Source organism: Haematobia irritans, chromosome 5, assembly GCF_050003625.1.
Source record: "Haematobia irritans isolate KBUSLIRL chromosome 5, ASM5000362v1, whole genome shotgun sequence".
Classification (NCBI taxonomy): domain Eukaryota; kingdom Metazoa; phylum Arthropoda; class Insecta; order Diptera; family Muscidae; genus Haematobia; species Haematobia irritans.
This window is the reverse complement of record NC_134401.1, coordinates 50,650,918-50,771,739: the sequence shown is the minus strand read 5'-3', so window position 1 is coordinate 50,771,739 and position 120,822 is coordinate 50,650,918. Positions and strand designations below refer to the sequence as shown.

The 120,822-nt window shown below is 32.7% G+C and overlaps 2 protein-coding genes and 1 long non-coding RNA gene across 20 annotated transcripts in view; 2 read left to right on the top strand and 1 right to left on the bottom strand.

The window, feature by feature from the left end:
- The first annotated feature begins 6,631 nt into the window (after nucleotides 1-6,631).
- Dyb (Dystrobrevin) lies at nucleotides 6,632-80,249 on the top strand. Of its 5 annotated transcripts, none has more exons than XM_075308737.1 (8): nucleotides 6,632-6,784; nucleotides 50,436-50,897; nucleotides 50,962-51,785; nucleotides 54,984-55,569; nucleotides 55,815-55,952; nucleotides 62,491-63,047; nucleotides 63,797-63,840; nucleotides 72,187-80,249. In XM_075308737.1, the coding sequence occupies exons 2-6, from the start codon at nucleotides 50,477-50,479 to the stop codon at nucleotides 62,961-62,963; spliced, it is 2,442 nt and encodes an 813-aa protein (XP_075164852.1). In that variant the 5' UTR covers nucleotides 6,632-6,784; nucleotides 50,436-50,476; the 3' UTR covers nucleotides 62,964-63,047; nucleotides 63,797-63,840; nucleotides 72,187-80,249. The 5 variants fall into 5 exon arrangements, with proteins under 5 accessions (XP_075164852.1, XP_075164850.1, XP_075164854.1 ...); XM_075308735.1 differs by having other exon boundaries at nucleotides 62,488-63,047; XM_075308736.1 differs by lacking the exon at nucleotides 6,632-6,784 and adding an exon at nucleotides 7,051-7,284 and having other exon boundaries at nucleotides 62,488-63,047.
- A 15,461-nt stretch (nucleotides 80,250-95,710) lies between these two features.
- On the bottom strand, nucleotides 95,711-97,149 carry LOC142241655 (uncharacterized). The gene is made up of 3 exons (XR_012723746.1): nucleotides 96,976-97,149; nucleotides 95,982-96,859; nucleotides 95,711-95,924 (listed from the first exon to the last, which is right to left on the bottom strand). It is a non-coding gene; the product is annotated as an uncharacterized LOC142241655 (long non-coding RNA).
- hppy (MAP4K3-like protein hppy) overlaps nucleotides 96,755-120,822 on the top strand; it is a 654,429-nt gene continuing 630,361 nt past the window's right edge. For 8 of the 14 annotated variants that reach the window (XM_075313445.1, XM_075313442.1, XM_075313444.1 and 5 more), the window contains exons 1-2: nucleotides 96,755-96,881; nucleotides 100,587-101,293. In XM_075313445.1, coding sequence (XP_075169560.1) covers nucleotides 101,177-101,293 — 117 coding nt within the window. In that variant the 5' untranslated portion in view covers nucleotides 96,755-96,881; nucleotides 100,587-101,176. Of the gene's footprint in view, nucleotides 96,898-97,754; nucleotides 97,993-98,237; nucleotides 98,426-100,586; nucleotides 101,294-120,822 lie in introns of those variants that run through there. The other 6 variants (XM_075313447.1, XM_075313446.1, XM_075313437.1 and 3 more) reach the window with 5 other exon arrangements.

Sequence of the window (120,822 nt, the reverse complement as noted above, 5' to 3'; positions counted from 1 at the left end):
CAGACGAATTGACTGACCCGTTTTGTGATTGTGACGCTGCGCTAGTGGGAATATCGCGCTGCAAAAGCGTGTGAATATTGGATTGTTGAGCTTGCATATATTGTTCATGCTTTGCAAACATCTCGAATTGCTTTTGAAGTTGTTGTTGTTGAAATAAAATTTGTTGTTCATGGCGTCGCGCTGACTCTTGCTGCTGTAGAAGCAATTGCCCCAGAACTTCTTCTAAAGATGAGGACGTAGCCATCGTAACCAAGTGCAAATGTTGTATTTGAACTTTTATTTCCCACTATCTCAACACATTTAACATAATTTTTGTCATTACCCAATAAACACAGTATGAGCGTTTTTCAAATGCAACAACTTTTCAGTTTGATGATAAATATAATTTTCAACATAAATTCAACTTGACTTGAAATAACTCATCTTCAATACATCTTCAAATTGTTTATGAATTACTTCCAATTTGCCAAAATGTTGACGAAATCTTTGAAAAGGTGTTGAAGATAATATGAGAAAATTTTGACAAAACACTACCCTAAAATGCAACGAAAAAGCCATGTGGTTTTCAATACTTATTTGTGCAACGAAGTTCGTGGTCAATTGCAAGAAATAAAAAAATGGAAAATTTTAGACAAATAACCAAATAGTTTATAAAAATAGGTAAGTGATAATAAAAAATAAAATAAAACTTTAAGGAAGTCACTACATGCATATCTCTTTGCAGGAAACTAAAATTATGGATTCTATGTTCTTGAAAACATTGAAAAGCTGACCGATGAAAAAATGGTGGACAATTAAGTGGAACTGCTTCAAATAGTTTATAATAATTGGTACGTCAATATGAACAATTAAATCAACACTTTAGAGAAGTCACTAAATTTAAATCTCTTTGCAGGAAACTAAAATTTGTGGATGCTACATTCTTGCAAACATTAAGAAGCTGACCAATGAAAAATGAGTGGCTTATCGACAAGAAAACGTTTCCAGAAACATTACAAGTGCAACCAATTAAAATTGGTAAAAACAATAAATTGTTGAAATAAAAACCTTCTGGATGAAAATGTGCATCACATCGTCAGTTTAATTCATATGCTATTATCAGTTTAAAATGGATATTTTGTGAATTCCTTCTGCTGAAAATCAATTCTAACACGCGGTCCAGTGCTTTCCTAATTTCAAATTGCCCGCATGTTAATAAATTTTAATGCTGTTTTATGACACCAAAAGGAAGGAAATCGAATTATCAATGCAAAAGTGTTTACTAATAATGTTTAAGATATTTAAAGTTTTATTGTTTGTTTTTTTTTCTTATTTGTTGATATGTTTAATAATCAATTGGTATTGTAGTGTATTATGTAGTGTAGTGTATTATTATATACTTTATTTTGATGAAAATGAATAAATTATACAAAATTCATAGAATTTTGGCTTTGACTTTCAATTTGAAGTGGGGATATCATTCATACAAATTTAGGTTGAAAAGTATTTGCAACGATGTTAATTTTGAATTTGACTCGCATCGAAAATTGATTGACAAATTATTGAGTAGCGACGCATTTCAATTTGAGGATAACACTTGAGATATTATTGCTAATGTGTTGAATTTCACTGTTGAGGGTAATGTCTGTTTTTTGTTGAGAACGCGATTTTCTCAACAATTTCTCAACTTGAATATTACCCTAATCCTTTGAAAAAATGTTTGAAAAATTGTTGGAATTTTGCATTTTTCAAACGTTTGTGTTTATTGGGTAATGATATAATAGTGCTGTTTTCTTTTAGCACTGGATACCCTTAAGGCCGGTATGCACCTCTAGCGAAATTTTCGGTAGCAAAAATTTATTTAAGTCTACAACAAAAAAACAGGGCTGTGTACAACAAATTTTAAACCAGCTAATCGCTTTTAAAAATTGTTAATATATGTTCCAAATATTCCTCAAATAAATTGTTTATTATTTACAGACCTTTTAAAACTTGTACGCACACAATGATTGTAATAAATTATATGTTTGCTGCCAAAATATGCTTTTGACAACCCTGTTATTTTCATTAGAGGTGCGTACCAGCTTACGAAATTGAACGCTACCGAAAATTTCGTTAGCATAAATAGCAATGCATATCTTATGGGAATGAAATTTTTCGCTAGAGGTGCATACCGGCCTTTAGCCGTGAAGGACTAAAAGAAAACAGAGTACTCGTTTTTTTTGGTTTTAGTTCCACGTCAGTGTGTGTTGGTAGAGTCACATAGTGCTCATATACCAGGACTTGATGAGAGACATGCCAATATTTAGGGTCTATGTCTTAGTATAAATCTCCATGATTTGAATTGTAGGTCGTTATTACATTGTGTAATTTGTTTGACATTTGGGAAAAATGGCGAGCTTTATAGCGAAATTTTATTGTGTTTGATGAAGTCAACTAATTCTGCAATATCTGCCATGTTCCGTTTTTGAAGGAGTTCAGGTAAGTTGTTGAAATGCTTGAAAATTTCAAAATTTGGTCGATTTTGTTAATATTTTATACAGCTAAAAATTAAATGATGCTCATCTTCTACCACATTACAGGTGTCACATAAGTTTGATGGAGCTATGCCAATACGATATAAGAATTTTTTGCAATAAGTATGGCCAGTTAATAATCTATTAATCGTCTTAATGTCGGTGGGAGCCATTGTTACATTTTTGAACCATTGGGTCTTCGGAGGTTCATGGAAGAACAGTTTGAAGTATGTGCCTTTGTTTAGAGCTGCTTCCTTGTAATCATCAGACCATTCATTCCAGAGTAATTCTTGAATTTTACATTGTGCGTCTCTTATTGATAAGGCGGTGGAGATTGGGCAGCCGGCGCTAACAGCATATTTGGCATAATAATCTGCGGTTTCGTTTGGTGTGATCTCAACATGCGAGGGTGTCCATATAAAGGTAACAGTCGAAATATATGAGTTGTTGATTTTTTCCAGTATGTTGTTGACTAAATAGTTGTGAGCCGAATTGTTGCTTATAAGCAAACATGCATTTTTGCTATCAGTGAAGATAACAGCATTGCATATTCCTTCCTCTAATATTAGATCAATCGCTTTGTCAATAGCATGTACTTCGCCAGTGAGAGAGGAAACCTTGTGTGGTATGGAAAAAAGAAAATTTTGATTTGTCGAGATGTTGCAAACCGCACATCCTGAGGACTGTGCGCCGATCGATGCATCCGTGGCCCAAATGGAATAACCCATTGTTTTGAAATCATTTATAGACTGACGATATATAGCAATTATACATTCTTTGTTAGTATTGTTTTTGTTTCCATCAAACAAATTTAGCAGGACTTTTATTTTTTGTCCTCATTTGTTACAATATTATCAAAAATATATTTGAATTTGTGATAAACCATACCCAAGCTTGTATTAGAAGACGAGGAGGTGATATATTGGTATAGAGATAGATTAAAGGTTTTTAGTTTTATAAGTTCTTTATCAGCAATGAGTTGCGTTCTTTGTTTAGGAGGTAACGTTCCAGCTAAAGGCCGGTACTCTGTTCGGTTTTCGCGTTGAAACTCCATACAAAACCAAAAAATGCGAAAAATTTGCGAAATTTTTTCCATTTGTGATACTTTGTTTTTTCGTGTTGAAAACCTGACGTTTATAGCACGGCGCCATTTGCAATGTGAATTAAGAAATAATTTATTTATTAAAAACTATTTGTGCGGGTTTATAAATCAAACACGGGCCATATTTTTGTTCCGAAACTATACAAAGGATCAAAGGAATAGCAGATCAATTGCCCAAGGAAAAATAAAATGTTATTTTGAAAAAACAAGCCACAACCACCAACTTAATCCAATATCGCTCCCTGTAAAATAGCGCTCCAAGCTACCTAAAAAAACGCCGCTTTCTATGTGCGAAATAATGGTTTCCATAAAAATTTTTCGCAATAATGAACATAGTACCGGCCTTAAAGCATAGATTACATGCGTGGGTGTTGTTCGAGTTAGACCAAGATTCCTACGTAGAATCTGATATTGAAAACTAGTAATTTTTTTGTTTAGGTATGTTGGCATATGCGCCATGGAGGAGTTGAGATATTCTGTCTTGGAGAATATAATGGATTTTGTTATGTTATTGGCAACGTAGGGGTGTATACCATAATTCAGAGTTGTTATCATTCGGATGGCCTTGGGAGAAAAGCTGCAGGAATTTATGACTTCATCATAATGTTCTTTTAGAGACAGACTGTTTTTGATATTTCTACCAAGGAATTTTATACTTGTAACCGGTTTTATCAGTTGACCAGCGAGAGATATTAGTGGAACTTTTCTTGCACCTTTAGCCACATACATTGTAGATGTTTTCTCTATGTTTATTTTGAGATATAAGTCTTTTAAAAGCGAAGCAAAACTGATTACTTTATTTTGCAGTTTTTTAATAGCATCATCAAAGTCATGACTATGAGTGAGGATTATGAAGTCATCCGCAAATTGAAAGACGTGCGTATTATCATCTTCTACGCCATGGAGACCCAACGTGTAGATATTAAATAATAATGGGCTCAGACAACTGCCTTGTGGGATGCCATTAAAAATTTCTATTTGATTGTTTCCCATAACTAATATTCTTTTGCAAAGAAATGACATTATCCATGCTATTATTTGGTTAGGGCAGTTTAATTCAAGTAATATAGACTGCAGTACACTGATATTAACCCGCTCATAAGCATTGCTAACGTCCATTGTAACTAGTACAACTTTTCTTCCCTTTTCTTTTTGGAGATTCATAGTGTGAATTAGGTCGTTAATGCAGTGTGAAGCCGACATATTTTTCCTGTAAGCGTATGACCTATTTGGCAATATGTGGTTTAGATTAATGAATGTATTTAAGCGTTCTTTTACCATTAGATTTGTAATTTTGATGAGTACCGAGATTGGTCGAAAATTTGTATAGATATCAAGATCCTTACCTTTTTTTGGTACTGGTACTATTTTGATTTTGCTCAAATTATCACTAATCTCGCATGATCTCCAAGAGTTATTGAGAGCTTCAAGCAGTCTTTTTTTACATACCAATAGTTGATGGATCATTTCATATGTAATACCATCTAGACCAGCGGCTGAGGGGGTAGTTTTCAAGACGTGGACTAATTCATCCAGTGAAAAATCATGTGATATAGCAAAGTGCGTTATTGGAGTAACAAATGTGTTATCCGGAACTTGAAGTTTCATGTGGTTTAGGAATTCCATGTTATTCTCTTCACACCATTTGGAGCTTGTTGACGTTTCTTGTGACTCCTTACATCCTCTAATAAATTTAAAAAGTGACTTTGAGTCAGGTTTATTGTTGAGCTTTTCAACTTTATCACAGAGTACTCGTTTATCCAGGACAGCTCCAAAAATATACAACACTGTCATCAGCTGTTTAAAAACAATCACAGAAAAGAAGTGAAATCATGCATTTTTAATGTATGAAATGCACCAATTAGTAATAAATATTTACTGCTGCGATTATATATGACATTGGGGCTGTTTTCTTTTAGCACTGGATATGCTAAGCCGTTAAGGACTAAAATAAAACAGAGTACTCGTTTATCCAGGACATCTCCAAAAATATGCAACACTGTCATCAGCTGTTTTAATGTATGAAATGCTTTAATTAGTAGTAAATATTTACTGCTGCGATTATTTATGACACTGTATCAGTTTGAAATTCATTTTTGTCGATAAATTAGTCACTATAAATTGCTATTGTGAATCGAAGAAGCTTCACTTTATCAAAATAGAATCTGGCAACATCGGTGCGACTTGCACTGATGAGATGTTCTGGATAGAACACCAGTGCAACGATGTTCTGGATAGCCCATACAAATGTTGCATCCAGTGCTAAAAGAAAACAGCCCTAATGATGTTGATTTACAAGTGGTAAGTTACATGTTGCAGCGTCTATCAGCCAGTGTTTTTATTCTCAATGGAGGCAGCGTGTCTGTAAAATATCTGAAAAACAATCACTTCCATTTGGAAAGTCAAAAATTGTTCACCAATATACCTTTTACAATTTCAAGCGTATACGATTGTTTTCGACGTGGTGTGAATTCTCAGAAGCGCCGTCAAATTCAAAAAATGTTGGCAGGGTATCGATTATTTATTCATCGCCGACAATTCGTAGCGATTGGCCACACTGTAAAATTCTTTACGAACACAGACAATCCGTCCGGATAAACTTATAGTCTGAACGACACATTAACGCTAAATTATAAAATGTGTTCACACCACTTGTCATTCGGACCGAAAAGGATCTGAGTGGCTGAAATATGTGGTGCTGAATTATGTGTCAATATAAATTCCATTGATATTAAAAATTGTTAGCCTTCAATATATTCCCTAAAATGTCTGAAGCATTGAAATCAATTTCGATTTGACTAAATAATCTTCGAGCATAACTTATAGTGTAGCCAACATTTGGGATATGTGCGACACTAACGCTGTCGTCCGGATAAACTTATAGTCTGGACAGCTCATAATACGCGACAGTCGCTATGGTTGTGTTCACACACCAATGTTCCAGTACTTTTAACAAAACGTCCAAAGAGAAACAGAATACTAAAGTACCATCCCTGTTTTACATTCCGCTATTTCTCTCAGTTAGAAAATATAATAGGCCCAGTGAAGACGTGAGGAAACGGATAACGTATTTCGAAAAAAAAACGGCGACACAAAATTTTGGAAAAAATATTAAATATAAGTGTGCTAAAAATATGAAACAAAATTAAAAAAATAAGAAATAAAGTTTATCATCAGATAAAGCAAGGTATATATAGGTGGATTACTTTATATTTTGTAAGCATATAACAATTAAGTAACTTGAAAAAGGAAAAAAAAAATCCCAAAGGAAGGATTTGTAAATGTATCCTCCTATCTCCTATCCTACTTGCTCCAAATTCTGTTTCCTTTAATTGAGTCCGTTGGATTCTTTGAGTGTCTTCATTTGTACATTATTTCGTACGTTTCTAAATAACAATGCAATTGTGAATGAACTTCCCCAGCACTTTCAAATTTCTTTTTCGAGAGAGAAATCTGAGATTCCCTCACTTGACTGTCAAACTGAATCAATTCGCAAGGTTGTTGTTATTTGTTTAAAAATATATTTCCATAAACCATATAAAACATTGATTCGCAAGTTTTATAAAATACTGAGTGGTGCAAAGTGCATATACAAAATATTGCTTGTGCGAGAGTGTGTAAAAACAAATAAACTTGTGAGAAAGTTAAAAGGTGAAGTGAAATTACAGTCCACGGGAAACAAGCCAGGTAAATTTGTATACCTTTATTGCTGGCTAATAACGAAATAGAGTAGTCAAATAGCGTATGCAAATCGCAAATATATTTTTGTACATATGGAAAAGATAAAATTTGGTATCATGTCTGGTTTGCTCCAAATTTAAAGAAAAGAAATCTCCAGTTCCATTCATAAAAAGCGGGGAGTGACATTAACTGCCCCCACCTCTCTCACTCTGTGCGTCGTAGAGATGTTGCGCAGTTTCGTTTGCTGCCCACCACCACCAACAACAACATACAAACAAAACAAAATAAATTTAAAGCGGTTGGAGTTATAACTAAAAAAAAAGTAGAAAAGTAGTAGCAGCCAGAATTTGTTTTCCTTATTTTCCCTTTTGGATGCATTTAGTTGCTTGGAAAACGATGCTACGTCTTCTAACATGGTCTAGATAGATTTCGCGAAGAAATGTCCAAACATTTTTATGGGATAAAAAAAGAAAATGAAATCATTAACAATAACAGCTCTATAACAACAACAACACCGTCACTACAGAGAATACACCTTTAATGTCTCGATGTTATGTATATATGTGTTGGTACAAAGTTATGGGCATACTATGTGGGTGGGTGGGGTGTTGGGGACTTTGCAGTGTCTATGAGAGGGCCGGGGGTGGTGTGAAACATTAGCCCATACGTGAAACTGGATGTGATATCTTGTGTTTTTTTTCATCAAGTAAATAAATCTATTGCATATTTGCCTTATCAGCAATCAGTGGAGCATCTTATCTCTGGAACTACACCGCCACCTAAGTATAATCTCAAATAGGCGATGGGCAGAAAACAAGTTCTTTGGTTCGTTCTTTTTCTTTTTTTTACGAATTGGGGCCAAAGAGTTTATTCTTCGCATACATACTCACAATGTTCTAAATTCCTGTTTGCGGCAGCTTCCTTCAGTATCCTAAGGATGTTTAAAAATAGGCATGTTTATTATAGCATCACGATTATTGAACATTAATAACAATGATATCATACACATAGACATAGTGAGGGACCAAAATGGGTCAATAATAACTTCAGCTTGGATGGGTTTTATGTAGTTAAATCTCTACATAAACCCCATCCAAACCATTTGTGTAAAATTTTTATTTTATTTTAATTAATACCACGGCTGTGAAGCCGAACCAAATTTACTCGGCTCCACTAAATCGCATTTTAATATACTCCATGTGTAATTTTATCATGGAGGGTAAACAAACTGGCCCAATATAAAATATTTAGTATCTTGCAAAAGAGCTCTATATTTTACATTTTTAGCTGACATAAAAGAACTCCAATTTCCAATTTAAGGCCAATAAATTAAATTATGACATAACTCTATATCACCGTAACAATATGGACATACAAATAATCTTCAGCATATGTATGTATTTATAAAAACACAAAATTTCAATCAAATAATTCGGCTTCCAGATGTTTAAGTAAAATTCTGATATCGTTATATATGTGTCAACAAAAAACACTATTGTGGCCCTAAATAAACTCATGAAGCCAAATTGAAAGAACGATTTATATATGAGTGCTATATTGTGACCTATCTTCAGAACTTGACGTCTTCAGAGAGACGTATCGTCTCTTGTCTTAAAATAAAAATTAAAAAAAAATGTATCTTCCAGTCTAAATTTCTACTTTACTTAGAATAATCTTCATCTTTGGAAGCTGTAGCGCAATTAATGTCAAACCGATATTGCAATATCGGCGGGGAGTATCAAATCCTTTTTGTGTTCAATTGAAGAAGTCAACGGAATATTATTGGGGTAAATATTTGTTTAGGGTTTGCACGCAGTCGTAGTCGAGCAAAATAAGTACGATTCCGAATCCTCCAAAATCTTCAGACATCGACTTCGCAGCATAGATTTCTTGTTTTGCCATGAAAGTAGAGACTAATACATCAAAATCCAAAAACCTTCACATTTTTATACCCACCACCATAGAATGGTGACGGGGGTATAATAAGTTTGTCATTCCGTTTGTAACACATCGAAATATCGATTTCCGACTATATAAAGTATATATATTCTTGATCAGGGAGAAATTCTAAGACGATATAACGATGTCCGTCTGTCCGTCTGTCTGTCTGTCTGTCTGTCTGTCTGTTGTAATCACGCTACAGTCTTCAATAATGAAGCAATCGTGCTGAAATTTTGCACAAGCTCGTCTTTTGTCTGCAGGCAGGTCAAGTTCGAAGATGGGCTATATCGGTCCAGGTTTTGATATAGTCCCCATATAAACCGACCTCCCGATTTGGGGTCTTGGGCTTATAGAAATCGTAGTTTTTATCCAATTTGCCTGAAATTTGAAATCTGGAGGTATTTTATGACCATAAAGAGGTGTGCCCAAAATGGTGAGTATCGGTCCACGTTTTGGTATAGACCCCATATAGACCGATCTCCCGATTTTACTTCTTGGGCTTATAGAAACCGCAGTTTTTATTCAATTTACCTGAAATTGGAAATCTAGAGGTATTGTAGGACCACAAATACGTGTGCCAAAAATTGTGAGTATCGGTCCATATTTTGGTATAGCCCCCATATAGACCGTTCTCCCGATTTTACTTCTTGGGCTTATAGAAAACGCAGTTTTTATTCAATTTACCTGAAATTGGAAATGTAGAGGTATTGTAGGACCACAAATACGTGTGCCAAAAATTGTGAGTATCGGTCCATATTTTGGTATAGCCCCCATATAGACCGATCTCCCGATTTTACTTCTTGGGCTTATAGAAACCGCAGTTTTTATTCAATTTATCTGAAATTGGAAATCTATAGGTATTGTAGGACCACAAATATGTGTGCCAAAAATTGTGAGTATCGGTCCATATTTTGGTATAGCCCCCATATAGACCGATCTCCCGATTTTACTTCTTGGGCTTATAGAAACCGCAGTTTTTATTCAATTTACCTGAAATTGGAAATTTAGAGGTATTGTAGGACCACAAATACGTGTGCCAAAAATTGTGAGTATCGGTCCATATTTTGGTATAGCCCCCATATAGGCCGATCTCCCGATTTGGGGTCTTGGGCTTATAGAAACCGTAGTTTTTATCCAATTTGTCTGAAATTGGAAATCTAGAGGTATTTTAGAAGCATAAAGAGGTGTGCCGAAAATGGTGAGTATCGGTCCATATTTTGGTATAGCCCCCATATAGACCGATTTCCCAATTTTACTTCTTGGGCTTCTATAATCCGAAGTTTTTATCCTATTTGCCTGAAATTGGAAATCTAGAGGTATTTTCGGGTCACAAAGAGGTGTGCCGAAAATGGTGAGTATCGGTCCATATTTTAGTATAGCCCCCATAAGAACGATCTCCCGATTTAACTCCTTGGGTTTCTAGAAATCGTAGTTTTTATCTGATATGGCTGAAATTGTAAATATTCTGGTATTTTAGGCTCACAAAAACGTGTATCGGATTAAGTTTTTATCGGTCCATTTGGTAATGCCTCCATATAGACCGACTTCACTTCTTGAGGGTGTAGAAGGCGCACTGATCATGAAAATTGCTTGAAACTCAATGTAAAATTTCCAGATTTTACTTCTACAGATTTAAGATTTCAAATCAAGACGTTATTTTATAATTTTCTTGCACACTTACAAGAGATGTTAATGATTCCTCTAAACCTCAAACAAAAATGGTTCTTATAAATCCAGAATCTGATATAGTCCTCACAGGTGAAATCTTTAAATTTATCTTCGGGTAGTGTCCTCAAGTCCTCAAGCCCTCCTGAAATTTCAAAGGAAACCCTAATATTTGGTTCATGGCGGTGGGTATTTAAGATTCGGCCCGGCCGAACTTACTGCTGTATATACTTGTTAATAATTACAATCGGACGTAAATTTGTCTGTGCCGGCTAAGATATGGACCGAAATGGATTTTTATATTCAAGGGAAGTGAATACCGAGACGTTCAGATAAAAATGAGTATTCGGGACTCTCACGAAATCAACTTTTGGAATCGGTTTATAAAGCGGGCTAACATAATTGTGGCACGATATGAATCATTTTTAATGTTACTGATAAATCTGGTCCAATTTTGATTAGTACAGGACGTACATTGAAATTCATCCCATGAAGTACTAGGTTAGGTTAGATTTTGTATAGTGCCAGTCTCACCTGGACTAATCATTGTGTCACCACCATGTTAACCATTGCACCACGATGGCTCCCCTATGAAATCCAAATCTGGGTTTATACACAGAAAACATATGTTTTTGTTTTCAATAACAAAATTAATTGGGCCAATTAAGTTTTAATTGAAATTTCTTCAATTACAGAAATGATCGTTCCAATCGCCAATGTCAAAAAAATAAATGATACAATTAATTTTTGTGATTGATTTGAGTTGTAATTAAAACATTTTTAATTGAATAATTCCGTCCTTCGGCTCGAAATGACAGCCAAATGAATCAGAGCAATAACAATGTTACTGTTGGACTGAAGATGCCTCAAAGAACAAGAACGAAAGACAAATTGATGTCTTCTGCACTGATTCTATACTATTATCGTAAGTTCCAATACGATGCAGCAATGCTCCAGAATTGGTTTAACAAGGGAGGTAAAAATTCTATTGGAAACCTAAGGGTCCGAAAATTCCCGTTCCTAATTAATCCTAAGACCCCAGATGCCTTATTCACCACCGAACTAATATGATCATTAAAATTAAGCCGATCCACTACAATGCCCAGATCAAAAAGAGAAGCAATTTACTATAGAATGGAGCTACATATACTATTTTTGATACCACATATACTATTAATGTGGTATCACAATCGACTGAATAGTCTAAGTGAGCCTGAATCTTAATCGGGCTGCCACTTTAACCTAAGCTAACCTAACCTACGTATACTATTGGGTTCGCAGTTTAGTAATGCGGAATTGACAATAGTAGTTGGGGATATACACATCAGACAATACTCATAATCTCTCATTATACATCTTTCAATTTCAATGTGTGTCATTTGCCCGTAGTGTAAACAACATGTCCACAAAACAGAATCTGTGTGAAGGTTTTATTTCCTTCTTTAATTTGGAAAAGAGTGCAGCAAAATCGCATCGATTACTCTCCGCAGCATACACCGTGTGTGTGCTCTTTCGTTTAAAACGTTGTGATTTGTGCGTTTCAGAAGTGGTGATTTCTATGTGGAAGACAATGAACGTCCAGGACAGCCGAAGAAGTTGGAAGATTCCGAATTGGAGACTAGAGCTCGAAGGAATAATGGGTTTCGGCATTCGTCAAAAAATCGGCGTCAGGAGGCCGATTAACCGAAGTAGAATCTTTTTTAATATTTTATTTCGAATTGTCCCAGAATTGAATTTGTTCGAATTAAAACTCGCATGATCTGGCTGATCAGAATTTTCGTTTGTATGAGGTATCTGTAACCTGCCAGAAATATGGGCAAAAGTAGTGGCTAGGTTAGGTTAAAGTGGCAGCCCGATTAAGTTTCAGGCTCACTTAGACCATTGTGATACCACATTAACTAAAAGTACGTATTACATATGGGCATTTCTAGTTTTAACCGCTGAACCTTCTCGCTTATTTTCTTCTGTTGAACCAACCAGATTGTTCCAAAACCATTATCAGACTGCTTAAGTTAACGTTTTCCAGGTCCGCCAGTAATCTAAAGCTATATGCCCCTAAAATTTGCTTACGCCTCACACAAAATGCAGGACACTCACACAAGAGGTGTTTAATTGATTCCTTTTCCTTTTTCATCAATACAATACAATACAATAGTCATTATACTTCGCGGCAATAGTTTTTGCAAAATCGCCTATCAGACATCGATCCGTTATAGCAGATATCAGGAGTGATATCTGAAGTCTTGAGAACACTAGCATATCTAGTGTCCGGTTTAAGTTTAAACAGGGCCATATTTGTTTGGTGTCGTTACAACCCTTGCAATTCTCCCATCGAACATTTGCCATCATAACAGCACATTTTTTTTCGTAAAAAAAATCTCAAAATTGCTTTTTGCTTAATGGAATATTAGAAAGATTTCCACGAAATTTTTTTCTGTCCATTACGTAAAAAATAGATATGCAATTATTTCCAAATTTGACATATTTAGGCCAAGGTTTATGGCGGATAAACTGTGCATCATTTTTTCTTTTTAAATTTAATTCCTTTTGATAGAATTGGCATATGAAATAAAAACTAACATTAGATTAATTTGTTAATATTTCGGTAAATCGTAGTTACTACAAAATGTTGTTCGTTTTGTAGAGGCGAACTTTTTTTAACTTACGTGTGCAAGTTTTTTTGGAATTAAGTTGGTTATTTTCTTCACGCGATAACATCAAGAGTTTTGCTGGTGACACTAGAGTAATTGGACAAGTTCCAAAACAAAAATAAAAGGCAGAAGGAACACAAAAATATTATCATCAACCCAGTTAACATGAATAACTGACGTCACATTATGTCATTACAAAATAAATGGCAGGAAGCTAAACTGACGACATACAAAAAAACATCAATCTTATGTTGTTCCCGTACAAGAGGGAAGGGGGAGCACGATTCAAGCAAATTTCTACATTTGGACATAAAAAATTCTAAATAAGTGAAAGGGACAAAAATATTCATATTTGGGGACACACACAACAATTACTTTTCTCATCCAGGTTCTTGCAAAATATGTACAATGCATAGTATAGTGCAAGCCATGGATGTGTTTAAATACGAATGTGTTGTTTATATTCATGCATCCAAGTGTATATATGGCAATTATTTAAGGGCTTGACACTGATTGTGAAGCAGCTTACTTAAGTACATGTATGTTTATGGTAGACCCACTCGACCTCTCATTAGCATACAGATCTTGGCGACCAGAGAGAATCAGTTTAAAGCTTAAAATTGTTGCTAATTTTTGTTATTCTGTACAAACGATAGGCTTTATATAATATTTCTTTAACGATTCGAGTGAAAATGTGACATTGATATTTTTGTGGGCTGCCTCACATTTTTCCCCAGCAAGTCTTTGGGATGTTAAAAGAGATTGTTTTTACCCTTCATCTCAGGAAATACAGTAAAACCTCTCAAATTTGGGCACTCTGAAAACCGGAAACCTCCAAAAGGTGCTATATTAACACATTAAAATTAATCTCTCATAAATGCACACCTCACAAATGTGGATAAAATTTAGACGATCGTGAGTGTCCACCTATCAGAGGATTCTCTGTATAGGCTTTCCCTGTATCTGCTATATTCCTCCGCTTCCACTCCGCCCTACTATTCCTACATATTAGGAGTGCAGCTTCTATGGCAGCAAGGAGCGAACACACAAAAAATATATTTTGTCTTCAATCACTGAATTTTTTGATCCAATTAGTTTTTATTTGAAATTTCTTCAATCACAGAAATGATAGTATCAATTAAAAAATTAGTTGAAAGTCAATTAAAACATTAATTGATCAAATTAAAAAATTAATTGATTCTATTAATTTTTGTAATTGATTTTTGTTTCAATTAAAAAATTTGTTGAATCAATTAAATTTTTAATTGAATATTTTTTTTTAACTCAATTAAGATATTAATCGAAAAAATGTTCGTGTAAGTTTTTTCTGTGTATATATAATTATTTTTCTTACTTTTCGATTAACACACATATGTTACATATGTCAGTAACAAAATCGTATATTTTATATTTTTCGAGGGTTGCCTTTTAGGTTAGGTTAAAGTGGCAGTCCGATTAAGATTCAGGCTCACTTAGACTATTCAGTCCATTGTGATGCCACATTAACTAAAAGTACCTATTACATATGGGCACTTCTAGTTTTAACCGCTGAACCTTCTCGATTATTTTCTTCTGTTGAACCAATATTTTTATATTTCGTGTTTAACGGCCATTTTCATGTAGCTCTGTTAGGTTTTAACTCCCAGTTAACAGAAAGTAAAATCGAAATATCTTCTCTCCGGTTAACTTTAACTGAGAATTTTTCAGCAGTTAAGATCCTAACTGACATATGGAATATATAAGCAAGATGTCAGATATGTCCGTAGTACGGTTTAAAAGTTCGTTAGCTAACGGAGCACTAACGGGGATTCATGAAAATGGGCGTAAGAGAACAAAATTAAATATTAATCGTCCAAAATTTGTTTGTTTGTCGTTTTTCATGATATTTACCATTAAGATCTATTCACATTTGCTTGCGTTTGAACTAGAGTTGGTTATTATAAATTTTATTTCTGTAGAAAATTTTGTCAAAATTTTATTGTTATAGAAATTTTTATCAAAATTTTATTTCTATAGAAAATTTTGTCAAAATTTTATTTCTATAGAAAATTTTGTCAAAATTTTATTTCTATAGAAACTTTTGTCAAAATTTTATTTCTATAGAAAATTTTGTCAAAGTTTTATTTCTATAGAAAATTTTGTCAAAATTTTATTTCTATAGAGAATTTTTTCAAAATTTTATTTCTATAGAAACTTTTGTCAAAATTTTATTTCTATAGAAATTTTTGTCAAAATTTTATTTCTATAGAATACTTTGCCAACATTTTATTTCTATGGAAAATTTTGTCAAAATTTTACTTCTATAGAAAATTTTGTCAAAATTTTATTTGTATAGAAAATTTTTGCAAAATTTTATTTCTATAGAAACTTTTGTCAAAATTTTATTTCTATAGAAAATGTTGTCAAAATTTTATTTCTATAGAAAATTTTGTCAAAATTTTATTTCTATAGAAAATTTTGTCAAAATTTTATATCTATAGAAAATTTTGTCAAAATTTTATTTCTATAGAAAATTTTGTCAATAATTTATTTCTATAGAAAATTTTGTCAAAATTTTATTTCTATAGAAAATTTTGTCAACATTTTATTTCTATAAAAAATTTTGTCAAAATTTTATTTCTATAGAAATTTTTGTCAAAATTTTATTTCTATAGAAACTTTTGTCAAAATTTTATTTCTATAGAAAATGTTGTCAAAATTTTATTTCTATAGAAAATTTTGTCAAAATTTTATTTCTATAGAAAATTTTGTCAAAATTTTATATCTATAGAAAATTTTGTCAAAATTTTATTTCTATAGAAAATTTTGTCAAAAATTTATTTCTATAGAAAATTTTGTCAAAATTTTATTTCTACAGAAATTTTTGTCAACATTTTATTTCTATAAAAAATTTTGTCAAAATTTTATCTCTATAGAAATTTTTGTCAAAATTTTATTTCTATAGAAAATTTTGTCAAAATTTTATTTCTATAGAAACTTTTGTCAAAATTTTATTTCTATAGAAAATGTTGTCAAAATTTTATTTCTATAGAAAATTTTGTCAAAATTTTATTTCTATAGAAAATTTTGTCAAAATTTTATATCTATAGAAAATTTTGTCAAAATTTTATTTCTATAGAAAATTTTGTCAATAATTTATTTCTATAGAAAATTTTGTCAAAATTTTATTTCTATAGAAAATTTTGTCAACATTTTATTTCTATAAAAAATTTTGTCAAAATTTTATTTCTATAGAAATTTTTGTCAAAATTTTATTTCTATAGAAATTTTTGTCAAAATGTTATTTCTATAGAAATTTTGTCAAAATTTTATTTCTATAGAAAATTTTGTCCAAATTTTATTTCTATAGAAAATTTTGTCCAAATTTTATTTCTATAGAAACCTTTGTCAAAATTTCATTTCTATAGAATACGTTGCCAAAATTTTATTTCTATAGAAACCTTTGTCAAAATTTTATTTCTATAGAATACGTTGCCAAAATGTTATTTCTATGGAAAATTTTGTCAAAATTTTATTTCTATAGAAAATTTTGTCAAAATTTTATTTCTATAGAAAATTTTGTCAATATTTTATTTCTATAGAAATTGGTCGTAGATGATTATTTTGCAAAACCTAAGACAACATCAAGAATGCTACCAATCTACCAACAGAAAAATCGACCATTTTGGCAGAATTCTACCAACTGTGTTCAGTAGGCAAATTGCAAAACTAGAGTTGCCCAATCCCGAAATATAAAAGGCAATCGTCGTATTTTGTTTGCAATAAAAATAATGAATATGGGTTTCCTTCGAAAACTTTTCAAGGCCACCATATCAATGAGGAGAGAAGCTTTTGTTTATTGAATTCAATAATTTGTTACCTCATTTAAAGGGATTCTTTTTTTTTCATTTTTTTTGTTGGGCTTCTCTTTGTATGTACTACAACTGACCGCCCAACCTGGCCAATGCTTATTGCTATAGTTTCTACGTCATATCTCGTAGCAGACAAATTAACATGAATAGACCCAATGCTGTGTGTGAATCATAAAATGTTTACATTTAAATAAAATTCGTATTAAGTGTATAGAATATAGATAGACAGACAGACGTGTGGGTCATTTCTCCATTTGGGGGAAAAGTACACCTGTTTCCACATAATTATTTTGAACAACGAATAATTATCGAGATCATAATGCTCATGGCCCCGTGTTTTGGGAATGCGCGAGCAAAAAAAAAGAGTTCAAAACATTTTGAGATTATCCACAACGATTTCATTTGCTTAAATATGGGCGCTATTGAACATTCCTAAGCGGCATCTCACCATAGCCGTGCTAATATTATTTTGTGTCTAATACTGTCGTCGTCGTAGTCGCATTTTGTTTAATTCTAAAATTGGCGATTACTATAGATGATGTCACCATCTATTTAGATTTTTTTGCTTAGTCAAAATTCGAAAAAAAAATCCAAAAAGAAAATAAAATATTTCTAATATTTTGAATAATATTTCTAGCTTGTTTTGTATGAATGACGGGCTTGTGCCTCTTTGTTAAAATGTATGTGTGTGATGTTCTAGGGGTTTTGTGGGTTTGTGTGTGTCCGTGTTTGTAAACAAAAGTAATTTCGCACATATTTTCTAGAGTAATCACTAATCATCATAATAATACAATAATGTGCATTGAAAATGCATGCCGCATATTCGCTCTAAAATGTTAATAGATTTTCGATACCAAACAGCAAAAGGTTAAAAGCTTATAAACAAATAGAAGCTAATAAGTACACTCGAGAAAAAAATTTACAAATATATTAAAATGTATTTTCTGATTATTGTTTTTGTTTTTTTTTATAATTTTAAATAAAAAATAATTGATACAATATTTTTTTTTAATCAAACTAAGAACACAATGTTAGTTATGTTAAAATGATTGAAAATTTTGGCGGTTTGAGTTTTCCAATCGACATCAATTACATTAATAAATTGGTTGATTTTTGCAATCAACATCAATTAAATTTTTAATTGAATCAATTAAAATATTTAATTGAAATGCTCAAATCAAATCAATTATTTTTTTAATTAAAGATTGTTTATGCCCAATTAAAAGTGTCATTTTCGTTATTGCATGCATTTCAATTAAAACACTAATTGGATCAATTAAATTTGCATCAGAAAAAGTTATACCAATTGTACCACTTTGCAATCGCGTTAGCACACCTACATCAGCGACCATGTTAATACGCAAAAAACAAAAAGTAGGCCCTAATTGAAAACGAAGCACAATCCCAACCAATAATTTGGGGTTCATTTTTATTTGGATTTTTTGGGTTCATTTAAAATGAAGTTACACCTCAAAAAGCATACAAATTTGTTGTTTTTTGTTTTCCATATACATTTTTGGGGTCCTACCACGGTTGCCACTGTTGGTAGAATTCTACCAACATTTTAGATTTTTTATTGTTTGCTAGATTGGTAGAATTCTTGATGTATTGGTAGAATTTTTTAAATATTCCTCTCAATTTTCTATAGAAATAAAATTTTGACAAAATATACTATAGAAATTTTGACAAAATTTTCGATAGAAATAAAATTTTGACAAAATTTTCTATAGAAATAAAATTTTGACAAAATTTTCTATAGAAATAAAATTTTGACAAAATTTTCTATAGAAATAAAATTTTGACAAAATTTTCTATAGAAATAAAATTTTGACAAAATTTTCTATAGAAATAAAATTTTGACAAAATTTTCTACAGAAATTAAATTTTGACAAAATTTTCTATACAAATAAAATTTTGACAAAATTTTCTATTGATATAAAATTTTGACAAAACTTTCTATAGAAATAAAATTTTGACAAAATTTTCTATAGAAATAAAATTTTGACAAAATTTTCTATGTGTTCAATAACATATATTTAAAAATTGTAAATAAATTTGTTTTCCTTTTAAAATTTTTAAGTTTTGGTAAAATTTTCTTCAAATTTTGGTAGATTATTGTTGGCACGAGTGGCAACCGTGGTTTCTACTTCAGTTATGTTTTAAGGTTTATTTTCATGGATCCCATATTCACAGCGCCATTAATTCATAGAAAATTGGAATTTTTATACCCTCCACCACGGAATGACAAAGTTAATATACCCCCAATTAACTTTGTCATTCCGTCTGTAACACATCGAAATATTGCTCTAAGACCCCATAAAGTATATATATTCGGGGCGTGGTGAAATTCTGAGTCGATCTGAGCATGTCCGTCCATCTGTCCGTCTGTTGAAATCACCCTAGCTTCCGAACGAAACAAGCTATTGACTTGAAACTTGGCACAAGTAGTTGTTATTGATGTATGTCGGATGGTATTGCAAATGGGCCATATCGGTCCACTTTTACGTATAGCCCCCCTATATAAACCGATCCCCCGATTTGGCTTTCGGATCCTCTAAGAGAAGCAAATTTCATCCGATCCGGCTGAAATTTGGTACATGGTGTTAGTACACACAAAAAATTTTTTTCTGATTCAATCACCAAATTAATTGATCCAATTAATTTTTTAATTGAAATGTCTTCAATCACGAAAATGATAGTATCAATCACAGTTTTCATTGGGCATAGAAAAAATTCTTGATTAAAAAATTAATTGATTTTTTCAGCAAATTTCAATTAATTTTTTAATTGATTCAATTAAAAATTTAATTGATGTTGATTGCAAAACTCAATTAATTTATTAATTAAAAAAGGTAACTATTTTTAATTACTTTCTGAATTGGCTTAGAGTTTTTATTTGGATTAACAAATGATTGTTTGAAATACATTTTTAATTAAAAATTTAAAAAAAAATAAGCACATTTTTTAACTGAATTAGTCTTCCGAATTTGATTAAAAAGTTAATTGTATCAATTAATTTTTTAATTAAAAATTTTAAAATTTTGACTTAATTAACTTAATGTTTGACTTAAAATTGACTTAAAATTGACTTAATTAACTTAATGTTTCTATCATGATTAAAATTTGAATTGTATCAATTAATTTATTAATTGAAAACATTTTCAACTTCAATTAACTTTTTAATTGGAAATATTTTGGTGATATTTTTTTCTGTGTATATGGTCCTTAACAACCATGCAAAACTTGGTCCACATCGGTCCATAATTATATACATAGCCCCCATATAAACCGTTCTCCAGATTTGATCTTCGGAGTCTCGTGGAGGAGCAAAATTCATCCGATCCGGTTGAAATTTGGAACGTGGTGTTAGTATGTGGTCTCTAACAAACACGATATGGACACGAATTGGTCCATATCGGTCCATAATTATATATAGCCCCCATATAAACCGTTCTCCCGATTTGATCTACGGAGTCTCTTGGAGAAGCAAAATTCATCCGATCCGGTTGAAATTTGCAACGTGGTGTTAGTATGTGGCCGCTAATAACCATGCCAAATTCGGTCCATATCGGTCTATAGTTATATATAGCCGATCCCCAATCACACAAAAATTGGTCCATATCGGTTCATAGTCATGGTTGCCATTCGAGCCAAATATAATCTACCACAATTTTATTTCTATAGAAAATTTTACAATTTTGGGATTATTTGTTTGGCTAATGAAAAATGCTGATGTTAATGTTTTTCATTACTTTTTATTGAAATATTGCTATTCTCGGATATTTCGATACACCATCGGTGATCATCTTCAGCGAGATATTATCTATAAATTGTAATAATTTAAATATTTTACAATATTAACTTTAACAACGTTTTGAAACAAAAATATAACATTAATTATATTTACATTTTACAAAGTAATAGACTTTCTCCTTACAATGCTCATGTCTAACTGATTTATTATCTTAATTGTGTTTGCGATTTTGTATTAGATTTCTGTAAATCTGTGCACAGTGGTCTGTGTCGGCTTTGAAGTTCATGCGTTCCTCAGGGGGAGTATTTATTATATGTAGCATCTCCAATGTATATCTTCTCCTAGTATTCTCTTCCATCGTCAGTATTTCAACATTTTTGAAGTTTGGTATGTGTCCTGTGGTTTTGCAATGTGCTGCAAGGGCCGTTTTTTTGTCAAAATTTTATTTCTATAGAAAATTTTTTCAAAATGTTATTCCTATAGAAAATTTTGTCAAACTTTATTTTTATAGAAAATGTTGGCAAAATTTTATTTCTATAGAAAATGTTGTCAAAATTTTCTATTGAAAATTTTGTCAAAATTTTATTTCTATAGAAAATTTTGTCAAAATGTTATTTCTATAGAAAATGTTATCAAAAATTTATTTGTATAAAATTTTTTATTAAAATTTTATTTCTATAGAAAATTTTGACAAAATTTTATTTCTATAGAAAATTTTGTCCAAATTTTACTTCTATACAAAATGTTGTCAAAATTTTATTTCGATAGAAACTTTTATCAAAATTTTATTTCTATACAAAATTTTGTCAAAGTTAATTATATACGTATTTAATCGGTCTTTTTTAGTTTAATATATACTACGTATGGACTACCTTGTATACTTGTTTTATTTCATATCGTGAAATGCGGATTGATTTCATTCTAAAATAATGCCCCAATTTTTGGGGCATGCTTTCAATTTATTTTTGGGGCGTTATTTCATGGAGCCTATTTCATTTTGGGGATTTATTTCATGGGGACTTATTTCATAGAGCCTTTTTCGACTTCTTGTAAAACTTTAAATGAAAAACTTTTAGTTATACTTTTTTCTGTGTAAATGTCAGTGCTATAGTAAATATTATACGATTTTGCTCTGGTGTATTACTTGCAGCAATTGATTTGCATTAAATGAAATTTTGTTCAGTCATATTCACATCTGCATTTTGTAAAAAGTCGTCAATGCAAATAGCAAATATAATAATCATATTATTTCACATTGATTGCGGAATGAGTGATGAAACTCCATAAATTGAAAAACAAAAATTTCTGTTTATCAAAAATGATCAAAGTCAAAATATTTATATCTATTGTATTTATGCATCTATGGTCTATGCAAAATAGTATTTATGAAATCTTTGTTGTGCAAAATAAACTATAATTCTTTCATATGGGGTTGTGGTCGCTGATGGTGACTATAAACTTTTGTTGTTACATAAATGGCCATGCCACAAGATAAGATTAGAAACTTGTTATGATAGAAACGCCTACGTACGGCCCACGTATTTTAATGACTCGTTTTTTTTTGTTTGATCGAAGCTATCAAAATTGTGACATTTACAAGTACCTAGATACAAGGGGGAATCCATTCAAACGAAAAAAAAACGGTGATGTTCTTGAGTGCATTCATTAAAAGCCTACAAATGAAATGAGTTACACTTCAATTATAGATCACCAACTACCACATCTGTTCTTAATGATTTTGTTTGTTGTTGTTGCCGTTTATATTTCGAGGCCATGTTCTACTATACTGGAAGGGGAGTATTGAGGTTGAAGTTACTTTGTTACCATTAAATGTTTTGTTTCTTTCCCCAACTATCCATTTCAAAAGAGACAACATTTTGTCAAAGTTGAACATTTGGCGTGACGTGTAACATCTGTGAAATTGGGTGAACAGCATGACAATTAATTTGTTTTTTTTTCTTTTTATCGATTTCCCTCTATTGGTGGATTGGATTCCGCAGGTATGATGGGTGAGCAAACTAGGAATGATTGTATGATTGTTAGAATCGCCAAGAGAAACAAAACATAAATAACAAAACAAAATTTTTGCAACCAGCTCTCTATGGTGAATGCCTTTTTGTGGTATTTTATTAGCCACACTTTTGGCTAAAGATAATTTGGCAAGTATTGTTTTGTTTTTAAACGCAATTAATTAATCTGCAACTGATAAGAAAGTCTATACTATTTAGGCGCCTTAAATGAATGGAATGTTCAGAAGTAAAGAATTTTTAATATGAATAAGTTTAATGGAAAGTTGATTATTTTTTTATTATGACTACACTGTAGTTAACACGAATTGTTAGCATGATCACAATAGGATATATATTAAACTAGAAATTAAAGCTATAGGATATTTGTTCAGTTTTGTTGGTGCCAATTGACCCCTTTTTCCAAGCAATTGGAATTTTATATCGGTCATGGGCCTGGTTGTATTTAGCCAATTGGTAGCCACTTCATGCATTTGTCTCTACACCACAATGAACCCATCCCCTAACCGGTTCAAATGTCTCTATCACAGGGTTAATTAACACATTTCTGGCCCTTTTGCATCTATAACAGGGACAGTTATATTTTTAAATTTTTTTCAGTTATATTTTCCCTACATTTGTTCATTTTCTACCAATATCACAAACATTTAAATTGACGTTTCAACGCTGTGTGTTCAATGGCGTTTGTGGCTTAATGTGTTAAGGCGTTCTGTTATGCTGCCAGTAAACCCAGGTTCAAAACCTGGTCGGAGGGAAAAAGTTTTTCAAGTTGTAAAAATTTGATAATAAGACAAATAAAAGTAAAAAACAACATTGATAGATATAAGAAGTAACATTGGTGGAAAAATTTGTTTTTTTAGAACTGTCTCTCTAACATGTCTATTTGAACTGGATAATTGATGGGTTGAAAACAACCGGTTGAAGGATTGGTTTGTAGGTATCTATGTGGGGGTCAATTGACCCTTCCTATGACAACCCCAAGTTAATTTCACCGGTCACCTAACCAGTTAAAGGACCTGTACCGGCTATAAAGGACAGGTGAAACGACCGGTTTGGGACCAGTCCCAAGAACTGAGGGGAAGTTAAAAAGAACGTTACTCGTGATGGAGTTTAGGTGTAATACAATTACAAATATACTTCCCATACAAACCGATCCAAAGCAAAAATCGTCTACTTTGGTCTATACACAGAAAAAAATTTCACTAAAATTTTTCCAATTAAAATCTTAATTGAGTTTTATGAAAATATTCAATTAAAAATTTAATTGATTCAACAAGTTTTTTGATACACAGAAACAAATTTCACTAAAATTTTTCCAATTAAAATCTTAATTGAGTTTTAGAAAAATATTCAATTAAAAATTTAATTGATTCAACAAGTTTTTTGATTGAAATAAAAATCAATCACACAATTAATTTTTTAATTGGACTAATTAATTTTGTAATTGACTGTCAATTAATTTTTTAATTGATACTATCATTTCTGTGATTGAAGACATTTCAATTAAAAAATTAATTGGAACAATTAATTTCGTGATTGAATCAGATTTTTTTTGTTGCGTAAATAATTACAAAACACGCATAATTTTAAATTAAAAAAATCTTAGTTTTTGTCTTTAATTTGTTCACCAATAATAAAATTAACGTTTGACAATTTATTCCAATTGCATTCTCTGATTACTAAATAATAGCTACGAAATTGTTTTAAATAAGGTCTCCTCAACCGAATTCAATAAAAAAATATTCATTGAAGAGAATTTTGTTTGTCACAACTCTTTGTCTTATAGCACAAAAGAAAATGCATTAAAATGTTCTGTTGGTGACGAAAAAGTTCTCGAAAAACTTGGAAATTGAATGGAAAAACTTTATTTATAAATTTGGAATATTCATCATTCCGAAAACAATTTCACCAAAATATTTCCAATTAAAATTTTATTTGAATTTTTAAAAATCAATTAAATTTTTATTGACTCAACAGTTTTTTAATTGAAACTAAAACCAATTACAAAAATTCATAGTATCAATTAATTTTTTAATTGGATCAATAATTTTTAATAGACTTTCAATTAATTGATACTCCATCATTTCTGTGATTGAAGACATTTCAATTAAAAAAATAATTGGATCAATTAATTTCGTGATTGAATTAGTGTGTATATAGTCTGTGTCGTGCTGAAATTCTGAGTTCATTTAGCGAAATATATCCGTGCGTCTGTTAAAATAACGTAACGATCGCAACAAGCTATCGTCTTGAAACTTGGCACAAGTAGTTATATTGATTTGGTCGGAAGTTATTGCAAATGGACCATATCGGACCACTTTTAGGTATAGCACCCATATAAACCGACCCCCAGATTTGATTTCCGGAGCCTCTAGGAGGCTCAAATTTCATCCAATCTGGTTGAAATTCGGTACGTGATGCTCGTATATGGCTTCTAACCACCATGCAAAAATTGGTCCATATTGTTCCATAATTATATATAGCTCCCATATTAACCGATCTGCAGATTTGACTTCCGGAGCCTCTAGGGGAGACGAATTTCATCCGAACCCGCTGAAATTTGGTACGTGGTGTCAATATACCACCACGAATAATTTTGTCCATGTCGGTTTATAATTATATATAGCCCCTATATGAAACGATCCGCAGATTTTACTTGTTGAGACTACTGGAGAAGTATTGTGACTTCGGGAGCTTCAAATTTCGGGAGTACAAATTTCTTCTAGTATGAGTCCTCTGACACCATGCAAAAATATAAACTGATCCCCAGATTTGATTTCCGAAGCCTCCTGTAGGTGTAAATTTCATCCGATCCGTTTGGATAATTATATGGCTTCTAACCACCATGCAAAAATTGGTCCATATTGTTCCATAATTATATATAGCCTCCATATAAACAGATCACCAGATTTTACTTCTTTAGCCTCCCGCAAAGCAAATTTCATCTGCATCGTGAAATCAGTATATGCTTTCGGGTAACATTTGTTGAAATGAACCGTGCAAAAAATGGTTCACCACTGTGGTATCACAATGGACTGAATAGTCTGAGTGAACCTGATATATCGTCTGTCACCTAACGTAACCTAACCTAAAATATTTGTGGGAACCATGTTATATTCCGGGATATTATGCATTTGATTCCGGCAAGCATGTATATGTTTGGCGGGAAAGAAACATTTTTGCGAGAAAAATGTTCCTTGTTGCCCGTCCAAAGTTTGAGGTCATCATATTCTGCCTCTGCTTTAATCATGTGATTGTCCTGCACCAATTCCAACATACTCTTTCTCTGGGTGTACAATTTACAAGAACTGTAAGTAATTAAAAAATATGAAATTTCAATGAAAAATACAAAAAAATTGATTTCAAATTGTTTTTGATTTCATAACTCATATTCTATAATTTTAAGAAATGATTCATAGAAATTCTAGTAAATGGTAAATCTTCATGGTACATTGACCACAGAGTCCATAACTACACTAACATACAACCAAAGGTTGGTTCTTTGTCTTTAGCCTCCCCTAGAATGCTTTGCAAATATCTTGTGAATAGTGAAAATAGTTTTTTTTCTTTTTGGAAAACAATATATGTCAATTGCATAAAATATAATGCGATTTACATTTGTGCTGGAGGTCTTACTGGTCTACTTTCAGACATTTACATGTGAATATGTATTTTTGTGTTTGTCTGTCTATATATTTCTCCATAAATGTAGAGCTATGTGTGTGCTAACAATTTTGAATAAACATCTTTTCGCACAATGGTCATAAGCGTTAGCAATATGTATTTGCAATTGTATGAATTCCATGTACAAATTGCAAACCATGTAGAAACCAAAGCCAACGCCAAGCAATCGATGTTGCACCTAACATTAATTAACACATACATGAAAGACTTGAAAAGGAATAGTTTTTCTTTTCGTTTGCTAATGCCATATCTAAGGGAAGTTTATGTGAAGACACTTTCGTAAGAGAACCCAATTTCACAGAAAAAAATATTTACGTGATATTAAGGGTTACGCAACCTAAATTTTAGAATGCGAAATTTACAACATATTAAGGATAAATTTCTTTAAGATAATGAAATTTTAATTAAAATAATATCAATAATCTTTGCTTCAAAATTTTTTTTTAAATTAAATTTAGGACACAAATTTTGTAAATTTGCGTCCCTCCGTTAAAGTCGCATGTCTTTGAACCAAGGCTAATTTTCCTTAAAGTAAAGAAACACATTTTTGATTTAAAGAAATTACCCTTAAATTAACTGAAATATTGAAACTTTAGATTTAAGATAAAAAAGCTTCAAATATAGGCTAAGACTTATTTTGAGGATTTAGCGTCTTTGGTTTAAAGTTTTTTCTTTTTTTTTGAATTAAGAAAACATTTGTTACTTGGAAGTATCCGTTATAATTAGGATTTTTAAACTGACATTTGTTTGTACGTGAGTACATTTAATAATAAACAGCGAAAAGAGACTGAAAATTTGATAAATGAGATCTGTATCCTAATTTAAATTTTATTGGTCCTAGATTTAAAGCCCGATAGGTCTCTAAAAAATTTCTTTATTTTAAAGATGCCGCTTCTTTGGCTCGGAATCAATACCAAAATACTTAAGGGACGGTTAAAATCTTTGGATCCAAGTAAACTTTTTTTAAGTGTAGGGGTATGGTGACACTACACTCAGAGAAGAGTGAACCCATTAGCGAGTTATTTTTAACTAACCAGGGTTAATATTGAACTTCGTGTGTCGCCAAAGAAGCATGTACCCATATTACACTAAAAAAAACAGTGAATCCACCAGGAAGAAAACTTTTGGTTAATTTTATAAAATTTTAACTATACAGTATTACAAACGCTGGCATCATGCCGATATCATAAAAATACGTAAATATTTTTCGACAAATTCAAGAAAATTTGTTGGACATAAATAATTTTTTTCACTTGTTAAAGAAAATTTTGTAGTTTGAAGTAAAAAAATTGGAGTTCAAAATTGCAAGAATGTCTTTAGTGACATACGAAGTTCATGATGGACGCATTTGTAGTAAAATTTACAAATTTAAAGAAATAATGAACTATGTTGTAAGAAATACGAATTTAGTAAGTCTTTATACTTAATTATTGTATAATTTTCCTCGTTTTTAGTTTATTTAACTAACGTACTCAAAAAATTATTAGAGTAAAGGAAAAATTCTCCAACCATAATAATTCCATGAACTAAAATAAAGTTAAATTGGCTTTAGTGAAATACGTTAGAGAGTTCACTTGTTTTTGAGTGTAATTTCAACATTTTCCTATAGGTTAGTAATTGGTTTTAACTTTTGTCAAGTTCAAATTTAACTGTTCAGAAGTAAAAAATAAATAAACTAAATAATACATTTTTTAAAAACGAAAAAATTTATGTTCTGGATTTCCTAGACCACCTGGTGACTTGGACCAAGGAGACCTCAAGAGGGAGGATCCCCATTTCTACATGTCATATTATATTTAGGACAAACCACTTACTCTCCTGTAGTACAGATCCTTTAGAATCATTTATTAGATTTTATTTTTATCATTTTATAAAATTTTACCTTTTGTCCGGTCGGAGGATCGAACCGCGTACCATCAGCTTTGTAACTAAACACACTATCCACTGGGCCACTTAGCTCTTACACTCTTCAACAACCAAATGTTACTTTGTTTATTCTTTTCTTGATTGACTGCATGTATTCATTAACACATACAATCATGGGTGTCTATTTTTAGAAACTCCACGCGAGCACATATTTCGGAGAAGAACTATTGTCTAGAAATAGATTTACTTAGCGGTAGTTAGAATTGGCATTCATCGTTAGTTTATTTATACTAAAACTGATAGTTTCGTGTCCAACTAGACTTCGTAATATTGTAAAAGTTCAGTAACGCTGAGAAACTTCTTCGTATACAGAAAAAAATATCACCAAAATATTTCCAATTAAAAAGTTAATTGAAGTTGAAAATTTTTTCAATTAATTGATACAATTAACTTTTTAATCAAGATAGAAATATTAAGTTAATTAAGTCAATGATTGAAAATTTTAAAATTGATACAATTAACTTTTTAATCGAATTCGGAAGACTAAGTCAGTTAACAAATGTAATGAACATTTTTTAAATTTTTAATTAAACATTTATTTCAAACAATCAATTGTTAATCAAAAACTAAGCCAGTTCAGAAAGTAATTGAAAATAGTTACCTTTTTTAATTAAAATTAATTGAGATTTGCAATCAACATCAATTAAAATTTTTAATTGAATCAATTAAAAAATTAATTGAAATTTGCTAATGAAATCAATTAATTTTTTAATCAAGTATTTTTTTATGCCCAATTAAAACTGTGATTGATACTGTCGTTTTCGTGATTGAAGATCTTTCAATTAAAAAGTTAGTTGGATCAACTAATTTCGTGATTGAATCAGAAAAATTTTTTTTGTGTGTTCTTTCGAGAAAATACGTATTTCCTATTATTATATTTGCTTCAGTCCATTTATGAAGTTCAATTCATTTATGGAGTTTTCAATTTCTGAATTCGTCCTATGCACTTGAAAAATTAATGAAATGATTGACATATTGTCCACACAACTAAATATAGTTTATCCCAACTACGCTCAGAATATGATGATCAAATGGAAAATTTATAAGAAATTGTAAATGTATTTGTCCAGAACTAAACAAATTTCAGTGCGTAAAAATTACTTTTAAAAAATATCTACACTCATAAAGAGTTTACTTGGATTCAAAAAGTTTGACTTAAATTTTTATGGAGTTTTCACAAAATAGTTTACTTGGATCCAAAGATTTTGACCTTCCCTTAAGAAGTTTGGTATTGATTCCGAGCCAAAGTTGCGGCTTCTTTAAAATAAAGAAATTTTTTAGCGACCTATATGGCTTTAAATCTAGGACCAATAAAATTAAAATTAGGATACAGATCTCATTTATCAAATGTTCATTCTCTTATCGCGGTTTATTAATAAAGGTACACGTACAAATAAATGCCAGTTTAAAAATCCAAATTATAACGGATACTTCAAAGTAAAAAATGTTTTCTTAATTTCAAAAAAAAACTTTGAACCAACGACGCTAAATCCTCAAAATAAGTCTTAGCCTATAAGTGATGCGTTTTTATCTTAAATCTAAAGTTTTAATATTTCAGTTAATTTAAGGACAATTTCTTTAAATCAAAAATGTGTTTCTTTACTTTACGGAAAATTAGCCTTAGTTCAAAGACATGTGACATTAACGGAGGGACGAAAATTTACAAAACTTGTGTCCTAAATTTAATGAAAAAACATTTTTGAAGCAAAGATTATAAACTGTATTTTAAGTAAAATGACATTATTTTAAAGAAATTTGTCTTAGCCTATAAGTGATGCGTTTTTATCTTAAATCTAAAGTTTTAATATTTCAGTTAATTTAAGGACAATTTCTTTAAATCAAAAATGTGTTTCTTTACTTTACGGAGAATTAGCCTTAGTTCAAAGACATGTGACATTAACGGAGGGACGAAAATTTACAAAACTTGTGTCCTAAATTTAATGAAAAAACATTTTTGAAGCAAAGAATATAAACTGTATTTTAAGTAAAATTACATTATTTTAAAGAAATTTGTCCTTAATATTTTGTAATATTTCGCATCCTAAAATATAGGTTGCGTAATCTTATCACGTAAATATTTTTTTCAGTGTAGAGATGATTGATACTTCGCCAGTTTTTAGTGCCAATCTTATTCTTCAAAATGCCACAGGTGCAAACGTATTAAGATTCACAGATTTTGTGACCACAGTGTGGTGGAAATAAAGCGAGAATCCTCGTTTTTAATCCGTTCTTGGTTGATGCATGCGGAGTGCAATAGATCTGAGTTCTGTTGAAATGTCCATTGTATGCCCAGGACTTCAATATTGTCTTTAGCACATTTCCGCGATAATATTCGGCATTTTTGATCACATGGTCGATGAATACGAGCGCGGGGCGACCATCGGTCATTACTGCGGCCCACACCTTTGTTCCTGTTCTTTTTAATTTGTGTTGCATCCGTTCTCGCGATAGGTTCGGTTCGCGGGCAAAATTTCTACCATTACAACGTGGTTTTCGATCAAGTCTGGCCTTCATTTTTCACATAATTTCTGGTGTTGTTGTTGGCTTTTTGGACGCAGTGTGAAACTGCTAGTATTAGGGTAATGCTGGAGGGCTCTAAAAATAGCCACTTGCGGTGTTCCAGCTAAATATAAAGCAATCAATTCCATCTCGGAATATCAATTTCTTAATGCAATAGATGAAAATGCTTTTGTAAGCGTATAAACAATAAAATGAACTGTTACCGAAATAAATCTCTCCGCTGACAGACGAGCGGTTTAGAACCTGAAGCTGATTGAAATACACATCAGCCACCCTGTAATGTATGGTAAATTATTCTTCGTCATTAAGCAACTATTGCTCTTGTAGTTGCTTAATGTTTTCTCTGGCTCATACTATATAATCAACCATACTCATCGCAAAACGTCTTTAGTACTTCGTAATGCTAAGTACTTCGGTCTAATTTTCTCTACGTTTTTCTTACATTGCTTTTGTTTTTTTCCTCTATCTTCGTTTTCTTTTGATTAATCAGAGCACAATTAGAAATTCTTTGTCTTTGGGTTTTCTCATAATACCATGCAATGGCAGCACCAGCAACTGTTGGGAATGAAGTAAATAAGCAGCAAATGCTAGTACTATAAGCAATGGTACTATAAAATTGGTAAAATTCTAAGGCGACACGAAAAAGCAATTCTTTGCCCTTCTTCTTAGTTATGTTGCTCATTTTCTTGTTCTGAAAGAAATTTCTCCATTGTAATGAAGTTGTATGTGAATAGAGCGTTGGGACCATTGGGATGATGGTAACGACAACATCAACCCAATTCTACAATAAATAGGTGGAGGGATGTAAGTATATGAATAGGCCATAGATGCATGCATATTCAGTAAAACCGTATAACGACTCATACTCTAGAGTTTCAGGGAATATACAAGTTTTTATTCGGTAGGACACCTAATAACATGATATGTTAAATGTACAGAAAAAAATTTCCGTAGTTAAACTAACGCTAAATTTAACTTATTTTTATTGGAAAAAACAAGTATATACGGCCGTAAGTTCGGCCAGGCCGAATCTTATGTACCCTCCACCATGGATTGCGTAGAAACTTCTACGAAAGACTGTCATACACAAATTTCAACTCACATGGTTGTTAAATATCATATGCTACCACCACGTACAAAATTTCAACCAGATCGGATTAATTTTGCTTCTCCAAAAGGCACCGGAAGTCAAATCTGGGGATCGGTTTATATGGGAGCTATATATTATTATGAACTGATAGGAACTAATTCCTGCATGGTTGTTGGATACCCTATACTAACATCACGTACCATTTTGCTCTTCAAAGGTGCTCCGGAGGTCAAATCTGGGGATCGGTTTATATGGGGCCTATATATAATTATGGACCGATATCGACCAATTTTTGCATGGGTGTTTGAGGCCATATATTAACATGACGTACCAAATTTCAACTGAATCAGATGAATTTTGGTCTTCTAAGAGGCTCCGGAAGTCAAATCTGGTGATCGGTTTATATGGGGGCTATATATAATTATGGACCGATGTGAACCAATTTTTGCATGGTTGTTAGAGACGATATACTAACACCATGTACCAAATTTTAGCCGGATCGGATGAAAATTGTTTCTCTTAGAGGCTCTGCAAGCCAAATCGGGGGATCGGTTTATATGGGGGCTATATATAATTATGGACCGATGTGGACCAATTTTTGCATGGTTGTTAGAGACCATATACTAACACCATGTACCAAATTTCAGCCGGATCGGATGAAATTTGCTTCTCTTAGAGGCCTCGCAAGCCAAATTTGGGGGTCCGTTTATATGGGGGCTATACGAAAAAGTGGACCGATATGGCCCATTTGCAATACCATCCGACCTACATCAATAACAACTACTTGTGCCAAGTTTCAAGTCGATAGCTTGTTTCGTTCGGAAGTTAGCGTGATTTCAACAGACGGACGGACGGACGGACATGCTCAGATCGACTCAGAATTTCACCACGACCCAGAATATATATACTTTATGGGGTCTTAGAGCAATATTTCGATGTGTTACAAACGGAATGACAAAGTTAATATACCTATGGTGGAGGGTATAATATATTTGCTTGTAGTTAAATTTTATTATTTTTATCGAAATTTTCCAAAACTTAATGAAATATTACTTTTTTTTTTAAGTATGTCTCAAACATTTTATGAACTAAACGTGAGTATAAAGTTCAATGACCGTACACAAGTTCAATATGAACTAAAGCAAAAGAAGATTTTCGTACGATTCCCAAAAATAGTAAGAATGAACTACTGTATGGTTAAAATGGTCATGATTTGGCACCAATGATGTTCTTCTTTACTTTTATGAGATGATGAAATTTCGTGGACTGCAGTTAAAAAGTACAACAGGGCATTAAAATTTCCTGGTTTTAACAACGCTTTGTGGAAATCTTAAAATGTGGAATAAAATTTAGTTCAATTTTCGTGGGAGGTAGTTCATTCTTCCTATAAAACAGTTCACTTTTTTTCGGTGTGAAAGCCATTTAAAGATCTTGTTATGCCCAAGACTGTGGAGTCGAATAAATTATACTCCGGCTCCGGAGCACGGTTGCCACTCGATCTAAAAATAATCTACCAAAATTTGAAGAATATTTTAACAAAAACTACCAAATAAAAATTCTTTTTTCAGTTTCTGATTTCTATAGAAAATTTTGTACTTCTGTCGAAAATTTTATTTTTATAGAAAATTTATCAAATTTTTTGCTATAGACAATTTTGTCAAAATTTTATTCCTCAGAAAATTTAATGTCGTAACTACAAGTAAATTCCATAATATTGAGTAGTTCAAAATTTTACTCACAATTAGTTAAATTTAACTATTGATGAACAAAATTAACTCAGTGGAAGTAAATTGAACTTACGGCCATTACCAGCAAAATGGTTAAGAACTCCCAATGGGTTCGTAAATGGACTGAAGCAAATAGTGTTTCTAAAAATAGACACCCTTGAATGTATGTGTTAATGAATAAATGCAACCAATCAAGAAAATAATAAACAAAGTCACATTTGGTTGTTGATGAGTGTAAGAGCTAAGTGGCCCAGTGGATAGTGTGTTTAGTTACAAAGCTGATGGTACGCGGTTCGATCCTCCGACCGGACAAAAGGTAAAATTTTATAAAATAATAAAAATAAAATCTAATAAATGATTCTAAAGGATTTGTACTACACACAAAAAAATTTCACGAAATTTTTTCCAATTAAAATTTTAATTGAGTTTTAAAAAATATTCAATTAAAAAAAATTCAACAAATTTTTTACTTGAAACAAAAATCAATCACAAAAATAATAGTATCAATTTTTAATTGGATCAATTAACTTTTTAATTGACCTTCAATTAATTTTTTAATTGATGCTATCATTTCTGTGATTGAAGACATTTCAATTAAAAATTAATTGGATCAATTAATTTCGTGATTGAATCAGAAAATTTTTTTTTGTGTGTACAGGAGAGTAAGTGGTTTGTACTAAAAACAATATGACATGTAGAAATGGGGATCCTCCCCCTTGAGGTCTATTTGCTCCAAGTCACCAGGTGGTCTAGGAAATCCGGAACATTAATTTTTCGTTTTCAAAAAATGTATTATTTAGTTAATTTTTTACTTCTGAACAGTTAAATTTGAACTTGACAAAAGTTAAAACAAATTACTAACCTATAGGAAAATGTTGAACTTACTATGGGTACATGCTTCTTTATCGACATACGAAGTTCAATATTAACACTGGTTAGTTAAAAATAACTCGCTAATGGGTTCACTCTTCTCTGAGTGTAGAAAAAATGTTGTTAAATTCCTATAGAAAATTTTTTCAACATTTTATTCCTATAGAAAATTTTGTGAATTTTTTCTCCTATAGACAATTTTGTCAACATTTTATTCCTATAGAAAATTTTGTCACCTCTTAGGTGGAGAGGAATATTTGCAAAGTCCACCAAAACATCAAGAATTTTACCAATCTACCAAACAGTAAAAAATCTATAATTTTTGGTAGAATTCTACCAACTGTGGCAACCGATCTCCGCAGTCGACTTCGAGTAATGTAATTAATCCATATTTTATTAATACCCCTTTTGTAATCCTACACTCAAAAAAATGTTTACTTGGATCCAAAGATTTTGACCTTCCTTTAAGAATTTTGGTATTGATTACGAGCCAAAGATGCTGGTTCTTTAAAATAAGGAAATTGTTTTGCGACCTATCTGGCTTTAAATCTAGGACCTATACAATTAAAATTAGGATATAGATCTCATTTATTGAATTGTCATTCTATTTTTCTGGTATATGTTATTAATAAAGTTATTCACGTACCAACAAATGCCAGTTTCAAAATCCAAATTATGATGGATACTTCGAAGGAAAAAAATATTTTCTTAATACAAAAAAAAAAATTAAACCAAAAATGCTAAATCCTCAAAATAAGTCTTAGCCTATATATGTTTTTATCTTAAATCTAAAGATTCAATATTTCAGTTAATTTAAGGACAATTTCTTTAAGGAAAATATGTCTTAGTTTAAAGACATGCAACTTTAACGATGGGACGCAAATTTTCAAAATGTGTGTCCTAAATTTAATGAAAAAAATTTTTGAAGCAAAGATTATAAATTTTCTTTTAATTAAAATTTCATTATTTTAAAGCTGTATTCTGATTACAAAAGGCAGTATATTTATAAATCGCCGTTGAATTTCACGCTGTTCAATATATTTTATACGATCCTTCATATCTCGAGAGCTGGACCGAGTTGTTGTTATAACACTTTATTGTGATTTCATCCATTTTTATGTTATACGCTTCAGCTTGTGGCCAGATCGAGGAACTCTGCGACTAAGGTGGGGTGTGTCCAGAGTGATCTGGTGGTAAGTCGGGTTGGTTTAGCTGGGCAAGAGAACAGATGACTTGTGTCGTGTGGCCCCTGGTTGCAAATTGGACATACGTCAGCTACGCTGCTATCAATCACAGATAAGTAGGAATTGAGGCGGCTGCACTTGCCTGATTTTAATTGGGCTAAAACAACCCCTTGGTAGGTCTCTTTCTTCCGGTGCTATGGGCGGTGGTCGTACTCCGAGAGCAGGATTAACCTTTTAGCTTCTTACTGCTTCAACTACAGTATCCTCATAAATCCTGTTCAAACCCGCCTGGTACGCTGCTTGATCTAGAGGCTCTCTTTTGTAGCGCTGGATCTCGCGCTCTAGATGATGTATATCAACCCTTACATTCCTGGGTGGTGGTTGTGTATCCATGAGATGGTGGTTTGGATGATTACTGCGATAACAACCCGGTAGATACTGCTTTGACAACATGTACTTGTGTCTTCGCACAGGGATAATCTTTGCCTCCACATAAAGGTGATCCAGGGGTGTGCTGCGGAGACACCCAGTCGCAGTTCTAAGGGCAGCGTTCTGGCAAGTCTGTAGTATGTTATTCCACTGCGTGTCACTAGTCTGCGGTGTCCACACTGGATCTGCATAGTTTACCACTGACCGGTCAATTGCCTTAACAAGGTTTCTTTGTTCGCACCCCAAGTACTGCCGGCAAGTGACTTGAGGACCTTGTTTCTACCATGGAGCTTACTACAAATTGCAGTGGCATGGGCAGACGACCTGAAAAGGCTGTCGAATGTGACCCCAAGAATCTTGGGATAATTTCCCAGCAAAAAATATTTCAGCAGTAAAATTTAGTTGCGCTTTTTGGTATGCAATAAAGTAGGCAGTGCAGCCGCACTGCATGTATCGGCGGCAATAACGTAAACGAGTAATCAAACAAATTTATGATCATTCGTTTACGTTATTGCAACCAATTCATGCAGTATAGATGCGCGAAAGGTAGTGCTGTTTTCCTTCATACCAATAACAATATTGCTCACTTCAGAGCAATATTGTTATTGAAATGAGCAATTATATCGGCGCTATGTTGAAGCTGCTATAAATCGGGACATCGCCCACAAAAATCAGCGCTGATTCGGTTGTTTTGTAAGCAGTTGGTACTGCCTCTCTCCCTTACAATCCTGCTGAAATAGTGCTCCATTTTTTGCTGGGTTGTGGTCGGAATTATTTCGCCATCGACACCAATATTCAACTGCCTGCGTACTTCTGCCGTCCATGTAGTGAATAGTGTGGCTGAAGATTTGGTGGTGGATATCCTCAAGTTTCTCGCAGTGAAATAGCTGCTAAGATGAGTGAGGTAGACATTTAATCGATCGCAGATGTCATCAACATTGGGCCCAGATGCCAAGGTTGTATAATCGTCTGCGTATGATACAATCTCGACACCGTCTGGAGTGAATAGAGGATAGGTAGAGGTTAAACAGTGCCGGAGATATCACCCCACCCTGGGGAACTCCCTGTTTCACTCTACGGGGTCTTGATTTCCTATCCCTAAATTCCACAAGCGACTGGCGTCCGCACAGATAATTAGTAACCCAACGCTTGGTTCCTGCCGGTAGGGACGTGTTCTCGATGTCCTCGAAAAGTCTGGCATGGTTGACCGTATCGAATGCCTTCGATAGGTCAAGCGCCTGTGACACGGCTTGGGCTGATTGAGTCCCCTACTTATAAATGCTGAAATGGCATGCAAAACCGTTGACGTACTATGTACTTTGCGGAATCCGTGTTGATGATTAGCAGCTGGAAAATTCTCCACAAGGCTTGGCTACTGACGAGAGAAGCGAAATCGGTCTGTACTATTCCCCCCTTGCTCGAGTCTTTGGTTTCAGTAGTGGAATCACCCATTTTCCAGACATTGGGTATAATGAGCGATTCTAAGGACAAATTGAGGAGTCTGGTCAAGTACTCAATTCCCAGTATTTCCAGATGCTACAGCATTATCATAGAGACTGTCAGGGCCCAGCGCTTTGGATGGTTTCGCGCTGTTGATGACTTCGGTAACTTCGGCTGTGGTGGTAAATTGTGGTGTGTCATCGGCTCGGAGACCAAGGACCTTTTCGCTTTATCACTCTCGGGGTGCTCTACAACCAGTCGATTGAATAATGTGGCGCACCTCTTCGGTTCAGTCGCTGTCACGTCGCCAAAGGTGACTCAAATACCATCATCCCTAGTAGCGTGATTCGAGAGGGCTCACACTGTTGACCACAATTTACCTGTTCCTGTGCCTAGGTTACTTTGCTTCAGGTGTTCTAACCAAGTGTTCCGCTTATGCTAGTCGACTATCTTACTAATCTCTAGATTCAGTTCCCTGATTCTAGGATCAGCAAGGTTAGCACGATGGCATTCATCACTCTCCTCCAAGTCCCGCCGCTTCGGCTGGGAAGTTGGGCCTCATATGGGCAATTCGACCAGGTGGAATGAAGCGAGCGCCCGACCTAGTTAATCCTTGCATGCTGCAGGAGTCCTTTGATCTCTTAGGTGGCTCTTATATGGAGTTGGCTTGGCAAAGGGTCAAGGTGATTTTCATTCCAAAAGCAGGGAGAATAATGCATGGAACGGCTTAACGTCTTTCTTGCTAAAAAACTCTAGAAAGAATATTGGATAACCACATAAGAAATCAACTGAATGGGGACAAATATTTGGAAAGATCTATAACATACAAGGAAAATACGCTGCGGGTTTTCTGGATATTGGGGACGCTTGCATTAGCGAGAAATGGTGTGAGTGATTTTGTAATAGAAAGGATTGAGAAATATGGAAGCGGAACTGGCGAATTCTACAAGGAATGCGACTGCAAAAGGGGAGCGTGATATCGCCTTTGGTTAGTCATAGTACACGCACAGAAAAACCATGTTTGGACATGGTTGCCGCATCCATTTAATGCTTATCTAGAGCATGTAATTGCCGCGAAAACCATGTATTTTGTCTTTGTAAAAATAGTTTTCGAGCGAAGAAAAATGTATGGTGGCAATAAGCATTTGAATGGTTCTCAAATACCGCAAACATGTTTTATCATTTAAATGATAGAATTTGAAACCATTAAATGGTCGGGAAAATCATGTTCCTGACCATTCCATTTTTTTACTTTTTTACAGGGAAAAAAGTATTTTTATAGGTTGAGTATAGACATGTCTAGAACCATTACATGGCCATAAAGACCATTTACATTTTTTTCGTGACCATTTAATTTTTTAACTTTTTTGCAGCGAAAAGAATTTTATAAAAACATTGACCAGGTACACACGATTTTCATTTTGCGCGTCAGTCGTGTGTTGATTGTTTCTTGGAATGGACGAAGAATACGGATTTTTGTGTTTTGTGTTAATTTATTTAAGTGGCACGTGGTTTTATGTGACCACAAAAAAGGAAAGTGTAATTGAAAAAATGTACCTGTTTTTTGTTCTGCATTTTGCTATATGGTATCATTTATTTTTATTTGCAGTTACATGATGTTTGCGTTTGTACATTTGATGGGCACGATGTAAATATGGAATAATTACTAATTGTTGAAATTGAAATAAAATAGAGTGTGTAAAAATATATGATGTTTGCTTGAACGGCATTATAAATACAAATAAACAATGAATTAGTTTATAAATAAATAAAAACAAACAAAAAAAATTAGTTTTGTGTTTTCTTTTCTCAAGTGGCGTCCTTTTTTCGACGATGAAAAAAGTTTTTTTGATAAAGATCAAAACATTTTAGGTTGTGACCATGTTCTTTTAACTAGGAGAAAAACATTTTTAATGAATACCATAACATTTTAAATTGTGACCATTGTCTTTTCATTCAAACAAAATTCTTTTTATCAATATAATAACATTTTAGATGAGGACAATTATATTTTTCTTAGAACCATGTTCACTGAGCCAACATGGTTGCAGGTTAAAATGTTACATGGTCGCCGCAAAAATAGCTCCTATCATATTATTTTGCTCTTCGAATATGATTGTGACAATCATGTTTCTTCTCTGCGTGTAGATGAGATTCTAACTTTTCTGCACATTAAAGGGATAGGCATATTTCTGGACACGATCTCCGATATAATACGTGAGGCTTTACAAATTATATCAGACTGGGCAAGGAACTGTGGTTTAGGTGTTAACCCAATGAAACCGGCGTACGGTATTAGTGCTCTTCGCTAAAAGAAGAAAAACGGCCGGGTATAAAGACCCACAATTTCGAGGGACGAGATTGAGTCTCTCATAATCTAGGCTAGATACTTGGCTAAACAGCCTAGAAAATACAGCTGTTTGTCTAAAGAAGACCATACAGTAGGCCTTCTGCCAAAACCATCGGAATTCTATACAGAAATTCTACGGAATAAACAGGCTCTTACTTATATCACTGGTGCAATGAGAACAATGCTAGGAAACGCGGATTGCAGGCACACAGTACTGGGATGAAGGCACTGCCACTTGTAGACTTGGGAATTAGGGAGTCATTTAAAATGTAGAGCGGATGCAGTAATTTTCAGATGGATGTATTTGTCATTGAAAAAGCGACACAACTCCTGTTGATGAGTCCGATATTCAGAAGTGATATCTGCTTATTCATAGACAGTCAGGAAGCAATAAAGCTCTTGGTAATGCGAACATAACGTCGAAGAACTTAGAGCACAGAACAGCATATCGACGCCCTCATTCCAGAGTACGCTAAGTCGACTAGGCATGTTTTGACGGAGTTCGCTGTTTTTTATTCGGATTGATGTGAATTGCATCCTGTCAAAAGTTCGAATTTATTTGACATTTCTATCAAAAGTTATGGTTAATATGGTACTTAGCCTGTGTCTAAAGTTTTAAAAAATGTCGAATCCAAAAAGGCCAAAAAACTTTGTTAGGCCTAAATTTGCCTAAGTCATTTTTAGCTATGTTCTATTATCACTATTTTGAGTTCGTATATACTAAAAAATATGATTTTAACCCTTTCATTACCGAAATAAACCTAGTGATAAAAACTTTTATTTTTCTTCTGTTTTTACTTGTACTCACAGCATGTAGAACAAAAATTGTCATTTTGAAAACCTACCTCAATTATTTCAAGAGCTATATGAGTTTGTTCTGAAAATTTGATTCATGAATTCTGACCAAATAGCCTTACGAAAATAATAATATCTTTCAAAGTATGAGAAAAATTCAAAAAAGAACCCGTAAAAGTATCAGCTATAGTTTTTGTATAAATGTCCATTTATTAGAAACATACTGTACAAAAATTGTCTCAAATTTTCGTATTTTTCGTTTATTGTTAAAGAAGTTTATAAAAATGTATTTTATACCTCACCAATATGGACAATATTTATAGCTTATTTAGATTAAAGATTCTACTTTAAAATAACATCAAGAAATAAATCGAAACTAAGTGGGAAAATAGAATTTGGTGTATTTTTCGAATGGCCTTCTAAGTGGATATCGGTAGTGAAAGGGTTAAGACCGAAAATAAGGAAATTTCTATCTTATACGGGTTTTGAGAAATTTCAAAAAACAAAACTTGTTTCTTGTTTCCTGTACAATTCACTTTTTAGACTTAGCGCACTTTGGAATGTAGACATCGATATAATAACTCTGTATTGGGTACCTGGACATTATGGAATAATGGATAATGCTTCTCTAGAGTGCCACCTTGGTGCAATGGTTAACATGCGCGCCTTGTTGTTCAGCACACTCGCTCAGTAATGTTGGTGATATTTCTGAGTGTTTCAAATCTTCTCCAAGTGGTTCCACCGCAATGTCGAACTCCGTTCGGACTTGGCTATATCAGTGATAAGATAAGTGATAAGAGAGAAGTTCACCACCACAAAATGTAGCTCCCTTGTCATTGAGATTAACATAAAATCGGGCAGCAGTCATAAGAGAGAAGTTCTCCACTGTGGTAGCACAATGGATTGAATAGTCTAAGTGAGCCTCAAATATCGGGCTACCACTATACCTAACCTAATTCCTTTCTATGAATTGGTGTTATCCTCTATAACTTAATCTAGCCATGGTCTGAAAAGGATATTTCGACTAAATCGCTGTTTTTCTATTAAAGGATTTAATAGAATTGAAATCGTGCAAATTATATTTTTATTTGCAAAAATAATTCAAATTTTCTTATGGCCTGAGTTGAGCCAAATTGTTGCGACTTCAGCAAAATCTTCAGACTCCATAGCCTTGATTATTTCAACATAGTATCCCACCAAATATGTTTCTTTGATCTCAAATTCGGTTGTACATTGCCTATCAGTCACCGACATACACATCAATATCCTTCTACTTTAGGGATGATGAAAGGAAAACTTAGTTTTTAGGTCACAATTACATGCTGTGAAGTTAAGTTTGTAAAAATAATATGGATGTATGTACACGCAAAGAAGAAACATGATTGTCACAATCATATTCGAAGAGCAAAATAATATGATAGGAGCTATTTTTGCGGCGACCATGTAACATTTTAACCTGCAACCATGTTGGCTCAGTGAACATGGTTCTAAGAAAAATGTAATTGTCCTCATCTAAAATGTTATTATATTGATAAAAAGAATTTTGTTTGAATGAAAAGACAATGGTCACGATTTAAAATGTTATGGTATTCATTAAAAATGTTTTTCTCCTAGTTAAAAGAACATGGTCACAACCTAAAGTGTTTTGATCTTTATGAAAAAACTTTTTTTATCGTCGAAAAAAGGACGCCACTTGAGAAAAGAAAACACAAAATTAACTTTATTTGTTTGTTTTTATTTATTTATAAACTAATTCATTGTTTCTTTGTATTTATAATGCCGTTCAAGCAAACATCATATATTTTTACTCACTCTATTCAACAATAATTAATTATTCCATATTTACATCGTGCCCATCAAATGTACAAACGCAGACATCATGCAAATAAAAATAAATGATACCATATAGCAAAATGCAGAACAAAAAAGCAGGTACATTTTTTCAATTACACTTTCCTTTTTTGTGTTCACATAAAACCACGTGCCACTCCTGAATATGTAAATAAATTAACACAAAACACAGTAAATCCGTATTCTCCGTCCATTCTAAGAAACAATCAACACACGACTGACGCGCAAAATGAAAATCGTGTGTACCTGCTCAATGTTTTTATAAAATTCTTTTCGCTGCAAACAAGTTAAAAAATTAAATGGTCACGAAAAAAATGTAAATGGTCTTTATGGCCATGTAATGGTTCTAGACATATCTATACTTAACCTATAAAAATACTTTTTTCCCTGTAAAAAAGTAAACAAAATTGAATGGTCAGGTACATGATTTTCCCGACCATTTAATGGTCTCAAATTCTATCATTTAAATGATAGAACATGTTTGCGGTATTTGAGAACCATTCAAATGCTTATTGCCACCATACATTTTTCTCCGCTCGAAAACTATTTTTACAAAGACAAAATACATGGTTTTCGCGACAATTACTTGCTCTAGATAAGCATTAAATGGATGCGGCAACCATGTCCAAACATGGTTTTTCTTTGCGTGTATGCGTGTGTATATTTTTCAAATGTTTAATAATGAAGAATGACTATTATTAATATCTGCAAAAATCCATATATTTATACTACATACTATAGAGGGTTTAATAATGTATATGTTCTATTATAATGTGTGGTTATCCAATTTCAGTAATGACTAGAAAAGCTATGATTGTTGGCGACATCAGGATGGTCTTAATGTACAAAAAACCAACTCGTAATCACCATACCAATAGGCAATAACAATAAGATAGGCCGTACGGGAATCAAAGACAATGGAGTAAAGAAGATGGAAATTTGGCTTGCGTTCATACATGTTAGCATTTTTTAATTTGTAATATTTATACGCTGCAACACTCTATATAACAGGATATTATAAAACCAAATAACCTCTACCCAGTTTCATAGATTTTGTTTTTAGCTATTCCGAGCGAGGAATTGCACTAAGGATACATTTAAATTCATATTTAAATTTAGGTTTTTCATTCTTGATACAATCAAATCTTTATTTATGAATTTTTCATTCTTTGTTATCGTGTAAAATCAAAGTTTTGAAACCCTCAGAAATGTCACCAGCATTACTGAGGTGGGATAATCCACCGCTGAAAAATTTTTTGGTGTTAGGTCGAAGCCGGAATCGAACCCACGAACTTGTGTATGCAAGGCGGGTATGCTAACCATTGCTAGGTAATCATGTAACAGGTTGGCTGATAAGTTCCCGGTCTAACAAAGAAAAACACATTTTTGTCAAAATTTTTATTATTCAACATGGTTCCCTTCAAGAGCGATACAACGATTATAACGACCTTCCAATTTTTTGATACCATTTTGGTAGTACTCCTTCGGTTTTGCCTCAAAATAGGCCTCAGTTTCGGCGATCACCTCTTCATTGCAGCCAAATTTTTTCCCTGCGAGCATCCTTTTGAGGTCTGAGAACAAGAAAAAGTCGCTGGGGGCCAGATCTGAAGAATACGGTGGGAGGCAATTCGAAGCCCAATTCACGAATTTTTGCCATCGTTCTCAATGACTTGTGGTACGGTGCGTTGTCTTGGTGGAACAACACTTTTTTCTTCTTCATATGGAGCCGTTTTGCCGCGATTTCGACCTTCAAACACTCCTATAGCGCCATATAATAGTCACTGTTGATGGTTTTTCCCTTCTCAAGATAATCGATAAATATTATTCCATGCCCACCCCAAAAAAATAGAGGCCAATTACTTTGCCAGCGGACTTTTGAGTCTTTCCACGCTTCGGAGACGGTTCACCGGTCGCTGTCCACTCAGCCGACTGTCGATTGGACTCAGGAGTGTAGTGATGGATCCATATTTCATCCATTGTCACATATCGACGGAAAAACTCGGGTGTATTACGAGCTAACAGCTGCAAACACCGCTCAGAATCATCAAGACGTTGTTGTTTTTGGTCAAATGTGAGCTCGCGCGGCACCCATTTTGCACAGAGCTTCCGCATATCCAAATATTGATGAATGATATGACCAACACGTTCCTTTGATATCTTTAAGGCCTCTGCTATCTCGATCAACTTCATTTTACGGTCATTCAAAATCATTTTGTGGATTTTTTTGATGTTTTCGTCGGTAACCACCTCTTTCGGGCTCCACTGCGTTCACCGTCCTCTGTGCTCACCACGCTTGAATTTTGCATACCAATCAATTATTGTTGATTTCCCTTGGACAAAGTGCGGAAACTCATTATCAAGCCAAGTTTTTGCTTCCACCGTATTTTTTCCCTTCAGAAACCAGTATTTTATCAAAACACGAAATTCCTTTTTTCCATTTTTTTCACAATAACAAAAGTTGCTTCACAAAAGACGCTCTATCTCACAAACTAATTGACTTACAGACATCAAATTTTGACACGAATCATTTGAAGGTTGGTACTATATAAAAATAATATGCATTTAATACTAGCGACGCCATCTATGTGTCAGACCGGGGACTTATCAGCCAACCTGTTAACTCCAACATAAAATTCCACAATAAAACTCGGCTTCATGCACCCTCAAAAAACCGCTTCTATAACATATACTCCCAAACACAATTTGCTTCAAGCACATATGTACATATATTTTCAGGATTGTTCCAAACAAAATATTGTTTATATTGTTCAAACATATTATGTTTCACCATAGGTAGAAAAAAAAAAACTTAATTAAATTTTCTTTGTGTGTATATATTTTTATGGCGCCAATTGGTTACATCCATTTTTTACTTGCAGCATACTATCTCTGTCTCTCTAAACACGTACATATATGTTTGTTTCTAAATTAAATATGTTTATGTCCACACATATTATATTTAAAACAAGTGAGTAAAGTAGAAAGTCGGGCGGGGACGACTATATGATACCCTAAACCAAAGATTATAGAAGAGGAAGATGGGAGATTGGCTACTGAGCACATCAAACCATTTACCACATTAGTTTAATACTCGAACCAAACGCGTATACGACAAGTATTGACATAGCATTAAAATGCAAATAAAAAGAAATTAAGAGCACGAAATAAATTTCCATAAAAGGGAAAATGTAATTTTTTTGTTGTTGCCTAAAATTTAACATTGTTTCATTAAGAAAATTAAATTTTTCATTTAAAAAATATAAACTAAAAACAACAAAAAGATTACAAACATGTATTAAACTAATCTGGTAAATGCAACATTTGGTATGACGCAAGCCAATCTCCCATCTTCCTCAAATCTATAATCTTTGCCCTAAACCACCTCTACTGAATTAGTAAACATTGTGTGTGGGTATAGGTTTGGGAGATAAACCGTATGTCCATATTTAAGAACATTAAGGGGTACATGGTTATGGGAGTTTTATCACAATCTGAACAGAAATGTCTGATATTAGGAGCTATAGTTGATTCCGGACCTAAATACAAAGTTAGTATGCCACTAATATTGACTCCATTATTAAAAAAAGAGGAAATCACTCAATTAGTATGGATAATAAACAAAAATTTGTGAAACTTGGGAAATCTGTAAGACCTACATGTAAGTCTAACTACAATCTAACTACAATACAATTTTTGTCCAAATCTAACTGTTTTTATCAGTCTTAGGGTTGACATTTTTCCAGGCCTTATCGAGCATTGTTACAGCGGCTAAAACAGCTATATTCACCTTTTCATTCTTTTAATGATATCCAGCACAAGAGAAAAAATTTCTCTGTGATAAAGAGTTTTAAAGTTCTGGATAATGCCTTCCCAGCAAAAAAATTGGAAGTTCTTCCAAAGGCACAACTTTAAAAGCACTTCCAGAAGATGTACTTCCAATGATGTTCTTTATTTTTACTACACAGGAAGTTCTTTTAATTCAATTTTTTATAACTTGGGTTTTTCATACTTTTAATGGGTAATTTTAACTTTTTAAACTTTTTTAAATAACAAATTATTTAAATTTTGTCAAAAAAATGCTATTGTGAAATTGTGAATTTTTGAAAATTAAAGATTATAAAAAATTATAAAAAATATTTATTTGGCCAAATATCACAGAATTTTTTAATTTACTTCCAAAACATTGAATTCGGATCACACCTAAAGAAGTCATGCAAATTCAGTGCATCGGCTGCTGAAATGGAGGACTTCCGTCCTATGACAAGCCCATGTTAAATTCATCGCTTCTGCGACAATTTTGCACCACTTCCGGATCCAAAAAGAACATTTTCATTACTTTTGTGGCGACGCTTTTTTTGCTGGGTTATTAATAGATTTCCTTGTCTCGCTCAGTGTGACTGGATTCAGCGGTTGGTCTTCTTCATTTTCCACCTTGTTTTTGTTCAAATCTAAAAGTTCGGCATCAGTAAGAACTCCATAATACAGATGTCAGTATCAACTTAATTAAAATCCTCAATAGTTAAATCTCCACAGTTAGGTAGAAGTCCCCACCCAGTGTCCGTACTCGAAAATATTGACAGTTCTGATAACTATGGCTCATTATCTGTTTGTCTAAAACCGCACTTTTTGAAACAGTTTTTAGAGTCTTAGGGTTGACATTTTTCTAGGCCTTATCGAGCATCGTTACAGCGCACTATGGGCGGAAATCGCAAAACAGCGGCAAAAAGTCAAATTTTCAAAATGAAAAATTATTGGATATTCCAATTGAAATTACTATAGAACATCTTGGATAGTAAAAATCGAAAGGTAATTTAAAACTTGGCAACCTTGTTCAGGAGAAAAAGGATGCCAATATTTACCAAAATTTATGCCAGTTGCGTTTAATCAAGGCGAACTAAAATTGACAAATTTCGTGCTTAATTTTTTTCGCAATAAAAGTGAATAAAGAAAACTTTTAAATGTCGATTCTAAGAGGAGGTTTAGTAGTTCAAAATGTTGTAAAGACTTTACAAAATATTTTTGTTTTTGAACTTGAATTTATGGATTCAAAAGTGCGGTTTATATGTGAAAATTGTAACACATACGTATATTTGCGAGGAATAGAACTAGAAATGTTAACGATTGTTAATGAAAATTTTTGCTTATTATTGTTCGTGAGGAAGTATACTTTTACGTACTGTACAGTTTGTCTGCCCAAACTTGCCCATACTAAAATAAATGTAAGGGTTTTATAGTCAAATTTGGGAAAATCGGGCGATACATATATATGGTAGCTATATCTAAATCTGAATCGAATTTGATGAAATTTTGCACACTTTAACGGTACTATAAAAAATTACTTTGTGTTAAATTTGAAGACAATCGGGTAGTAAATAAGCGCAGTATGGTCTAATTTGTCGAAATCGGGCGATACATATATATGGGGGCTATATGTAACTTTGACCAATTTTTTTCCAAATTCAACCGTGTTTGTCCTTTGACCAAGAAAAAATGTTGTACCAAATTTTATCAAAATCGGTTAATAATTGCCACCGGAATCCTGCGAACAACAAACACAGAGGGACGGAATTAGAGTTAGATACCGAAGAATGTGATTTTGATGGTTAATATTTGTTTAATTTAGTTAATAAAATTAATTTAATAAAGTGCCAATTGGTTTATACTATTTACATCAAGTTCTGGGGATAAGGCGCTTTCTTAATAAGGAAAATAAGCAAATATAAATTAAACTCCATCTAAGAGTATATTTTATAGTATTCCAAGTGGAATTACAATTTCGACCCCGTTATAGTAACGCACCTGGAATAAGGGGAATTGACTCCCTTTTTGTTGGTAACATTTGATTTTAATAAGATATATCGATATACCATGTTTGGCGATACTAGATTGATTGTAAATAATTTTTGCCGCAAATTTTCAATTTCCGCCCATAGTGCAGCGGCTAAAACAGCTATATTCACCTTTTCATTCTTTTAATGCTACACAGAAAAAAAATCACGAAAATTTCTCTAATTAAAATCTTAATTGAGTTTTGAAAAATATTCAATTAAAAATTTAATTGATTCAACAAATTTTTTAATTGAAATAAAAATCAATCACACAAATTAGTAGTATCAATTAATTTTTTAATTGGATCAATTAATTATTTAATTTCAGGGTTAGTAAATGAGCGCTATCTGACACCATTTATCGAAATCGTTCTTGTGCCAAACAAACGTCATATACGAAATTTCATCAAAATCGGTTAATAATTGCGACCGGAATCCTGCGAACAACACATACATGAACAGACGGACGGACACCAAAGGCTAGATCGACTCAGGAGGTGATTCTGAGTCGATCGGTATATATTTTTATATCAATATTTCTGGTAGGCACATTTTTTGGCAGATCAAAGTTATTATACCCTGATCAGTATGTGGTTTAGGGTATAAAAATGTTATGTCCCAAACAAAATATGTTCTAACATATAGACCGATCTCCCGAATTGTAGATCAATGTTTGTTGGGTATATATGTTTGTTATTAAATCTATCTGAAATTCTCTATATAAATCGGAATAACCTGCTAGGACGAAACAATTGTATTTGATTCATGTATATACTTGTTTCTACTAACATTGGGCTTCGTTCCTGTCCATGAGTCGAATTACAGATATGTGTCTGTCATAAATGTTGGTCTACAGAATGGTGCAAACTATATTATAGTTGGTCACGCCAGACTTTATTTATTTATTTATTAAAATCTTTATTATAATTACAAATTATATTGAATGTATAACAAAATAAGCAACCTAGGCTATCGGCTTATAATTTTAATTCTTTCGAGTATGCTAAATAAATACATGATCATCATTTTTGAAAAATAAATCCTGTAATCGCGAGTTTAAGATATCATCTAATAGAACGACATTAGAACATTTGCAAGTAAAATGTGGTATGATGAACAAATCTGCTTTCCATATACACGTAGACATGTTTTTCTTGCTTCATTTTAAGACTCCTTGGTTTTGAAGATATTTCATATGGTTTTTTTTTTTGTTTGCTCGTTCCTTATTTGTTTGTTTGTATGTATTTCCAATTTTCCGATTGGCCCCGTTCTACTTTCTATACTATATACCAAATGGGCAATAGAAGGAACAGTTTTTTTGTTTTTACGATGTTTTTTGCTCCTTTGTCGTCTGCGACAATATCGTTTTTAAGGCTCCAGTGAGTCACAGTGAGACACATGTAACTAGAAGTCCTTTTCCAGTAGTGATGTGTGTTTATGTACGAGTGCGAGTATATGTGTGTGTGTTTAATTTGTGCACAAGAATCATGATGGAAACATTACATAAAACTTCCGTAAATAAGGAGGACATACACTGAACTAATGTGGCACTTTTTCCATTCTCTTTTTTTCAGCTACTCTACTCTGGTGCATTTGTTCATAATTAGTATCCATCATGGAACTAGAACCCCGGGTGGCTTTGTTGCAAGATTTGCGTCTACAGACATTTGACTCGATACGCTTTGCATCATATCGAACCGCTTCGAAATTACGTTACATTCAAAAATCCACAAATCTACATTTAGTCGATATATGGAATGTTATTGAGGCATTTCGAGAAAATGGTTTGAATACCCTGGAGCCACAAAGCGATGTGAGTGTAGCCCGACTGGAGACATTGGTTTCATCATTGTATCACAATCTCAACAAGCGACTGCCAACGGCACAACAAGTTCCTGTCGATTCCAAGGCTGGTTTGTTACTTAATTGGTTGTTAGCGGCATATACCACCGATAATTCGGGGAAAATTCGAGTTTTCTCCATAAAAGTGGCTTTGGCCACCATGTGTTCTGGCAAATTGGTGGATAAATTAAGATGTGAGTCTACTAAAATGAAAAGAAAATATATATGGACTGTTTTTATATATGCTCTTCCTTGCAGATATATTCTCTCAGATCTCAGATGGTGCTGGTCAATTGGTTAATTGGAAATTGGCTGAATTTTTGAAAGAGGTTCTTGCTTTACCCGCCGCTGTATATGAATCACCTACATTCCACTATAAAGATGGCTTGGAAGAGCAAATATTCCCTTCGGAAAATAAAATTACAGTGAATGATTTCATGGCAACACTTATGTCTGAACCAGGACCCTCGTGTCTGGTGTGGCTACCGCTTTTGCATCGTTTGGCCACGGTTGAAACAATTGTGCATCCGACAATCTGCTCTGTCTGTCACAAGGAAAACTTTACAGGCTTTCGTTATCGTTGTCAGCGGTGTCACGCCTACCAATTGTGCCAGGAGTGCTTTTGGCATGGCAAGACATCGCTGAATCATCAAAATGATCACGAAGTCAAAGAGTACTCGAGCTATAAATCGCCCAGCAAGCAGATTGGCCATTCGTTGCGCAAAAGTTTCCGATGTGTGCCCGAAAAGACGAGTCAAGTGTTGCCACGATTTCCCGAACAGCCAGAGAAAACATTGAATTTGTCACATATTGTGCCACCATCACCATTGCCTTCGCATAATGGTTTCGCCGATCCGTCGCTACTGCATGGATTGGGTGGTCCTATACCAGGCGGCGGAGGAGGAGGTATTGGTGGTCTTCTGTTTGATCGTTCCAGTACCCTAGATTCAAGAGCCACTGGTCGTAGTATTGACAGTGCAAATGGTACTTCCACATCACGTGTAGCAGCGGCCTCAGCAAATGATGAAGAACATCGATTAATTGCCCGCTATGCAGCAAGATTGGCTCAAGAGAATCGTGCTGTAAGTATTTATTTAGTGACTGCACAGAAATACAGTTGATTTTAAAAGATAGCGATTGTGGTTTAGAACGGCAATCAAATAACAAAATTGTAATTTTTGTGATTGTATTTCTATAGAAAATTTTGTCAAAATTTTATTTCTATAGAAAATGTTGTCAAACTTTTATGTCGATAGAAGATGTTGTCAAAGTTTTTAGTCCTATAGGAAATTTTGTCAAAATTTTTACTTGTATAGGAAATTTTGTCAAAATTTTTATTGTATAGAAAATGTTGTCAAAATTTTATTTCTATAGAAAATTTTGTCAAAATTTTATTTCTATAGAAAATTTTGTCAAAATTTTATTTCTATAGAAAATGTTGTCAAAATATTATTTCTATAGAAAATTTTGCCCAAATTTTATTTCTATAGAAAATTTTGTCAACATTTTATTTCTATAGAAAATTTTGTCAAAATATTTTTCTATAGAAAATTTTAAATTCAAAATATTTTTCTATAGAAAATTTTAAATTCAAAATATTTTTCTATAGAAAATTTTAAATTCAAAATTTTATGTCGATAGAAAATTTTAAATTCAAAATTTTATGTCGATAGAAAATTTTGTCAAAATTTTATTTCTATAGAAAATTTTGTCAAAATTTTATTTCTATAGAAAATTTTGTCAAAATTTTATTTTTATAGAAAATTTTGTCAAAATTTTATTTCTATAGAAAATTTTGTCAAAAATTTATTTCTATAGAAAATTTTGTCAAAATTTTATTTCTATAGAAAATTTTGTCAAAATTTTATTTCTATAGAAAATTTTGTCAAAATTTTATTTCTATAGAAAATTTTGTCAAAGTATTATTTCTATAGAAAATTTTGTCAAAATTTTATTTCTATAGAAAATTTTGTCAAAATTTTATTGTTATAGTAAATTTTGTCAAAATTTTAATTTTATAGAAAATTTTGTCAAAATTTTATTTCTATAGAAAATTTAGTCAAAATTTTATTTCTATAGAAAATTTTGTCAAAATTTTATTTCTATAGAAGATGTTGTCAAAGTTTTTAGTTCTATAGAAAATTTTGTCAAAATTTTATTGTATAGTAAATTTTGTCAAAATTTTATTTCTATAGAAAATTTTGTCAAAATTTTATTTCTATAGAAAATTTTGTCAACAATTTATTTCTATAGAAAATTTTGTCAAAATATTTTTCTATAGAAAATTTTAAATTCAAAATTTTATGTCGATAGAAAATTTTGTCAAAATTTTATTTTTATAGAAAATTTTGTCAAAATTTTATTTTTATAGAAAATTTTGTCAACATTTTATTTTTATAGAAAATTTTGTCAAAATATTATTTCTATAGAAAATTTTGTCAAAATTTTATTTCTATAGAAAATTTTGTCAACAATTTATTTCTATAGAAAATTTTGTCAAAATATTTTTCTATAGAAAATTTTAAATTCAAAATTTTATGTCGATAGAAAATTTTGTCAAAATTTTATTTTTATAGAAAATTTTGTCAAAATTTTATTTTTATAGAAAATTTTGTCAACATTTTATTTTTATAGAAAATTTTGTCAAAATTTTATTTCTATAGAAAATTTTGTCAAAATTTTATTTTTATAGAAAATTTTGTCAAAATTTTATTTCTATAGAAAATTTTGTCAAAATTTTATTTCTATAGAAAATTTTGTCAAAATTTTATTGTTATAGTATTGTTATAGTTTTGTCAAAATTTTAATTTTATAGAAAATTTTGTCAAAATTTTATTTCTATAGAAAATTTTGTCAAAATTTTATTTCTATAGAAAATTTTGTCAAAATTTTATATCTATAGAAAATTTTGTCCAAATTTTATTTCTATAGAAGATGTTGTCAAAATTTTATTGTATAGTAAATTTTGTCAAAATTTTATTTCTATAGAAAATTTTGTCAAAATTTTATTTCTATAGAAAATTTTGTCAAAATATTATTTCTATAGAAAATTTTGCCAAAATTTTATTTCTACAGAAAATGTTGTCAAAATTTTATTTCTATATAAAATTTTGCCAACATTTTATTTCTATAGAAAATATTGTCAAAATTTTATTTCTATAAAAAATTTTGTCAACATTTTATTTCTATAGAAAATTGAAGCACATCTTATTTGGATAGGAATCTATCAAAACATCAAGAATTCTTCCAATCTACCAAACAGTAAAAAATCTACCATTTGTGGTAGAATTCTACCAACGGTGGCAACCGTGGTTACAAACCTCTGCTTCAATTCCGCCATGTAACGGAATATGGTGTGTACGCTATCCCTACGTAATGGGGATGTGTCCTTCAATGCCAGAAGGACAGGAAAGAGGGCATAGGGACCTTTAAAAAAAAAAGACCAAACATCTTCCTTTCAATGAATTACTCAAAATATTTCGGTCGATTAAACAGCGAATGCGATGATATCAAAATTGATGACATGTGCGAAGAAGTATCAATTTTAAGGAATGTTTATAAAATTATTAATGAATTAAAAAAAAACTTGTGAGTAGACTTAATTCATTGGGAGACTGCTCGATGGTGCAGTAAACGTGACGGGCTCATAATTAACCTTTCACAAATTTCTGCAGAAACTGGATGGAAGGAAAATCACTACTTAAGTCTTGTGAACAGCTGTTTAGAGAGAATTTTATAAAATCACTTTTTGGCTCATTAGAGCCAATTTTTTTGCATCCCTTTATCGAGGAGTCAAACAAAATTAAATTAAAAAATATTCACGATTTCTTTCATTCAAAATTAGGTTTTCTACATTAGGTTTAAGACGCCTGCGACATACGTATTATACCGTCGTAAACGTATGTCGCAAAAGTCACCGTTTGCGACAGGCTCTGGTTAAGACATGAACGGGCGGGGTAACCATATAATTTTTTCACTTGGGATAGTCATAGTGGATCCACTATTCATCATTAGGTAACAATGCGAAGCAAAAACACTGTCTTTAGAGCCGCTATTCGCAAGCTTTCAGCAAATGCTGTTTTGTGGGCAGGAGACTTGACATATTGAGATCCAAAAAAAAAAAAACTATTTTGTTTGCAGTGAATCTTTATAATATAGCAACAATATATGTTCCCTATTTTACACAAATTGTATAGGATTGATCAGTCAAACTTTCTATAAATTTCTATATAATTTAATACACAATTGAATTTATTCTTATTTTCTTTATTTACTTGTAGCCCAGCAATACAAGCAATACCGATAACATAACATCGGACAATTCAAGGGCTCAACGTGAACTTATCTCTCAATTGGAATGTAAGAATAAAGAAATAATGCGAGAAATAGCAAGACTACGACGGCAACAAGAAGCTGAACAAATGGCTCCTGAAAATCCTGCTCTGATCAATGAATTGCGAGCCCTACGCCAACGAAAGGGTGAACTGGAAGGACATTTGGGAGCTTTGCAAGACTCAAGAAGGCAATTAATGGAACAATTGGAAGGCCTAATGCGTATGTTGAAAAATCAACAGACCTCATCACCCAGATCAACACCAAATTCTAGTCCTCGCTCTGGTAAATCGCCACCCATGCCAATAGCCGGCGGTGCAGCAGGCAGTGGAGGTCTTAATGCTTTGGGCACATCACCCATGGGATCATTGCTCAATCAAATGCCGCCTCATCCAATGTTGGGTGCTGGAAATGTTTTGCGTTTACAACAACAAGCTTCCCCAATGAATCAAAATCAATTTGGTCAAAATCCCCTAGATCCTATGAGTGGCGGTGAGGTGCGAGCAGGAAATTTCAATAGCAATGGTAGTGGAAGTGAGTATAATGACACAAGAAACAATAGAAATTAGGAAATCAACACCCCCTCTTAAGCGAGGGGAGTAAAAGATAAGATGTATAATTTTTTGTATTCGTTTTTCAAGTAAAAACAAGAGGAAAGTTAGGGTAAAAAAGGGATTAATTTGGATTATTCTGTTTGCACTGAAGTTTAGTAAATGTTTTGTTGTTTTCTTTGTTAATCGATGTTGTTCAAATTGCACTACTTAATGTTACCATTAAAGTTGATACCACCGAATATTTTCCAAATGATAATAAAAACGAAGAAAACAATCAGCCTCCTGAGCATAATCCGACCAATGAAGAAGATGCAATTCCCTCCATAGATATGTTGTCGACACTTCTTAATGATCTTAATACAGGTAAAAATTGTAAATGCTTTCATTGCTCATCGCTAGTTGTTTGTTTAGATAACGATGGTGCATACATATATTCATTTAAATCTCTCCCTTATACATGCAATGGCCACCACTAGTTGTTGTGGTGTAGTTTTTTGGCGGGGTGTGCTCTATAACCCCGCCAATAAAAATGCTTTGACCCAAAATTGAAAATCTTAAAAAATGCCCATATTTGCACACTATTCTATTGCCAGAAGGTTTCACATTGCATTGTAGAACTATTTTTTGCTGCCTTTCTCTTACAAATAATTTTCTTAATTGTGAGTTCTTAATTGTGCCTGTGGTTGTTTGTTGTATGGTTCTGTGCGTGTTTGCGTGTGTATGTGTGTTAAATTATGTGTCTTTGCAGTACAATCGAATAGACCTTCACAGGGCCGCTTTATAATGCCTTTAGGTAAGTGTGTGTTTTTTGTTTCAACTATTTCGAGATCTCCTCAAAACCTTCTAGATGTGGTGTAGCAAATTTATATATGGTCCAAAAGACAAATCCAGTAAAAAATGGGCTAGCTAACATAGGGGTATCCTCTGGGGACAAGGCTTGTCAGAGATTGTTGCCCTCTTTTATTTTTCGCTTTACATTACGGCGAAACCGTTTAGAGCAACTTTGAAATACGCATAAATGTCACCAGAATTACTGAGAGGGAATAAACCGCAGTTGTTGGGTGGAAGATTGTTCTAAAAATGATTAAACATGTCAGGAAAATCATAAAAAAAGAACTTACAAAAAAGTAGTTTGAATCCCCAACTTGTGATCCGGAAGTAGTGCAAATCTTTTGATCTACTTGTGGCGTCATTCTAGACCCCACATTATATCTACTGAGAATCACATTTACCTATGCCTGAATGTCCGTCTGTCTGTCCTATTTCCTATCCAATTTTATACTTCACACCATAGGATGGGTATAACAAAGGGTGATACGGTCAAAATTTGGTCAAGGGAAAACGCGTGTAAATCGGTGAAATCGTTTATTTAAAAAATCAAATTAAATTTCTTTTTCAAGTTCAATTATCCAAATCCGAATTGCCGGTCCTCACGCTTGACACCTGCCATCAGATTTTGTACAGCCACCTTGTCCACCTTCTTCGCCGCAGAAAGCCAGTTTGCCTTGAACTGCTGCTCGTCCTTAGCAGTTTTTTGGTCTTCTTTAGGTTCCGCTTGGCAATAGCCCAGTATTTCTCAATTGGGCGGAGCTCTGGCGTGTTGGGAGGGTTCTTGTCCTTGGGAACCACCTGCACGTTGATGGCGGCGTACCACTCCATGGCCTTTTTACCGTAATGGCAAGATGCCAAATCCGGCCAAAACAGTACGGAACAACCGTGTTCCTTCAGGAAAAGCAGCAGACGTTTATTCAAACACTCTTTCACGTAAATTTCTTGGTTGACAGTCTTGGCAGCTATGAAAATGCTGCTTTTCAAGCCACAGGTACAGATGGCTTGCCAAACCAGATATTTCTTTGCGAACTTTGACAATTTTATGTGCTTGAAAATATCTGCTACCTTTCCCCTTCCTTTTGCCGTATAAAACTCCTGTCCCGAAAGCTGCTTGTAGTCGGCTTTGACGTAGGTTTCGTCGTCCATTACCACGCAGTCAAACTTCGTCAGCATCGTCGTGTACAGCCTCCGGGATCGCGCTTTGGCCGTCGTATTTTGTTTATCATCGCGATTTGGAGTCACTACCTTCTTGTAAGTCGATAGTCCGGCTCGTTTTTTGGCTCGATACACGGTTGTAGACGATACACCCAGCTTATTTGCGGCATCTCGGAGAGAGAGGTTAGGGTTTCGTTTGAAACTACCGGCAACTCTCTTTGTCGTCTCAGCGGCTTCCGGTTTTCGATTTCCCCCCGATCCAGACTTCCTGGCTGTCGACAAACGTTCCCCAAACACTTTAATTACATTTGTAACAGTTGATTTGGCAACTTTTAGCGATTTTGCCAGCTTTGCGTGCGAGTAGCTCGGATTTTCGCGATGCGCGAGCAAAATTTTGATACGCTGCTCTTCTTGCTTGGACGGCATTTGACAACTGAAGAGTGAATTCCAAAATCAAAATAGGAGCAACATTCTACACACACACACCTTCAAAACGAGGGGTGTTCAGGTTTTTTAAATGCAAAATTGAAAGAAATACGTCAAGTTTATATTGACCAAATTTTGACCGTATCACCCTTTAAGTTTGCCATTCCATTTGTAAAACATCGCAATATTGGTTTCCTCGAGGAGAAATACTAGGTTAGGTTAGGTTAGGTGGCAGCCCGATGTATCAGGCTCACTTAGACTATTCAGTCCACATTGGTGAACTTCTCTCTTATCACTGTGCTGCCCGATTCCATGTTAAGTTCAATGACAAGGAACCTCCTTTTTATAGCAGAGTCCGAACGGCGTTCCACATTGCAGTGAAACCACTTAGAGAAGCTTTGAAACCCTCAGGAATGTCACCAGCATTATTGAGGTGGGATAACCCACCGCTGAAAAACTTTTTGGTGTTCGGTCGAAGCAGGAATCGAATCCACGATCTTGTGTATGCAAGGCGGACATGCTAACCATTGTACCACGGTGGCTCCTAAAGGAGAAATACTAACACGATATAACGATTTCCGTCTGTCTGTCTGGATGTCTGTTGTAATCACGCTACAACCTTCAGTAATAAAGATATCTTGCTGAATTTTTGCACCAACTTTTGTCTCCAAGCAGTCCATGTTTTGATATAGTCCCCATATAGACCAAGCGCCCGATTTAACATCTTGAGGGCACGGAAGCGAAAATTTTGATCCGGTTTGCTTCAAATTTGAAATCTAGAGCTACTTGAACCCCCATTTTCATAAAGCTCCGTTAGTGCTACGTTAGCTAACTAATTTTTAAACCGATCTATGAACATATCTGTCATCTTGCCTATACATTCTATATGCCAGTTAGGAGCTTAACTGCTAGAAATTTTTCAGTTAAAATTAACTGGAGAAAAGATATTTGCAATTTACTTTCTGTTAACTGACAGTTAAAGCCTAACGGAGCTACATGAAAATGGCCGTAAGTCAGTTTAGAATTGTGCTAAACTTGGTAGACATCAGTCCATGTTTTGATATAACCCCCATACAGACCGAGCTCCCGATTTGATTGCTTGAGGCATGGATGTCACAATTTTCATCGGATTTGCTGGAAATTTAAAATCTAGAGGTATTTTAGGTTTATAAAAAGCTATGCCAAATTTTGTATATATCGCTCCATGTTTTCATAGAGCGCCCTTATAGGCCGAGCACCCGATTTGACTTCTTGATACCATGGAAGCCACAATCTTCATCCGATTTGCTTGAAATTTGAAATCTAGAGGTACTTTAAGTCATTTAAGATCTGTACTATACTGATATATATCAGTATAGCTCCCATATAAACCGATCCCTCGATGTTTTCTCTTGAGGGCTTAGATGCCACTCAGCCATTTCCGATACGGATCCAGTCAAAATTGAGCTCGATAGATTGCGCACAACAAAGACGATCTCTTTAAACCACAATACAAATGTTGGAGATGAAATTAAACATCCAAAGTTTACAAGCCCATCGTCTTGATGTCACCGCAGACAAAAATATTATGAAATTTGTTCTTTGCTTTGTGAAAACATGGGCTTTTTCAGAGGAGTACTTTTAAATGTCTAATATCACACTACTTTCACATTTGAATTCACATCGCAGTATTCAAATGTCGGGGAAGGAAAAATTTTGCAAAATGAATGGAACAACGGTGAACATACTAAACATGCTAAAATTTAAAACATCATACATTATTATAGTTTATCGAAATCCTTCATACCCTGAACCAAATTTTTGGTCTATGTATATATGAAATAGGATCGTCCGAACTTTTTAATTCTTGGTGATTTCAACATCTGCATAAAAGGAGCCAGTAGCCTGACTGAAAGACAACTACTAACGAAGCGATTTAAATCACTCCTAGATCAAAATGCTAGGACAACAAAACATGGAACTAATATTGATTTGGCATTTTGTAGTACCAACCAGGGCTGTGGAGTCGAGTTAATTTTGCTCGACTTCGGCTCCGACTCCAGCATTTCTTATTAGTCGACTCCAGGTGGTGTACCTAAATCTCATTTTAACAGTACTCCAATTGTATTTTTAAGGTTCCAAAAATAAACCGATATAAGTATTCTATTTTGCCATATGTGTTTATATATGTCCAAAAGAATTCTAATTTTAAATGTTGATATGACTCGACCATAAACCTCAGCATTTTTGGGATGTAAAGAACTCTACATTTTAATTTCAGGCCAATAAATTAAAATACGACACAAGACTATATAGATACCACATCAAAATATGGGTAGATAACAACAATCTCCAGAATATGTATTTATAAAAACAATAAATTTCAAAAAAATAATTAGGCTTCCAGAAGTTTTAGAAGTAAAATCCTGGTATTGGTATTTTATAAAAAATAAATTTACATAAAAAGAAAAATAATAATAAAATCAAAATGTCGGACTAATCAGATAGAATGTTTATGTTAGATGTTAAAAAATGTTGTGTCGGATATATAAAACAAACATAAACTGCCAAAAATTAGGACGGGCGGAATTTTAAATAACAACTACCATACAACATATGACAGGAATAGCTGGACAGTTACGAATATTGTTTATATAGAAATAAAATGGTGAAACATCGATTTAATTTAATGTAAAGAATTTCGAGTGGCTTTGATGAAACAAACTTTCTCCCAAAAGACCGGCAGTGGTTTAATTTAAAATTACAGCTTCCAAAGACATCGGGTGTATATTTCTTAAGTAATTATGTATGGCTATCTTAAAATCTTGGCCGACGGGAAAATTCCGCATTTGTTTATGAATCTCAAATAACTCTAAATTCAAAATTTTTGATAAATCTTATGAACATTTTAGACTGTGAAAAATTTCTTTAAAAAGTCGGAAGTTGGGTTTAAATGAATTGCTATACCACAAAATTGTTTGGTATGACCTATCTTCGAACTCGACATACCTGCCAAAAATTCAGAACGTTAGGTTTTACTGTTTTATTGCCCTAAAATTGTACCTTTATCAAGAGTATATATAGGGTCAAAAATCGATATTTTAATATGTTAAAAATGGACAATGCAATTGACCAATTCAGCCCATATTGTAGTCAAACCTAATTTTTACATCACCGTGAAATTTCACCCGTATAAATACCCTTTGAATGGCCTGAAATCCAGTACTTCGTTTTTCGTTGTTAAGATATGAAGTTTCAAATTTTGTTTCGCCGGAGTCGGAGTCTAGCAAAATTTCTACGACTCCGGCTCCGACTCCAGAAAAATCTTCAGACTCCGACTCCGCCTCCGACTCCATAGCTCTGGTACCAACAAGCAAAATTTGAAATGTAATACATACGCAATAATGGTAGAGTTCAAATAATTTTCAATATTAAAATTAATAAATTTAAAATACAGTATTTTTCAAAAATATATGAGTATACACAGAAAAAAATTCCATAGTTAAACTAACGCTAAATTTAACTTATTTTTATTGGAAAAAATTATTTGCTTGTAGTTAAATTTTATTATTTTTATCGAAATTTTCAACAGCTTAATGAAATCTTACTTTTTTTAAGTATGTCTCAAAAATTTTATGAACTAAACGTGAGTATAAAGTTCAATGACCGTACACACAAGTTCAATATGAACTAAAACAAATGAAAATTTTCGTACGATTCCCAAAAGTAGTAAGAATGAACTACTATATGGTTAAAATGGTCGTGATTTGGCGCCAATGATTTTCTTTTTAACTTTTAGTTAATATTTTCTTCTATGAGATGATGTAATTTCGTGAACTGCATTTAAAAAGTACAACAGGGCATTAAAATTTCCTGGTTTTAACAACGCTTTGTGGAAATATCAAAATGTGGAGTAAAATTTAGTTCAATTTTCGTGCGTGGTAGTTCATTCTTCACTTTTTTTCGGTGTATGTAAACAAATATCGAGGAATTGTGGTGGGTTTTTAGGCTTCTTAACTCTGTTCTTACTTATTGTTTGTCTCTTTGGGCTATATATTGCACAACACCACTTCTCTTTGCTCTTAGTTGACTCCCTTGATATAATGTTGGCCGTAATGAATGAATTCTGTATTTGTGTTTTTTTTTTATAAAATTTTGTTGGCATTTTTTTTAGATTATTTTCCAAATAGGCGTAAGAAACACAAACACCACTGCCATTGTTAGACTGATGATTGAATGATCTAATACCTACCATATCTTATAAGAAGTAAATGTTAAGCATATCGTTCGTTATCGTTCCTATCTATCTATCTATCTATCTATCTACAAAAAAGACAGAATACACCAAAAGCATAATTACATATATGTGTATAACCACATCCATTGAATTCGTTCGTATCGTATTTTTTTTAAAACAATGGTTTTTGATTTAACAATAAACTGATCTCTACATTGAAATCTCTTAAGAAAACTCTATAACATCATTCTATATAACTTTAAATGCCAGTAGACATACTTCGTCACATAGAAGGTGATGAATCAGCCGAGGAAGCTGAGGAGGCCTATGATAATTTCGATATGGATTACAATTTTGGTCTTAGCCTAAATGATAATTTGCAATCACAATCGCACCAACAACAACAACATGGCTTTGGATTAGACCCATCAATAGATGACCACCACCAGCACCAGTTTCAAGCCGGAGGCATAGATTCTAACTACCATGGAGCCTCCAATCATAATATACAAAACTTTGAATATCGCTTTGAACCAGCTGACTCTGAAGTTGAATTAGATTCTGATTTCGATATTGATGAGGAACATGCCCACATAAATCGTGTAATGGGCTATAAACATTATCCTGAAGTTCTAATAGATGATGCCGACGCTGGGTTTCCTCTCTTGCATGAAATCGGTGAGACAATCGATGAACTGCAGTTGATTATGCACGCCCATCTTTTGAAATATAGTTTGAGTTTATAAACAAAATCAAAAACCAAAATTACTACTACTCTATGTTGTTAATTGTTTCCAAAAAAAAATTAAATACCAAACCCGAAAAAGAAGGTACACATTTTATTTCTTAATTTCCTTTCCTATCTCTACCCTATGAATATCACCATCAACTGCATCTCAGTCAGTTTTGTATCAATCAAATATCGAATAATCATTGATTCGCAAATAGCAAAACAAAGAAATAGTTGTCATAACCTAAAGTAAACCAAAAAAATCAATATTCACCCGCCGCCCTTCTGTCCAAATTCTTCGGGTCTGAGCAATCAATTCATCAATTGGTATTAACATTGATGATATGTAGTTATAAACTCTCTTTCTTTGTAAAAAACTAATGAAAAACCAAAAAAAACGAGCTTCCTTTCACATCTGGTTGGTTAGTTGGTTGTACATATATAGTATGTTGAATTATTTGCCTCTTATGTTTCCAATTTGAATACCATTCCATTCCACCATATAGCATAGCATAGCAGCGCCTTTTCGTCCTTTTTTTACTTTTCTTTCAGACATTCTCTGTAACATTACATTACCATAAAATGAAAAAACAAAAAAAAAAAATAGAATTTTAATAGAATATCCTAAGTTAGAGAGAAATTGTTGTTGTTTTTGTTTTTCAGTGTATACTATTTAGTTTTAGTAGAACATACCTTCTCACATAACATTACATCTAGAATTGTGAAGTTATTTTTCCTCTTTATTTTCTTCACCTATGATGTAATGATAATTTTTAAATATTTTTCCTATGGGTCTTATATAAAAAACAACTTTTCTTTTCCATTTTTTCTCTAATACATTTTTTACAGATTTTGAAGACCCACAATCAATTAATGTCGATTGGACGGATAAGGTAAACATTTTAAATTTTGTTTTTTTTTTTTTGTTTATTACTTCTTTATAAATGCTTTAAGGTTTTCTTGACGCTCGAAAACGTCACATAACTGAAGAAAATGTAAAAAACTTAGATAAGGTGGGAAAATTTTGCAAAAATATGTTTGACTTCACATTAATATTTTTTTATGGTTTTAAAACTATTCGTAGGAATGTTCATTCCACGAACATTCCTGACCAGTGATCATTTCATTTGAGATCCAATATTTGAAAATAGTCACTGGGTTACGATCTAAAGACTACAGGGGATGTGGAGAAAAGTCAAAGCCTAATTCATGGATTTTTATACCCTCCACCATAGGATGGGGGTATATTAACTTTGTCATTCCGTTTGTAACACATCGAAATATTGCTCTAAGACCCCATAAAGTATATATATTCTGGGTCGTGGTGAAATTCTGAGTCGATCTGAGCATGCCCGTCCGTCCGTCTGTTGAAATCACGCTAACTTCCGAACGAAACAAGCTATCGACTTCAAACTTGGCACAAGTAGTTGCTATCGATGTAGGTCGGATGGTATTGAAAATGGGCCATATCGGTCCACTTTTACGTATAGCCCCCATATAAAGGGACCCTCAGATTTGGCTTGTGGAGCCTCTAACAGAAGCATATTTCATACGATCCGGCTGAAATTTGGTACATGGTGTCAGCACATGATCTCTAACAACCATGCAAAAATTGGTCTACATCGGTCCATAATTATATATAGCCCCATATAAACCGATCACCAGATTTGACCTCCGGAGCCTCTTTGAAGACAAAAATCCATCCGATTCGGTTGAAATTTGGTACGTGATGTTAGTATATGGTATCCAGTAACCATGCAGGAATTGGTTCATATCAGTCCATAATTATATACCTCCGGGGCCTTTTGAAGAAGCAAAATTCATCTGATCTGGTTGAAATTTGGTACGTGGTGGTAGTATATGATATTTAACAACCATGCCAAAAGTGGTCCATATCAGTCCATAATCATATATAGCCCCCATATAAACCGATCCCTAGATTTGGTTTTGGAGCCTCTTGGAGGAGCAAATTTCATCCGAGTCAGTTGAAATTTGGTACATTGTGCTAGTATATGGCCGTTAACAACCATGCCCAACTAGGTCCATATCGGTCTATAGTTATATACTCTCAGATAAATCGATCCCCAATCACACAAAAATTGGTCCATACCAAGTTCATAATTGTATATAGCCTCCATATAAGCGACCCCCATATTTCAATTCTGGCTCTCTACGTACCGTGCAAAAGTCCATATCGATTCGTAATTATTTGTAGACTTACCTATACATACCTTTTTTGTCTAATATATACCATGTATGGATTAACTCACAATTTAGAAAACAATGTTAAAGGGTGATACGGTCAAAATTTGGTCAACATAAACTTGGCGTATTTCTTTCAATTTTGCATTTAAAAAACCTGAACACCCCTCATTTTGAAGGTGTGTGTGTAGAATGTTGCTTATATTTTGATTTTGGAATTCACTCTTCAGTTGTCAAAATGCCGTCCAAGCAAGAAGAGCAGCGTATCAAAATTTTGCTCGCGCATCGCGAAAATCCGAGCTACTCGCACGCAAAGCTGGCAAAATCGCTAAAAGTTGCCAAATCAACCGTTACAAATGTAATTAAAGTGTTTGGGGAACGTTTGTCGACAGCCAGGAAGTCTGGATCGGGGGGAAATCGAAAACCGGAAGCCGCTGAGACGATAAAGAGAATTGCCGGTAGTTTCAAGCGACACCCTAACCTCTCTCTCCGAGATGCCGCAAATAAGCTGGGTGTATCGTCTACAACCGTGCATCGAGCCAAAAAACGAGCCGGACTATCGACATACAAGAAGGTAGTGACTCCAAATCGCGATGATAAACAAAATACGACGGCCAAAGCGCGATCCCGGAGGCTGTACACGACGATGCTGACGAAGTTTGACTGCGTGGTAATGGACGACGAAACCTACGTCAAAGCCGACTACAAGCAGCTTCCGGGACAGGAGTTTTATACGGCAAAAGGAAGGGGAAAGGTAGCAGATATTTTCAAGCACATAAAACTGTCAAAGTTCGCAAAGAAATATCTGGTTTGGCAAGCCATCTGTACCTGTGGCTTGAAAAGCAGCATTTTCATAGCTTCCGGGACTGTCAACCAAGAAATTTACGTGAAAGAGTGTTTGAATAAACGTCTGCTGCCTTTCCTGAAGGAACACGGTTGTTCCGTACTGTGTTGGCCGGATTTGGCATCTTGCCATTACGGTAAAAAGGCCATGGAGTGGTACGCCGCCAACAACGTGCAGGTAGTTCCCAAGGACAAGAACCCTCCCAACACGCCAGAGCTCCGCCCAATTGAGAAATACTGGGCTATTGTCAAGCGGAAGCTAAAGAAGACCAAAAAAACTGCTAAGGACGAGCAGCAGTTCAAGACAAACTGGCTTTCTGCGGCGAAGAAGGTGGACAAGGTGGCTGTACAAAATCTGATGGTAGGTGTCAAGCGTGAGGCCCGGCAATTCGGATTTGGAAAAGCGAAAGCCTAACCGAATATTTTTGCTGAATTTTATACTAATTAAACTTGGAAAAGAAATTTAATTTGATTTTTTAAATAAACAATTTCACCGATTTACACGCGTTTTCCCTTGACCAAATTTTGACCGTATCACCCTTTAAGAAGTTTTAAGATACCACAACCCAAGTACTTCGATTGTGGATGACAGTCTTTCGTAGAAGTTTCTACGCAATCCATGGTGGAGGGTATATAAGCTTCGGCCTGGCCAAACTTACGGCCGTATATACTTGTTTTATATAGTATGTGCTGGCTTCCCAGCAAAAAAAAAAAATGAATAAATTCTTCCGAAGTCATTGTTTTATGAGTCCATCTATTCTAGTGATAAAATTAATTCCCACTTCACAAGAATTTCTCATAAAAATCATTTGTTTTACGTGGTTGTCGCAATAAATTTAAATTTTCTGGGAACACTGAAAAAAATATTGTCGTGAGGCCAAAGATTCCATGTCCTTAAAATACGAATGCAAATTTTGTTTAGCATAAATGACGCATTTCTCTAATATAAAGTTTTTTTCTTTGTCCAAAAGTCGATAAACTTTTCAATGAAGTCGTATTGTTCTTATAATTAAGTGATTTCTCTTAAAAATGGGTATCATAACATGAAGAAAAAAATGTTTGGGCTAAGGTCAACTTGACTTTAATAATTCAGAAAAATTTAATAAAATTGTATTTAAATTTGTTGTCTTTTTGCATCTTGACTACAAAGCAAAAAATCGTTCAAATATAGGACATGTTTTTCAACACTTTGTTTTAAAGACTTTTTTACTTAAAACATAGCATAATTTCTACTGGAAGTCGAGTCTTAATTTGGAAAATAAAATTGTCGTTAACTCATTTTTAAAGGACTTTGATAGCATATGAAGCAACAAAGCTGAAAAAAACGAAAAATTAAAATTAGCTTCCAGAAGCAAGTACACATACCCCAAATTTAAAAGAGAATCGTGTCTTAAAAGTATCCTTACTTGTACTCTCCGCTTCTTTGGCTCGGAATCAATACCAAAATTTTTAAAGTAAAGACAACGGAAATATAATATAATATCGGGAACGTTGAACAACGGAATACTTCTTTTAACTAATTTTTTGTTTACAGTATACCAGCCTCATAAGAAATGAATTTGACGAACTCGTGGTCGTAGTATGTTTTTGTTGAATAAAAACCGAAATTTAGTGAAAAGAACTTTTTCACTCAAAAAAATACCTTTTTTATACTTTCTAAAAAATTACATTTTCCATCCTTGATATGAACTAAATTCCAATTTATAAGACAATACTAAGAGGTTTTAAGATACTTTGTCATTGCCAATTGTTACCACAACCCAAGTAATTCGATTGTGGATGACAATTTTTAGTAGAACTTTGTACGCAATCCATGGTGGAGGATACCTAAAATAAGGAGGAACTTTGTGGGCGTACCTCAAAGAAATTACTGATCATAGATGGGGCACTAATCAATAAAGTCGTTATTTCCTTATAGATAAGTGATTAGTCTTAAAAATGTGTATCTTTACATGAAAGAATTTTTTGTTGGACTAAGGTCTTCAAAATTAATGAAATCATCTTTAAATTTGTTGACTTTCTGTATCTTGACCACAAAGCAGTACATGATTTAAAAATAGTAGATTTCTTTCAAGAATTGTTCTTAAAGACGTTTTTACTTGAAACATAGTATATTTCTACTTTAAATCGAGTATGAATTTAGAAATTTAAGTTATTGTTTAAATTTAAAAGATAAGCTATCCTTACTTCAATCCTTCGCTTCTTTGGCTCGGATTCAATGGCAAAACCATTAGTGTAAAAACAACATCTTTGGAACCGGCCAAGCCGGTTTTCAGTGTATTACACAATTGATGGTTGATTGTTTTTTTTTTGGGCAGAGTCAGGATAAAGAATAAAAGTATTCATGACTTTTTATCCTTTTATCACTATTAAAATAGTTGATTCACCAAATATGCTAGATTTTTTTTATAAATTAATTTTTCGTCAGCTATCAATTTTTTACACGCTTATTTAGACTGGTGATTCATGGTGGAAAGTATTATGAGTCAGCAAATTTTGAAGAAAATTTTACCAAAACACTACCAAATTAAAAAATCTGTTTTTGCAGTTTTTGATTTGTATAGAAAATTTTGTCAACATTTTTTTCTATTAAAAATTTTGTAAAACTTTTATTTCTATAGAAAAATTTGTCAAAATTTTATTTCTAAAGGGTGATTTGTTAAGAGCTTGATAACTTTTTTTTTAAAAAAAACGCATAAAATTTGCAAAATCTCATCGGTTCTTTACTTGAAACGTTAGATTGGTCCATGACATTTACTTTTTGAAGATAATTTCATTTAAATGTTGACCGCGGCTGCGTCTTAGGTGGTCCATTCGGAAAGTCCAATTTTGGGCAACTTTTTCGAGCATTTCGGCCGGAATAGCCCGAATTTCTTCGGAAATGTTGTCTTCCAAAGCTGGAATAGTTGCTGGCTTATTTCTGTAGACTTTAGACTTGACGTAGCCCCACAAAAAATAGTCTAAAGGCGTCAAATCGCATGATCTTGGTGGCCAACTTACCGGTCCATTTCTTGAGATGAATTGTTCTCCGAAGTTTTCCCTCAAAATGGCCATAGAATCGCGAGCTGTGTGGCATGTAGCGCCATCTTGTTGAAACCACATGTCAACCAAGTTCAGTTCTTCCATTTTTGGCAACAAAAAGTTTGTTAGCATCGAACGATAGCGATCGCCATTCACCGTAACGTTGCGTCCAACAGCATCTTTGAAAAAATACGGTCCAATGATTCCACCAGCGTACAAACCACACCAAACAGTGCATTTTTCGGGATGCATGGGCAGTTCTTGAACGGCTTCTGGTTGCTCTTCACTCCAAATGCGGCAATTTTGCTTATTTACGTAGCCATTTAACCAGAAATGAGCCTCATCGCTGAACAAAATTTGTCGATAAAAAAGCGGATTTTCTGCCACTGATTTTGGTAATAAAATTCAATGATTTGCAAGCGTTGCTCGTTAGTAAGTCTATTCATGATGAAATGTCAAAGCATACTGAGCATCTTTCTCTTTGACACCATGTCTGAAATCCCACGTGATCTGTCAAATACTAATGCATGAAAATCCTAACCTCAAAAGAATCACCCTTTATATTGAAAATTTTGTCAAAATTTTATTTCTAGAGAAAATTTTGTTAAAATTTTATTTTATAGAGAAAATTTTGTCAAAATTTTATTTCTAGAGAAAATTTTGTCAAAATTTTATTTCTAGAGAAAATTTTGTCAAAATTTTATTTCTAGAGAAAATTTTGTCAAAATTTTATTTCTAGAGAAAATTTTGTTAAATTTTTTTTTCTATAAAAAATTTTGTCAAAATTTTATTTATATAGAAAATTTTGTCAAAATTTTATTTATATAGAAAATTTTGTCAAAATTTTATTTCTAGAGAAAATTTTGTCAAAATTTTATTTCTAGAGAAAATTTTGTTAAATTTTTTTTCTAGAGAAAATTTTCTCAAATTTTTATTTGTAGAGAAAATTTTGTCAAAATTTTATTTCTAGGGAAGATTTTGTCAAAATTTTATTTCTATAGAAAATTTTGTCAAAATTTTATTTCTAGAGAAAATTTTGTCAAATTTTTTATTTCTATAGGAAATTTTGTCAAATTTTTTATTTCTATAGAAAATTTTGTCATAATTTTATTTTTTTTTCATTCGTTTTGTTTTGTTTTTGTTGGTTTTTGTTCTTTAATCATTGTTGTTGTTTTTTCAGCTTAAAACCATACATTGACTAAACTACAAGTGTAGCTTAACCAACAGAGGAAAAGAATGTTTGTCAAATTTATTTGGGCAAAGCCCTATAGACGGCAAGATGGTTGGATGGACGCACGTTTCGGAATTACCACATTCCTCATCAGCATCCTCTACTTGCAGCAAAACTATCAACCAATTATCAGAATAAATTCAGGCAGTTCATTAAACCCACCAATAAACCACACTTGAACCCTCCGAAAAAAGGTTTTATATTGATAGCCGGCTTTTGCCGAAATAAATTCGTACAAACATCTCTCTTTTCCTTTGCCACCATCAAATCATCGATTTGAATGAAGTTGGCTGGGTTTTATTTTGAGTGTGCTTTCTCTTCTTTCTTTCATTCGTTTTGTTTTGTTATTGTTGGTTTTTGTTCTTTAATCATTTTGTCAAAATTTTATTTCTAGAGAAAATTTTGTCAAAATTTTATTTCTAGAGAAAATTTTCTCAAAATTTTATTTCTAGAGAAAAATTTCTCAAAATTTTATTTCTATAGAAAATTTTCTCAAAATTTTATTTCTATAGAAAATTTTGTCAAAATTTTATTTCTATAGAAAATTTTGTCAAAATTTTATTTCTATAGAAAATTTTGTCAAAATTTTATTTCTATAGAAAATTTTGTCAAAATTTTATTTCTATAGAAAATTTTGTCAAAATTTTATTTCTATAGAAAATTTTGTCAAAATTTTATTTCTATAGAAAATGTTGTCAAAATTTTATTTATATAGAAAATTTTGTCAAAATTTTATTTATATAGAAAATTTTGTCAAAATTTTATTTCTAGAGAAAATTTTGTCAAAATTTTATTTCTATAGAAAATTTTGTCAAAAATTTATTTCTATAGAAAATTTTGTCAAAATTTTAATTCTATAGAAAATTTTGTCAAAATTTTATTTCTATAGAAAATTTTGTCAAAAATTTATTTCTATAGAAAATTTTGTCAAATTTTTATTTCTATAGAAAATTTTGTCAAAATTTTATTTCTATAGAAAATTTTATCAAAATTTTATTTCTAGAGAAAATTTTGTCAAAATTTTATTTCTATAGAAAATTTTGTCAAAATTTTATTTATATAGAAAATTTTGTCAAAATTTTATTTATATAGAATATTTTGCCAAAATTTTATTTCTAGAGAAAATTTTGTCAAATTTTTATTTATATAGAAAATGTTTGCAAAATTTTATTTCTATAGAATATTTTATCAAAATTTTATTTCTATAGAAAATTTTATCAAAATTTTATTTCTATAGAAAATTTTATCAAAATTTTATTTCTATAGAAAATTTTGTCAAAATTTTATTTCTATAGAAAATTTTGTCAAAATTTTATTTCTATAGAAAATTTTGTCAAAATTTTATTTCTATAGAAAATTTTATCAAAACTTTATTTCTATAGAAAATTTTATCAAAATTTTATTTCTATAGAAAATTTTATCAACATTTTATTTCTATAGAAAATTTTGACAAAATTTTATTTCTATAGAAAATTTTGTCAACATTTTATTTCTATAGAAAATTTTGTTATAATTTTATTCTTAGAGAACATTTTGTCATTTTTTCTATAGAAAATTTGTAAAGTGCCTCTTAGGTGAAGAGGAATATTTTGCAAAATCTACCACAACATCAAGAATTCTACCAATCTACCAAACAGTAAAAAAACTTCAATTTTTTGTAGAATTCTACCAATAGTGGCAACCGTGATCTCTATGTGTGTAAATCTATGATATATGTTATTGTGATTTAGGTATTGATTAGGCCAAACATGATGACAAATAAACTGCAAGACAAAAAATCTATCAACTCGTATAATATGTATAAATATTTATTAGTCATATTTATAACTCTATATGTCATGGCCATGTTTGGCATCCTATTATAATTTATGGTAAACTCTGAAAAGCCCATACTAATGTGTCATTATTCTTTTTTATATATTTCTTTCTTTTGTTATTCTAGACGAACCCAGCAGCCAGTAGTCAATGGCAGGAACAATTTGCCCAGTGGTCTTTACACACGCAAAAGAACTAATTCCGTGTTTTGTTTTAACAAAATGAAATCAACTAAACTTTATATATATACATAGATCATACCAGAAACAAGTATGTCATAAAGCAAGAAAAAAACTAAATGATACTTATACTAAATTGAATGAATATATACATAATATGTAAACTTAGTTCAAATATACGATCTACATATTTATTAAAATATCTTTTATCTTAATTTTTATCATGAGAAAAAAAATAAAAAAAAAAATATTGTGAAAAAATCACTATTTTTTAATACTAACTATAAATAAAAAATACATACATTATATTATTATTATTGATTATTGAATGATACATCAAATGGCCTATGATGATGAAGATTAAACGCTGAGAGATTGAAAACCAATATGAAAAAGCTTAGATTTGTTAAACTAATGGATATTATTATTAATTTATATTAAGACTTAAGAAACAAAAAAAAGAATACCAATTCATTTGCAAAATGTTTGATATACTTTATTATAAAATCAGAAAAAAAATTAACAAAAAAAACAACTTAATTAATATTTAGTTTCTTTGTTAATCCTTAAATCATTACCCTTAAAGACTAATGTAACAATTTCAAGAAAACATAAAAAGAAAACAAAATGATAACTAAAACTTATTGTTAATATAAATCAACAACAATCAATTTTAATGCTAAAGTCTTGTCAGTGAAAACAAAAACTCAATACAACATTCATATACCAATATTATTATTTATTAAATCATAGCATAGTTTTTTTTATTAATAATGGAGTATAACATATGAAAAAGGTAATAGAGTTTGAACGATAGATATTTTATGAGATTAAAGGTATTCGTCTTGGATTCAAAGATTTTTAACTTTATTTAAAGATTTTTGTGTTGATTTCAAATCGATGACGGGGATCATTCAAAATAATGATAAAGTTGCAATTTATATCCCATTTATCCAAGTTTTATTTGTTGTTTTTTGACATAATAACCTTCAGAAAAAAAGTCAATGAAAATTTCTATAGCTAATCTATTTTTACTGTAGTTCATGGAAATTTGATAAATTTGGTCAAATGTGAGAAAATTCTATTTATTATAATTATTTTTTGCTTACTTTAATGATATAGACTAACAATTTTGCAAAATTCGAAATTTGCACAAAATAGTGCATATTTTTCTAAAATGAGTGAATCTTATTTAAATTGTGTTCAGAAGTTTCGAAAATTAGTGAATATAACTTAAATTATTTATGTCTGTTCTGAATTTCGTATAGCGCTAGCTTAGCTTAGGTTAGGTCTGGTGGCAACCCGATATTTCAGGCTCACTTGGACTATTGTGAAACCGGAACTTATCTTTTATCACAGAGTGCTGCCCGATTCTAGATTTAGCTCAATGGCAAGGGACCTCCTTTTTATAGTCGAGTGCGAACGTTGTTCCACATTACGGCGAAACTACTTAGAGAAGCTTTGAAACACTCCGAAATAACACCAGCATTACCAAGAGGGAATTATCCACCGCTGAAAAAATTTTTGGTGTTCGGTCGAATCTGTGATTGAACCCATGACCCATTTGTATGCAAGGCGGGTATGGTAACCATTTAACCATTGCACCACGGTGGATTCCACTATAGGCGCTAGAGACATTTTAACATTTTTTTACTTCAAAATATGAGATTTTCTCAGGGATCGTAACGGTTTTACTAAGTGCTATCGGAAAAGTAATTTTTTATCGTTATTTTGTGACTTAAAAAAACTCATGTAAAACAGTTATTTTTCAATGTAAAATAAAAAAATTCCTAGAAAGAATTTTATTTATGACGGATAAATAAAACTCTTTTTTTTAAGAGTTTCGTCCGACCTTTTATTTTTACGTTGAAAACCCCTTAACTTTGGAATTACGAGCGTTTTTTTAATATCACCATTGATTCTGAAAGAGCTTTACGAGATGAATATATTGGTATAAGACAGTATAGGTCTCCGTTGACTGTAACATGAAGAGTTTTTGAGTTAAAATTTTCCCAGAATTTTCTTTAACAACTAAATCCAATTTAACTCTATTTTAGTTCATGGGAATTATTATGTTTTAGTTGAAATTTCTCCAATATGATAATGTTAAGGAGACTTTACAATTTATGTGAGACAAAATTGATACACAAATGAAGCATAAAAATTTATTAAATTCGTTTTTTTCCGCAAAATTAATCTGAATTTCTTGTATATTTTACCACAACTGCGACCATCTTGAACTTCATATCGAGCTAAAGACAGTTTTGAAATTTTGAAACCCATTTTTTTCTTCCAACTTCGAAGTTTTATTTAACAAGTAAAAAAAATTTTCTTGAATTTGTCGAAAAATATTTACTTATTTTTGTGATATCGGCGTTTGTAATACATTTTAGATTTGTAAAATTAGCCTAGGTTAGGTGGCAGCCCGATGTATCAGGCTCACTTAGACTATTCAGTCCATTGTGATACCACATTGGTGAACTTCCCTCTTATCACTGAGTGCTGCCCGATTCCATGTTAAGCTCAATGACAAGGGACCTCCTTTTTATAGCCGAGTCCGAACGGCGTTCCAAATTGCACTGAAACCACTTAGAGAAGCTTTGAAACCCTCAGAAATGTCACCAGCATTACTGAGGTGGGATAATCCACCGCTGAAAAACTTTTTGGTGTTCGGTCGAAGCAGGAATCGAACCCACGACCTTGTGTATGCAAGGCGGGCATACTAACCATTGCACAACGGTGGCTCCCAAAATTAGCCTAAATGCTCTTTCCTTGTGGGTTCACTTTTTTTTTTTTTTTTTGAGTGTACATTTTCTTTCATGATGGATTAACCTTTTGTGGTAAATAAACAAAACACTTAAGAGCAGAAAAGTTAAAGCTAAAAAGTCCAATTAATTAAAAAATATATTTTTTTGGTGCTCGGGTGGGATAAAACAGTAAATATTTTTATGTATATTGAATATGATTTAATTTGAGCAATATCAATTAGCCCAGATGTTGCTCCTTCTGCACTCAAAAAAAAAGTGAACTCTCTATTTCACTAAAGCCAATTTAACTTTATTTTAGTTCATGGAATTATTATGTTTGGAGAAAGTTTCCTTCACTCTAATAATCTTTTGCGTACGATAGTTAAATGAACTAAAAAGCAGAAAAAATTATACACGAATTAAGCATACATATTTACTAAATGCCCAAATAAATTTGACAAGCATACTTTTCCTCTGTTGATTAAGCTACGCTTGTAGTTTAGTCAATGCATGGTTTTAGCTGAGATCAAGAACAACAATAAATTCGTATTTCTCACAAAATAGTTCGTTATTTCTTTAAAATTGCAAATTTTAATAAAGGGTGGTTAAAATTTCAAGGGCCGATGTTGATTTTGAATAAAACACAAACTATTTAGGAAATTATTGTAATTTTATTTTATTATGATATATTGGTATTACTCAATTATGTATGGAACAAAATATCGGCCAAATGGGTGCCGCGACTTCTTGGAACACCTTCATCCGATGGTCCAAATTTTCGATGACGCTAAGGCATAATGGAGGTTCTATGCCGTTAATGTGCCGAATTATCTCATCCTTTAGCTCTTGAATTATTGCTGGCTTATCGACGTACACCTTTTCTTTCAAATAACCCCAAAGAAAAAAGTCCAACGGTGTCAAATCACATGATCTTGGCGGCCAATTGACATCGCCATTACGTGAGATAACATGGCCTATGAATTTGTTGCGCAAAAGAGCCATTGTTTCGTTAGCTGTGTGGCAAGTGGCACCGTCCTGCTGAAACCACATATCGTCCACATCCATATCTTCCAATTCGGGCCATAAAACGTTCGTTACCACCTCACGATTGCGAACACCATTCACAGTAACTGTCTGACCGGCCTCATTTTGGAAAAAATACGGCCCGATGATGCCGCCAGCCCATAAACCGCACCAAACTGTCACTCTTTGTGGGTGCATTGGTTCTTCGACAATCACTCTTGGATTCTCATTCGCCCAAATGCGGCAATTCTGTTTATTGAATTGAATCCACTGAGGTGAAAATGTGCCTCATCGAAAATTGATCATCCACTGTTGCCATTTCTTGGAACCATTCTGCCCATTCACGACGTCCTAACTGCTTTCAGTTTAGGTTTTTTTTTACTGAAACAAGTAAATTTTATTAATTCACACAAAAATTTAACTGAATGGAAATAAAATGGCTAAACTAAATTGATGAACATTTTTTCCTTTATTTTCGAAGACACTTTTTTTCTGGGTGTCTATTAGCGAACGTTTGAGCAGCCAATTTTGACATAATCCTTTCGAAGTTTCGCTTTCAGGCGTTTCTTGGGAAAAGGATGAATGCAAAGAATTATTTCTTTTATGGGAAACGACATTTTGGGCCACCGAAGATTTCATTGTAAACCATGTCCGTAATGAACACACAGAAGCGCATTTAAAGAAACTCCAAAATTTGTTGTTAACGTCTGATTGTACATATATATGCCCATGTTCCCAAATCCACTTCCAGGTGAATGTGAATCAATTCCACGATTTTCGTGTCCTACAATCCACTTTCACCGGAATTTTCGTTTTTGGTGAACTTTTGGTGAAAGTTGAATTATGTCCAAGATGGGTGTATTTCCGGTTAAAAAAAGTATTCGCGTAAAAAATTTGAAATGTTTTATATTTAATACATGAGTTTTATTAAAACTTCGTCATTTTTAATTTAAAAAAAAAAAAATAATAAATTATAATACGTCTATTGATTCCACTTATTTTGATTTCCGCCTTAGTGAATTTTTGGGTGATTTGTGCAACCCAGCTGGTTACAGAAAAGTTAAAAAAAGAGCGTGGAATTAAGAACACCAAATTTTCACGTTCGTGGAATTGACGTGAATAGTGGAAGTGGAATTGAAGTGGATATCGGAACATGGGTGATAGACAAAAACGTCTGATTTTATCCCCCAATACTTATGAAGCATATAGAAAACATATGAAAGGTTGAAAATAAAGGATTTATTTCGGTTTCAAATACTTCTTTTTGCAAATAAGAAAGGTTCCACTAAAAAAAATTGTGAAAAGTTTTCCCCTCTGTGAGGGGAAAAGTAGCTCACAGAACAACCCCGATGTGAACAATTCCCCACAAGTCTTTCTTGTGAAATCCAGAACATAAAGTTTCAGAATCTCTTATTTATTTGTGTTAAAAATCTTATAATTTTGCATACGATAGGGGTGCTACACATGGGCCACAGAAAAAATGTTCTTACATATTTTTCAGGTCTATGAAGATTTATTTCGGTTTCAAATCTTTGTTTTTGCAAATAAGAAAGGTTGCACTAAAAAAAATCCGTGAAAAGTTTTCCCTTGTGTGAGGGGAAAAGTAACTTACAGAACAACCGCCATGTGAAAAATTCCCCACAAGTCTTTCATGTGAAAAAATCTTAAAAATCTTCTAATTTTGCATACGATAGGTTGTACACAGAAAAAATGTTCGTGTATACTTTTCAGGTCTATGGTGGTGTAAAGTGTAGTCCAAAACAACTCTTAAGTGTGATACATCACGAAAGCGATATAACAGTTTGGCTGATAAGTCCCCGGTCTAACAAAGAAAAACAATTTTTTTTTGTCAAAATTCGTTTTTATTATTCAACATAGTTCCCTTCAAGAGCGATATAACGATTATAATGACCTTCCAATTTTTTGATACCATTTTGGTAGTACTCCTTCGGTTTTGCCTCAAAATAGGCCTCAGTTTCGGCGATCACCTCTTCATTGCAGCCAAATTTTTTCCCTGCGAGCATCCTTTTGAGGTCTTAGAACAAGAAAAAGTCGCTGGGGGCCAGATCTGGATAATACGGTGGGTGGGGAAGCAATTCGAAGCCCAATTCATGAATTTTTGCCATCGTTCTCAATGACTTGTGGCACGGTTCGTTGTCTTGGTGGAACAACACTTTTTTCTTCTTCATATGGGGCCGTTTTGCCGCGATTTTGACCTTCAAACGCTCCAAAAACGCCATATAATAGTCACTGTTGATGGTTTTTCCCTTCTCGAGATAATCGATAAAAATTATTCCATGCGCATCCCAAAAAACAGAGGCCATTACTTTGCTAGCGGACTTTTGAGTCTTTCCACGCTTCGGAGACGGTTCACCGGTCGCTGTCCACTCAGCCGACTGTCGATTGCACTCAGGTGTGTAGTGATGGAGCCATGTTTCATCCATTGTCACATATCGACGGAAAAACCCGGGTGTATTACGAGTTAACAGCCGCAAACACCGCTCAGAATCATCAACACGTTGTTGTTTTTGGTCAAATGTGAGCTCGCGCGGCACCCATTTTGCACAGAGCTTCCGCATATCCAAATATTGATGAATGATATGACCAACACGTTCCTTTGATATCTTTAAGGCCTCTGCTATCTCGATCAACTTCATTTCACGGTCATTCAAAATCATTTTGTGGATTTTTTTTTATGTTTTCGTCGGTAACCACCTCTTTCGGGCGTCTACTGGGTTCACCGTCCTCCGTGCTCATTTTACCACGCTTTAATTTTGCATACCAATCAATTATTGTTGATTTCCCTGGGGCAGAGTCCGGAAACTCACAAAAGACGCTCTATCTCACAAACTAATTGACTTACAGACGTCAAATTTTGACACGAATCATTTGAAGGTTTGTACTATATAAAAGTAATATGCATTTAATACTATGTGTCAGACCGGGGACTTATCAGCCAACCTGTTATGTGTTTACCAGAACAGGCACTATTAATTAATTTGGAGTTCAAAACCCTTCAGTTTGCAAAATAAGAAAGATATACTTTGCTTCCAAAAAATTGGTGCACAGAAAAACAATATCATCAAAATTTTTACAATTAAAATTGAATTTTAAAAAGATATTCAATTAAGAATTAATTTTATTTTTAATTAATTAATTCAATTATTTTTTTAAGTAAAAAAAATGAATTTAATTTCAAAAATATTCAATTGAAATTTGAAAATTAGTATATTAAATTAAAAAATAATTTAATATTTTATTAATTAAAACAAAACAACAATTAATTTTTCTTATTAATATTGCTGATTGGTACTATCATCTCGGTGATTGAAGAAATTTAAAATTAATTTAGATCAAGTAATCTCGTGACTAAATAGATTTCCCATCGGTGGGGCGAACATTATCTTGCAAAACAACGCCGAGAGAAAAAAGGTTCCCCGTCAACTTTTAAATGAAACCAAAAACATACCAAGTTTTGAATCATCGTATAATGGGGTTCTGTGAAACCAACGACAAATGCTAAAATACAGTTCAATTGAAACATATACACAAACACACAATACATACAAACATATAGTACACATATATATATACAACTAAAACATTTCCTTAAACTCAAGTTAAACTGCTTTAATACAACATACAAAATAGAAATTTAAATTAAAACAAAATGTGTGAAAACACTTTTAAACTCAAGTAACATACACATATTTATGTTTAGTACATAGGTATGTATGTATACGCATAAAAAAGATCATATGCAAACATACATACATACATCATATTTATAGTAATCCAATATATTAATAATTAAAGAAAATAATAAAAAAAACATAAGGATTTAAAAACAAAAAGTTGAGTCAGATGGTGATTTATCACAAACAATCCCAGATCTCTAAACGATTTAATAACTATCCCACTATACATACAAACATACATACATATATATTAACATACATACATGCAGTATGTGCTACGTACTTAATCCTTTTTAAATAGAATTTATAAATCACATACATACACATAAAAAAAGAAAACGAAAAATCACCTCGAACCTCCCAAATTACACATGAAAACTCAAAAAATGCGTATGTATAGCCAGCCATCCAAAACAAAACAAAAAATAAATAAATAAATATAACAATGATTGTGATGCATCACATACATACGTATATATACCATATATTATTAAACAAAATAAAAAAAGATTAACAAAAGAAAATTATAACAACAACTTTAAATGCTGTCTTTTATTTAATAGCAACATCGGAAATCTACCAGATCACATTTTTTTTTTGTAACAAACGACACCTCAAAGAAATTAATGGAATAAATTATGATTGATACAATTGGTTGGTCTCTACACTGAAAAAAATATTTACGTGATATTAAAGATTACGCAACCTAAATTTTAGGATACGAAATTTAAAAAATATTAAGGACAAATTTCTTTAAAATAAAGTTTATAATCTTTGCTTCAAATTTTTTTAATTAAATTTAGGATACAATTTTTTTTAAATTTGCGTCCCTCCGTTAAAATCGCATGTCTTTGAACTAAGGCTAATTTTCCTTAGGTTAGGTTAGGTGGCAGCCCGATGTATCAGGCTCACTTAGACTATTCAGTCCATTGTGATAAAGTGTGATACGGTCAAAATTTGGTCAAGGGAAAACGCGTGTAAATCGGTGAAATCGTTTATTTAAAAAATCAAATTAAATTTCTTTTTCAAGTTCAATTAGTATAAAATTTAGGAAAAATATTCAGTTAGGCTTTCGCTTTTCCAAATCCGAATTGCCGGGCCTCACGCTTGACACCTGCCATCAGATTTTGTACAGCTACCTTGTCCACCTTCTTCGCCGCAGAAAGCCAGTTTACTTTGAACTGCTGCTCGTCCTTAGCAGTTTTTTTGGTCTTCTTTAGGTTCCGCTTGACAATAGCCCAGTATTTCTCAATTGCGCGGAGCTCTGGCGTGTTGGCCAAATCCGGCCAAAACATTACGGAACAACCGTGTTTCTTCAGGAAAGGCAGCAGACGTTTATTCAAACACTCTTTCACGTAAATTTCTTGGTTGACAGTCCCGGAAGCTATGAAAATGCTGCTTTTCAAGCCACAGGTACAGATGGCTTGCCAAACCAGATATTTCTTTGCGAACTTTGACAGTTTTATGTGCTTGAAAATATCTGCTACCTTTCCCCTTCCTTTTGCCGTATAAAACTCCTGTCCCGGAAGCTGCTTGTAGTCGGCTTTGACGTAGGTTTCGTCGTCCATTACCACGCAGTCAAACTTCGTCAGCATCGTCGTGTACAGCCTCCGGGATCGCGCTTTGGCCGTCGTATTTTGTTTATCATCGCGATTTGGAGTCACTACCTTCTTGTAAGTCGATAGTTCGGTTCTTTTTTGGCTCGATGCACGCACCCTCAAAAAAAATCGCTTCTTTAACATATGTTCCAAACATATTTTGCAGGAAGCACATATATTATTGCATACTGCCGAAACATTAATATGTTTGTTTTATGTGAACATATTATATGTTTGGAAGCATTTTGAGCCAAAAATATTATATGCTTGGAAGAATTTTTCCCAAACACGATTGTGCTCATTCCTTAACATACTCGTAATTTTCACTTCCACGAAATTTTTTAGTTATTGGCACCTTTTTCTGTAATACAAATAATGTTGAAGAAATTATTCACTTTTATAATTTTTTTAAATTTTACCTTTCGCCTGCACGGAGAATCGAACCGAGGACCATACAGTTTGTAAGCCAACACACTATCCACTGGGCTACGTAGCTGTTATAGTCACCAGTAGATAATCATCGTTTTAAGTTACATTTATATAGCATAGTTTGCAGCGCCCACGAGCCCATGCAAACATAACATTATTTAACAGAAACATACATTTGTTTGCCACGTGGAGCAGTGGTTAGCATGTCTGCCTTGCATACAAAGGGTCGTGGGTTCAATCCCTGCTCCGACAGAACATTTTTTTTTTTTTTTTTTTTTTTTTTTAATTTACACATTTATATTTATACTATATTAAATTTTTTTAAATGAAAATTCGAAATGTGTGTTATTAAAGATTTATAGTCAGTAACAGTGCTTGATATAAACGAAATTTACTGATTTTTGGATAAAATATTATTTTTTATTGGAAAAATAAGAATTTTTTAATAAAAAACTGTTTTTGTACAAAACTTTAAAATTTGGAAGGAATTCAAAAACTAACAAAAGAAGAATGTGGAGTCGAGTATAAACATTTATACATAATTTTATAATATAAACATAAATTTATTTAGGAGTGAACAGTTTTTTACTAGCATTTAACACCATCGCTCTAAAATTCCTTTTATTTTTCTTTAATAATTCATTTTAAAGAAAATAAACTTTTTAAATTGTTTTAGCTGTAAAACTCGAACTTAATGCCCGCTTTTATATTTGATGGTGTCCGTCAACTCCTCGTGGACTACTTTTTAATAAAGAGGAACTAAAGTTTGTTTTTTTACATTTTACTGTGTAATTTTTCACTATTTCCTCCTTATTTATTTTACTGTCCCAACTCTAAAAAGAGTATAGTGCCCTTTCGTTATTTTTATGAAGACCCCTGATTTATTTTAACGAAAAATTGTGCCCATAATGCCAAAATGATAAAGAAAACACATGTTCACACATGCATAAAATGCTGCTCTCAAGGCGAAAACATATGCAGTTTGTTTTTCAAATGTCTATTCTCTTGGTTCCGAATGTCTATTCTCTTTATTCAAATTAAATAATATTTAGACTTAAGCATATCAAATATTTAGCCTTATCATAAAACAGTTTTCCGAAACAACATACAAGCGGTTTCACAGAAATTGTTCTTTTTTCATTCTCTCGCTTTGTTATGTTGATATCTTTCGTCAACCCTCCCGGTTTCCATCTCTATTTCTTTCTCTATACTCTCTTTTTGTCGCTCTCTGAATAAAGTATCACAACATATATATGTTTACTCGAAATTTGTTAATTTATATATGTTTACATTCACACATATTATTTTTATGAAACATTCATGCCCCAAACATAATATATTCTAACATATTAACATAGATATCCCAAACATTTAGTGTTAGTTTAGGAACATTACATGTTCGCACTTAAATATATTGTGGTTTAAAATCGTGCCCGAAACACATTTTGTTTATATCGGAACATATGAAAAACATATTTTTCTAACAGTGCGGTTGTAGACGATACACCCAGCTTATTTGCGGCATCTCGGAGAGAGAGGTTAGGGTTTCGCTTGAAACTACGGGCAACTATCTTTGTCGTCTCAGCGGCTTCCGGTTTTCGATTTCCCCCCGATCCTGACTTCCTGGCTGTCGACAAACGTTCCCCAAACACTTTAATTATATTTGTAACGGTTGATTTGGCAACTTTTAGCGATTTTGCCAGCTTTGCGTGCGAGTAGCTCGGATTTTCGCGATGCGCGAGCAAAATTTTCATACGCTGCTCTTCTTGCTTGGACGGCATTTTGACAACTGAAGAGTGAATTCCAAAATCAAAATAGGAGCAACATTCTATACACACACCTTCAAAATGAGGGGTGTTCAGGTTTTTTAAATGCAAAATTGAAAGAAATACGTCAAGTTTATATTAACCAAATTTTGACCGTATCACCCTTTACCACATTGGTGAACTTCTCTCTTATCACTGAGTGCTGCCCGATTCTATGTTAAGCTCAATGACATGGTACCTCCTTTTTAAAGCCGAGTCCGAACGGCGTTCCACATTGCAGTGAAACCACTTAGAGAAGCTTTGTAACCCTCAGTAATGTCACCAGCATTACAGAGGTAGGATAATCCACCGATGAAAAACTTTTGGTGTTCGGTCGAAGCAGGAATCGAACCCACGATCTTGTGTATGCAAGGCGGGCATGCTAACCATTGCACCACGGTGGCTCCCCAATTTTCCTTAAAGCCATGAAACACATTTTTGGTTTAAAGAAATTGTACTTAAATTAACTGAAATATTGGAACTTTAGATTTAAGATAAAAACGCTTCAAATATAGGCTAGGACTTATTTGTATTCTAATTTTATTGGTATTCTAATTTTAATTTTATTGGTCCTAGATTTAAAGCCAGCCGCATCTTTGGCTCGGAATCAATACCAAAATCCTTAAGGATTTTAAGGAAGGTCAAAATCTTTGGATCCAATTAAACTTTTTTTGTGAGTGTAGTTTAACAATAGACCAATATTCAAGCAATATTTACCGAATCCCGATTTGACTTCGTGTGCATCTAGACACCGCAATTTTCAGACAATTTGCCGAAAATTGCAAATCTAACGATATTTTAACATAACAGGTTGGCTGATAAGTCCCCGGTCTGACACGTAGATGGCGTCCCTAGTATAAAATGCATATTATTTTCATATAGTACCAACCTTCAAATGATTCGTGTCAAAATTTGACGTCTGTAAGTCAATTAGTTTGTGAGATAAGGCGTCTTTTGTGAAGCAACTTTTGTTATTGTGAAAAAAAATTGAAAAAAGGAATTTCGTGTTTTGATAAAATAATGTTTTCTGAATGGAAAAAATACGGTGGAAGCAAAAACTTGGCTTGATAATGAGTTTCCGGACTCTGCCCCAGGGAAATCAACATTATTTGATTTGTATGCAAAATTCAAGCGTGGTGAAATGAGCACGGAGGACGGTGAACGCAGTGGAGCCCAAAAGAGGGGGTTACCGACGAAAACATCAAAAAAATCCACAAAATGATTTTGAATGACCGTAAAATGAAGTTGATCGAGATAGCAGAGATATCAAAGGAACGTGTTGGTCATATCATTAATCAATATTTGGATATGCGGAAGCTCTGTGCAAAATGGGTGCCGCGCGAGCTCACATTTGACCAAAAACAACAACGTGTTGATGATTCTGAGCGGTGTTTGCAGCTGTTAACTCGTAATACACCCGAGTTTTTCCGTCGATATGTGACTATGGATGAAACCTGGCTCCATCACTACACTCCTGAGTCCAATCGACAGTCGGCTGAGTGGACAGCGACCGGTGAACCGTCTCCGAAGCGTGAAAGACTCAAAAGTCCGCTGGCAAAGTAATGACCTCTGATTTTTGGGATGCGCATGGAATAATTTTTATCAATTATCTTGAGAAGGGAAAAACCATCAACAGTGACTATTATATGGCGTTATTGGAGCGTTTGAAATCGCGGCAAAACGGCCCCATATGAAGAAGAAAAAAGTGTAGTTCCACCAAGACAACGCACCGTGCCACAAGTCATTGAGAACGATGGCAAAAATTCATGAATTGGGCTTCGAATTGCTTCCCCACTCACCGTATTCTCCAGATCTGGCCCCCAGCGACTTTTTCATGTTCTCAGACCTCAAAAGGATGCTCGCAGGGGAAAATTGGCTGCAATGAAGAGGTGATCGCCGAAACTGAGGCCTATTTTGAGGCAAAACCGAAGGAGTACTACCAAAATGGTAACAAAAAATTGGAAGGTCGTTATAATCGTTGTATCGCTCTTGAAGGGAACTATGTTGAATAATAAAAACGAATTTTGACAAAAAAAAATGTGTTTTTCTTTGTTAGACCGGGGACTTATCAGCCAACCTGTTAGGACCTTAACAAGTGTACACGTACCAAATCGGATGAAATTACCTCATACTAGCGGATCCGGTGGTCAAATCTGGGGATAGGTATATATGGGGGCTATATATAATTATGAACTGATACCCTGCCAACATTTTTTGAATTTGACGGCGCTTACGAGAATCCCCACCACGTCGAAAACAATCGTATACGACATCCAAAACTCGTCGGAAAAGCACCGTCACTATTGAGAAGTTGTGCCACGCCAAGTTACTACAAAAAAAGTATCGTATGAGTGCAATTATTAGGTGCCTTTTTTAATAAATTTAGAACGACGCCAATAAGAGCTCCTACAAACAATCAGAAAAGTGAATTTTTAGATAGTTGCAAAAGAATCGTTGTGGTCAAGTAAAACACGATTGTTTAGATGTTTATTAATTTGATTAAACATTTATAAAATCTTATACATATATAACATTTATACCACTATCACAACACATTTAACTTAATTGTTTCATTAATAACAGAATGATGTTGATCTACAAGCGGCAAGTTACATGTTGCAGCGTCTATCAGCCAGTGCTTTTATTCTCGATGGAGGCAGCGTGTCTGGAAAAATATCTGAAAAATTATCACTTTCCTCCATTTCGAAATTCGAAAAATGTTCACCAATATTTTAAGCGTAATAACTATTTTTCAGCCCTTCATTTACGTTTTTATTTAAATAAATTATAATAAGATAGTTGCGCTTGGCTTTTCACAAAATATAAAATGGCTTTTGTAACAACAGTGATGGCAAAATACTTTCATGTACATTTTGTACTTTTTGATATGCTTGCCTCATCACCGTTGGCGATTGTTGTAGTGTCACATACGAGTCTGTGGCAGGGATGGAAAATACAGTACTATAGTACTTTTTTCAATACTTTTACACCCTGGTCAGTACCGTAGAACCCCCGCAAATGATTTAGTACCTTTTGTGTAGACATGTTTGTGCCGATATCAGATTTATTGTACACTAGTTTTGACAAAATATTTTAATATTTTGAAAAAAGTCCTTAAAAGACTTATTAAAACTACAAAAAAATATTATTTAGCAAAAATGTTGTCAAAATTTTATTTCTACAGAAAATTTAGTTAATTTTTTTCTTTTGGAAAATTTTGCCAAAATTTTATTTTTTTGTCAAAATTTTATATCTACGAGTATAGATATAATTTTGTCAAAATTTTATTTCTATATAAAATTTTGTCAAAATTTTATTTCTGATGAAAATGTTGTCAAAATTTTATTTCTATAGAATATTTAGTCAAACTTTTATTTCTGTTGAAAATTTTGTTAATAGAAATAGAAAATTTTATCAAAATTTTATATCTATAGAAAGTTTTTCAAAACTTTATTTCGGTAGAAACTTTTGTCAAAATTTTATTTCTATAGAAAACTTTGTCAAAATTTTTTCTTTAGGACATTTTTTAAAAAATTTTATTTCTATAAAAAATTTTGTCAAAATTTCATTTCTCTAGAAAATTTTGTCAAAATTTTATTTTCCTCTGTTGGTTAAGCTACACTTGTAGTTTAGTCAATGTATGGTTTTAAGCTGCAATAAAAAAACAACAACAATGTTTAAAGAACAAAACCAACAATAACAAAACAAAAAGAATGGAAAATTTTATTTCTATAAAACATTTTGTCAAAATTTTATTTCATTGTTGTTGTTTTTTATTTCAGCTTAAAACCATGCATTGACTAAACTAAAGCTGAAATCAAAAACAACAACCATGATTAAAGAAAAAAAAAACAACAATAACAAAACAAAACGAATGGAAAATTTTATTTCTATAAAAAAATTTGTCAAAATTTTATTTCTATAGAAAATTTTGCAAAAATTTTATTTTTATAGAATTTTTGTTTAAATTCTGATGAAAACTTTGTCAAAATTTTATTTCTATAGAATATTTAGTCAAACTTTTATTTCTGTTGAAAATTTTGTTAAATTTTATTTTTATAGAAAATTTTGCCAAAATTTTATTTCTATAGAAAATTTCGTCAAAAATTTATTTCTGATGAAAATTTTGTCAAAATTTTATTTCTATAGAATATTTAGTCAAACTTTTATTTCTGTTGAAAATTTTGTTAAATTTTATTTTTATAGAATATTTTGTCAAAATTTTATATCTATAGAAAGTTTTGTCAAAATTTTATTTCTATAGAAAATTTCGTCAAAATTTTATTTCTATAGAATATTTAGTCAAACTTTTATTTCTGTTGAAAATTTTGTTAAATTTTATTTTTATAGAATATTTTCTCAAAATTTTATATCTATAGAAAGTTTTGTCAAAATTTTATTTCTATAGAAAATTTCGTCAAAAATTTATTTCTGATGAAAATTTTGTCAAAATTTTATTTCTATAGAATATTTAGTCAAACTTTTATTTCTGTTGAAAATTTTGTTAAATTTTATTTTTATAGAATATTTTGTCAAAATTTTATATCTATAGAAAATTTTGTCAAAATTTTATTTCTATAGAAAATTTTGTCAAAATTTTATTTCTATAGAATATTTAGTCAAACTTTTATTTCTGTTGAAAATTTTGTTAAATTTTATTTTTATAGAATATTTTCTCAAAATTTTATATCTATAGAAAGTTTTGTTATTTCTATAGAAAATTTCGTCAAAAATTTATTTTTATTTATCTACAGAAAATTTATGAAATACCATGAATTCTACCAATCTAGGTATACTTAGGTTGTTAGACGAACTTCTAATAAAGAGACGTATTTCAGCCACACTAGGGCAAGCAAACATACAAAGGTATGTGAACAGAGGCACTCCCCAAGGAGGAGTTCTATCACCTCTTCTTTGGAATGTTGCTATAAACAACCTTCTGGTTTCTCTAGAAAAAGAAAGGATAAAAGTGGTGGCATACGCAGATGATGTGGCGCTAGTAGTCAGGGGAAAATTCCCATCCACAATCAGAGATATTATACAGAGAGCTCTCCGGATGACTGAGAAATGGGCGAAAGATAATAGTCTTGGTGTAAATCCAGCAAAGACAGAAATAGTCATGTACTGCAAAGATCGCAAAACTCCCACGGTTAGGCCCATTTCCTTAGGGGGTACTGAAATTCCCTTTGGTGAGTGTGCAAAATACCTTGGCGTTATTTTGGACAGGAATCTGAATTTTAGGCTTAATATTGAAGAGAGGGCGAGAAAAGCCACGGTAGCTTTGTACTCGTGCAAAAAGGCAATAGGGAAAAAGTGGGGACTAATACGAAAACTTGTGCATTGGCTATACACGGCAGTGGTTAGACCTATAATGCTATATGGTGTTGTAGTCTGGTGGCCGGCACTTCAGAAACCGACTTGTTTAGATAAAGTTCAGCGTATGGCGAGCTTATGTATCTCAGGCGCATTTAGTAAGACAGGAACAGACTCCCTTAATGTCATGCTACATCTATTGCCTTTAGACATTTTGGCCAAACAGTCAGCTGCAACAACGGCTGTGCGCTTGCGCGAGCTATCGCTGTGGTCGGAAAAAATGTACGGTCATAGTTCGGTCCTCAAAGTGATGCCAGATGTGCCTAACGTAGTGGATTACACCCTGGCAAAACCACTTTTCGACAAAAAGTTTGAAACTCTAATTCCCAACAGTGAGGCGTGGTGTACACAGACCCCGGGGAATAAAAGATATATAGATTTCTATACTGATGGCTCCAAATTGAATGGACAAGTGGGGTTCGGAGTATATTCTAAAGATCTGGAAATTCGAATAGCGAAAAGATTACCTACTCACTGTAGTGTTTTTCAGGCTGAAATATTGGCAATAAGAGAGGTGGTGAATTGGCTGAGAAGTAATGTTCCAACAAATATTGGCATTAATATATACTCAGACAGTCAACCTGCAATAAAATCCTTGGACTCTGTGTTCCTTAACTCAAAAACGGCCATAGACTGCCGCAAATCTCTCAACGAGATGGCTGAGCAGTACAATATTCACCTAATATGGGTGCCTGGCCATAGGAACATACCGGGGAACTGTGAAGCAGATGTGTTAGCAAGGCTAGGAACTACCTTCCATATTCCAGGGGAACTAGAATCTGTTGGTATGCCTCTGGCCACCTGCAAGCTCTTACTGCGTGAGAAGGCTGTTATGATGGCCAATATTCGATGGGAAAATTGCAAGGGTTGTAACGACACCAAGCAAATATGGCCCCATTTAAACTTAAACCGCACACTAGATATGCTAGTGTTCTCAAGGCGTCAGATAGCACTCCTAATATCTGCTATAACGGGTCGCTGCCTGATATGCGAATTTGCAAAAACTATAGGTGCGAAGTATAATGACTATTGTATAAGCTGTCATGACGTGGAGGAAAAGGAATCAATGAAACACCTCTTGTGTGAGTGTCCTGCTTTTTGTAAGGCGTATGCGAATTTTAGGAGCATATAGCTTTAGATTACGTTGGAAAACGTTAACTTAAGCAGTTTGTTAACGTTTTTGGAGCAATCTGGTTGGTTCCACAAAAGTAAATAATAGAGAAGGTTCAGTGGTTAAGACTAGAAGTGCCCATATGTAATAGGTACTTTTAGTTAAATGTGGTATCACAATGGACTGAATAGTCTAAGTGAGCCTGAAATTTAATCGGGCTGCCACTTTAACCTAACCTAACCTAACCTAACCTACCAATCTACCAAACCGTGATTACAATGCTACTGTAATCTTTGTAAGTGGATATAAAACGAAAAAAAAAATTAAAATTGAGGAGTTGACAAACAAAATTCAGTCTAAAGGTGCTCTTGACAATAATCTTCCAATGGAATTTTTGTTAAAATTTAGTGAAAAGTACTTTTTCGCTCAAAAAAATACTTTTTTTGTACTTTCTTAAAAATTGTATTTTCCATCCCTGATCTGTGGTAGCGATGAGGATGAAATGGAACTTTGAAATGCTGGCAGGGTCAGTCCATTGTGATACAACAGTGGTGAACTTCTCTCTTATCACTGAGTGCTGCCCGATTCTATGTTAAGATCAATGACAAGGGACCTCCTTTTTATAGCCGAGTCCAAACGGCGTTCCACATTGCAGTGAAACCAATTAGAGAAGCTTGAAACACACAGAAATGACACCAGCATTACTGATGTGGGATAATCCACCGCTGAAAAACTTTGTGGTGTTTGGTCGAAACTGCACACAAAGAAAATTTCATGAAAATTGAGCCAACGACAGTTTTTCATTGATGCAGCGAAATATGTTCATTATGACAATGAAAACTTTCGTAAATAGTACGAAATGTTTCATTGTTTAACAGGAAATTCGTCATAATACTGAACAATTTTGTTGTATTAATGAATTTGTTACGTTGGCTCAATTTTAACGACACCCTTCGTTGATATAATGAAACTTTTCTATCAGTGTGGGTTTGAACCCACGACCCTGTGTATGCAAGGCGGTCATGCTATCCATTGCACCACGGTGACTCTTCGAAAGTCACGTAACTTACACAGACGGACGGACTGACACAGCTTGATCGATACAGAATTACGACATGACCGAAAATATTTCGATGTGTTACAAATGGAATGAAAGGTTCGTCATATTTGATTTATGTTTATCTACACTAAAAAAATGTGAACCTCTATTTTACTAAAGCCAATGTAACTTTATTTTAGTTCATGGAAATAAGTCTAAGTCTATATTTGAAGCGTTTTTATCCTAAATCTAAAGATTCTATATTTCATTTTATTTAAGGACGATTTGTTTAAATCAAAAATGTGTTTCTTTACTTTAAGGAAAATTTGCCTTAGTTCAAAGGCATACGACATTAACGGAGGAACGCAAATTTCCAAAATTTATGTCCTAAATTAAAAAAAAAATTTTTTTGAAGCAACGATTATAAACTTTATTTTAATTAAAATTTCATTATTTCAAAGAAATTTGTACTTAGTATTTTGTTAATTGCGTATACTAAAATTTATGTTGCGCAATCTTTAATATCACTCAAATATTTTTTTTAAGTGTAGAAACAAGTTTTGGAATTCTTCAAAAGTTCATACTACTGATTTGCAAAGGCGAAAGAGCGTACAATAAATTAAATTATGAGCGTGAGAGTGCCAATTTTAAAAGCTTTTTATAGGGGGAATTTAACAATTTCGTACTTGTAGAATATTGTAAACTCTATAGAAAAAAAAATCGGCTTCTGCATCGGATCACGCCGTTGATTTAAAAAGATGAAAGTGTGTAAAATAAATGAATTTTATGCGTATATCGGAAATTGCCAATTTTTCGGCTTTTTTATTGGCCTTTTCTTTTTAAAAAATATTTTTTAGGTGAACATTCAAAATGTTACTAAAAAAAATTTGGTACTTCTGTACTTAAAAATCTTTGCTATTCTCCTCGCCAAATTCTATAAGCTTGATTATGTATCTGTTCGGCCTTTTGTAGGAAGAGCCTCCTGAAAAAGTGAAAGATTGAAAAAAACATTCACTAGTGCCCTCTTTTATGTATACCTGTATCTCAACTAGGACATCTTTGGAAAGTTTATGTCTTTGCTCACTATCCATATCATAGTCACAAACCCGATGGCGTTAGACCGACGTTTCTACACTAACCATCAATTATGGCACAACCAGAGAGTAGGAAACTACAAGAGAACGAAACTGTGAAGTGAACCTGTGTCAGTAGGTGGCAGTTATGAGGAAAAATTCTCTAATGCCATGCAGTCTTTGTCGGCGTTTCTCTTAAATATCATACAGTTTGCGTCAGCGTCTATGTTCTCTGCCGGCTTTACAAAACTTACGGAAAATAGGATTTAGAACCTACTTTCTGATAACAAATGTTCTTTTTTATAAATACTTTCATTCTATTAAAGTTTTTACGGATAATTTGGAATTATAACTGCCGATACTTCTATAACCAATTTTACCAAAACGCTGCAGTCATTGTGCGACATCTATACGGTTGACAGATGTCGCAGAAGAGACCTTTTCGTCCTCTTGTATTTTCTACTCTCTGACACAACCGAAGTGTTGATTTCACATCGAAGGTTGGAAATGTTTCCCTCTCTTCCCAATAAACACAAACGTTTGAAAAATGCTAAATTTCAACAATTTTTCAAACAATTTTGCAAAGGATTAGGGTAATATTCAAGTTGAGAAATTGTTGAGAAAATCGCGTTCTCAACAAAAAACAGACATTACCCTCAACAGTGAAATTCAACACATTAGCAATAATATACAAGCAATACAAGTGTTATCCTCAAATTGAAATGCATCCCTACTCAATAATTTGTCAAAAAATTTTCGATGTGAGTCAAATTCAAAATTAACATCGTTGCAAATACTTTTCAACCTAAATTTGTATGAATGATATACCCACTTCAAATTGAAAGTCAAAGCCAAAATTCTATGAATTTTGTATAATTTATTCATTTTTATCAAAATAAAATATATAATAATACACTACACTACATAATACACTACAATACCAATTGATAAATAATAATCTTATTAAACATACCAACAAATAAGAACAAAAAAAAAACAAACAATAAAACTTTAAATATCTTAAACATTATTAGTAAACACTTTTGCATTGATAATTGATTTTCCTTCCTTTTGGTGTCATAAAACAGCATTAAAATTTATTAACATGGGGGCAATTTGAAATTAGGAACGTACTGGACCGCGTGTTAGAATTGATTTCCAGCAGAAAGAATTCACAAAATATCCATTTTAAACTGATAATAGCATATGAATTAAACTGACGATGTGATGCTCATTTTCATCCAGAAGTTGTTGATTTCAACAATTTATTGTTTTAACAATTTTAATTGGTTGCACTTGTAATGTTTCTGGAAACTTTTTCTTGTCGATAAGCCACTCATTTTTCATTGGTCAGCTTCTTAATGTTTGCAAGAATGTAGCATCCAAAAATTTTAGTTTTCTGCAAAGAGATTTAAATTTAGTGACTTCTCTAAAGTGTTGATTTAATTTTTCATATTGACGTACCAATTATTATAAACTATTTGAAGCAGTTCCAGTTAATTGTCCACCATTTTTTCACCGGTCAGCTTTTTAATGTTTTCAAAAACATAGAATCCATAATTTTAGTTTTCTGCAAAGAGATATACATTTAGTGACTTCCTTGAAGTTTTATTTCATTTATTATTTTCACTTACCTATTTTTATAAACTATTTGGTTATTTGTCTAAAATTTTCCATTTTTTTTTATTTCTTGCAATTGACCACGAACTTCGTTGCACAAATAAGTATTGAAAACCACATGGTTTTTTCGTTGCATTTTAGGGCAGTGTTTTGCCAAAGTTTTCTCATATTATCTTCAACATCTTTTCAAAGATTTCGTCAACATTTTGGCAAATTGGAAGTAATTCGCAAACAATTTGAGGATGTATTGAGGATGAGCTATTTCAAGTCAAGTTGAATTTATAGGCCGGTACTCTATTCGGTTTTCGCGTTGAAACTCCATACAAAATTAAAAAATGAGAAAAACTAGCGAAATTTTTCCATTTGTGGTACTTTGTTTTTTTCGAGTTGAAAAACTGACGTTTATAGCATGGCGCCATTGCAATGTGAATTAAGAAATAATTTATTTATTAAAACTATTTGTGTGGGTTTATAACACAAACACGGATTATATTTTTGTTCCGAAACTATACAAAAGATAAAAGGAGCAGCAGATCAATTGCCCAAGGAAAATAAAATGTTAATTTTGTAATAACAAACAGCAACCACCAACTTAATTCTATATCGCTCCCTGTAAAATAGCGCTCCAAGTTACCTAAACAAACACCGCTTTCTATGTGCGAAATAATGGTTTCTATAAAAATTTTTCGCAAGAATGAACATAGTACCGGCCATATGTTGAAAATTATATATACCCTCAAACTGAAAAGTTGTTGCATTTGAAAAACGCTCATCCTGTGTTTATTGGGTTTGTTTGCAAAGTCTCAAGTCACATTATGTATGACTTTCGCCAACTGTGATGGGAAATGTACAAAAAAAATTAAAAGTATTTTGGCATCACTATTCTTAGAAGAGCCATTTTAATATTTTGTAAAAAGATCTGCACTGAAATATAATGCACACAAATTTTAAATCAGCCAATCGCTTTTAAAAAATTGGTAACATTGCTCAAATAAATTGTTGACAATGATTGTTGTTGACACAATGATTGTAATAAATGTTTGCTGTCATGAGTTGTCAACATCTCTCCTAAATATGCTTTTGACAACCCTGTTATTAGAAGTGCGTACCAGCTTACGAAATTGAACGTTTATTAAACTTACTGCCTGTTCGTGGAATTTTCGTTCGCCTCAAGACGAACTAAACGTCAAAAATCATATAGTATAGTCTGTAGAATCGCAATTGTTATATAGAATGAGTTCATGGCAAAATTTGAGGTTTTATAGCAAATATATCTAAAGTTATTGTAGTTTCATTCTAGACGAACGATTCGTCTGGGGACGATTTCGGGTTTCATGAACAGGCTGTTAGTTTTGACGCGAATGCCAAATGAAGAGGGAAACTGAAATAATGTTGCAGCTTCCCTTCTAAGAATCCCCACCACATTGAAAACAGTTGTACCACGCCAAGTTACTACAAAAAAGTATCGCATGAGTGCAATTATTAGGTGCCTTTTTAAATAAATTTAGAACGACGCCAATAAGAGCCCCTTCAAACTATCGGAAAAAGTGAATATTAAGATAGTTATAAAAGAATCATTGTGGTCAAGTAAAAAACGATTGTTTAGATGTCTATTTGGTTGATAAAACATTTATAAAGTCTTATAAATATAACATAAACTATCACTTTATTCCAGTTGGAAAGTGAAAAATTGTTCACCAACCCTGCCAACATTTTTTGAATTTGGGGACTCTTTTGAGAATCCCCACTACGTCGAAAACAATCATATACGACATCAAAAACTCGTCGGAAAAGCGCCGTCACTATTGAGAAGTTGTACCACGCCAAGTTACTACAAAAATGTTTCGCATGAGTGCAATTATTAGGTGCCTTTATAGATCAATTTAGTACGACGCCAATAAGGGACCCTCCAAACAATCAGAAAAAGTGCATTTTAAGATAGTTGTAAAAGAATCATTGTGGTCGAGTAAAACACGTTTGTTTAGATATTTATTAATTTGATTAATTATTTACAAATTCGTAAAAATATAACATTTATACCACTATCACATTACATTTAACATAATTTTTGGCAATAATGATGATGTTGAGTTACAAGTAGCTAGTTACATGTTGCTGCGTCTATCAACCAGTGTTTTTATTCCATGGAGGCAGCGTGTCTGTAAAATATCTGAAAAACAATCACTTTATTCCATTTGGAAAATCACCAAATTGTTCACCAATATACCTTTCACAATTTTAAGCGTATAATCTATGTTTTCAGAACTTTATTTTCGTTTTTATTTAATTAAAATATAACAAGCTGGTTGCGCTTGGCGTTTCACAAAAAAAATGGCTTTTTTAACAGTAGGGATGGCAAATTACTTGCATGTACTTTTTGATGTACCTTTTCATGATGGTTGAAGTGACATTTACGAGTCTGTGGTAACGATGAGGTTGAAATCGAACTTTGAAATGCTGGCAGGGAATATACCTTTCACAATTTTGAGCGATATAACTATGTTTTCAGCACATCATCGTTTTTATTTAAATAAATTATAATAGGCTAGTTGCGCTTGGTGTTTCACAAAATATAAAATGGCTCTTGTAGCAATAGTGATGGCAAAAAACTTCATGTACATTTCATGTACATTTCATAGTAGCGATGAGGATGAAACGGAACTTTGAAATGGTGGTAGGGTTCCCATAGCATAGTACTAATCTCTGGTTTTTTAAGAAATAGGAAGAACACGCTCAATTCATACCTTCAATCATTTAATGGTCTTTAGTATTGGCTTTAAAATACATGCGCCCAACGCAAGCATTGTGTTAGCTAACGTCAATTGTCAAGCCAACGTCCATTAATTCTGGGCATGCGTCATTTGTCCTAAACAGCCAGTTGACAGGTATCATATGTATTTACAATTGAAACTACCAAGGCACGACAGCTGGGGGAAACGCCGTCAAATCTAATTGGAAATGACATCTTGATATAAATGAGAAAACTATCTCTTTGAATCATTTCATTCGCTGTCACAAAATCGAGTGAAATACACGGTTTTTGTCTCCGTTTCCACCGCTTATATTCGGTCGGGTATTCGTGAGTGGGGTTTTGGGATGAGTTTTCTGGAAGAAATTGATACAAAAGGTTTAATATATAAGAAGTAATGTTTTCCAACAAACTGTCACGTTAGCTATTGTATGTGCGAAATAAATTCATGCTACACGTAAACAAAACTCACACATTTGAGTTGACAATAAAAGAAATACATTTTCTAATACACTTTAAATATACATCATTCCACTCTTATTTTCATTATTATGCGTTATGATATTCTACTAATTAGTTTACAAGTCGCTCAGTGTATCTTAAAGAGAACCTTAAAGCGTTCATTTTTCTTTGTGATAAAATGAGGGCCTTCATGTTCCCTTCTCAATTTCGTGTTTTTTGTTTTTTCCAAAGCTGCTCCCATAGCAAACGCCGTTAATAAAATTCCAAGAAGAAGTTTCATACAATGGTCTTTTCCTTTTGTGTTTATCTTCGTAAATAGTGTGTAGAAGACAAAGACCATTAATAAAGAAGACGTGAGATAAGCTTGCTCTTCCTCTTTTTCTTGAAAAAACAGAGATTAATATCATACATGTTCCATGAGACGTTGCAACTTTTTTTCGGGTTCTCTTTTCATTTTGCATTCGTAACAAAACTTAATTCGCTTATTTTAGCAATTTTTTTAACTCTTAAACGAACAAAAACACTTTGTGAAACATTTTATTAATAATTTAGTGCAACCGACACAGAAATTTGCGTGAAATGTTGGAGAAAATAGCTAAATAAAAATTGTCTTCATCAAACCAGTAAGTTCGGAGTGCTTTTCCAACAAGTATGATATTAATCTCTGTTTTCTAGTACTAACACTATCAAAGCCCATTTCATGTCTTCTTTATTAATAGTCTTTGGTAGAAGAGAGCAAAGAGCTTAACGTTCGTTCCGTCATCACTATTTTGCTTTTGCTCATTCATTCGTTGAAAAGAAGAACGGTCATTCCCTAATTCATTCGCTCGCTATACGTTTCGTTAACAATTCAGATCACGGTTAAAAAAGAATAAAAAGTTACAAAAAATAATAGAATTAATCAACTCGATGTGAAAGAAAATACAACAATAAATAAATTATAAAATTATTTCAAGTCCAAAAACCAGATAAAACAAGCAGAGAGTTTCACATTTCCTTGTTAATTCCTCGTCTGGTTCATATGTATGTGCGTGTGTGAATTTTCATTTTTAATTTGACGTCGCCCTTGTTTTTTTTTATTGGCTCCCTCTCTGCGACCGTCTCTTCATTTTGAGCAGAGGCCTGTGTTTGTCGTTTTTTATTTCATTCTAGCTGCTTGTTTGTGTGTCTTCCTTCTCTCGATAAATAATTTAATATCTTTGTGGTGCAGTGAACAAATGAATATTAAATGAAGTTATTTTCAGTTTTTTATTAAAAATACAACTTCATTAGTAGATTTTGCCAAACTAATCAACAAGAACGATAAAAAGCCATAAGATTTAAGAAAATTCCGAAGAGTGGAGACAGAATCGAAAAGCATAACAATAAAATTACAATAACAGAAGTGGAAAAAGTAAATGGAAAAAAAAAATTTTAATTGTATTCTGCCCATTGTGTTGGCGTGTCCAAAAGATTTTTGTGTGAGTGTGTCTGAGCCATTAGTAAAACCCCCTATTGTTAACCCTCTTTATGGTGCAAAGTGTCATGCAATTTAATTAATCTAGTGATATTATTTTGTATTATTAAAGAAATAAACCTAACAACAGCAAAAATACTAAATCTCAAATTTCTATGGCATTTGTGAGTACACTTATGTCAAGTGGGCTGGTGAAAATCTGGTGAAAATTTTCTCGTGCAAAAGTGTCAAGGCAAAATATACAAGCAAAAAAAAACCATCGTTTGGAGAAAAATATTAGTAAAAAAACACAACAAATCATGGCATGAAAACCAAAAACGATGACAGTGTCGGCGCAAAAGGTGTTTATATGTCGTTTTGTGGAAACTCCCCCTCGCTCTCTTGACCAATTTAATAATTTTTTTCGGTGAAAAACATCTTCATCACTGCATTGTCGTCTCCATTCTGTCTTTGCTCTGCCCAACTGTCAAATAAGAATTTGGCAACCAACGTCTCAACGTCTCAGCTGGCAGCTACGCCAACAAGACCACTTGTTTTGCCAGTTTTGTGCGAAAGTTGTGCCGAGTAAAAACAACAAAAAATTGTAAAACAAACAGTAAAAAATGTGAAATTTTATTAAATTAATTCATTTTTTTAATTATTATTATTATTCTTTGCACACACTCACCGACATTCTCAATTATCCATTATCCACTTCGAGTACTTGAAATAGCCTATTTAGATTATTTCTGTATTTGTGAGAGCGCAGTGTTGTTTTTGTTCTCGGGCGTGTTGTGTTTGATCACTTTTGTAATGACGACGAAGACGCCTATAACAAAAGAACAGCCATAAAATAAAACGGAAAGAAGAAAACTCGGCTAAAGTGGCAGGGCGAGAAAAGCATTTTTTAAACATTTTTGGCCACAATTCGCAACCACTTGTATGAAATTGTCAACAGTGACGGCGTAGACAGCAAAAAAGAAACAAGCACGTCGTCCACCTTTAAGGGGTCGCATGGGTGCGTGACGTCGAAAGCGGTTTAGAAGTTGTTTTTGTTTGGAGATATTTTTATTTCCCACTTTTTGACAGTGTTGCCAACTATTGAAATTAAGTGCACGTTTAAGATTTTGTGAAAATGAGTTTACTGATCTTTTCTTGGCTCAACTGCAGTTTATGGGCCCCTCACCGAATTGCTTAAAATTAATATATGTTGTGTCATTCGGTGTGCTGATTCCAACAAAGTGACCTATACCCTTCAAAGGGTCAATAAAAACTTGATATATCTCTTTTGTTTTTTGTCCAATCTAGACAAACTTGGTATCTAGACAAACTTGGTATATTCAATCACTTTTATTTTATTTTATTTTATTTTATTTTATTATTATTATATTATTTTATTATAATTTGAGAGATGTAAATAAAAAAGAAAAATTTTACCCAAATTTTTTGTTATTTTCGTTATATCTCAAAAAGTCTTCGATTATACCCTATGATTTTTTATACATAGCTTGAAAGCCTAGTTTCTGGTCTTTCGATTGATGTACTACATGTCTTTATAGGCCCATTTTTAGTTATTGAGCTTTTATTCTGAGTAGAAAAAAATTGTTTTATTACTGAAATAATTTTTGTATGTTGTAAGTATTAACCCAAGGGGAAAAAGTGGCCGGCCGGACAGAGTCCAAAGTGGACTAACGTGGACCCAAGGGGGGAGAGTAGCCGGTCTTCGGCCGGGGTTTAAGACTTTCTCCTATGGACAGAGTCCAAAGTGGGCGTTAGCCCTTTTCTTCGTTTTGCACTTTTAGTTTTTTGGTTTCCACTTGTGAAACACAAACTTCATACTGGTCTTAAAATTCTTCCGATTGCACGCTAATAACAAATTGTGGAAATGTTTTATTAAAGTATTTGGCAATACTGGCAACGGTGGTCAAGTGAATGATAGTGGCATTAATGAAATACTCCACATTGTTCACTCTTCTTGCTCTTATTTTTGTCACAGCTGTTTTACGTATATAGGTGCGTTGTGTGTGTGCGCTTTTGTATTTCCATGACAAAGAGCTTAACTGATTCCAGAACCATATAAAATTCAAAGCGCAAAAATAACAGGCAATTAGTAAAACAATATAAAAATAATGAGAAAATCATACCGCCATAAAACAGAAATAATAATTATTTCTTTTTCAAAACAGGTCAAATATTTATCTAATTGGAAATTTGGTGGTAACCATAAAGGAAATTATGCAATTCTTATTGGAAACGACAATAAAATGACAAGCTATGATGTGAACATCCGATAAACAACATAAAGAAAATCCTATAAGAAAAATATAAATTTAGAAATATATTCATATTCAACAACGACATAGCCTATAACTATAATAAAATAAATAAATCGACACTTTCGTATTAAAATAAAATACAAAAAATTAAATAAATAGAAGTATAAACAATTTCGTCATTTGTTTTCAATCCAAAGCAATAACAAAGAATATCAGACTACGACAGCTACGATAAAAATACAAAGTGAAATAATTAAAAAAATAAAAGTTACGCTTTATAGAAAATCTGGAAATCTCCACACTTGCCAAGTTGACAATACTTGGTTCATTGATATAAACACCCTCTCCGCACCAAATTCCAAGTGGTGTTGTTGTGTGTGTGTCTTTACACTTTGGTATCCAGCTTGCGGTCTTTGAAAGCTGTAGACGACTATCCCCCGCCTCTTTTGTGTGTGTCATCATCATAATTATTGCCTGTATAAATCATTTAATAGACAAAGATGGCGGGTCATCACAATGCGAATCTTCTAAGTTCGGATATATCACGCCGTAATCCCCAGGATGAATATGAGTTGATACAGAAAATTGGATCGGGAACTTATGGCGATGTTTATAAGGTAAGTGTCAAAGAAGATTTGTTTAATTTCGTTATGTGAAAACATCTCCAAGCTTAATTATTTTAATTTTTCTTACTCGATAGATTTTATACTGAAAGAAGTAATATTTTATGCAATCGCAACATGTGGCGCCATATTCTTAAAGGTCATGTTTTCGAATATGCTCAGTATTGGCATTAAATTAAAGGAAGGAGAAACTTAGCTTTAGTTGTACCTATCGAATCGACCTAGAAGTAAATGTTTCATTCAAAGATTTTTTATCCCTCTCATTTACCATCCTTTACTGAACGGAATGTCTTGAGTGAGACAAAGATTTTAGACATTATTTACATACCATACATTGTGAGACAGTTAAATTGACCTAAAAATAGATATACACTCATAGAAAAAAGTCTGTTAACAACAGTAATCGGTGTCCGCTGTTAAATTTTCATAGTGTAGCTTACAACTTTTTATTTTTTATATTTATTCATATGTTATACTAATATAACATATGCATAAACATAATATTTGATGTAAAGGAATAAAAATTTTCTCTGAATATAGGGTTCAGCGCAACCTATATGTGAAAGAATACGAGTATACAAATTGCGACATAATCCTCAATAGAAATTGAGAGGTGTTTTTCGAGAGAAATGCGTCCAATCTGGCCAAATGGAAAAATATTGCCATCCAGATTTCTTTGTGGCAAAACGAAATATTAGACAATCCTCTATCCGACGGTGAAAACGTATATTGCAAGATGTATTTAGAAGTTCCAATATATGATGTACACAAATGTGTCGGAGGTGGTCCTCGAGAGAATATGAATAAACGTACAAAGATGGGTATAGAGATTTATATGTTAAAGATAGATCTTATAGCCCTATACCTGGAATTTCCAAATAGATTTTCCGAGTTTACCATCGGGTAGAGGACTAAAACATTTATCATTCACATTTAAATACGGAGAATGCTCCTTTTTTTGTAGGTAATACATTGTAGGTCATATATTGGTGTTCCCAAACACATTTTCCAATTTCCAATTTTCGCATCGGATAGATGAAAACCATCTTTTTGCATTTCGCCATAGTGGAAGCTTTTCTCTCCACTGCCTCCACTTTTTGTAGGCCATATATTGGGATTCCCAAACACATTATCCAATATCGTTTTTTACCATTGGACAGGGGATAAAGAGATCCATCTTTTACATTTAAATGTGGATGTCCATCTATTTCTATGGAAACATACTTGGTCTCTTGAGAAGCAGTTCCTCGACATTTTCTAAGATCCTTTTTACCATCTGATATGGGAAAAAAACTATCACCTTTAAATGTGGATGCTCATCTTTTTTCATTTCACCATAGTGGCTGCATTTCTCTTGAGAGGGACTGCCTCCACTTTTTTGTAGGTCATATATTGGGATTCCCATACAAATTTTCAAAATCCGTATATTGCAAAATGTATTTAGAAATTCCAATATGTGATGTACACAAATGTGTCGGAGGTGGTCCTCGAGAAAAATGCATCCACTATGTTAAAGATATATGTTATAGCCCTATATCTGGAATTTCCAAATAGATTTTCTGAGCTAACCATCGGATAGAGGACTCAAGCGTCTATCTTTCACATTTAAATATGGATAACACTCCTTTTTTGTAGGTAATGCATTGTAGGTCATATATTGGGATTCCCAAAAACATTTTTCAACATCCTTTTTTAACATTTAAACGCACATTTTAATTTGGATGCCCAGCTTATTCCCATTGCCTCCACTTTTTGCGGGCCATATATTGCGATTCCTAAACACATTATTTTTCCAATTAACGTCTTAATTGAGTTTTAAAAAATATTTAATTAAAAATTTAATTGAATCAACAAATTTTTTTTTTTCTTTTTATGACCACTTAGTTTTAATAGATTTTTGTTTATTTTAATGGGCTGTTTTGGTCAATATATATAAATGCAAATAAAACAAGTTTATTTCATCTTTTTTCTCGACGTTTCGTCGGCTTTTTTCCGACCTTTTCCAGAGAATTTTTTATTTGAAATATAATTGTTTTACATTTGTTTCATTTATAAATTATTAAAACTGGACATCACAAACAATAATAATAACTAAATAAATAAATAAAATGTAAATATTGCAGCAAAACTTTAAATCTATATCACAGAACTATGTATGTTTACTCTTTAAATTATTGCAATGGAAATTTTTTAATTGAAATAAAAATCAATCACACAAATTAATAGTATCAATTAATTTTTTAATTGGATCAATTAATTTTTTAATTGACTGTCAAATAATTTTTTAATTGATACTATCATTTCTGTGATTGAAGACATTTCAATTAAAAAATTAATTGGAACAATTAATTTCGTGATTGAATAAGAAATTTTTTTGTGTGTACCATTATACAGGTGACAAAGAGATCTATCTTTAACATTTAAATGTGGATGTCAATCTATTTCTATCTAAACATACTTGGTCTCTTGAGAAGCAGTTCCTGCACATTTTCTAAGATCCTTTTTTACCATCTGATCTGTCATCTTTAAATGTGGATGCCTATCTTTTTTTATTTCACCATAATGGCAGCATTTCTCTTCAGAGGGACTGACTCCACATTTTTGTAGGCCATATATGGATACTCCCAAACAAATTTTCAATATTTTGTTTAACCGTCCGATAGACGATTTTGCAATATCCGTTTTATTTATTTACGTATTTCCATTTATTTAAGCAATTCAAAGCCTTTACAGGGCCAATTTAACGAATTACAATGAACTACTCTACATTACAATATTATATAAAAATATTAAATATAAATTGATAAAAATAAACAACAATCTTATATAAAAATTGAACCAGCAATCTTATATCAATAATGTTATATATTCATTTTTTTATTTATTTTTTTTTTTGCTTTTGTTAATGTTCTTGGATCCCATTGAAATTAAAATATGTTTTATTTCACGAGTCAGGACACTACTCATTAAACAATGTTTGCATTATGTTTCAGTCAATTATCTTTATCTTTAATCATCAAGCTGATGACAGCTGATGATATAGAGGACTGAAATGTCTATCTTTCAGATAGAAGACTGGATGCACCTTTTTTTCTATTTGGCGACAGTGGACCATTTCTCGAGAGAGCCATTTTTCGATAGAAATGTGCATTTTTTACCAACCGAATGTTATCGTATATTACAGTGAAACGTCTAAAAGGTGGACACTCACCGTCTTCTAAATTTTGTCCACATTAGGGAGGTGTCCACTTATGATGTGTTAATGTAGCAAACTTCCCCAGACAACTGTCCTTGTTTGGGGGGTGTCCGGTTTTCATAGTGTCCAAGTTTGAGAGATTTCACTGTACTCGTTTCTTCACATATATATGGCGCTGAAACAAATATTCCTGTACGGATTTAATTCCCCCATATACTTTTGGTCTTTATGATTCTTGATATATCCTATTAATTTATATTAGTAGACCACAGCTATTGATGTACCATGTAGATACATTGAAACGAATCCCTTTTTAATTTTATATGGACAGCTTCCCCCATTGTTGGTAATCAAATGTCCTCTCATACAATGTAATATATATATATAGGATACTACCACCATTATTGTAACCTTTGTCACCACTCTGGAAACTAATAACCCGCATTTTATTTCAGGTTTTCTCATTTAACCCTTAAATAAAATGCTCAAGTTCAAAATCAGGAGAATAAGTTTACCCAGAAAAAAAAAAACAAGTAGAGAGGTGTACAACAATATTGCACATGGCTTTTATTTCAAATGAAACATCGCACTACATTTTGAAGGCAGCTGTAGGCATATCACAACCAGTATACTTAAATTCAGACATCTCATAAAGGAAAAAAACACACACACGATTGAAATGTAAACACATATCCATAGTAGAAAAAGACCATTCTAACAAATGTTTCATTTCAAGAATAGCAATGTGTGGAACATAGCAACCAACCACTACAATAGAATGCCAATAATATGGACAAGTTTTTGGATTGCAAAGGCATTTGTTTACAATTTCTTCTTCATTCATTCACATAATAAACAATGAATGCTAAGCATCAATATATTTCTAAACAATTCAACAAATTTGAGAAGAAAATTGAAACGTTTCTCTGTATTTTTTAAAATTTTATTCTTTTATAGTACTTTAGATATGGAAACATGTATATATGCCGCCCAGGCACTTGACATAAAAGAATGAAATGATCTTAACCTATAATAAAGTTGGAAATGAAACTTTAGTTCGAAAATGTATTGATGTTGAGTTGTATGAGTAAGCCATGGGAAACTAATTCATAAATTGTACGCTGATTTCCATTTTTTCCGAATTTAGGTAATTAAAACTTAGTTAACATAATCAAATTTGTTAGCAGAGCTCTGATAATTAGTTAACACACAGAGCAAACATTTCACGAAAATTTTTCCAATTAAAGTCGTCTTAATCCCAATAGTATCAATAAATTTTTTAATTAACTTTCAATCAATTTTTTAATTGATACTATCATTTCTGCGATTGTGTGTATGTGGATCATTTAATTACGTGATTGAAGATCAAAAAATGTTTTTTGTGTGCAGAACTTCTTAAAGGCGTTAACAGCGCACAGTAAAGAGCTAACAGAGCTATGTTCTGCTCTAACCAATGAGACATTTTTTTATTACCAGAAAAAGAAATTAGTCTTACTGACCAAATTACTTGATCTAAAATAAATGTTTGCTTAAACCACTCGCTGTTGCCATTGTCAATAATAGGTACATTCAATCACATATTCCATTGATTTTTGAAGAAAAGTAAGGAAGCAAATATAAATTTTAAATCAAGTAAATTGGCCAGGAAGACTAATTTAAGAATTATTACTGCGCCAAAAAAGTGAACCAACTACGAAAAAAAATGTAGGTTAATTTTAGAAAATTGTAACTAATGGCGATTTCGATTGGGAAAAAGGAGCAACATTCTCGAAATTGAAAGGAGCAACATTCTCGAAAATATGAAGGACACTGCCATAGGCTTTGGATCCTATATCCCGCACAATATTATGAATTAACAATAACTTTGGAATGACACTATTATTGGGGGGAAATGCAATGAGGGAAAAAGTAGGGTAACACCAAGGCAACATATTTTTTGCGAATCGAAAACGCCATAAAACATTTTACTACACAGCAAACAAAAGGTAGCCAAAGAAGATATCAAAATGTTAGCATAGACATAAACCATTTCTTAGCAAAGTTTGCAGAGCACTGTAACGAGCTAACAGGGCCAGTTTCTGAGCTAACAAATGAGAGATTGTTCGCATCAGGAAAAATTCTTAAATAGTCTTAATGACCAATTTACTTGATCTAAAATAAATATTGACTTAGACAACACACTGTTCACATTGTCAATCGCAGCTACAGCGGGGTTGGCCTGTGGCAAACTGTGACTTTTGCGACATAAATTTACGACGGTACAATACATATGTCGCAAAAGTCGTAAACCTAATGTAGAAACACTATTTTTGAACAAAAAAAATTTAAATTCTTTTAAAGCCTCCACCATAGGAATATTATATTAACTTTGTCATTCCGAAATATTGCTCTAAGGACCCATAAAGTATATATATATTCTGGGTCGTGGTGAAATTCTAAGTCGATTTAAGCATGTCCGTCCGTCCGTTTATTGAAATCAAGCTAGGTTAGGTTAGGTTAGGGAGCCACCGTAGTGCAATGGCTAGCATGCCCGCCTTGCATACACAAGGTCGTGGGTTCGATTCCTGCTTCGCCAGCATTACTGAGGTGGGATAATCCCAGGGCTGTGGAGTCGGAGTCGGAGTCGGAGTCTTGGAGTCGGAGTCTGAAGATTTTGCTGGAGTCGGAGTCGGAGTCGGAGTCGTAAAAATTTTGCTCGACTCCGACTCCGGCTAAACCAAATTTTTTAAAACACTTCACATATTTGTAACTAAGCAAGTTTTTACGCAAATTAGTTTCCATTGCGTTATTCATTCGATCAATGTACAGCATGATTGTAAATGAAAATCAACTTCCAATTACGGCTATCTTTTTATGTTTCCTAGAATGTTTGACTAGCAGATGGGCTGGATCGATCCATTTTAATGCCCATATTTATTTATTTGAAATGTTTCGAACAATCGATATTATTTTTATTTTATTTTAAGGCAATATACATATGTGGAATATTGGCAGAAAATTTTTTCAAAGTTGTTTTTATAGAAAATTTTGTCAAAATGTTATTTCTATAAAAAGTTTTGTCAAAATTTTATTTCTATAGCAAATTTTGTCAAAATTTTAATTCTATAAAAATTTTATTACTATAGAAATATTGTTATACCCTGCTCCACACTGTGGAACAGGGTATTATAAGTTAGTGCATATGTATGCAACACCCAGAAGGATACGAGATAGATACATGGTGTCTTTGGCAAAAATGCTCAGGGTGGGCTCTTGAGTCGATATAGCGATGTCCGTCTGTCCGTGAACACATTTTTGTAATCAAAGTCTAGGTCGCAGTTTTAGTCCAATCGGCTTCAAATTTGGTACAAGTATGTGTTTTGGCTCAGAATAGATCCCTATTGATTTTGGAAGAAATCGGTTCAGATTTAGATATAGCTCCCATATATATATTTCGACCGATATGGACTTATATGGCCCCAGAAGCCAGAGTTTTACCCTTATTTGCTTAAAATTTTGCACAAGAAGAACAATTAGTACTATAGTCAAGTGTGCCAAATTTTATTGAAATCGGTTCAGATTTAGATATAGCTCCCATATATATCTTTCGCCCGATATGGACTAATACGGTCCCAGAAGCCAGAGTTTTACCCCACTTTGGTTGAAATTTTGCACAGGGAGTAGAATTAGCATTGTAGCTATGCGTGCCAAAATTGGTTGACATCGGTTTAGATTTAGATATAGCTTCCATATATATGTTTTTCTGATTTCGACAAAAATGGTCAAAATACCAACATTTTCCTTGTTAAATCGCCACTGCTTAGTCGAAAAGTTGTAAAAATGACTCTAATTTTCCTAAACTTCTAATACATATATATCGAGCGATAAATCATAAATAAACTATTGCGAAGTTTCCTTAAAATTTTAGACTTTCCTTACTTGTTAAATGTATGTATTTGGGACAAACCTTTATATATAGCCCCCAACACATTTGACGGATGTGATATGGTATCGAAAATTTAGATCTACAAAGTGGTGCAGGGTATAATATAGTCGGCCCCGCCCGACTTTAGACTTTCCTTACTTGTTTTCTATAGAAAATTTGGTCAACATTTTATTTCTATAGGAAATTTGTCAAAATTTTATTTCTATAGAAAATTTAGTCAAAATTTTGTTTCTGTAGAATATTTTGCAGAATTTTATTTACTACACAAAAATGTTTCTAAAATTGTATTTTTATTGATAAATTTTTCAAAATTTTATTTCTATAAGAAAAAAAATGTCAAATTTTATTTCTATAGCAAATTTTCTCAATTTTTTTTCTTACTAATGCTCACTGATACTCACTGCTATAAAAATGCATTCAAAATTTTATTAATATAGAAATATTTTTTTCTATATAAAATTTAGTCAAAATTTTACTTCTATAGAAAATTTAGTCAAAATGTTGTTTATATAGAATATTTTGCAAAATTTTATTTCTACAGAAAATTTTGCAAAATTTTGTTTGCTACACAATTTTTTTTAAATTGTATTTCTATTGATAATTTTTTCAAACTTTTTTTTTCTATAAAAAATTTTGCCAAAATCTATTTCTACAAAAATTTTATTCAAAATTGTATTTCTATATATTTGGTCAAAATTTGATTTCTATAGAAAATGTTGCCAAATTTTATTTCTATAGAAAATTTAGTCAAAATTTTGTTACTGTAGAAAATTTTCCAAAATTTTATTTCTATATAAAATTTTGCAAAATTTTATTTACTAGACAAAAATTTTTCCAAAATTGTATTCAGTGAGCATACAATTTTGGAAAAATTGCTGCTAAGTCGAAAGCTTGTAGAAATGACTCAAATTTTCAAATTTTTCAATGAATGAATCATAAATGCATTTTTGCGAAATTGTCTAAACAATTATAAATATTTCCCAAATATTGCCCGAGTTTTGTAGAAGTCTGATTTGAGATTTTATCAAAATGTAGATCTAAATACAAAGTTGTGCAGAGTATATTATAATCGGCCCGCCCGACTTTAGACTTTCCTTGCATTTTTATTTTTCGTTAAAATTGTGTTACGTCCCATAACGTTAGATTTAAATTTTAAGTACATAGATTTTGTAGAAGTATATACAATTTTGTCTTCAGATTCAAATTCATGCATATGGAAATATAAACCTTTATATAGCTCGCAACAAATTTAAAGGATTTGAAATAGTATCAATAATTTTGGTCCACAAATACATATACTGTTGGTATATTCTCATATTATGATGGGTATTTATATCATTATTTTATTTTTTAAACATTGCCATAAATTTGAAATATAGAATTCAATTGGCATCTAATGTGAAATTAAGATCTTTTTTGGCACACATAAATAAACACGATACTTTATATCGTCCACTTACGGTACCCCCACAATAGAACTACAAATTAGTGGTATTAAAATGAGATTTAGTTATATTACCCGGAGTCGACTCCGGAGTCGGAGTCGGAGTCGAGCTGATGAAAAATGCTGGAGTCGGAGTCGGAGTCGGAGTCGAGCAAAATTGGCTCGACTCCACAGCCCTGGATAATCCACCGCTGAAAAACTTTTTGGTGTTCGGTCGAAGCAGGAATCGAACACACGACCTTGTGTATGCAATGCGGGCATGCTAACCATTGCACCACGGTGGCTCCCCTGAAATCACGCTAACTTCCGAACGAAACAAGCTATCGACTTGAAACTTGGCATAAGTAGTTGTTATGGATGTAGGTCGGATGGAATTTCAAATGGGCCATATTGGAATACTTTTACGTATAGCCCCCATATAAACCGACCCTCAGATTTGGCTTGCAGAGCCTTTTATAGACGCAAATTTCATCCGATCCGCTTGAAATTTGGTACGTTGTGTTAGTATATGGTCTCTAACTATCACGCAAAAATTGGTTTATATCGGTCCTATATAATTATATATAGCCCCCATATAAACCGATCCCCAGATTGGAACTCTGGAGCCTTTTGGAAAAGCAAAATTCATCCCATCTGCCTGCAATTTGGTACGTGGTGTTAGTATATGGTCTTTAACAACCATGCAAAAATTGGTCCATATCGGTTCATAACATGGCCAACATGTAAACCGATCCCCAGATTTGACCTCCGGAGCCTCTTGGAAGAGCAAAATTCATCCGATCCGATTGAAACTTGTTACGTGGTGTTAGCATATGGTCTCTAACAACCATGCAAAAATTGGTCCATATCGGTTCATAATAATATATTTAATTTTAATGCTAGTATATGTCCGCTAAGAACCATGCCAAACTAGGTCCATATCGGTCTGTAGTTATATATAGCCCTCAGATAAACGAACCTCCAATCAAACAAAAATTGGTCCATATCCCCAAAAATAATCTACAAAAATTTTAATTCTATAGAAAATATTGTCAAGATTTTATTTCTATAAAAAATTTTATCAAAATTTTATTTCTATAGAAAATTTTATCAAAATTTTATTTCTATAGAAAATTTTGTCAAAATTTTATTTCTATAGAAAATTTTGTCAAAATTTTATTTCTATAGAAAATTTTGTCAAAATTTTATTTCTATAGAAAATTTTGTCAAAATTTTATTTCTATAGAAAATTTTGTCAAAATTTTATTTCTCTAAAAAATTTTGTCAAAATTTTTTTCCTATAGAAAATGTTGTCAAAATTTTATTTCTATAGAAAATTTTGTCAAAATTTTATTTCTATAGGAAATTTTGTGAAAATTTTATTTCTATAGAAAATTTTGTCAAAATTTTATTTCTATAGAAAACTTTGTCAAAATTTTTTTTCTATAGAAAATTTTGTCAAAATTTTATTTCTCTAAAAAATTTTGTCAAAATTTTTTTCCTATAGAAAATGTTGTCAAAATTTTATTTCTATAGAAATTTTGTCAAAATTTTATTTCTATAGGAAATTTTGTGAAAATTTTATTTCTATAGAAAATTTTGTCAAAATTTTATTTCTATAGAAAACTTTGTCAAAATTTTTTTTCTATAGAAAATTTTGACAAAATTTTATTTCTATAGAAAACTTTGTCAAAATTTTATTTCTATAGAAAACGTTGTCAAAATTTTATTTCTATAGAAAATTTTATTTCTATAGCAAATTTTCTCAATTTTTTTTCTTACTAATGCTCACTGATACTCACTGCTATAAAAATGCATTCAAAATTTTATTAATATAGAAATATTTTTTTCTATATAAAATTTAGTCAAAATTTTACTTCTATAGAAAATTTAGTCAAAATGTTGTTTATATAGAATATTTTGCAAAATTTTATTTCTACAGAAAATTTTGCAAAATTTTGTTTGCTACACAATTTTTTTTAAATTGTATTTCTATTGATAATTTTTTCAAACTTTTTTTTTCTATAAAAAATTTTGCCAAAATCTATTTCTACAAAAATTTTATTCAAAATTGTATTTTTGTCAAAATTTTATTTCTATAGAAAATTTTGTCAAAATTTTATTCCTATAGAAAATTTTGTCAAAATTTTATTTCTATAGAAAATTTTGTCAAAATTTTATTTCTATAGAAAATTTTGACAAAATTTTATTTCTATAAAAAATTTTGTCAAAATTTTATTTCTATAGAAAATTTTGTCAAAATTTTATTTCTATAGAAAATTTTGACAAAATTTTATTTCTATAGAAAATTTTGTCAAAATTTTATTTCTATAGAAAATGTTGTCAAAATTTTATTTCTATAGAAAATCTTGTCAAAATTTTATTTCTATAGAAAATTTTATTTCTATAGCAAGTTTTGTCAAAATTTTATTTTTATAGAAATTTTGTCAACATTTTATTTCTATAGAAAATTTCGTCAAACTTTTATTTCTTTCTGGCTAAATTTAAAGCAAGATAGGTCACTAAACGTAGTATTTATTTTAAAGAAATAGCATCTTTAACTCGGAATCAATGCCGAAATCTTTAAGGGAAGATCAAAATCTTTGAATCCAAGTAAATTTTTTAAGTGCACTCATAATTTTTTTTAAGTGTACTTATATGTCTCATAATTTTGTTGAAAATTGACTGTTTCGGTAAAATTTTTGCAGAGGATTTGGCCTAAATGGTTCTATCGATATGTAATATCATTTTTAAGATCCTTCATTCAGTTTTGGAGAAAAGTACATTTTTGTACATTTCTGCAAAGGGTGTTTGGTGGCAAACTTGACAACCCATCTTTAGTCGCAGAGTTCAGGAAGTGGGGGATTATGTAACATTAATGCCTTAAAATTTAAGAATGCAATTTTTTGTATCAGGACAAAACTTGTTTCATTTAAAGAGAAGTTGGCGGAATAACACCTTTAACCCATATTGCCTTTCACTGGGCTGCTGACACACCAACTTTATTTAGCATAATCAAATATTTTTACTTGTGACATCCTATTCACTTGCAATGCCATCATATTCCAAAAACCTTATTTTAATATAAAATTTATTCCAAATCCATGCAATCACATGTTTGGCCACATACAAATACATTCGGAATAGAAATCGTTGTGAAGCATAACTTCTTGGAATATCACCAAAAAATGTTCGTTTTATTTTTTCAATCGAACCTAGGGAAATGCTTCTGCAAAATACTTATGATGCCACCCGGCATGCCGCCAATGCAAAATTCAATATATTCACTCTGACGTTGATCTCTCAATGGTACTTTAATATTCTATCTTCAATCTTGTTTTTTTTTTCATCCATTCATCCATGCATTGGAGCCTTCCACTCAGCTTAAGTAATTTTTTTTATATTATTTGAATATTCAATAATCATTTCGCGTTTTCCATGACTGTTGCTGATGTATTTTGAGGCTGCACGTCGTCATGATGATGTTGATGAGGATGGTGGTATTAGTGTTGGTTTATACTCTCACACACATATATATGAACAACACAATATTCTTCTGCTTGGTTGAAACCTGTGTTTGGTTGCAAAAATGAAATGAAAACCATCCAAGAGCCATTCAAACACCACTATTCATTTATCCGCGCCGCTATAGATGCGCCGCCACCAGCACCACCACCACTACTATAGCAACAAAGAAATTCGAAATTTCACAAAATGAAAAATAAATTTAAATTCGAATACCAACATCTGTGTGTGCTTGTAAGCCTGACGCCTCTGCCGCCGCTCCATATTCTCCATAGATGATGTTGCACTAGACGCATTCAATTGCATAGCCAGCCATCTCACGCTATTCCATTGCGACGCATTCTTTGTAAACGAATGCCAAAGGCGCATCATATCACGAGCTAGGGTGAGAAAAAAAATTGTGGATTTTCCTTAAACCTTATGGATGAATATGTTTTTCGTTTCAATGTATGCTGCAAAAAAAAAAGTTGTAGTACTCCAGAAATCCTCATGTACTATAAGAAAATAAGAATCTCATAACATTTTATCTTGCATTGTATATAAGGGTGGATGAATAGTTTTAGTTTAGTAGTTTTGTCTGTTGACGGAGGTAAGCAAATTTCAAGGTTAAAACAGCAAACCTAATACAGTATACTGAAAAATATTTTTTTTTTGACCTAAGAAAGATTATGGAACCTTAATTTAATGATACACAATATTGACAAAGTATCAATAGTAGATATTGGCCACGATAAAACAAAAAAATCAAAAAAAAAAAAAACAAAATCAAAAGTCTGTTGTACAGTACACTAAAAACAGTAAACTCTCCCGGAAGGAAAATTTTGGTTAATTTTAGAAAATTTTAATTAAACTGTATTACAAACGCAAGCTTCACACGGGTTTAACAAAAATAAGTAAATTAAAAAAAAAAAAAATATTATAGATAATTATTTTGTTTCTCTTGTTGAAGAAAATTTCGAAGATTGAAGAAAATTTAGGAGTTAAAATATGCAAAAATGTCTTTAGTAGAATGCGTGTGAAGATAGCTTTGAATTTGAAATTTGCAGCAAAAACTTAGACGAGACACAAGGTTAGGTTAGGTCAGGTTAGGTTAGGTGGCAGCCCGATGTATCAGGCTCACTTAGACTATTCAGTCCATTGTGATACCACATTGGTGAACTTCTCTCTTATCACTGAGTGCTGCCCTATTCCATGTTAAGCTCAATGACAAGGGACCTCCTTTTTATAGCCGAGTCCGAACGGCGTTCCACATTGCAGTGAAACCACTTAGAGAAGCGAGACACACACCAGCACCATAAATATTTTTCAAATTTGAATTTCTTTATTTATTTATTTATTAAATTTGGGACACAAATTTCCTTCGTTAAAGTCGTATGTCTATGAACTAAAGCACATTTTTCCTTAAAGTTAATAAATAAATTTTGAAGTTGAGGAAATAGTACTTAAACTAACTGAACTATTGAGTCTACAGATTTAAAATAAAAGCGCTTCAAATATAGGCTAAGACTTGTTTTGAGGATTTCGCATCTTTGCTTTATGTCCGTGAAAATAAAGTTAACTTTAAAATGTATGTTAACATTGTCTTAACGTTAACAGGGCGTTGACAGAGCTCTGCTAAGTGTTTAACAGAGAACAAATAAAGTTATCTTTGAAAAGAGTAAATAGTTAAAATAAAAAAACGACCATTGTGCAAAAACTATAGAGGGGGCAGTATACATCCATATACCAAATTTTAGGGCACGATTGAGTAGATATATCTCGATTTCTGGCAATGAAGTTGATGAAATTATTTCTGATTTAGATTCTAATCACCGTGCCCTAAAATTTGATATATGGGTGTATACTAGATAGGGTCACGGCCTAAAGGAAAAAAAAACTATTTGGTGGTGCGTAGGGTGACCTATTGACTTTTTATACCCACCACCATAGAATGGTGACGGGGGTATAATAAGTTTGTCATTCCGTTTGTAACACATCGAAATATCGATTTCCGACTATATAAAGTATATATATTCTTGATCAGGGAGAAATTCTAAGACGATATAACGATGTCCGTCTGTCCGTCTGTCTGTCTGTTGTAATCACGCTACAGTCTTCAATAATAAAGCAATCGTGCTGAAATTTTGTACAAACTCGTCTTTTGTCTGCAGGCAAGTCAAGTTCGAAGATGGGCTATATCGGTCCAGGTTTTGATATAGTCCCCATATAAACCGACCTCCCGATTTGGGGTCTTGGGCTTATAGAAATCGTAGTTTTTATCCAATTTGCCTGAAATTAGAAATCTAGAGGTATTTTATGACCATAAAGAGGTGTGCCAAAAATGGTGAGTATCGGTCCATGGTTTGGTATAGCCCCCATATAGACCGATCTCCCGATTTTACTTCTTGGGCTTATAGAAACCGCAGTTTTTATTCAATTTACCTGAAATTGGAAATCTAGAGGTATTGTAGGACCACAAATACGTGTGCCATAAATTGTCAGTATCGGTCCATGTTTTGGTATGGTCCCCATATAAAACGACCTCCCGATTTGGGGTCTTGGGCTTATAGAAACCGTAGTTTTTATCCGATTTGTCTGAAATTGAAATTCTAGAGGTATTTTAGGACCATAAAGAGGTGAGTATCGGTCCATATTTTGGTATAGCCCCATATAGACCGATTTCCCGATTTTACTTCTTGGGCTTCTAGAATCCGAAGTTTTTATCCTATTTGCCTGAAATTGGAAATCTAGAAGTATTTTCGGGTCATAAAGAGGTGTGCCGAAAACGGTGAGTATCGGTCCATATTTTAGTATAGCCCCCATAAGAACGATCTCCCGATTTAACTCCTTGGGTTTCTAGAAACCGTAGTTTGTATCTGATTAGCATGAAATTGTAAATATTCTGGTATTTTAGGCTCACAAAAACGTGTATCGGATTAAGTTTTTATCGGTCCATTTGGTAATGCCTCCATATAGACCGACTTCACTTCTTGAGGGTGTAGAAGGCGCACTGATCATGAAAATTGCTTGAAATTCAACGTAAAATTTCCTGATTTTACTTCTACAGATTTAAGATTTCAAATCAAGACGTTATTTTATAATTTTCTTGCACACTTACAAGAGATGTTAATGATTCCTCTAAAACTCAAACAAAAATGGATCTTATAAATCCAGAATCGGTATAGTCCTCATAGGTGAAATCTTTAAATGTATCTTCGGGAAGTATCCTCAAGTCCTCAAGCCATCCTGAAATTTGAAAGGAAACCCTAATATTTGGTTCATGGTGGTGGGTATTTAATATTCGGCCCGGCCGAACTTAGTACTGTATATACTTGTTAAAATCTCTGTAATTTTTTTGTTTATGAATATAAGTAAATACTTCAAAAGCAAAAGTTTCATATTTTGTTAAGATCTTTATAATGGTTATCAGAAATGGGCATCATAGGGGTATACGAAGCGAAATAAAAAAAATAAAAATCAAATTTGACGTCGGAGTCAAAAGTGACCAATGCACGAAATATAGCCCCTGATCAACCACGAACCACGATATGTGTTTCTTTTCGATCGGACTTCAAATGACGACACAGCACAATAAATTGTATATCGGGGGGTAGTAGGGTGCACGGAAAAAAAGTTTTGGCGTTCTGAAATTGTCTTCGAATATGCTACAAAACTGGGGTGGTGACCGCATCAACTTTTTTTCGTGACCCTATTTAGTGTATACTGTCCCCTCTATAATTTTGCACAATGGTCGCTTTTTTATTTTAACTATTTACTCTTTTTAAAGTTAACATTATTTTTTCTCTGTTAAAAACTTAGCAGAGCTCTGTTAATGCTCTGCTAACGTTAAGACAATGTTAACATAAATTTTAAAGTTAACTTTATTTTGACGGACATCTTTGGATGTCCGTGAAAATAAAGTTAACTTTAAAATTTATGATAACATTGTCTTAACGTTAACAGAGCGTTAACAGTGCTCTGCTAAGTGCTTAACAGAGAAAAAATAAAGTTAACTTTAACAAGTATATAAGCCGTAAGTTCGGCCAGGCCTAATCTTATGTACCCTCCACCATGGATTGCGTAGGACCTTCTACTAAAGGCTGTCATCCACAATCGAATTACTTGGGTTGCGATAACACTTGCCGATGGCAAGTTATCGTAAAACTTTTTAATACTGTCTTCTAAATTGTAAGTTAGCCCATACGGGGTATATATTAAACCAAAAAAGGCCGATTAAATACGTATATAATATAGTTTGACAAAAAAAAATTTTTGACAAAATTTTCTATAGAAATAAAAACTTGACAAAATTTTCTATAGAAATAAACGTTTGACAAAACTTTCTATAGAAATGAAAATTTGACACAACTTTCTATAGTAATAAAATTTGACAAAATTTTCTATGGAAATAAAGTTTTGGTAGATTATTTTTGGCGATATGGACCAATTTTTGTGTAATAAGTCATCGGCTATATACAACTAAAGACCGATATTGACCAATTTTTACATGGCTGTTAGAGGCCATATATTGACAAAATGTACCAAATTTCAACCGCATCGGATGACTTTTGCTATATATAATTATGGACCGATATGGACCAATTTTTGCATGGTTGTTCGATACCATATACCAAACACCATGTACCAAATTTCAACTGGATCGGATGAATTTCGCTCCTCCAAGAGGCTCCTGAGGTCAAATCTGGGGATCGGTTTATATGGGAGCTATATATAATTATGAACCGATATGGACCAATTTTTCCATGGTTGTTAGAGACTATATACTAACACCACGTACTAAATTTCAATTGGATCGGATGAATTTTGCTCCTCCAAGAGGCTCCGGAGTTCAAATCTGGGGATCGGTTTATATGGGAGCTATATATAATTATGAACCGATATGGACCAATTTTTGCATGGTTGTTAGAGGCCGTATACTAACATCAGGTACCAAATTTCAACAGGATCGGATGAATTTTGCCCCTCCAAGAGGCTCCCCAAGCCAAATTTGGGGATCGGTTTATATGGGGGCTATACGTAAACGTGGTCCGATATGGCCGATTTTCAATACCATCCGACCTACATCAATAACAACTACTTGTGCCACGTTTCAAGTCGATAGCTTGTTTCGTTCGGAAGTTAGCGTGATTTCCACAGACGGACGGACAGCCGGACAGAATATATATACTTTATGGGGTCTTAGAGCAATATTTCGATGTGTTACAAACGGAATGACAAAGTTAATATACCCCCATCCTATGGTGGAGGGTATAAAAAGAACAAATAGTTAAAATAAAAAAACGATCATTGTGCCAAAACTATAGAGGGGGCAGTATACACCCATATACCAAATTGTAGGGCACGATGAGTAAGTTGCGATTGAGTTAAAGTTAAAAACAAATGTGACCACTGTGCCAAAACTATAGAGGGGTCACATTTGTTTTTAACTTTAACTCAATCGCAACTTAAAGTGAAAATATCTCGAATTCTGGCAATGAACTTTATGAAATTATTTCGGATTTAGATTCTACTCATCGTGCCCTACAATTTGGTATATGGGTGTATACTGCCCCCTCTATAGTTTTGGCACAGTGGTCACATTTGTTTTTAACTTTAACTCAATCGCAACTTAAAGTGAAATAAATCTCGAATTCTGGCAATGAACTTTATGAAATTATTTCGGATTTAGATTCTACTCATCGTGCCCTACAATTTGGTATATGGGTGTATACTGCCCCCTCTATAGTTTTGGCACAGTGGTCACATTTGTTTTTAACTTTAACTCAATTGACACTAAAATTGAAAATATCTCGAATTCTGGCAATGAACTTTATGAAATTATTTCGGATTTAGATTCTACTCATCGTGCCCTACAATTTGGTATATGGGTGTATACTGCCCCCTCTATAGTTTTGGCACAATGATCGTTTTTTTATTTTAACTATTTATTCTTTTTAAAGTTAACTTTATTTTTTCTCTGTTAAGCACTTAGCAGAGCTCTGTTAACGCTCTGTTAACGTTAAGACAATGTTATCATAAATTTTAAAGTTAAATTTATTTTCACGGACATACAAAATCTTACAACAAATAGCGGACTTATAATTGGTAAAAGACCGAAAAGACCAAATCAACGCATCAACGCTGTTTTCCACATGGCATAAAATGTACAGTTATATCTTTGTTTCTACTCATTTTTTTTGGGCGTTGATTTGGTCTTTTCGGTCTTTTACCACTTTACTTTACCAAAATTATAAGTCCTCTATTTGTTGTTAGATTACGTAAGGGTTTATTTTTTTTGTAAAAATTTCAGCTATACGCAAAAAACCAAAATTGCTGTTAGCATCGTGAGAATGAGTTGTAGACGGCTCAATTTTCTTTAATTTGAGTAGCACTAGGATCAAATAAGACGAAAGATATGCTCAAAATTGTAGGTGTACCTCCAAAAATTATAAAAATTGTATCTCGAAAACCAATCGACAGAAAATTTTTTAAAACTCATTTAGTAGGTCAATATCAATAAGAAAAAATATGCTAGAAAAATTTTGTTATTTGTTACCTAGTGTTATAAGAGGTTTATTTTAATGTGATAATACAGCAAACATTTCACGAACGTTGTGCATTTTTGCTAAGGTATCCGCATTTCTGAGTGTCTCAAGTTTGAGAGTTTTCACTGTATATTAGGACATTACATTTTTCAGAGTACCAACGATTTCCCCCATTACATTCTTAATATACATTATGACCATAAGCAAAAACTTACATATGTTTCTATACTTATGTTCAACCTTTCGCCTTTGGTTTGCTCGCATCGCATGGCGGAGAAATGAAGTTTCATTTTAGATCCCATCCGTGCATACACCATTACCTATATGTACATTGTACTTAAAATGATAGTGGCAGAAGGAAATGTATCTGTGTACCACGAGTAAATTGCCTTCCTTTTACTTCTTTAATTAAGAAACAACTCGATGAACCTCAAGCTTTCAGACAGGATTTGAGATTCGAAAACCTCTCAGTTATTACAAAAATTTTATATTAATATTTAACATTGTATTCTCCTTCATGAATATATTTAGAATCGGGCAAAACTCATCGTTACAGAAACTGACCATCTGTGGTATCATCTCAATTTAAACTACCATCCGTATAACCCAGACTTTTGATGAAGTTTCAACATAAAAAGAGTCAAATCACGTTTCCCTTTCAATTCGAGTTGTTCGTTAAAGTTCGATCTTTATCACAACAAAAAAACTTTAATTGATTTGACTGCAATTTGCAAAAATTTCCAAATTTTCATCGTCACTTTCAAATTAAAACAAATCAAAACCAATTTTTCGATTTTTTTACAGTCCGATTTTCCATACTTGTTTCTTCAGCATGTACAGCTATGAGTCGTGCTGCCAGTATTGAGGATTTCTCCCAACTCAAAAACCGAGAGTTTTTTAGTTGGGGACTTGGGAATTTGATGGGGAGTT

What these genes read in the sequence shown, in the direction of transcription:
- Dyb (XM_075308735.1), top strand. Translation starts at nt 50,477, where the DNA reads ATGGAACTAGAACCCCGGGTGGCTTTGTTGCAAGATTTGCGTCTACAG. An exon ending in ATTGGTGGATAAATTAAGAT is followed by an intron (nt 50,898 to 50,961) that starts GTGAGTCTACTA and finishes TCTTCCTTGCAG; the next exon opens with ATATATTCTCTCAGATCTCA. An exon ending in CAATAGCAATGGTAGTGGAA is followed by an intron (nt 55,570 to 55,814) that starts GTGAGTATAATG and finishes TTACCATTAAAG; the next exon opens with TTGATACCACCGAATATTTT.